Source organism: Scleropages formosus, chromosome 20, assembly GCF_900964775.1.
Source record: "Scleropages formosus chromosome 20, fSclFor1.1, whole genome shotgun sequence".
NCBI classification, from domain to species: Eukaryota; Metazoa; Chordata; class Actinopteri; order Osteoglossiformes; family Osteoglossidae; genus Scleropages; species Scleropages formosus.
The window spans coordinates 19,828,452-19,970,923 of NC_041825.1; the positions used below are offsets into that span (position 1 = coordinate 19,828,452).

Genomic DNA, 142,472 nt, shown 5'->3' on the forward strand with positions numbered 1-142,472 from the left:
AGACTGAGAACCTCTTGTGTAAAGGTAATGATATTTTGCATGAAGATTAAATGCATGTATCCACTGAATGTGGGATGAATGGGCCTAATAACTGCTATTAAATAACATAATATTTAATCTGAGCAACAGAGGAAATACAGTAGAAATACTAGCTATGATGTGTTTGTCACCTGACAAATGAATAATTGTCTTGGCAAATTTGTAAATTCTTAAGAATTAAAAGTGTGTTAAGATGAATGCTATGCAATATCAGGCTATTTCTGTTAGCCTACCTTATTAGGCTGTTTGTTACCTTTAATATACTGTAAATCATTCATGATTCCATAGGTTTTCCACAGTGATCCCAGTGTACTTCTCTTATGTACTAGATTGTGGCATTGGTCCGCGAAGAGGTTCCTGTGCAGAAATTCCTGAAAATCCATCTACTGTAATTTTCATTAGAACTATTGGCAATAATCCTATTGGAAGATGGACATTGTGCCTCTGTGAATGAGATCTACAAGAATGAAATTCCAGAATCATCTGTCTGACATATGTAGAGGAGCAGAGCCTTCATCTATTCAAGGGTCAGGAAGCCAAATGAAAACACAACTGAAAAACCTTCTTCAAAATACAATGACACCAGAAATATTTATAATCCCATTTAAGTATAATTGTGAATTCAGATAACACAATTTAACAGTCAGTAACAATTGGTTACTTATTAACAAGGTAAGTAATCTGGGAATTGCTCTCCAGGACCGTTATCTGGGTCTGACTAGCCAACAGATTATTATTTTAAGATTGCCAGTGTTTATTTTTGGGATAAATGACAGCGAAATGACGGCGAAAGCCGCGCGTAGTCGGACCCGCTTGGCCTTTGATTTATCACCTTACAAAGGATTAAGCCTCACAGCGAGCAGCGGGAAGCGGTTACGTCACAATTTCCGATTCCGTCCATTGGACAGATTGAGGATTACGTCACAGTCGTCTCGTTCCCTTATCTGTGAACTGTGTGGATGGTGAACGTGTGTTTATGTCATCGCTTAGAGAAATAGCCATTAGCTTCTCTGCTTGTTCGTCTGCTGTATGTTGTAATTTCTCCGGACGTCGCGCACATGTTTTTTTTTTTTTTTATTAAAAAAAAACTTGGACTTTTATTTTTCTGTTTTCATCGCGAGACACTCCAAGTACGTCACACTTTCCGGGAGATAAGTAGCCGAGCGGAAAATGCCACCAGGCTTCTCGACTCATCTCGGGGAAGCTGCTATCGACTCGTGCTCGCCGATCTCCCCGCTTCATCCACCGCCCGTTTGCCGGTCTTGCCGTTGGGGTCTCATTTGAGCATGTGCGCTTTTCCTGTAGCTCGCTAGCTAACCCAGGCATGCGGCACGGAAACGCCGCGCGCAACACCAGCAACAGCGCTAAAGGCTAAAAAAGGCGCGGACAACCGCGCGCGACGCATCTCCAACGTTCCGCTTGCGTGACAGCAGCGCGGGCGGCGCCGTCGCTGGGATGATGGAGGTGGAAGAAGGCGGTGACCGGTCGAGCGCGGCGGAGCCCCGCGACGAGTGGCATCTGCTCACGTGGACCTTCCTGGCAGTGCTGGTACCGGTGCTGCTCACGCTCTGGTGCAGCGTGCAGCGCTCCAAGCGCGCGGTGCTCATGAAGGAGGTGTTCCGCAAGAGCAAGCACGACTGGCGCTACACGGACCTCTTCAGCAAGCCCACCTACTGCTGCGTGTGCTGCCAGCACGTGCTGCGCGGCGCTTTCTGCGACTGCTGCGGCGTGTGCGCGGACGAGCGGTGCCTGAGGCGCGCGGACCGCGCGCTGCCTTGCAAGGAGGTCGTGGCCCCGGCGCGCGACGACGGCTCGCTCGCGCACCACTGGGTGCGGGGCAACGTGCCGCTCTGCAGCTACTGCGCCGTGTGCAAGCAGCAGTGCGGAACGCAGCCCAAGCTGTGCGACTTAAGGTGAAAGAATGAGCATCACGTGCACATCTTGTTCATCATGTTTTGCTTCAGTCAGTGTAATAACATTCCCCCCCATGAGTCGAGCAATGCAGTTATTCTTTATGAACCTTTAATAATAGGCTTTATTTCTGCACATCATCATGGGAAGATCCGTGGCACTGCAGCATGGGGATTCGAACCAGCAGCCTCATACCGCAGTGGAACAGCCCCCTAGCCAGTACACTATCCACCCCACTTTAACAGATGGCCCACGGTCACCGCAGCAAAGGCCAGACTTGGCACAAGAGAGCTTTCCAGATAATCATCTCCCTTTCTTCTCCAGTTTCCTCCTCCCACACTTAATTGAGAGCTTTTGTTTAAGTAATCGTGATCATCTGGTTTAGGCTGGTAGGCCTCAGCTGGTCTGATGCTTTCTATTAAAAAGCAAAACCACCAGCTTGACAGCAGTAAAGATGTTTGGGTTGTAAGGTAGGTACACATCTGCAGGAAAAATGAATCCAATCACCTATTTAATCTCAGTTTCATCCTGCATACCGGTTTATGCATCTGTGTGAGCCTGAGCTCAACTAGTATAACAGCCAGACTCATGGTAGTCAGACCATAATTTTTTTTGATGATCCAAAAGGCCCTGCTGTTTTATTTTCGAGTATCTATTGCACTTGTAAAGTGTAAACCGCTTTGGATAAAGAACATCTGGTCACCAGTAAATGTTGCATCAAGTACGTGTTCTCGATGTGCGCGTATGTTCACCCTGTTTGGCCTGATGTAAGATTTAAAGTATTAAGGTGAAAGTTTTCACTGGAATGAGAGGAATGTGCTTAATGCATTTTGGTGAATGCTTCATATTGTGGTGATCAATGAAAATATTTAATCCTTTATTAAAAGACACCCTAAACTGCACGCTGTTAATTTGTTAGGTGCCTTCAGCGCTCTGCTGAACTGTAGAAACCCAACATATGGGACAGCTGTACTGAATTTTGTAATTGGTATTTGTCAGTCCTTTATTTACTAGTCCCTGGACAGTGATAGAAATGTTTTTTGACACCACTTCTGGAACAGTGAAATCTCTTAGTATATGCAACAATATGTCAGTTACCTGGTTCCGTGGCGTTTTTCTGAAGGCCGTTAGATTTTTCATTGCGTTCCCTCAGGCAAAGGACTTATGCTTTGTTCCCCACACATAATGATTGTGGTTGGCCTGAGTGTCCACCACAGATCATTAAGGGATCCTTGATTGACGTGTGTGGTCCTCAGACACGGTAACGTTAGCTAAATGATCCCATCCTGCACTGTTTCCCATCTTGCTGAGTTGATCATTAAATGTGCCCCTCCTCTCTAGGTGTATCTGGTGTCAGACAGTGGTGCACGATGACTGCAAGCCCAATCTGGAAGATGAGGGCCGGTGTGATCTGGGTGAATTCCGTACCCTCATCATCCCGCCGCATTACCTTCACCACATCAACAAGCTGCGCCGGCGACACCCAGACGAGTACTGCAAGGTGGGGATTGGGGGGGGGGGGTGCACTCTTGGAATGGAGCCTAGCTCAGATCTGCTGCAGGTTCAGTGCCGCTTCCCGGTGCCAGGGGATCAGGATTCCGTACGTGGTGATGTCCGAAAGAGTAGCATCCTCAAAGATCTCCGTCTTTATAATCTGTCATGCAGACTGGAAAAAAGTGGTTGCAGCAGAGCGATCCGTTTGTGTTAAATCAATATGCCCAGTTGTGTGCCATTGAGTTGTGAGGTTCCTCTGTCGATTCTTCAGCCAACTGTTGCAAGACAAGATATGACTTAACGATTGCTACCGCGTTCCTTATGTGCTCTGTGATAACTGGTGTTGGTAAAGTAGTTGTGCACCAGTTAAAAATGATGAGCACACACAAGTTACCAAATCATTGTTTACTGATCAACACAAGACGCATTTCTGAAGCATGCACATATATTACAAAATCCCTGACGTGTCTAGTACAGAGATCGTGTGACAGGTTATGATGTCATAATTCTTGGACGGGCAGCAAAAAGATCTCAAAACGGCAGTAGCGGCAACACGGAGTGGTAGTGGCTCAAAGATGGCACAAGAAATGTTGAAATGATCAGTGCGCAACTGATGGTAGACAAACCCTTCAATAAAGTGAAAAGAGGTAAAAGTACTGCTAAAGGGCGACTGGAATGCATACATATTCCTACGTGGGTGATCTTGATTTGTAAATGAGTTCTCACAAATAACTGAATGTGAATCGGTGAACAAATAAATCTCTCCAGGGCTGTTCTTTTATTGCGGTCAGATGGAGTTGGAGTTGATGGTTTGTACATTTTTCTGCGTGATGGCAGCTGGCAGCTCTCTGTGGCAGTGGATGGACTCCAGTGCTGGTCCTGGCCAACACACGCAGTGGGAACAACATGGCAGAGGCTTTGCTGGGGGAGTTCCGCATGCTCCTGAACCCGGTCCAGGTGAGCACTTCTTCTTCTCCGGTCAGATGGCTGATCTGAGCTGCTCCACCAGTGGTGTTGCTGAAGGGCGGCGCTTGCGCCGTCTTGCCTCTACATACACGTATAGCTAAAGGGAGGTCCCGAGGGTTACTTTGAGTTCCCATAGGGCTACAGTAGTGAGCTGATACAGAGGTGATGCTCATAGGGGGCTTCTCTTTTGGAGGTGGCATTCATCTGGGCACCTGACAGCATGGGTACATTTTGCAAATCTGACACTCGCTTTGCATGTAAATTTCAGATGGAAGTCTGAAGCCACAGGCTTTGTTTGAGCTTTGGAGCATCACTCAGCATCACTGTACCCTGTCTGGGAACTGTAACAATGTCAGGCACGGTCCCTTATCAAACATTTTCCATCTGAGCACGTGCTTCAGTGTCCAGTTTGGAGTTACATTTATTCATTTAGCAGATGCTTTGATTCAAAGCAACATACAACTCAATGATTGATCAGTTTCATGGGTTGCTGTGAATATCCATCAGCTTCTCTTGCTCTAGCCAGGACCTCTTATTCAGGGGAATAAGTGTCATAGTGTCTCCAGGTGGGACTGGCTTTCGTACCTTGCCATAGAAAGGAGTGTAACTGTGTATACAGTGTTAACAGCTCCTGCCCCCCCCGCTGCAGGTGTTTGACCTGACCAAGATGCCTCCAGGCAGGGCCCTACAGCTCTGCACCTTGCTTCCACCGGGAAGCGTGCGTGTGCTCGTGTGTGGTGGCGACGGTACGGTCGGCTGGGTGCTCGACGCCATCGACACTATGAAGCTCAAGGTTGGCGCTCGCCCTACAGTTGTGCAGTTCTCTTTAGTGTCCCACCCATGGTGCCCCCCCCCCCCCGTAGTACACCGATATTTGACTATAAGCTCAGAAACACACAAACCACTTTCTATAACTTTGCTGCTTGCCATACGTCGCCTGTCTTTTCAAACGCTACACAGACTGAAACTTGGAACTTGATTTCCCGAGTGACCTGGTTACCATAGCCACTAAATAATTAAATTATAGTATTAAACACTTCTAAAGCACACATTTAGATGCACTGGTGCAAGTCACTCTCCCCTCTTTTCTAGAAGGATCTGTTACATAAATGGTGGCTACATAAGTGTGGACAGGCTGTTTTCCTTAGTTACCACTTGACTCATTGTCCCTGACCGAAATATTCTCCGTGTTTGGAAGCCTGGTCTAAATGGATCTTTGCAATGGAAACCTTCCCTTGTTTATGGACAGAGGCTTTTGAATTGAAGCAGTTTGTCCTTCGTGGCCAATTTTTTTTTTGGGATCTTTTGAGTTTGTGTCCTGTTGATGACCAGTGTCCAAGAAGCTTAATTATTCCAAATGGAAAAAGCTTACGTATTTGTTATGTCATTGTGCTTGTCAAGGGTCAGGAGGTGTTCATTCCACGGGTGACCATCCTGCCTCTGGGCACGGGGAACGATTTGTCCAACTCGCTGGGCTGGGGGGCAGGCTATGCTGGAGAGATTCCTGTGGAGCAGGTGTTGAGGAACATTCTAGATGCTGAGGTCGTCAGTATGGACAGGTACGTGACAGCCAGGGCTCATTATGAATGTACACCTGAATGCTGCCTCTTCTGTGCTGTCACCCAGTTACTTCCTGCTCTGAGTATCACAACTTTTGCACTTTTAACAAACTGCTGAAGATTAATGGAAACAGTTCAGTTAATATTCACATTCCAGGGAGCGCAAGAACGGTACACCCCCGGTATTTGAAAATGCAGCACACTTGTCCTAAGTAAACTTGCTTAATCAAAGTCCATTTTTAGTCTGGAATACATACATATATATTATATACACATACCGGATGCTTGACTTTGCAGGTTCTCTCAATGAATTTTTTTTTTTTTTTTTTTTTTTTTTTTAAAACTTGTCTCGGTTATTGTTGCTATGGTAACTAATTTTTCTTACTTTTTTTGACTGCTTGACTTACATTGAAATGAAGCCTTTGGGTATTGAAACTGTAGCAGATCCTAAATATTTTTTTTAGGTGGAAAGTTCAAGTTGCTTCGAAAGGCTACTATTTTCGGAAACCAAAAGTGAGTATTGCATGTATATGCATGCATGTATCCTCTCTGTCCGTCCATCTCCTAGTATCCGACTGTGTGTCCCCACATGGTGGGCGATGCTAACCGGATGCTTGACTTTGCAGGTTCTCTCAATGAATAACTATTTTTCTGTGGGACCTGATGCTCTGATGGCACTGAATTTTCACGCCCATCGTGAAAAAACGCCCTCGTTCTTCTCCAGCCGTATTATCAACAAGGTAGATGAAGTTTTCTCATTGTTTGTTTTTTTTCTATTTTTAAAATTTGCCATTTCAAGACATGTTATATAAAAACCAAAAACCAGTCAGTGACTCAAAACAAATATGAGAGCAAATAAAGGGTTTTTGTTGGGACTTTAATAGCATCATTGCTGCGTTGATAGAAAAAGGCCAAAGTATGTTTGTACCCCACCCCCCCGGATGTTTGCGATACCTTTTTTTTTTTTTGCCCTCTTTTATATATTGTTTCTTCATAATGCTTTTTTTTTTTTTTTTCTGTCTCTCTCCCCCCCAGGCTGTGTATTTCCTGTATGGTACCAAAGATTGCTTAGTGCAAGAATGCAAAGACCTGGATAAGAGGATTGAGGTACAATTCCCAACTATGCCCATTCTTAAAAAAACCTGCTGCACTCTTTTTGGCGATTTCACATTGGTCTGAAGGTAAGACCTCTGATAATCCTCGGGCAGTGATGGTTTAATACTGTACGGCCCACTGAACAAGCAGTGTCTTATCTGGCTGAGCAGTATAAAGTCACGGTGAGGCTGAAGCGTGGCTTAGACCGAGACTCTGGTAGAGCTTTGGCAAGTCCCACCGCTGTGTGGGATTTCATGGAAGCTCTCATGTGTTTCTGTGCAGCTTGAGCTGGATGGTGAGCGGGTGAACCTGCCCAGCCTGGAGGGGATTATCGTATGTAACATTGGCTACTGGGGAGGGGGCTGTCGACTCTGGGAGGGCATGGGCGATGAACCGTGTCCGCCAACTCGGTGAGTAAATGTTCTGTCTGTTTCCAGATTCAAGTAATTTTTTTAAAAAAAATTTATATATAAAATCAGTTCAAAGGAAATAGAGCATGAGTGGGGTTTTAACCTGGGTGCTTCAAGTGAAAAGGTGATGCCTGTAACTAGTATGCTACTTGCTGTTCTGTAGCTATAGCATGTTTTGTGATGGAACATCTTAAAAGTTGCTGTTTCTGAATTCTGACTCCTTCAGAAGACTTGTACATTGGAGTGGTCTGGGTGGCTTCTCTCCTGGTGACCGGTGCGTGCTGAATGATTGCATGTCTCTTCCAGACTGGATGATGGGCTCCTGGAGGTGGTAGGGGTCTATGGGTCCTTCCACTGTGCCCAGATCCAGGTGAAACTGGCCAACCCGGTGCGACTGGGCCAAGCCCACACTGTGCGGGTTAGTTCACATCTCTCACATCCACCATTAGCGCCTCCTTTCTTTCTTCACCCGGTTAAGATTGTCTGATATTTAATCCTGTAAAAGGCAGCTTGATGACTGATTCACCTACTGTATTTACCTTTTATGCATCTGGTAGTTGTTTTGCAAAGTGGTCATTCCACAGCAAACAGGTTTCTGGGCTGGAAATGTAATTATTAAAGCACAGCGTATTTTCCATCCATTTCCACACCATATTCCTGTAGCACACACTTCAGTAGCAACCTGTAGAAGTAATACATGTCCTGTGTAGGTAAAGGTGGTGGGCTGCTTTACAAAGCTGATAGGAACTTGGAAAGGAATAGGACTGAAAGAGGTGCATTTTGAAATCCTTTTGAATGTTGAAAGGATTCAGCTGCTCTGAGGGTGAGAGGGAGCTCATTGCCATTTTGGGGCCAGAACAAAGAACCTACAGACTTTCAGCTGTGGATCTATCATGAGTAGTACCATCAAGTGGCCAAAGGAAGAAAAGCACAGAGCTCTTGCAGGTTTGGTGGATACCCTGCAGGTATCAAGGTGCAAATCCTTTGACCATCAGTGTGTTGAACTTGATGTGGACTATTAGAATGGCAATGGAGAGAGATGAGAAGGGGAGGCACTCGGCAGCAGGGTAGAGACACACCTACTTGTGCGGTACCTGTAGTGGTGCTGTGCCAGGAACCTTGTGTCTGTCTCAAAATCAGCATCTGGTGTTCACTGCTTGATCTCTGCCCTCGGTCTTCTTGGGAATTTGATGTGGGGAGTGTATGTGGCTGGTGGTGAGCCCTGTTTCTGTGCCCTCAGCTGGTGCTGAAGAGCTCCCGGATGCCCATGCAGGTGGATGGGGAGCCCTGGGCTCAAGGTCCTTGCACCATTACCATCACGCACAAGACCCAGGCACTCATGCTATACCACAGCGCGGAGCAGACTGATGATGAGGAGGACGACTCCAGTGGCTCTGAGGCTGATACACCAGACACCCCCAAAACTGTTCCCAAATTGCCAGGGCTAGCCAACTCTCTCTAGCCACCCTTGAGTGCCGCCTTCCCCAGCCAGCCTACCCTACGTCTGCCACTCCGGTCTTATGCCGTGTAAGTTAAAACTGCCCTTCTGTATCTTCTCACGCCACGCTCCCAGGATGTTCGGTCATAGGAGTCGAGGAGTCCTCTCAAGTCACCAACGGAAAAGTCTTCTCAACTGAGGCTGGTGCTGCGCAGATGTAAGAGTTTGATTTGCACTGATGATTGCCGTTGTTGCCATGAGGTCGTTGTGTCCTGATCAGGAATGTGAATCTGGCCACTTAGCTGCTATTGACTGCAGAGGGAATGGTGACCTTTGAACTTATGTTATCGAAAGCTGCCATTATCTGGCAAGTTATGAAAATGACTTCTAGATCACAGGAACTTCCTCTTGTTAGGACTTATAGGATGGTTATGTGTTGATACTTGCTAGGCAGAAATGTAACACTGGAGATTTTTGAGTCTTACATTCATCATGTTGAAACCCGAGTCTTATGCTTGGAACACATTAACCAAACTTTCAACTCCTCCTTTCTGTCCACCTCGTGATGATGTGATCTCACATGTATAAGCAGTTTGAGAGTGAGGTGGATTGTTACTCCAAATCAGCTGCAAAGCGCTTTAGTTGGATCACTTGGTAGACAAAAGTGTGGTCAGAACTGCTGCCCGCTGTCATTTTTGCTGATTTCAAAGCACTGACACAGGAAAGAAGTGGCCTCTTGTTTACAGGTAAAATTAGTTTCTCCCCTCAATTTGAAAATGCAGAGTTTACACAATGTATAAACTTAATGATTATCAAAAGTATTATGGATTATATATTTATATGGCTTTTAATTAGTAAATTATGTCCTAGTTTTTAGGATATATTTCCCAGGATTAAAAAAAAAAAAAAATCAAGCAGCAATGTAAGCATACGGTAAGATTTAGTGAGAGAAATACCAACAGCAGTTTGAAAAAGGTTTGTCAAGTTCATTGTTATGTGTATTTATTACAGGTGTACATTGCACAATGAAATTCTTCCTTGTGTGTCTGTTCGAGACTGCAAAAGCTGTAACTACACACCAGGCAATAAATTCAAGGACATTAAATAAAGCGCCAATAAACAGACAATGAATATGATGCAGTTTGACAGTGTTAAGTGCGATTGCGTAACTGAAAAATAAATGGGGAATAAGAAGGTTTATAAGATGCGGTGCCATTTATTACAGGTAGTCCTTGACTTACAACAGAGTGCTGTTCCAATGACTCAGTTGTAAGGGAACTTCATTAGTTGAAGTTCCTTGATACTGTACCATATGAACTCTAAGGATGTATAAGCAATTAGCATGCACAAAATATTACGTTGTGTAATGGATAAATGAATGGACAGATTTTCGCTTTTATTTTGAAGTTTTCTTTTTACTTTCACTTTCGCTTTTTTGCCATTGTCAGAACACTTGCTTTTTTTGTTTGCAAGCAGTTTTAAATAAAAGTAACTAAGAGAATCATACCTAAATACTTGCAAACAAACGGCACCTAAACGGTAAGAAATACTTGTCTTGTGGCAGCGTAACCGGTTAACGTTACCGTACGGCAGATGCAGCAGTCCCCGTTAATAAAACCAATGGGACGGTTGTAAGTCGTGAATATCGTAAGTTGAGGACTACCTGTAGGGGTGCGGTGTGTTTACAGTATCTGTGCAGTCTTAGTCTTGAATGACCTATAAGGGTGCCGGTGCCGGCGTTGGCGTTTTTCTTTTTCTGTCACTTTGCAGAGTCCCTGTAAAAGTATTTAAATTCATCTCAATGTTGTATTTTGTGATTGTTTTTCTGTTTCTTACTATATCATCACTGTAATGCCCTTTGCTGCAGTCTGCAAATTTACATTTAGACATTCACACTCCTGTTTGTCGTGAGCTGTCAAAGTCGATTTAATAAGCCTCTCGTTTAGTCTCATTGCGCAGAAACGGCAGCAGATGTGCCCATATAAATGTACCCTACGAATAAATAAATAGCTGATTCCTCAGTTGTATGCAGAGGTTCTTTCAAAATTTGTTTAAATGCTATGTATGCAGATTTCCCCCCCCCCCCCATAAATTTATTTTGGTTTCTTTTCGTTGTGCTGTTCCTAGGCATTGTCGGCTTCTATATCAGTCATACTTGATGGATGATTTGACAGTCGCTCTTTGGAATAACACCTAAAGTTGCCAATTCCAACCTGCTGATTTGAAAATGTGAATTTCAGTTTATTTTTTTGCTTTCATGTAGCAGTTTCTCCAGAAATAACTTTCAGAACAAGGTGGAAGATGTAGAAACAGTATTTTCTGATCTGCATTATATAAATTAGTACTGGATGCTGCATATGGAAGTAGATGCCGTGTAAAATGTGTCCGTAGGGGGCACGTGAATGATGTTTGGAAGTAGGGAAGCTGTTTCCATACCCCTGCCTCCCTCGTACTGTGCACTGTAACCATAGTTTACTGTAATATGCCTCTTTATTCATTAAATGTTCCTCAGTTAAAAGCTGACAAAACCATTTAGCCAGGAACAAAATTCAAGCACAAAGTATAGATTTCTCCCACTAAATTTGTTTGCTTTTTTTATGTCAGCCAGAAATTGAATTGTTAAGCTTTGCCTATTATGATGATGACTATAACAAGAGTAAATGAAACTGCCAAAGAGTTTTTGGTCAAACAGGGTGACGTTCATCAAATATAAGGAAATGTAAACAAATTAATTTCAAAAATAATTTTGTCACCAGATAAACTACATTAACTCAGGTGTTTCAGATGAAGAAACATTAATTTTTGCATTGCATTCGACTTTAAAGACTTCTGAACGCACATAACTGTTAGCCATGACATGTTGATTGTTGGAGTGATTAAATATTAACAGATTTTTGGGAACAACCCATAATGTATATTTTTAAATGTAACATGCTGTGTGTTACCTACCTTTATATGTTTAAATTATGATGGATATCGCGTACATTATTTTGTTGTGGCTCCATAATAAAAAAAAAAAAAAAAAGTGCAATGTCTCATGTCCATTGTACTGAATCAACAAAGTGTGAGTATGTGGAGAAGGAAAAATGTTAACTTGTTTGTGGTTATTTGTTGCCGACAGCGTTCGGATGACGCTCGTGTCGTTTTGCGATTCACGCTGTCCTGTGTGCTGTCGGCGGTGCTGGTTTTTCTCTGGCACCCCACAGTTTGTTTCCATGTTTAATGGGGAAAATTGATGCACGATACCCCGAGTTCTGCCAGTGATTCAAAGTGCAAGGAATGGCAAAGAAAGCTGCTGGCTCATTCCCAACCAGAAAATTCCTAAATGAATAAATGTGAGCGTAGTGCAACATTCAAATAGTAACCACATCTCTGCAGAAGTACAGAACATCACATTATTCATGAAAATTTTGGTCTTAATATTCCTGGCCCAATGTCAAGGAGGGTTTGGAAAAAGTGGTGCTGGGGTTAATGATTTAGACATATATGGAAAATAAATAGATGTGGGATTAATTAATTCCAAAGCTCCTGATATTCCAGAGTTGTCAATGTTTTCTCTGACAGCTGGGATGCTGTTATGCAGCAGAGAGACATGACTGAATTTCCCTCTGAATTGTGGAACAAGGTGGTGCAGAAATGTGGTTGACCTCTAGAGGACACTGCGCTTTTGTCTCCTTGGCAGGTCTGCAAACTGCCAGTATAACTGGAGCTCTTCCCGGATAGGCACCGGACCACCGCGGCTCTGATTTCGGCACCCGCTTAAGGACGGCGTGTGACGGTCGTACACCTCGATCTGTTCCCAGTGTCCTTCGGGTGGGACTCTGAAATTCTTGCCATCGGAGAGGAAACTGCTTGTCGCCCAGCTATGTACTCGTGGGCCGCTCTGATCTTTGTTCTCATTTGTTTCTCCTAATCCAGGAAATAAAAAAGGAAATGAATTGCTTTAAAATTCAGCTCAGCTGTTTGAATTAAAGTGTGGTCATGTCGGATAAATGTCCTCAGACGCCTATGTTTTGTGTGGTTACGGTATGTATGCTTCAAAGCATTTTTTTATTGCAGAAAGTAACAGCTAATCACAAACGATATCATCATTGTGTGAATTCAGATGTGTGCTACTCATTATGGAATATGAGACGATGCAAGAATTGAGGACATACCGGCTCCTCAGTTTACAAATACAACTGGGACTGGAGAGCTGATCCTTTTTTTTTTTTTTTTTTTTTTAAATTTATTTATTTCCTCTTCATAGAAACTCCAAACTCACTTTTACATGTAGGCTCCAATCAATGAAAGCAGATGCTCCTCATGGGTTTGGCTCTCTAAAACCATGATGTTTCCAGGATGCACTTGTACCTCATGTTATGAGTATCCACTGTTATGAATTTTCAAAGGTGCAAATAAGTCCAAGTTTATTTTTAATTGTATTTTCTTCATCTATTTTCTAAAGTAGGGTACAGCTGGTAGCACAGTGGTTAGTGGTGGTGCCTTTGGACCCAACGGCTGCAGGTTCAAATTGTGTCTCTGGCTATGGTACCCTTGAGAAAGCTGCTTACCCTAATTTGCTTCAGTAAAATCAGCCAGCTGTATAAATGGTAAGTAACTTGGTAGACCGACAGTGGGAGTTGCTTTGGAGAAAAGCTTCAGCTGCATGAATGAAAATAATGCAAAATTTTCTCTTGTTGCAGAGTGAAAATGGTTTGCAGTTCTGCTTTCTGCCATGGGGGAGCGGAAAAACGTGCTCAGGTAGCATAAGAACTTAAGCCGTGGAGGGAGGAAGGTGTGGGATCGGAGTACATTTTCTGCCACCAATCTCAGCATATTTTTAAAAATGTTACTGTTATTATTATTATTGTTCTTGTTGTCCAGAAACTACCCAGCAAATAAACAGAGGTTTGGTTCTATTACTTGACTGGATGCTGGAAAATGTTTGTAGTGAATCTTTTTCCCTTCTTTGTGGCTTTGTGAAGTTTTACCATTTAAAGTGAAATGCTTTTTCATACATCCTCCCCAAGCGGTCCTCCACTGCAGTGAAACTCACCCTTCTTTCCCTGTCCCACTTTTTGATTCTCCTGTTGAATCTGATATAGGAATGCTGCACCTGTAGTGTATCAGGATGACATGGCAGACTGAAAAGGCAGTTGTTGAAGCACATTTATATTACATTTACATTTATTCATTTAGCAGACGCTTTTCACCAGACGTACATCTTATAGAAAATACAATTTGTGCATGTGTGATTAAGTAAACCTAGTGTGTTTCCACTAGTTTATGCACCGATGTTCATCGCTCGAGTAAGTGTACAAAACTCAGAACGGATGAATCCTAATCACCTTCCTACAAATTTTATTATTTTTTTTAAATTAAAAGGTACACAAACATTTACGTACAATACAGGAGTAGCGGCTGAATAAAGGCTATATCTGGGGATGACCATGAAGTAACGGTGCGTGAACGTTTACACCATACGTGAGCTGGAGAGATCTTGGGTGAAGTGAGTCCGGAAGAGGCGAGTTTTCAGACCCTTCTTAAATGTAGACAGAGATTCAGCAGTTCTGAGTGAGAGGGGGAGGTCATTCCACCACAACGGAGCCAGAACCGAGAACCTCTGCGCTTTACCTTTCGTGCGCGAGACCACCAAGCGAGCAGAAGTAGACAAGCGAAGGGGTCTGGTTGGGGTGTAGCAGATGATCGAGTCTTGTAAATAGCTTGGAGCAGTTCTGTTGATGGATTTGTAGGCAGTAACCAGGGTCTTCAATTTGATCCGGTTCAACTACAGGAAGCCAGTGCAGAGAAATGAGTAGAGGAGATATGTGGGAACGCTTTGGCAAGTCAAGCACAGCTTATGCAACAGCATTGTTCTGTATCACCTGCAGAGATTTGGGCAGTAGCGGGAAGGCCGCGCAGGAGAGAGTTGCAGTAGTCCAGACGAGATGTCGCCATAGCCTGGACAAGTAGTTGGGCAGTCAGTGGTGAGGTAGAGCTGGATCCTGTGGATGTTATGCAGGATGTATCTGCAAATTTCTTTTGTACAAAGTATTTTTCACTTTGTCATTTTAAAGTAGACTTTAATATAGGATAAAATGCCACCCAGCCTCATACCCAATGATAATGTAAAGGGACACTGAGCGGTTGTATTGTATGAGCTGTTAATGAAAATAGAATGAAGCCAACCAACTGAAGTCTACAGCTGCTTGTCCCGAGTGGGGTCGTGCTGAGCCAGAGCCCTGCCAGGGCAGTGGAGGGTGCAGGGCTTGGGAGGGTGGGATGTCAGTCCGTTGCAGGACACCCCAAGCGAGACTCGAACCCCAGACCCACCACACAGCAGGCACCAGCCAAACCTGTCGTGCCACCACAACCCCTTTAGAATGAAGCCTCACAGCAAATTTTTAATTCATTGTAGTTTTATCTAATGCTTTTAATGGAATGTAACTCCTGAATAAACCAAGATTACCTTTAATGTTAGACTTTTATTAATTGTGACCTAGTGGGTGGATTAAGACCAATTCCGTGTTATGACTTCTGGTGCCAGATGTGTTTGTAAGTTGAGATAAAAGTGTAAATCAAGACACTTATAAGTTACATGAGGACTGAAATTAATTTAAAAGGGATGAAAATCAAATTGCATTAGGAAGCAACCTTAATTTTTTCCCAGTGCTCCATCTATGTTCCCTTTTCATTATATACATGTAAGAAGCAGTGGGTCTCAGTCAAGGTCTTGATCTTGCAGACATAGTAAAAACCACATTTGAAGGCCTTTCCTCTTTTTCACAGGCACAGAAGCAGGGCAAGGTGCTCTGATTCGACTGTGGGCTTTCTAATTTTAACTATATTAAAAATATATAACATATACATATAGTGCCTTGTCATACATTTAGGATTTTTAGAGTTTAGAAGATCTTATCAGGGCAAACTGGAATAAAGCTTTTAATCCAATAAATAGTCCAGGAAACAGTGTGAACCCCCTGTCTGTTTTGTATGCCTTCACAATAACTCCAGATATGAGTACAATTGTAGGAAATTTAAAAAAGCCTTAATTTTGTTCAGAGAAGTGATTCATATTTTTTCATTTGTATGTATAGTTGCATTTAATGCATGGTTTCTGAATATCAAATATATCAACTTAGATGTCACTTTGGGTGCAAGCTTTCTGTATGCACAGAAATTAATGACTGTGCTTTGCTAAGATATACTAAGGCCAAAGTTATGAAGACTATATACAGTGCTGTATGTACCAGGGTAAAGTGAAATGACATCAAGGGAGAAGTCACCCTGGGATTGTCAGGAGGAGAATCAGTCACTGTTCACATTTGTTCTTAGCCCACACCGAGTCAGAAGGGTCTAAGGGTCTATAAGATGCACACACCTTATTGGCATGTATCTTCAAGGCCAAAAAGGTGTGTGCATCTTACATTTGATTTTGATTGGGTTTGATTCTCTTATCCTGCTATTGTACCCTTGAGCAGAATTCTTTCCCCTGAACACTAAAAATTACCAAGCTGCACAAATGGGTAAACTCTGAAGTGGTTCGGTATATAAAGTTGACATTGCAAATGTCTTTGTACAAAGACGTCAGCTAAATGAATCGATAACATCTACAGTATTCTCACTGCAACCACACATTAAAGTGCTGATTCATACCAAAAAAAGTGAATCACACATGTTACTACAGTGCACAAGTTTATTTGGTTGTACAGATCAAATCTGATTACACACGATCAGTCAGAGAGCAAAAGTTACTGGTTAAGTCGCAGAATCGCATAAGTGCATTTATTTGCGCTGCATTTTCTGTGAACTGAAACTACAAATGGTTGAAAAAAGGAATCACCAGCCAAAACAAATGATACAGGCTCCCTGGCTGAGCTCTTATCTCTATAGTGTACCTAAAATCTGTCCTTCAAGTACAAAGCCCAGAAATCACTGGACAAACTTCTATTTCATTCCCAACACTCATCAGTATAAAATTCTTCCAGTCCCTGCAAGTAACTGGTCAATCACTGCGCCAACGGTAGCGTCGGCACAAGGGCAGCATCAGAAATAGTTTCTGCTGGCTGCGAAATGTGATTCCCTTCCATTAGATCAGCATGTTCTGAGGAAATGACCCACAAGAAGGCTTACAGAGCTCACTTCTCTCGGATTGCTGTGGGATGTCTAGAAGTAGACAACAGTAATTGGTTTATGGAATGCAGGAAACTTCCCGTCAACTTCTCCACAACACTAAGCTGTAAAGAATGGCGTTGCGTAACCTCTGGCCCGAAACCTGATTTCGCCCACCCGTTTACACATCATAGCTCAGTTTCGTCAAGTAGACCGGTGTTAGGCAGCGCACTGCAGAGTTACACTTACACAATCTGTGCTTCGAAAGTGCTCGGAAGCTAAGGAGCTGCACTGGCACTGCGCTGCCGGCGCAGCATTCTCCCCCGAAACAGATTCGCACATCAACTCTGATAACAGCGACTGCCTGCGTTTCCACCGTGTATACGAGCGTGACACATGATACATCACATGTTACCCAGCTACGGTGTAACAATATGCACTGAAGGCCGCAGTGGAACATTGGATTCCGACTGACCTTCAACCCCAGCTCCACCTCAGCTACCGACACAAAGTGGTTTCACGTAACATGTTCTCACGCAACTTATGAAACCACGACGCACCTCACCTAAAATGACACCATTAAAACACCCGAGCCTCGACTCAAATAATTTTCCGTTCCCAGTGTTTGGGGGTGGAAATGAGCACTGCATGTCAGTATGAGAGAGCTTGCAGAAGCAGGCATGTCCTAGGAGCACTGCACTGAAGTCACACACGACTGCGAAAGTGTGCTGAACATCCATGTTCCACCGCTCAATGCTGATGTCTAAATATTCCGGTCGAACCGAACGGATGAGTTTCGCAACATCAGTGACGCAGTGCCCACTTACTTCCACGACGCACAGGGCGGGATTCCATTCCAACTCACCGCCAGGGAGATACAACTGCTGCGCTCCAAATGTGAGCATTTAACAGTGTACTTCTCTGATCGTCACAGTAAAAACAGGTATCGGGTCTCTTCCACGTGGTTCAGGGTGTTTATATCAAAACGAGAATTTGTCCTCTTTTACACCCTGATCGTATGCCACAGGAACACCCTCAACCTGTCATGTACAGAAATGAGCCTCTGATACACATTTTCTTGCGACAGAGTTTCTCATTAAACCTACCAGCCACAGCATATGCTGCTTGGGTACAACTGCAGAAACATCTCGCTATGAGCACCTGCAGATGTCGGTATATATTTCCATCTCAGCTACAGGGTCAAAGTCAGAAGCTAGCTGATCACAGTCACCCGACCGCATATATAAACACACTGCTTACACTATCATGTCTTCTACTTCACCAGCGATGATATCTCACCGGAGGCTGAAAAGTACGCTTAAGAATCAAACTAAATCTTTGGAGCAACCAATCTTCTCATTTAAACTGTACTTAGCCCTGTCTTAGATTAACAGTACCATTATACTGTAAGACAAACTGATGACAGATCCCAAATGTTCAAGGAAGAATTTACCAAGTTCCAGAATTAAACCTATACCTGTCAACAGAATTTAGAATATCTTTGAATACTTTAGGCATAAACTTTGTTTTTCTTATACTGCATGATGAAATGCTAATGATTTGGTTTTAACTTCAACCTGTTTCATGCCTAACGTCATATTCCAAGCTTTTAAAAAGCACTTATGTTACAGGATCAGAGTAAATATAATCCAGTCCATAGTTTCAAATTATGTCAAACAGAAAGCATCTGATAAATGAATAAATGTAAATGCACAATTACATGAGCATTTTCCAATAAATGGGTCAAAGCTTTCATCCACTTCTCATCACTAACTACTGCGTTGAATTATATTAAAGGATTTAACACACCGTGTAATTAATCCAGTTTATAAATACTTAAGATAGATTTGCAGAAAGTGATGAATATTTAATAACCAGTGACTGATTGAATGTTACACTAACAGTGATTCACCCTTCCAGTAAACAATCATTCATGCTGGCAGCTGTTCCAGTTGCTATACCAACCAGAGGACAAGGTCCAGAAATGGGACAGCAATGAATCCCTATTGTTTATTCAGGCTTTTTCAATAGTAATTAATGTAACGTACATTGTAGACTCCTGGCATGCCTACAACAGGTCTTCAGTCACCATATTCCTGCCAAGTACAACAATAAGATTGTAAAGTCAATTTATAGAACTGGACTGAACAAAGCACTGACCCAAAATAGAGAAACTGACAACTCTAGCATATCCAGCATGAAGACCTACTGTGGGATGTAATGATAATTTACACATATTCATTTAGCAGATGCTTTACTCCCAAGCGAGGTACATCTCATAGAAAATACATGTTCATTATGTTAGCATAAAGAGGCATAGATGTAGATGCATGATTAAGTATTGTTAGTTTCTTTCCCCCATATACACCAATGTTCACAAATACCTGAATAATACTCAATATCAATTCCTGATTACCTTCCCACTAATTTTTTTTTTGGAGATACACAAATGTTTATACACATTACAGGAGTCGTAATTCTGCATTATGGTCAGTTGGTCAACTTGCACAGGGTGATAGAGGAACTGCAGGAGAAGATCCAGAAAGCAGGGTAAACTGCCTCTGTAAAGGAGCAGATGAAGGTATGGAAAGGGTAGGCCCTCTCGCTGATTTTGAAGAAGGTGACCGTGCCCTCTTCGCAATCCAGCAGGATGCCTACACGACTGGGGTTGGGGTTCTCCAACTCTGTCTCTCTGCTGTCGTGCCAGGCAGACAGCTTAACGTTGAACCACTCTATGCACCAGGACTGTCTGTTACGACCCAGACGGCTGGCGGGGCCCTTGCGGTCGATGCTGTTGTAGGCCAGGCCCAGGCCACAGAAGTTGTTGCTGCTCATCTTCACCTCCCAGTAGTGGCGCCCACAGGAGAAGCCCTTGGTACACAGCACCTGGGAGCACACGGAGAAGCGGGCCGGGCCGTCGGGGTAAGACGCCGGTGCGTCGGACACCGTGGCCTTGGTGAAGTTCTCCGACAGGGCGATGCGCTTGTGTGCCGTCTTGGTGTCCAGAGTAAGCACTGTGGAATCTGATAATCAGGCAACAAACATCAAACTTGTAGTTCCTCTGACAGAAATGGGAAACAAGACTGAATCCAGCACCAGGATGAGTACGAATGAATATCCATTGCTTTTTCTAATTTAAAAAAAAAAAAAAAAATTTTGGCACATCAAACAAGTCAACTTACACTGGAGAAGGTCGCTTCTTTTCATTGCAGAAGTGACATCTAGGCTGAGTCTTGCCAATCCTTAAAAAAAAAAAAAAAGATTAAAACGTACTACTGTATATGAAAATGTATGCACTAGCACACACATATTTATGCACTTTTATAAATTGAAACATGATAAAACAATTTTGTTTGCACACCACAAATACAGAACTGGTGTGACTCGTCGAGTTAAAAAGTCAACAAAGCAGAAGCTGGGAGGGATCAGGTATGCAGAGTGACACAGATATTGCTGTGACTCATGGAAACTTAAGACTTAGGCGGTGGCCAAGTCAACTGTCGAGAAGTATGGGTGGAGTCGGTCTATCGTCACACAGAGTGCCCATTTCTACACGCAAACTAGACAACGTGACCAGGCAGATCAGGTGCCACATGTACAGCGTTCACCCAGTTCAAAAACACCTGTTTGCAAAAGTTAACTTAGAAGTGTGTGGTTCTGTGGACAGAGATCCTCAGAGTCTACTGTTATTGTGACGGTTGGGGATACCCTGTGAGATGTTCTAAGAAACTATTCACTTTTACACAATGCTTATTCATTGATTCTACTGCACATGATTTCCTCTAAAGCAACACATGGAACTGGCAATTACACACCTATTATGTCCAATGAGAAAAACTGATACTCATCAAGTAATGATTTTGTGATAAAACTAAGGGAGACAGAAGCTTTACATACTTTCAAGGAGAACTGCATAATACCTAACCAGAAAAACTTCCTTTACACCCCAGCCAACTACATCCTCTGTTACTCAGCATCAACATGCTTCCACCAGTAGCCTTGGAATCAGCGTTACATTTATGTTAATTTATTTAGCAGACGATTTTTCCAAAGCAACTTCCAGTGAACACTGTGTAGTGTTATTAGCCCACACACCTTATTCACCAAGGTTACTTACACTACTACATACACTACTTACACTGGGTCACTCATCCATACATCAGTGGAACACACTCTCTGTCACTCACATATTATAGATGAACCTGAACAGCAGGTCTTTGTACTGTGGGAGGAAACCGGAGCACCCAGAGTAAATCCACGCAGACACGGGGAGAACATGCAAACTCCACACAGACTGAGTGGTGATTGAACCCACGTCCTCTTGTACCACCCAGGTGCTGTGAGACAGCAGCACTACTTGCTGTGCCACCAGTCTAGTTTAAGTATGGTCATTGTGAATTAAACTCCATTCCCATCCTTCTGAGATTCAGAAACCAAAAAGAAGAATTAATGCCAAAATGCATCTGCTTGAAGATATATATTCTGGAATGAACTAAAACCTCTTTTGGCATGAAGCCATAAGAACTCCAAAAGCGGCAAGCAAAATGGCTTTGTGAAGCTACACAGTGATACACAACACGGTGAAGCACCATTGCATTCAAATATGTTCTGGAATGTAATTAATATAGAGCCAAATGAACTGCTTGTTCACTGGAGGCTCACAGGGGTACAGTACAGAGCTTATGTTGAAAGCATAGGACATGTGGCAGGGTACGCCCTGGATGGGATGCAAGTCCATCACAGAGCAATCAAGCAGTCATCCACTCATACATACACACAGTAAGAAATTCAGAGTGACCAGTTCATTAGAAACACATCTTTGGACTGTGAGAAGATGCTGGAGCACCTGGAGGAAACCCAGGCAAACATGGGGTGGGCGGACATGGGCAAACTCTACGTGGGGAGAGGCACGGGCAAACTCCACATGAACTCCGGCACATTTGAACCCATGTCCAAACAAAGTCCTGTTGCCAACCAAATGCACATTGACATTTCTACAGCTCAAGAAGTATTTACAGCACATCCATAGTACATTAAAAAAATGTTTTTTATTCTCACCAGATCTTATGTCAAGCATTGGTGGCTCTTTATAGGTCTTTGGTGGGACTGAAGATGCTTCTCTGGCAAGACTGGTCTGTTTATTCTTATGAGACTCTGGAAAAACAGAACATTTTACTTAGACTGTTGATTTTTCACATTCTATTGCCTTAGCACAATACTGTACTCCAACAGCTTTTACATCAAAATTTTCAGGACATTTGACACACAGGAAAACATTGCTTTGTTTCTGTAGGTTTTCACCATAACACTTGTACTTCAAATGAAAACATAGAAATTCTGCCATTTTTAAAGTGACTTACAACTGCAAATATAGATTGAGTCTGATAATTCTCAGGTATGGTTTTCTTATACTTTAAGGGCATGCAATGATGTTTATTACAACAGTACAATAATTTCAGTGTAATACAATACAGGCATCTTGAACTGAAATACCCTTACTAGGCTATGATCAATGTGTCCAAAGGTTAAATATTCTCTAAAAACACTGATTCTCACGTTCAGAACTGAACTATAAAGGTGCTAGTTTATCGTCTTACTGTCCAATTTTGTGTCATCCTTCTTGTTCTTGCCTGAAAGCAAGAGGGAAATACATTAACGAGTGTTTTTCTCTGTGGTAACATGAGTGAACATGCTGGTTAAGGATGTCATATACAAAGGGTGCAGAGGAGCCCCCCCCCCATCAATGCTGATATGTTCATTAGTATATCATTTTTGTTGTTTTGAATAAATACATGTATTGTATTAACGAACATGCACATGCATTCCAGAAATAGGATTTGACATTTCTGCCATATCACAAAAATACATAGATTGAGAATAAGGTTGTCATTTTAACGCCATATTTTTTCGTCAGTATAACAGCTATGAGAAAAAGGTTCAACTTTACCTGAAACTAGCTTCTGCCTTGCTCCTTGGTTTGCTGAGGCTGCTTTTGGGTTGGGTCTTGGCTGCCCCCCTTTAGAAGAGCAAACAAATTTAAGTAATGAGTTGATGAAAAACTTGTGTCAATGGGCCAAGAAGCTATAAGTATGAATGACAATTTCTAAATTGCTGTTGTACCTGTAAGTATAAGGTTCTTACTTGGCCATGTAAAGATTACAAGATATGTACTCTACTTTAGATAAAGTAATGTGCTAAGCAAACAAGTTATGCAACAATTAAGATATATTACTTATAAAGGTACAGACACACCAAGTTTTTGAGTTTGGTTAGGTCGAGGACTCAGTTGCATGCCATGTAAAGGATAATTATCCTTGAAGATGTTTTTTAAAATCAATACATCAACTTGGTGTATGTAAATACACTGTCTTGGACTTTTTAATGCAATAAAAATCACGCGAACTCATGTGGTGCATTGCGGTGTACAAAGAAGTACAACTGTGCATAACAATATAGGTAAACAGATGATACTGAACAAAAGATTGATGGGTACATTATGGCAAAATGCCCCATCTTCTTGGTTTCAAATAGTAAACTTACCGTTTTAATATATGCCACTGAAAATATCAAAATGCACCACATCAGAAAGAACCCTTAAGGACAGAAAAGTGCAGGCACATCCAAGCACTTACCCATATCAGGCAGATTTGATGGTGTGGAACCATCTCCTTTGTTAGCTGTAGACGAGAGGAAAAAAAACACCCATGATAATCCAAAAACAGAGTAATTGATTTTTTACAGATAATGCTCATAAACTAGTCCCATTAAGTACAACTCCTACCAAAAAAAGTCAAAACAAGCAAATGATGATATTCACAAAAACTTACCAGAATGAGATGTGTTCTCGATGTCTGTCAACAATTGAGTTATCACAAATGTGTATGCAAAAAAAAAAAGCACAGTGGTTTGCTTGCATGCATTTCCTTACATATTTCTCAGCGATTCATATGTAAAAACTAGACACAGACACATTGTATGTACACACCTGGTTTCAGCTGCTGAATTCTGCTCTCCACTGGCTGATTGAATAGCTTCTCAAAATGCTGCTTTATAAGCTCTACGGATTTCTGACGGGATGCCACATTTTTTGAGTCGATGCTGAGTCGTGGTGCATATGGGTCAAACTTCACCACTGATGGCAGGTTAACCTTAGCCTAAAACACAGATGAAATTGCAATGTTGAAAGTAGATATTCAGCTAGCATCACATGTCAAAATATGGGGAAAAATTACCATAGTACGGTTATATAATATATAAAACATTATAGATATAGTAGTTATAATATGGGGGGTTGCAGTGGCACAGCGGGTTTGGCCTGTGCCCGTTGTGTGGCAGGTCTGGTTTTTGAGCGCCAATTGGGGTGCCTTGCCACGGACTGGCATCCTGTCCTGGGTGTGTCCCCTCCCCCATCAGCCTTGAGCCCCGTGTTGCCGGGTGAGGCTCCGGCTCGCCGTGACCCCACTCAGGACAAGTGGCTTCAGCCAATGCGTGTTTGTATCCTTGATCTCATCTAGGCATTCTTCTATAGGAACAGGCTTTTATCAAAAGCTTAGGCTTCATCACTTAAGCACACCATAGCAGAATGAATCGTTATAATTTCTGAAAATCCCACAACTTTAGACAGAAACACTATGTATAATGTGTTGACAATCTCAAAATAACCTGACTTTGTCAGCTCTGTTCCATGTTACTAGGGTTTTGCAGCAGCATCCAAAGAATGAGCCGGCGGAAATACCTGGAGGAACTTTAAGGACTGCTTCTGTCTCAGCAGGTTCTCGATGCTTTCTTTGGCCCCTCTCATCTGCTCCACGTTCTGGCCAAATTTCATCACCAGAGTCTGATGTTTGGCCTGCCCATTCTCCAGCTCCTTATCCACAGTCTTCATGGCTTCATGCTCATCCGTGTCAATAAGGTCTCGGATCTGCTGGTACTCTATTTCCAGGGCCCTTTTCCTGCAAGAGGCTGATTCCTAGGGTGGTTCAAAAAAGAAACACAAACACATTGTTTTCCCAGTCATGATGTGGCACTGCACACTGACTGAATTAAGTAACAACTACTGACTCCACTCTGATGAAACTCTACTATATAGATCAAAGTATATCAAAACATGTATGTGCTTTTAGTTTTTAAAGAAAAACAAACACTTCCTAACCCAAGATCACGTCCGTGTTCGATACTTAGGAACGGCACTTATTGTTACTGGATTCAGTGCGGAGATATTCTCGATTATTGGGATGCAAGACGAGGAAAAGCAAGGTTTTCACAAGCCAAGCTACTGCTCGTGGTAAAACTACTCATAAAACCAATGACATACAAGTCCGCAACAGTGGAGGTGGGCAAGGTAGGGACACCCTCAAATAATCCAGCGAAATCACTCACTTTCAGCAAAAACTGCTGCTCCTTCATCTGAGAGATGATCAGCAGGGTCTTCTCGATCTTTCCATCCAGCATATAGAGCGTCTTCTTGAGCTCGGCCTGCAAGAGAAGGCGCATGATGACGCAAACGCATCCTTCGGGCCCCGCCCCCTGGCACCTGCGTTGTGCCCACCTGCGGACACGAGGCGGTCGCGCACCTCCAGCTCGATGCGGCGCTCGTCCGGCGAGGATATGGCGCAGCCGTTGTGCTTGAGCGGAAAGCAGGCGACGCAGATGCACTGCGCGTGCGTTTTGCAGAAGAACTCCATCACCTTGCTGTGCTCGGGGCAGATGCGCTCCCGCAGGTCCGCCAGCGGCTCGGCCAGCTTGTGCGACGCGAACACGGGGTTCTCCTGGTGCGGCCTCAGGTGCTCCTCGCAGTAGGAGGCCATGCACGTGAGGCACGTCTTAGAGGCGGCGGTCTCGCGGCACGCGTCGCACAGCACGACGACGTCGCCGGCCTCCTCCAGCTCCACCACCTTCTTGGTCACCTCGTCGTCCCCGGCCAGCGACAGCAGGTTCTCCATGCTCTTGCTCTTGAGCTTGTGTTTGAAGGTGGACACCACATTGCTGAGCACCGTGTTCTTCTTCAGCTCGGGCTTCACGTGGAAGTGTGCGCGACACTGCGGGCAGTTGAAGCCCAGCGAAACGAGCTCGCTGTCCTGCCATGTCTTGTCCAGGCAGTCGTGGCAGAAGTTGTGCCCGCACGGCGTGGTCACCGGGTGCTCGAAGGTGCTCAGGCAGATGCTGCAGGTGAGCTCGTCCTCGAGGCTCAGCAAAGACGGCGTGTCGTCGGCCATGGCAAAGCAGCTCTGACTGAGGACGGACGGCTGCGGCGCGCCTTAAAAGGGCAACGGTCGTGAAACTTAGAGAAACGAAAGTGAAAGTGGAGCGTGGCGGAGCTGCTCAAAATGGCAGCCTGCGCAGCGCAACGTTAAAGCGCTCGTCTGCCTCGCCGGAGCACAGAACCCGGAAAAGCGCAAACCTCTGCGTTGTAGGGTAATGCTTCGAAGCAGGGGCGTGTCTAAAGGGGTGGCACCGCCCCCTCCCCGAAATGCGATTGGTCCCCCCGGTGACCCCCCCAACGCCATTTGGCTGTCATACTGTCAATCTGACAATGCTAAACGCTATTGGATCAGAGCGCTCTCAATTGTTGTCTGACGTGCCATGCGGAATCACAGTACCACTTTTTTTTTTTTCCAAAGCGGTGGAGAGGCTTGAGTCGACCATAGACGACGTCTCTGTTCATGGTATTGTAATGATCCGAAGGAGCACAGAGCCACTCTAGGGATGATTCCCAAAGGGCTGGGGTTAATTAAAGTTCTGGACAATAAGAGGGACTGCTGTCTCGTCTGCAACTAACGACAACAACTAGGACACAAGTCTCGCAAACGTCCTCGCGCGCACATCTCCGAGATCTCGTCACACGACTCCCACAGTCCCATTATATTACGTAGGTGGTGGTGGTAGAACCCCCCCTGGGCAAGGTCCGCCCGCCAGGTCCGAACCGCCCGCCCCAGACGGGGCACGGGGAACAGGAGCCTAACCCGGCACACAGGGCGGGAGGCCGGAGGGGGAGGGGACACACCCAGGAGGGGACGCCAGTCCGTCGCAAGGCATCCCAAGCAGGACTTGAACCCCAGACCCACCAAAGAGCAGGACCCGGACCAACCCACCACACCACCGCACCTCCATTTATATTATGTAGGTAGTCACATTTATTCACTTAGCAGACGCTTTTCTCCAAAGCAACTTACGATGGATACTACGTAGTGTTATTAGTCCACATACCTTATTCACCAATGTGATTTACACTGCTAGATGCATTACCTACGATGGGTTACTCATCCATACATCAGTGAAACACACACTCTCTGTCAATCACACTACGGGTGAACCTGAACAGCATGTCTTTGGACTGTGGGAGGAAACCAGAGCACCCAGAGGAAACCCACACCGACACAGGGAGAACATGCAAACTCCACACAGACTGAGCAAGGATCAAACGCACATTCTCTCACCCTCCAGGCGCTGTGAGACGGCAGTGCTACTCGCTGTGCCACCGTGCTGCCTCTTAGTTCAGCTAACGTCCCTTTTTGGCACTGAGGCCAAATTGATGGCATGTAACATGTCGCAGCGTTTGGACTGTTTTCAATTGTGCAACCAATAGTCATTCAATTAAAATGTGAATCAAGGCAGAATATTTAAGAGCTCATCTTTTACAGAAACCCGAAAGATACCCAAAAACCATGCATTTCTGCTTCATGCTGTCAGGATGGAGCAGTTGTAAAAGTGCTCCAAGAAATGCTGTGTTCTTTTAGCCCAAGAACAATTTTGCCGAACCTCAAACAAAATACAGCAGGTAATTATAAAGGAAAAATGTCCAGTAGAGGTGAACCCTAAGTACTGCACTAACAGCCAGTTACAGTAACATTTTGTGACAAAAAGGGTCATTAAGAACACTGATACAGTAAAAAAAAAAAAAAAAAAAAACCATAAATATGAATAATTTAAAATTCATGGAACTCACTCCAATCAGTACTACAACAACAAAAACCTTGAGGTCATTTGCTAAACTCTGCCTATCTTCAGTCTTGCCTCTGGACACAGTCTTTAGGGGTAAACCTTTCAGAGTGCAAAGTAAAATATGCGTGAAAGACACTAGTTCTGAGAGCTTGCTGCAGTTTACGATCCATTAGAGCTCTTGCCTTATTAATGAACTGCTTTGTATTAATGCTACATCTACCAATTATTCCGTTTTTTTAGCTGTAGCCTGTTTCAGTGCAATCATTCTTATTAGGTGGAATAATGTATTACATTCTTTCAAAAATCCAAGTTGCTACATTCAGAGGAGAATTTCTAACTGAACTAATGTAGTGCCCCCTAATGCCGGCTTTATGAAATCAGAAAGCATTACAATGGTCATTTTGGCAACATGACAGCCAGGTACAGTTTCCCTTCACTCTGAAGGATTGTATTATCTATCATATAACTGACATTAAAATACATTGACCTGAAATAGCACATAAGAATTTAATGGAAAGAACTGAACTTAAAAGCACTGGAACAACGATAACAAGATATGTCATTTTCAGCTGTTATCAGTGGATATAGTTGCAAGAGAAATGTAGTCATTTCAGGGTTGCAGGGTGTGAGAGAGGGTATAATAACCATTTTGATGATAATTAAAAACATGTAATTAACTCAAAAGAGTCTGCAAGGTTCTAATACTCAACACATGCAGATGTGAAAGAAAATATCAGCTTTATTGCAATTTCAAGAATTCCATAACAAATTTCAAACAGGCTCCATAACAGATAAGGCAAAGGCACTGTGTGAAGAAGAGAAACGTTGCTATTGTTGAAAAAAATAAGAATACTGCTATGTTCATTTGCCATCTGGGTGGCAGTTGATGTCTCTCCTGGACAGTTACAAGCCTTATGTCTCCTATATTATAAGATATAAAATATTTTACTGCTCAGTTCTGGAAATTGGAAAAACAGATGTAAAATTATTATTTCTGTCATTTAAAAACACGTTGGGACTTTCATGCTTTGAAGATAGTAAATGTCTATTTAAAGGGAGATGTTAAAAAATCTGGTCACCCTAACTCCATTCGTATGATGTATTAGTATGTTTTGAGTTACAGTATATTATATAGTACAACTACACTATTGTACCGTACAGTATTAAATATAGTCTACTATATAAATTCCACTATTGCATAGGTATTATTTAATAATGTGTTAAATAAGCAGACTTGTAGACTTGCGTGCGCAAACGAGGAGATTAACTCATTGGCGTTTAGAGACGATGTTTAGAAATATCTTATTTAGTTGATTTAAAATTGTTTTTTTTTTCTACCTGGAATGGACGGGAGATCACACACACACACTGCCTGAAACTGCTTATCCCAAGCGGGGTCGCAGGGAACCGGAGCCTAACCCGGCAACACAGGGCGCAGGAGTGGAGACACCCAGGACGGGACGCCAGTCTGTCGCAAAGCACTCCAAGCGGGACTCGAACCCCAGACCTACCGGAGAGCAGGACCCGGTCAAACCCACTGCGCCAGCGTGCCCCCCTGCCCTGGCCGGGAGATGTGGGTGGTCAAATGCATTTGGTCCCCCCCCAGAGTTTTTTTTTTTTTTTGTGTGTGTGAGAAGAGTGCTCAGGTAAAATACATGATTGCACTGAAATAAAGGTTTACTTTCAGTTAACCGTTACCTGGGATTTGAAACTATATTGTATGTGGAATTCCAGTGGCCTCAGCAATACACCACTGTGGTGGTGTTCTCCGTGTCCACGCCTCCCTCCCGCCGTGTCCCGAGTGCAGCTGTGGCCGCGATGTCGGGCGGCGCTCTCGAGCCGAGCGGCGGAGGACGGAGCGGAGCGAAGCGAAGCGGAGGGGAGCGGAGGAGCACGGCCGTGGCCATGGCGCCCTCCGCACGGATGCTCCACAGCCTCTGATTCGCACCCGCGTCCGTAGCCCGGGCCAGGATGGAGGACGCCGAGCACGTGCTGATGATGGTGAAGAAACTGAGGGAGGTGTTCGACGCGTGCGACCAGGACGGGAACGGGTACCTGTGCGTGCAGCGCTTCGTGGACCTCGGTTTGCGCTTCGGCCAGGGGGACGAGGTGAGATTCGTGTCCAGAGCAGGTTGGTTTGCTCGGAGAAAGACACTGTTTTACTCGCAGTATTATTGTTCGGTCCACGTGCATTTGTGCACAAAAGTTGACTTTATTTACTGTAAAATTGCGAAGCATAAAGGTACAGATATTAAAGTCTATTAATGGGCTGAACAGATAACCTGAGCGCACGAGTCAGCGCAGCGCTAAGAGCTTTAAACTCTTTGAATAAATATTTAGTTTACTGGTGTAATTTCTGTAAATAATCAAGGTAGATCACCCATCGCAATGTCAAGCAAGTGCTGAACTCGCATAAGTCTTCGGATTTATTAATGTAAGGAAAAGAAGTGGTCTAAGTCATAATTAATTATTATAAATAATTCTCCTATTATAATAATTAATAAAAATTATAAGAATTTATAAGTACAATAATAATAATTTATAATAATTAATTTATAAATTAAAAATCTGCATCGATGAGGAATCCAGTGTCTAAAGTGACTCAAGTCATAACTGAGAAGTGTGTAGTGAAAGTACAGTGCTTCGTTTTTCACACGGTACCTCATTCTGTATGGTTATGAGCACGAACATCTGGATGAGGGCGGTACACAGTACAGTATATTGCGAAAGGTAACTGTTTATGTACAGCGAGTGTGGTGCACGTTGAATTGTACACTGTGCAGTGTAGACTGTACACTGTACTCTGTGTATTGATTGTGCATTGAGACGCGGTGATTTATTGAATCAATGTCGCGCACTGTTCGCTACACTGTGAGCCCTCACCTGGTTACTGTAGCAACAAGCATCGCTTTCGTTGCAGTCGAGTGCTGCTTCCCCCCCCCCCATGAGCAATACAACAATGTGCGTGACAGCATTTCACCACGATGAAATTGGAACTGACATGTCCCACGGAGGCCACCCGCGGCCAGTTGCCTGGTGACTGGAACCACGCTGGAGGAGTCGTAGGTTTAGTTACGGAAATAAACAAGCAGGATCTCTGGAAATAACTTGAATAGAACTGGAATTATTTATCCCTCAGCTATAATTAAGGTGCATTACTTCTTTTTCGCAGCACAGCAGCATCCCATAATTACTTTGTCTTCTTGAGCATTGACACCAGAATGTGGTGTGTTGTTTACACATAATGCGTGTGATCACAGGTTTTGCCGTCCTTTCTTGTCGCCTCGCTGCCTCGCGCTGCCCTTTGAAGGCTAAGAGCGCGCATTTAAAGCGCTCTCCCGCCCGCATGGTGGCTTGTCTGTCCCACTTCAGCAGAATGTGGGTCTGTTCGGTAGCCTCGGTTGGAACGGAACGATGGGCAGACAGATACAGGCTGCGCGCGGGACTCTCTGCTCCGTTGCCAGGGAAACCGAGGCTTGTTGATGCTTCCCTGTGCTCGGACGGACTGAGCGCTTTGGTGAGTCGGACACTCATAGAGCAGGCCGAGTATTTTATTTCCAAAATATGCCTCACTGACAAAAAAATCATGGAAAATGCCACGCCAACTGTGTAGCGAGTACGGTTTTTTTAAGCGTGTAATACAAATTTTTCTCTATGATAATGACCTTATTACATTTACCCGTATTATTTATGCATTTAGCAGACGCTTTTCTCCAAAGCGACGTACATCTCATAGAAAATACAATTTATGCATTACATTAGGAGACATAGTTGCAGAGGTGTGATTCTAGTTAGTTTGTTTTATTAGTCTTGAAAAGGTATCCAGGGAAAAACAGAGTTTTTTTTTTTTTTTCCCTCTCCTGATGTTTTGACTGATCAAGTGGCCATTCTCAGAGCAGAATCCATACTGACATCTCTACTGGATCTGAGTGTGACAGGCTCTTTTGTAATAAACTTAGCAGGGGAAATACTGTATAGTCATTTCAGGGCTGCAGTGGTCACAGGGTGTGAGACAGGTATAACCACACACACACATTGTCAGAACCACTTGTCCCATACGGGGTCACAGGGAACCGGAGCCTACCCGGTAACACAGGGCGCAAGGCCGGAGGGGGAGGGGACACACCCAGGACGGGACGCCAGTCCGTTGGAAGGCACCCCAAGCGGGACTTGAACCGCAGACCCACTGAAGAGCAGGACCCGGTCCAACCCACTGCGCCACCGCGCCCCCGCACCCCCGCGCCCCCCACCAGGTATAACCATTCTGATGATAATTAAAAACATGTAATTACTCATAGCAGAAAGCACTCATACAAAACTTTGAATTCTTGGACAGTTAACATCATTCATGTTATTTGTACAGGAATTAAACTTAAATACGTTGAGTCGAATGGTGGTGAAGCAGGTAGCGTTGCTGCCGCATAGCACCTAGGAATATTGATTTGATCCCCCCTTGGTCTGTGTGGAGTTTGCTTGTTCTTACTCTGTCTGTGTGGGTTTCCTCTGCGAGGGTTCTTCCGGTTTCCTCCCACAGTCCAAAGACATGCAGTTCAGGCGAATAAGTGACTCTAAACTGCTCTTAGTGTGCAAGTGGGTGAGTGACTGTGTGTAGCTACTATGTGGTGGTCCTGTCCAGGGTGTACCCCCCCATCAGCCTTTTGTACAGCGATTCTGGGATAAGCTCTGGATAACCACGACCCTGCTCAGGACAAGCAGTCATTGAAACTGGGTGGATTGGGTGGATAGTGACCCATTCAGGTGTGGTGGTGCAACAGGCTTGGCCAAGTCCTGCTCTCTGGTGGGTCTGGGGTTTGAGTCCTGCTTGGGGTGCCTTGCGGCGGACTGGCGTCCCATCCTGGGTGCGTCTCCTCCCCCTCCAGCCTTGTGCCCTGTGTTGCCTGATTAGGCTCCGGTTCACCGTGACCCCACTTGGGACAAATTGTTTCAGACAGTGTGTGTGTGTGTGTGACCCACTCGGGTAATCACATTTTTCCTATGGCACACGGGCCTTATCTTTGGAAAACGCTTGTTCAGCTGCCACATGGTGGTTTATTTAGTGGATCACAGGTGGCACCCAATACCTATGTTAGAGGTAATGATATTTGGATGGGTTAGAGATCACCATCTGCTCTTCAGTGTACCCATTCTACCTGGGGAGCAATGTTAATCCTAAATACCAGATGTTGCTCCTGTGGCCTAGGGTTTTGACACTATGTAATGAGTGCAGCTGACAAGTCTCTTCTCTTTGTTTGTCAGCTGCTGTGCTTCATGAAATGTGCTCAAATGGCAGAATCCATGACTCATGATGGGAATAATGATTTTAAATTATACTTTTGCAGCGGGTAGATGTATTTACCCATTTAGATAACTATTCATTGTGCTCATGACGAGCTTAAGCCGGTGGTCTGACATGACTGCACAGAATTATTTATACCAGAATGATATGGAAAGGTTCCATTAATTTAGCATTGCAGATTTTCAAATGACCTGCTAAGTGGAACGCTGCGTGTTCGATTTTGTTTATTCACTGTCCCGCAGTGTCCTGCCAAGTGTGATCCCAGGCCATTAGGCTTGCAGGGCAGCCCTAAGTCGAGTGCAAAATTGCTTTACTCCCTTTTGCTCTTCCAGGTCTAAAAATAACCCTAAATGTGGCTTTCATTCAGCCCCCTCCAAATTCCCTGCCCTATTGGCCTCTGATTAACAAACTGTCAAGGTTATTGATAGGATCACAGAGTGTAGTGACCTACACATAAGGTAGTATGTGACAGCAAGCTAGCGGCAATTTCCGTGCCCACTTCTGTCATGAGAAAAATACCATATCGCAATAAAATATCTGCCGTGTTGTTGGCTTCTCCACTTTTGCACACATACAGTACAAGAACACTTGTTTGGAAAAAATGCCATTCTGTTATCGTAGTAGAAATAATTCCTTGTGCTGAGAAACTGCAGAGAATTGTCATACAAACACACACAAACACAACCCCATGGAGTACTTTGTTCTATGAGATATCCCTGTAGAACATTGTTCTATGAAATCTCCAAATGGAGCAGTGATGTCAGACTTAATTCCTGGAGGACCCAGTGCACGCAGGGTTTCTCCTTGGTTATTTACCTAATTAGCTGTATTAACCTTTTTCTTTTGTACAAAGTGACTTACAATGTTAGGCAGTTAACAATTATTTACTTATTTACATAGCAGGGTGTTCTTATGGGGGCAGTTCAGGTTAAGTACAGTATGTTGCTTAAGGGGACTAGAGAAGGAGCGGGGATTTGATTTGAATCCAGTTACAATGTGAAAGCCATAACCACTGTGCTACATGTTGCCCTCTTTAATATTATTTGCATTTGCTTGAAAATAAAACTGTAAGGGGATGCGGTGGCGCAGTGGGTTGGACCGCAGTCCTGCTCTTCGGTGGGTCTGGGGTTCGAGTCCCGCTTGGGGTGCCTTGCGACGGACTGGCGTCCCGTCCTGGGTGTGTCCCCTCCCCCTCCGGCCTTACGCCCTGTGTTGCCGGGTAGGCTCCGGTTCCCCCGTGACCCTGTATGGGACAAGCGGTTCTGAAAATGTGTGTGTGTGTGTGTGAAAATAAAACTTACAGATTGCAGCTGAATTGATGGAATACACACACACACACACACATTTTCAGAACCGCTTGTCCCATACGGGGTCACGGGGGAACCGGAGCCTACCCGGCAACACAGGGCGTAAGGCCGGAGGGGGAGGGAACACACCCAGGACGGGACGCCAGTCCGTCGCAAGGCACCCCAAGCGGGACTCAAACCCCAGACCCACTGGACAGCAGGACTGTGGTCCAACCCACTGCGCCACCGCACCCCCTATTGATGGAATATTCCTTCAAAAACCACACACGTTGACTGAAACTGCTTTCCCGAGCAGGGTTGCGACGAGCCGGAACCTAGCCAGGCAACGCAGGGTGCAGGGAACACATCCAGGATGGGATGCCAGTCTGTTGCAGGGCACCCCAAGCGGGACTCGAACCCCACACCCACCAGAGAGCAGGCACAGGCCATACCTGCTGTGCCACTGCATCCCCCCCTTTAAAAACCATCATTACATTAATTAAGTGATGAGCATCTGTTGGCAGGAGAATATGTCGCATCTAGATAGCCCTTCAAGACCTGAGTTGTGACATACCTTGGTAGATCCTTCATGGAAGGCACATGAGCATGGTCTCAGAGAACGGTTGTGGGGCGAGAGGATTGCAGCAAATCGTTGTAAGCTCTTGTGTTGCCCTAGCCTAGTGTGGGATACTGGGAGACAAAGCCTGGCATTGTTCATTCCCGCTGAGAGAGAGACTGATAAAATGAGGATGAGGAAATTCAAAGACAAAGGCAGGGAGAGAGGAGAACACAATGTCCTCCTTCCTGTTCCTCGTTGTTCTTGACCCACAACATCCCTACAATGATTGGCCATCATGATTGATTTACACTTGGTTTTTCTCGTGCAATTAGGGCTCTTAATTGCATCTCTGTAGTAATTTTTTGTCTGGTAATGAATTACGGTCCTTCAAGGCTCTTTTGCCGTGAAGGATATGTCACAATGGTGTCTTTTGGTGGCACTAATCAGAACTATCTGTGCTTGTCCTGCGATTCCAGCTCAGAGAGTACAAGACAGGAAGGACCGTTTTACAGCAGGCCCTCAGTGCTTTATGGGGTATGCTAAGTCAAATACTCATGGTCTGCTCTCTCAGCTTTATGTCTTGCTATTGTAGCAATTTGGATTTCTCAAATTATAATTTAATTTAATTAAATTTAATTGGCTTTACTAAATCAGCACCGAATGAGTAAGGCATATAAGTCACCAAATGAATAATGCAAGGTAAATTTGACATAGAAGCAAATTATGTTCATGAGTTCATCAATGTGAATTGACAGGATTATAGAAATAACTGTAGGGAAATCTCTTTCAAGATTATACACAAATTCTATCCTGTCAAGCATTTTCTTAGAAAATTCAAGGATGGGATTGATGTAAGTTGTTCTTTTTTGTAGCCTGCACCCAGAAACGGTGCCTCACCTTTTTTGGCACTGCCGTTATACCAAACAGCTATGGAGAGATGTCTCAAGATTTATTATTGATAAATTGTGTAAGGATTTTGCTTTGTATTATGAATGTGGACCGTTTGGGTTCTTCCATTTTGATAAACATACAGAGAAACAAGCTTATATCATTAATTTATTAATCATTTTGGCTAAATATCATATACACAGGTCAAAATTTGCTAATAAAAAACCTATATTTTCAGTTTTTCTTAAAGAAGTTAAGCAGTGCATAGACACTATCAAGGAGTGTGATGATAAGAAGGCCATTAAGACTGTTTATTATTGTGATATTTTTAAGGTCTTGATGTAGTGTTTGGTTATTGGAGTGTTTTGTAATTTAAAGGTTTTTTTTTTTTTTTTTTTTTTTAATTCCCCCTGGCTGGGTTGACTGTTCTGAATTAATGTTCTGGTATTGTGTGTGATTTGTTCAATAAAGTGAAAAAAAAAATAGAAATAACTGGTTTTGTACATCATGCTGACTACCTTGTGCTTTTTTAATTCTGTATCAATTTAAGATAATTTGTTTTTCAGGCTTCTGGAATCAGATACCAATATTATGAAATGGTCATTTATAACGAACAGCTTCCCTGTGAACAAACAAGTACTGGATTGAAGACTTTTAATTATCGGAAGGGAGAAAGTTAGGATTCTTGTGCGCTCAATCTGCAGGAGAAATTGCCGAGGTGGAATAGGACGAAGGTCATGGGCAGTTAGTCTTGCTAGTAAAATCAGCATTGCTGAAACAAACAGCTCATGTCTCTTTCCTTTTGGAGATAATTTGAATTAATTTGAATGTGAGTGATCATAATGGAGATAGTTTATAGTTTTGAAATAGGCAATAGCTGTGGTTGGATATGGAGTCTTAATGTGCTACAGGTGTAACAGGCTGTTGACTAGAAGGGAAAGGGTTAAATCCAAGGTGGAACGTCACTTTGGCAATCTTTGTGGAACTGATGTTTTTTTTCCTACTGTGCACGTCCTTTGGTGCAATTCATAAAATTTTATGTCTGCAAAACTGCATTTCACTTGTTGAGCAAATTATCCAAATGCCTTTTCGCAGCTGCTGGAGCTTTCTTTACATAACAAAATTTTTTTTGGTTGATAAATGAAATACCTCCCTAGAAAAGCTTGTTATATTAAAAATACATTTTAATACCCTTCATGTATGTTCCCTTACTAGGATTATGAAATGAATATGACCAAGTGAAGTAACACACAATGTAAAAACACGGTACATTAGAAACTGTGCCGTGTTCACTGGCCTTAGATATATGACGTCTGAGCAGTGGGGGTATGGAGAATTCTGCAGACAGCCAAGCTCTACACAGTGATCGGTGATGCAGGGGGCGTCTCCGGCTAGGCCCCGTGCCGAGTTCAAGAACGCTGTGCGTTCGCAGCTTTTCGCTTTGTGACATGTTTTAGCCAGTCATCGTGTGATTCGAGTTTAATTTGGCTATTACAGGAAAGGTGAGAAATCAACACGGTTAAAGAGTCCCTTTGTTAACTGGCAATAGTGTGGCTGTGGGAGGAGCTGGCGGATGTGTTATGGGGCTTCTTGGAGCTGTCTGTGGCCTGCAGCATCCTCCTCCTCCCTGCTCTTTCCGTTATGCAACAATTGCTGCAGACGGAGGCCGCGTGGGTGACAACTGTTGAGCACAAGCCTGCGAGTGTGTTCTCTTTAGAGCCTCTTGCCTGTAGCCTGTTACATCACTCTCGTTGCAGCATCACAGAGCGCACGCTCAAGCCACCCCGGGGACCAGTAGGAAGTGGCCGCCCAAGAAAGGGGGGCTGGTCTCCTCCATCCCGTTGTCCCTGCACCACTCAGATGGAGTTCCCTACGGACTCTTACACAGGGCAGAACTTTGGGTGTATGATAATTTAAAAGGGCTTTATTTTAATAGCAGATTGAAAATAAAAATAAACATTTAAAGTAGCGCTGGAATTCGTATACTTCAACACCACATCTTTTCAACACTGCATCCACATTTGAAGGGGGTGCGGTGGTGCAGTGGGTTGGACCGGGTCCTGCTCTCCGGTGTGTCTGGGGTTCGAGTCCCGCTTGGGGTGCCTTGCGACGGACTGGCGTCCCGTCCTGGGTGTGTCCCCTCCCCCTCCGGCCTTACGCCCTGTGTTGCCGGGTAAGCTCCGGTTCCCCGTGACCCTGTACGGGACAAGCGGTTCAGGAAGTGTGTGTGTGTGCACATCCACATTCTTGGTGTAAATATTACTTTGGTACATGCACGTTATGTAACCACCGGGAAAGATAGAAATTCATGTCCCACCGTTGATGCTCACAGTAAATTGTACCCACAGAGAAAAGTATCCCGATAATAGGCAAGACAAAATTTTCTGCGAACACAAGACTGTCCCGTGGCCTCCAGGATGCATTCGTCAGCAGTGCCCGACCGGCGGTGAATATTTCATGTTGCCAGTGGATCTAAGCATATTGCTTTCATAAATATTTGAAGTGAGAGGAGGTTCAAACATGTGCTGGGCCTGCGTGGACAGATCCGAACGCAGGCCCGGTGCTTTCAGTCTTCGCGGTCGGCTCTGCTCGTGAGGCCGGGAGAGATATCGCCTAACGCTAAGTGTACTTTCACGTGACGAGTGTTTTACACAGTATGCTGCGTGCACCTCACAGTGACAGGAAGCCTTGTATATTGGGTCATTTTAATTTTGCTTTGGATAACAGCCTCTAACGGATATATAAACAACCACTGATTTTTTGTGTAACAGCTACTGCGGACTGTTCTTCATCCAATTTATGTGACTTTGGTGTAGTAATTAGACTTCCCCTGCATTTCTAAGGAAGAACTAAGTCCATGCTTTTCCTCACCTCCTGCAGCGAAAGGTATTTTTTTATATTAAGAATGAAATGGGACAGCACTGGATCACAGCAAGACGGATGTATTAGCACTATACGGAGAGACTGCAAAAACGCACACGTACAAAACAGAATACGAGGGGAAAAGGTCACACTGTATTTCTAAAGGAAGCTTGTGCTGTAGGCCGTAATAATAAAATATATTTCCTTGCCAAATATGTAAGCGTGTTCAGCCTATGCTCCTTAGATTACAGTTTATAAATTGCGTTTGGGAAAATTTAATTATTCCAGTTAGCAAGCACAGGTGAAGGTATTAACATATATGTATGCTCAGTGGAATTGTCTTTAGCTCTCATACATAATGCTTCACAGGGGGTGTCGTGGCACAGCGGGTTTGAGCAGGTCCTCCTCTGCGGTGGGTCTGGGGTTTGAGTCTCGCTTGGGGTGCCTTGCGACGGACTGGCGTCCCATCCTGGGTGTGTCCCCTCCCCCTCCGGCCTCACGCCCTGTGCTGCCGGGTTAGGCTCTGGCTCCCTGCAACCCCACATGGGGCAAGCAGTTTCAGATGATGTGTGTGAGACATAATGCTTCATTATTCTTTATTTAGCTGTTTCCAAGTTACAATGACAGAATCGTTACGGTACGGAGCATAGGGTAGCAATCACATAATGATAATCTTGGGTGAAATACCTTATATACATAAACAAATACATGATACATTAAAGGTTGGTGGCTCTGACTTGCTTTGAAAAGCCATGCTAGAGCCATTTCTTTGTCAAGTGTGACTTCCTCTTGCTTGACATTGGGGTCTTTGCATTTTGCATTGCTTGGTGTGCGTTATTTTTTGCGAGGGACAGAAAATACAGGGTACAGATGTTCTGTCTTTGAGTAATGTGGTAATTATTTTGTTGTGCCTATGATATTCAGAACATCTAAGCAAAGGAGTATGTTTGAACTATCATAAGTTAAGTGCAAGTGATGTTCACCCGTCAGTCAACGTTAAAGAGGCTGGAGCAAATGGTATTCTGCACCCCTTTCGGATTCCACGTTATTTTAGCATTGCCGGAGGCATAAATCCCCAGAGAAAACCTCCGTTAAACACCTTAACATGCTGTCACCCTTGATTCCCCTTTCAAACATTAAAAAGCCTTTGCTGCAAAGTCCTCAACGGGAAATATCCCGTTGTATCCTTTGGTTTTACCCTTACACATTCTGCTGTGGGCGGTGGGGCTCCTCATGAAGACGCGCTTTTGTGAAAACACGTTTTGCACATTTCGATCTCTGCATTGAACTACATTAACGCTTTCTAGTACAAATGGGAAGATTGAAGTGTCCCTGGGAGGCGATAAAAGCAGAAATGTTCCTAGATAAAGTATTGGGTTTTTGCTAACCTGTCATAAGGGTGTGATTTATTGCACTTGTGTGGAGAGTAAAACTGTCTTATGAAGGACATAACTAACCTCAGAACTTCACAGGAATAAACTTGACCCGGACAGATGCTTGCTTTTTATTTATGAGATTCTCTGTGTTCTGCCACTGTCCTTCAGCTGCGTTGTCTGGTCTGTGCAGTGTCTCAACGCTGTGCTTAATAATTTGGGTACTACGTATATGCTTTATTTAGTCTCTCCAACAAACATGCATGGATGCTAGATCTCAAATACATCGAAGTGTGATACACTTATGGGTAATTTTTGATTTTCTGCAGTTTTAGATTTGGTTGTTTACTAGGATGAGCAGGCGTGGCAGATGGCAGCTTCACCAATGGTGCGTTGGCTGAGCAGTTGGACCACTGAGTCACCCATCTTGGTGCGCACCCTGACAGATGGAGCCAGTTTGACTCGGCGCCTGGTGTGTTCCTACCTGATTCTCAGTGGCCAGCCTGTAGTAACTGGTTAACAGTGTTTGCAACTTCTTCATTAGTTTAGGAGTCATCAATGTCACTGCCAGCAAGCTGGTGTGGAACAGAGAGAAGAGAAAAGAAGAGTGTCAACTGCGCATAGATATATCACCATTGGAAGTTCAGCTCAGCTGTGCCATCCCCATACAGGAAAAACTGTAACCCAGCTGTCAGTTCTCATGCAAGCCTTCTCATTTCCCAGGTGAAGAAGCTGGCAAACTACCTGGACCCTAATGCCCAGGGCAGGATCAGCTTCAAAGACTTCTGCCAAGGAGTGCTCGCAATAAACGGTGAGAACTTGATCTCGTTGCAGAAATAACCCTTTCAGGAAACACATTCAATAAATCTGAAACTTTGAAACTGCCCCCTCAGGTAGAGTCTATTTTGAAAAAGTATAGATATAATACGGTGGGTCTGGGGTTTGAGTCCCGCTTGGGGTGCCTTGCGACGGACTGGCGTCCCGTCCTGGGTGTGTCCCCTCCCCCTCCGGCCTTACGCCCTGTGTTGCCGGGTGGGCTCCGGTTCCCCGCGACCCCAAATGGGACGAGCGGTTCAGAAAATGTGTGTGTGTGTGTGTGTGTGTGTGTAGATATAATATTCAGTCATTTTACTTGGTAATGCTGTGCTCAGTGGGGCAAAGAGCACAGCGCTCGGATCACATCTTTCTTTGGTGAGCTGAAAATTTCCCCTGCTGTCGACTGCTGCTGTCAGTGGTGCAGCAACTGGCCCAGGAAATGCAATGGAGGAGATTAAGTAAGTCCTTACAGAATACAGTAGAAAGGTAAAGTGTAGTCCTGCAGCGACATAAATTGCAAAAGAATTACAAAGCATGAAGGAACACATGGAAAGAGGGTCTTTGTTCCAGGGTGCGGAAGTTGTGTGCTAGTCTCTTGTATATCCACACATGAATTTATTTGTCACGCGGAACACAGGGAGCCGGGACGGCTGAACCCAAGTGCAGCGTTGTTCGTCTGAAGTTGAGGGAAGAGGCAAGTTCTCAAAACCAGGGACAGACGAAGGCTCGGTCGATCGGCGAACAGGACAGGACGTGGTCGGAAAACAAAGCAAGGAGTCAAAAAACCGGAGATCGTGAACAGAGAATAGAGTAAGGGTGTGCGCGAAGTGACTCGAGGAAGGGCGGTTGTCCCAAACGAGATTCCGCAACGGTACGGGGGCTGAAGAGGGTCTTTATAGGGTGAGTGATTAATCAGGAGCTAGCGCAGAGTCAGGTTTTGTCCCTTGTGTTGTGGGCGTGGACGTGACATTATTAGTGTGTATGTGTGTCTTTGCTTGCGTGTCCAGTGGTTCTAGTTACATTTCAGATAGTATATCCTGAATCCACGGTCTCACCAGGGTCAGGGACATGTAGCTTCCATGGTCTAACAGAGGCACCACATAAACATGTGTGAATACATATTTTAGGGGAGTGACAAAAATGACAAATTACATTTCTATGTTCCTGACCGTTCACAAGCCTAGCACTTAGTTTTTGACCAGGGACTGTCCTATACCTCTTTCTGACCAATCACAAGTCTTGATCACTGAGTTCTAGTGGTATCTAGTGAGGTTCAGGACTAGAAGAGTGTTTTTGATACACGCTGGTGTTCCTAGCATCTTTAACATGTTAAGTTCTTAAACCACGTTACTGCATTCATCTGGCCCTGAAATTACCCTGTGACTTCACAAAGTAACAATGCCTACATTTAAGTGCATGATTTTAATAACATGGAAATTAGCAAACCATGGCTGGCTGGAAAAGTTTTGCAGACCTGCATTTCCGTGAGATCAAGGCATCTGCCAGACTGCACCCAGTTAGGATAGAGTGAGAATCGGCTTTGCAGTACGACGATGACAGGTAATTTCTCCTGATGTGCCTGCACTAAGAATTGGTCCTCAAGATATCCCCCCTGACCCTTAGGCCCTGGGTGGCAAAATTAGACCTGAGGTGGTCAAAAGCTAACAGCCCTTTTAGTGACGGTTGGGAGGCAAGACCTGGTCCTGGAGGGCTGCAAACCTTTAGATTTTAGAGAATGTATTTTAATTACTGCCATGTTTACACCTGAAATACCAAGTGAGGCAACTTACTATCCAAATAAGACAAGTGAAGGAGAGGGAAAACAGAACCAGTGTATATTGTATCTCGAGGAGCAGGTCCGACATTTCTCCTGTATTTCTCTATTTTAGGGCTGTGTGCTTGACGAATTTCACTTCTCAAGTTCTTGAGTCGCTGCTCCCAGAGTTCTCGGTGCTGTGAGGAGATCTATAAGGGCTCTCATCTGCTTTTAATACTTACGCCATGGACGGATCACCATGTGGTCTCTTTCATATGGAAATCAGCAGTATAACTCTACTGATACATCTCCATGCATGAGCCAGACTTCAACTGATGTGTGCAATGAGGACAAGGTAATTTTATTAGAGGTGTTTTTGTGAACCTTTTTCCATCCCATGTTAAGAGGTGGATAAGGATGTTCTCCATGGTCCCGTTGATCCACACTCCTGCGATTGTGTTGCTATGTGAATGACTATGACTAGTCATTGCCCAGAGAGTGTGGATCAGAGAGTTGCACTTAATTGTGCCCTGAAAATATGCAATTAGGAGGTTATATAAGCAACTGGGAACTAAAACGTTATATTTACATTTATTCATTTAGCCAAACACTTTTCTCCAAACCAAATTAAATTTTATTTTGCTCTGTTCACCTTGATAAACCACTGTTCTGTGTTGTATCAAGTAAAATTTTACATTCTGAATGAAAAGAAAAGAAAAGTAGCAAAACAGTATATGCAATGGTGCTTAAAAGTTTGTGCACCCTTTAGAATTTTCTCTATTTCTGCATAAATATGACCTAAAAGGCAAATAAATGAAAAAGTATAACGGCTTTATCTCATTTACATTTATATTTATTCATTTAGCTGATGCTTTTCTCCAAAGCGACGTACATCTCATAGAAAATACAGTTTGTGCATTACACTAGGAGAAAGAGACATGGCTGTTGGTGTGTGATTCTTAAGTACAGTTAGTTTCCTTCCTTCACCATATGCACCAATGTTCATCACACAAGTAGCTGCATAAAACTTAACCAGAACATTGCCGATTCTTAATCACCTTCCTAGTAGTTCTTTTTTTTTTTTGAGATACATATAAACATTTACGTTACGTTGCAAGACTGGCTTTGTAAAGGACTGATCCGAGCACAATCATAAACTTGTATACTTTATGGGCATGAACATTTATACCTTACATAAACTTAAGAGATCATGGGCGAAGTGAATCCGGAAGAGATGAGTTTAAAGGCCGTTTTTAAATGTGGACAGAGATTCAGCAGTTTTGAGTGAGAGGGGGAGGTTGTTTCACCACAATAGAGCCAGAAACGAGAACCTCCGTGCTTTACCTTTCGTGCGTGGGACCACCAAGCAGGCAGATATGGAAGAGTGTAGCGGTCTGGTTGGGGTGTAGCGAATGATCAAGTCTTGTAAATAGCTGGGAGCAGTTCTATTGATGCTGTTGTTGGCAATAACCAGGGTCTTCAATTTGATCCGGTTCAGCTGCAGGAAGCCAGTGCAGAGAAATGAGTAGAGGAGATACATGGGAACGCTTTGGCAAGTCAAGCACAACTCATGCAACAGCATCGTTCTGTATCAGCTACAGAGCTTTGATGGCAGTAGCGGGAAGGCCGCTCAGGAGAGAGCTGCAGTAGTCCAGACGGGATGTCACCATGGCCTGGACAAGTAGTTGGGGAGAGTCAGTTGTGAGGTAGAGATGGATCCTGTGGATGTTATGCAGGATGTATCTACAGGACCAGGTTGTGGCTTCGATGCGCCGAGAGAAAGATAGACTCGAGTCAATCATCACTTCCAGACTCTTGGCCAAGCAGGTAGGCAGAATGAGTGAGTTATCCAATTTGAGTTCCATTTGTTTAACTGGGTTTTCTTTGTCTAGTTTCAAGACTTGCATGAAAATCTGGTCACATTTTAGGTCATATTTATGCAGAAATAGAGAAAATTGTAAAGGGTTCACAAACTTTCATGCACCACTGTAAATGTCTCTTGCTGTTGCTTGCTTGTGTTGAAGGCAGTACATTTGGAGAGAAATGGAATCCAGCATAACTGGGAGACTGGACTGGCAGTTTTTTTTCATCCTGTCCAACTAAATGTTTCTTGGATGTAAAGAAACTTTTTAGTTCTGATCACCATGGCTTCTGTAACCAGAAGTTCCAGGAGGCTGACCTACATTTTTGATGCCAAGGGTTAAGGGTCCCAGGTACAGAGCACAATGCTCTCCATAGACACTAGGAATTGTTTAGCTCGGCTAATTCCCATGCTGTTTTGTCATGTCTTCTTAGTTTCCTGCCAAATCACTTTAGCTTGCAGTTAATTGTCCAGTTTGAAGCATGACATTCAGGCTGACTCAGAAGGGCGTGAACACCAGCACACAACTTCTGTGATGTGCACGATGCAGGCTTCAGGTTTCACTGGCAAATCAGAACACGTGGAGGAGAGTGCTGTTCGCACGGTTCCATGTGCAGCTGTTAACGTGTAGCTGACAGCAGGTGTCAATGAGAATGACAGAGTAAGAGGACCCAGACATCTCACCTTAGAAAGGGACTATGGATTAGTTTACGTTGTCTTGGTCTCTTCGCTGGAGGTGGCTAGTGCATAATGAAGTCATCATTTTTTTGTTGAGATGTGTCCTTCTCCTCAGTTGTTGGTTCACATGAGAGGAAACTGAGTGATAGATAAAGACAGAGGGGGTTAGAGAAAGTGAGGAAGACAATGAAAAACATGAAAAGTGGACAATTACTGCAGCCGGTGCAAATCTGCCATTGTTGCCCGCATGTTGAAATGCGTGTAGAATTTCACTTTTGGTGAAGTCTTGGGTACACTTGACAAGCCACGGTGCTGTTTTTCCACACGCACACACTGTCTGAAACCGCTTGTCCCAAGTGGGGTCGCGGCAAACTGGAGCCTAACCCAACAACACGGGGCACAGGGGACATACCCAGGACGGGGCGCCAGTTCATCACAAGGCACCCCAAGCGGGACTCGAACCCCAGACCCACCAGAGAGCAGGACCTGGCCAAACCCGTTGTACCACCGCACCCCCTTCTTGTTTTTCCACATATATAGTTATATCTCTTACCAGAATTGCATGTATTTTCTCAGCACCAGTATTGAATCTCATTTTATGCTCATGGTAGATAAGTATTTGCACTAATAGTTTTGTGCATGTTAAATCTTGTGATAACTGATGGAAAAGTTTCCCCAGTTTTGGTTACTTCTCGGGTAACTGGGAGGATATGTACTGTGCAAGATCTCTGTGGAATTACTCACATCTTTAACATCCCGCCATGTCCTTGCTTTTATTTCTGCAGTTCACAAGTCTCGTGGTTCTCTTGGTAAGATTTTATACTAAGTAACTAAGAAAACTTGGTAACTTACGTTGTTCTCGGTGCTTTAAGGGTTTGAGTCAAAAACCTTCCAGTCATGAGTGCTGCTCTTGGAGGAGCCAGGTACTTTGCAAACAGGGCAGTCATAATCTCGGGTATCACATCCAGGAATTGTTGACTGAGATTTCACAAAACCAAAGCCAAAAATGCCCGCAAACACAGCGCCAATGACACTAATCCTGCACGTGCCACTGGTCGAGCACAGCTGGGGACTAAGTGAGAACCTGTACGAATTACGCATGGGCAGGGTAATCGCGTTCGGCGTGATGCCCCCCTCTGCCCCTACTGCCCCCGCTGCCCTTGTAGCGAAACTCGTGATCCGTGACGAGACCGACCGTGAGCGCTGACCCATCCATTTCCCCACTGATCATCGCAGTAATGAGTGCTGTGGCTCCCAGCCCATGCACGGCTCACCTCAGACCCTGGGAAACTGGTGGTACGGACAAATGAGCATCATTCAGTACCATTCTCATCAGCCTGTCACATGCTTTCAAACAGCTCAAAAATTCAACCAGCTACCTATTATTACTGTTTCTTGCATGCTTCCAAAAGTTACTTACACAGACTAAATGTTGCACTTTTTTTTTTTTTTTTACCAGCTAATACAGCTTGGTACTTTAATTTGAAGCAACGCAGCATAAAATTTACTTTACTAGTATATAATCAATTTTTCTGTTTCTTAACCACCAGGTGATTCTTGATCACCCTCCATTTCCTCTGTCAGATGCATTTCTTTATGAAGAAATGCTGTGAACAGTGTTTCCCTTGACTGCTATTTATTCATGACCTCTCCTCACAGGCCTTTGCCTCCATACTGTTGAAGTGCTGCCGAAATGCAGAGATGTGAATAAAGCACTGCTGCTGTCCTCCCACAAAAACTGCAAACCACTGCTATTTCCATTTCCATCATGCTAATGTAGATAAATTGAAATAAGTGGGAGAAATACAATAATTTGGAGTCTGGGTGGCAGGGTGGCACAGCAAGTAGCGCTGCTGTCTCACAGCAACTAGGTGGTGCGAGAGGACATGGGTTTGATCCCTGCTCGGTCTGTGTGGAGTTTGCATGTTCTCCCTCTGTCTGTGTGGGTTTCCTCTGGGTGCTCTGGTTTCCTCCCACAGTCCAAAGACATGCTGTTCAGGTTCCCCCATAGTGTGAGTGACAGAGAGAGTGTGTGTGTTCCACTGATGCATTGGTGAGTGACCCAGTGTAAGCAGTGTATCTAGCAGTGTAAGTCAACGCGGTGAATAAGGTGTGTGGGCCGATAACACTACATAGTATCCGTTGGAAGTTGCTTTGGAGAAAAGAAATATAATGTGAATGTCCAGCCCTCTGCCCTGTGTTGCCAGGTTAGGCTCTGGCTGGCTGTGGCCTTGCTTGGGACAAGTGGCTTCAGCCACTGTGTGTGTAAATGTCTGTTGGTGGCCTTCGTGTAGAGAAATTAAGCATTTTTTGGTACAGAATTTCAAAGTATTCATTTTTCTGTAGGGCTAAATATATTTTATTTTATCAGCATCACTTTGCGCTATAGGACGACAGAGATGTCTGGAGTACAAAGATGAGTTATGTAAATGAGATATGGAAACAATGGGTAAGGAAGCAGGATGAACAGTTCAGATGTCACTAGATTACATTGTCATAATTCCCTTCCACTGTACAAGTCCTTCCCCGTGTGTATGGTGTTCATTCTAGAACTGTAAAGCCTTCATTGCCTTGGCTGCACATTTCAGCTCCATGACCTTTAATCCTAAAATCCACATCTTTATTTCATGTTTTGCTGAAGCAAAAATCTGTCGTATGCCAGGCTTCGGGGGTTCAGGGAATTTCTCAATGTTTGGACTTAAGATTGAGTTGCAGCAGTGAACTCACTACCTGCTTACAAAAAATAGGATTTTAATAGGTTGTTTTGTTGGAACTCCCTCGAAATTCTACATCGAATCTCATTTATTTGTAACGCTTCTCGGAGTCAAAGCCGTGACCTCGGTCCATGTTGTTTATCCACAAAAATCAGAAAAATCAGGTAAGGATTTGTTTTTCTCTTCAAAAACTGCTGAGATTGCTTGAAAAGGGATTTGTGCTACATGTTCATTCTTTTTTCTAGGTTGTGAGGAGATTTTCAGCACAGCCCCAGACTCAGGTGACATCACCCCAGGACCTTACAGGACAGTCAATGGCTACTACTATGAGGTGGGGAGCTTGATGAAAGGTCTACGGTACATTGACCGTCATGCTGTCCACCAGTCTTTATACCTCACTGGTGTTCTTTTAAATATATCTGGAGTATCTGTGTGTGACATTGTTCTCACATTTTTAATTAAATGTGCCTACAGGAATAGAAAACCCCCAAAAATACATGTTATGGGGACATCCCAATGAAGAGAATCTTTTTTTAAAAGTCTGTCTTAAAGGTTAGCTCCTCCAAAAGATTGAAAGTTCAGAAAAATTTTAATTTGTTTGCACTTTTCCTAGTTTTGTTTGGGTGGGGGTAGGAATAATTTTTAATATAAAATCTGGAGTCAATATAAAATTGCCGCAATGACAAACAAGCGTGACCTTGAATTACGAGTGTGTCGTCTGTGTAAATCACAGGACTCTCTTACTCCGTACTGAATGCTGTCGTATTGACATACACACACACACACACACACACACACACACACACACACACACACAGTCTGAAACCGCTTGTTCCAAGCAGGGTCGCGGCAAGCTGCAGCCTAACCCGGCAACACAGGGCATAAAGCTATAGGGGGAGGAGCCACACCCAGGACGGGATGCCAGTCTGACAGAGGGTACCCCAAGCGGGACTTGAACCCCAGACCCACCAGAGAGCAGGCCCCAGCCAAACCCGCTGCACCACCGTGCCCCCTCCTGCTGTGTTGAATGTTCACGAAACTTACAAGGTCATCAGTTCAGATACTGATCCGTTTTCTGTGCTCTCATCGTTTCCTGCTTGTAATGTAGCGTTTTATTCATGTGGGCAAGTTTGTTAGTACATCCTCACCGACTCTATTCAGTCAGGGGTTTTAGTGATCTTCCCTACATTTATGGCATCATGGTGTATATTTTAAACACCTGGAAGGAATTTTTGTAAGTGATGCCCTTTTGGTTTTTTATGTTCTGCCTCTACATTTCTTCTATGGACTTATCCCTGTGATAACTCAGAAGGAGAAATACATAGTTTCTGCACACTTTACACAGTTCTGCATACTCCGTCCCTCCCTCCATTATCAGTGGCCACTTAGCACATCCTGGGGTTCAGAGCCCACTTTTGAAATATAGGCTGTGAATCAGGGTACAGCCTGGACTGGATCGCAGTACATGGCAGGAAAATGACACACACACACTCATTCACTCACACTCACAGACACTAAGGGCAGTTTAGACTCACCAGTTCACATGAAACGCATCCTTGGGCTGTGGGATGGGACCAAGCCACCCAGTTAAAACCGACATGAACATGGGGAGAACATGCAAACTGCAGACAGAGAGGATTCAAACCCATATTAAGAAATAAAGCCTAAGAATTGTGAGGCACCAGTGCCATCGCATGATGCTTGAAACAATCCATGTCCGTGTTGTGTGTGTAGTTACCCCCAGCACAGGTGGAGAAAGGATTCACTTGTATATGATATTCTAGACTAACAAAACTTTTTTCTTTGACAGTCCCGGTGAATAACCACTCTGCTGTGGGCTCTCAATTCACAATGTTCCAATATTTTATTTTATTTTAGTTTTTTGTTTTTTTTTTTTTTTTCCTTAGGACACTGTTAAGTGTGAAAGTAAAAAAAAAGTACTGCTTAAGATTCCATCTGCTGCTGTTGTTGAGTACTGGTTCGACAACCTCCTTGTTCCTGTGACTAATTCTTGTTTTATTGTTTCTTGATGCGGGCATTTATCTATTTATTTTCTGTCACTAAATTTAACATCATGAATTTATTATTGTTTCCAGTTATTATATGGTGTACATTGTGTTATGTAAACAATAGTAACAGATGCCCAGGAGATGTGGTGGACAGGATCCTGTACACATTGCATAGTCATCACAGCACTGTTTTGTGTACTCATTGGCAGTTTCGATTTATTCCGAGAAAGTAGTGAATTTTATTAGTGGACAGTTTGTAGTAGGCTTGCTGCGTTATTTCTGTAAATCTGTGTTTACTTTTTTGTGTTTCTTTTTTAGTGTGTCTGAAGTTAGAACTGCTAGGGACTCTCTCTCGGAAACAACGGCATCATCTCTAAATTGCTTAATTGAAGTCGTTTGGATTGGAAATAAGATCCACCTGATGTTCAGGTGCAAATCAGATGATTACTGAAAAGTAGACCAAACTACCTAGGGCCACTTTCTTGAGGGTTGGAGTTTCACAATTTCTGTGAGGTACCCTGGTTACAGCTACAGCCTCCGTAAGTAACCCTGCGTACGTGTGTTTACAGGCTCAACTGCTCTCTTTGGGCTTATAGTAAATCAGACCTTGCAGAAAATTTGTTAGAAGTTTACGTGATACATTACCTTTATTTTTGTTTCATCTGTATATGGTGCTAGGATAGACTACTTCCTGTGCAATGATCCCTTAGTTATTTAATTAGGAGGTTCATTGGTTTCCTAATGAATCTGTAATATTTGGTTAGTAAGGGAAATTAAAGGAAGAAGTACAGTTCCTAGCTTTTTAAAATCCATGTAAAAGTGTTTTATAAATGCAAGCACCACAAGTCCCAATGTTCTAAATAATGGCTCCCTAATGTTCTGAGCAAAATTTAAAAAAAAAAAAAAAAAAGCAAGTCCATCAAGCTCTTTTTAGTGGCTGTGATTGCTGCTACTGTTCAACAGGGGGCACTACTGATCAAAAAGTGATCCTGTCTTATTTCTGGTTTAAGAAGGAGCTGAAAGCCTTTATGATGATGTGAGATTAATTCATACACAGTGCGTGGAATGAAATGTACAGATTTTATTTTTTTATATCTCTTTAGGAGTTCTGTGTTTAAATGGCCAGTCAAGACAAACTGGTTTAATACAATATACTTGAAATAAAACTGTATGTATGCTCTGGATGTAAAAGAAGAACCTTTAATATTTGTTGCAGTCAACTTTCCAAAAATACCTGGTGTATTGAAAAAGACAGGAAGGTAGGTGAAGGGGGCACAGTTTATTCACACACATTACCAGCTGCTTCTATTAGCCTTATACAGCTGGCCTGTGGGGACTGTCTTCTGTCTTTAACCTAATAACATGCTGTGATCATGGTCAGGGCGGCTCATGCTGTATGTTTTATAAATCTCTGCACTTTATCAACACGTTAGTCACCGCCAGTCGAGTGTGCGACCTCAGGATGGTGGCTGTTGTTGTGGGGTGGGCAAAAATAGGACGGCTGTGTTTTCTCCCTGTCTGATTTCTTGGCGTGCGTGTGTGTGTGTGTGTGTGTGTGTGTGTGTGTGTGTGTGTGTTGGGCTTCTAGCCCTTCATTATGACTTTTCTGTGGCACGCAGTGGGTTGCATGTGTCTTCTTTCAAGAGCTAGTTGGTAAAAGGATCCTGTTGTAAAAGTCTGTTTTGTTTCAAAAGAAGGATTATTTCATTCCACATTATTCTTGAAATTAGTTTTAGTAACTGATTTGAAAAAGTATAGTATAAGTATGTGTGTCTCAGTAACTGGGCCTCTAGGACATGTGGGAGGGAACTTAATGATGGGAATAGAGCAAGGTGTCCAAAACCGCAGGCACACTTTGGTATTGAATTTCTGTTTAGACCCAAACAGCAGCGGCTGCTCATTGTTTCACTGTGGCCACTCGGAGCGATCCTCTTTTGGAGACCAGAATAGAATAACTCGTTGTACGAATGCGGAAGTGCCCTTGAAATATTCCGCGAAGCTGCAATTGAGCATTGATTTGCAAAGTGTGAAAGAGGTATATGTGAAGTGGCTCCTGCGTTCAGGAAATTATGCTCTCTGTCAAAGGACAAGCCGCTGAGTTTTACTCGCGCTTGCAGTCAGCGTCACTTCAAGGTATAAACTGTAAGGTATGGTATACCAATGTAAGGCATAAATTGATTAAGGGGGGTGCAGTGGCACAGCAGGCTTGACCGGGTCCTGCTTTCTGTCGGTCTGGGGTTCGAGTCTCACTTGGGGTGCCTTGTTAGGGACTGGTGTCCCATCCGGAGGGTGTCCCCTCCCCCTCCAGCCTTACGCCCTGTGTTGCTGGGTTAGGCTCCGGCTCACTGCGACCCCGCTTGGATGAGCGGCGTGTGTGTGTGTGTGTGTGTGTGTGTGTGTGTGTGTGTGTAAATTGATTTGATCCTTTTTTCATTCTAAACTGAGTAATTGTAGATGGTTGAAGGAACTTTAATGCATGTTAGGCCACAGACTTCCCTTCTTTTGCATATGCACCCTTTCTTCACATCTGCCCGAGGAATTTTTGCAATGTGCAAAAATGTGATCTTCAGAGGACATGATGTGTTTTGACCAGGGTCTGTCCACCTGTGGAAGAGAAGCTGGAGTTTACCGGAGAGCGCATGACAGAGTTTCCATTATCTGAGGAAGTGGTGTGCTCCGGATCCCACCCGGAACGTGCTTCTTCTTTTTCGGCGACCGTGGCTTGTTAACGCAATCGGGCATCGGACTTCATGAGAACGGCAGGGAGCGATCAGCCGTTTCGTGGTGCGAGGCGATTGGACACAAAGGGGGCTGTCTTGAGCCGGCCGGCTTGGCAGCCCGCAGCTGTGCTACTGCGAGTGTGCGAAGAGGCTTCCAGCCAGGCTCATTCAGCAGGGAGCCCCTCGCCACAGAGACCTCGTTGCCATAGTGAGGAGAAGAATTGCGCTGCTGCTGGGCTGCTCCTCCAAGGGTTGGTTTGCGCTCCTTGGCGCTGGTGGAGTGCGAAAGAGAGGTGAGAATCGTATTTTTAGTGTTTGAGGGACAAGGTTTAGTGTCGGTCTCTCGCACATGGAGGCGTTTTTTAGGTGGCGGCTGAGCAGCTCTTTCTCAACTTTAACCACAGCGTCAGCTCTATAAAAGCAACAACTGTCTAGCTGTCTAGTATTGACTTCCACTTTTTTTTTTGTACTACGGTAATATGCTTTGTGGCCGGGCTAGACCCGCGTGTGCTGGTGAATGTGGCGAGTGATGGCTTGGTGAATAATACACATTTCTGCTCTTCAACCAGCCTCCTTCCAGTGCTCATTTTCAATGTCCTGCCAGGTGTGCAGTCCTTTGGGGGTAGGATTTTCCAATAAAAGTTGTGTTCTGCTGATAGTAGCACACTTGAGGAGTGTCAGGCAGTGTGTGACTGCATCTCAGTGTAGATGGATCACTGTGCCTATGGGAGGAAAGGAGAGAGGCCCTGTGTGTTGACCCTGTTGAGCAGGGTTGCCCCATGTGGTCTGGAGGGGTGCTTGAGGAAGGCTGGATAGGGACCAGGAAAGGACTACAGCGGTTGTGTGCTGCAGAAAGCGGCTGAGGAGTGGGTGGTCTAGTTCACTGCTGCTGAGGAAGAGAAAAAGGGAGGAGGAGAATGCTGAGGAAATTGGCGGGATTTTCAGAAGGATGCCAAACAGAAAATTAAACCCAATCCCTAGGGGTTGGGGACAGCTCGATCCTCATTGAATCGAGTGGGGCAGTTACTCGCACCACGCTAATCAGGGAGGCATCTCAAAGCCTCCTGTCGGAGACTCGGGGACCCAAGTACGTAAAGAGGCATATGGCCAACCGGACATTAGGGACCTGTCACTTACTTGCACCTGTAGTGGCGAAAGGGGATTTAGTCTCATTAGATGAGATTTTCCAGCTGTTACCACCATAAAATTACAATGCCTCACTGTGGAGAGCTGCTGGAGTATGCATGTAGTTCTCCTCAGCTCAGGGTCTGGTGGATCCCCAGGGACGGCTCACTGTTAGGGCACCTATGGTCGGTCTTAATATAGCCGTTTTCACTTAATGTTCTTTTTGTCTCCAGGAAGTTTTACATTCCCCTATGGTCCACGGGCTGCTGGTGTGGTTTCTTATTTCTGAAGTATAGAAACACAGCTCTGTGTCTATTGTGATTTGCGTTGCAGGGGAAGTCATGGCACGGCACCACTATGCCTTGTCTTAATCCATAACTTGACATATAAAACCTTATCTGTGCTGCATCATCATTTAATTTTTGCTGAAACTTGACTGCATAACCCAAATCTTACAAAACCCTTTCTGTGCTATTCTGTCACTTGGATGTGGAAAAATGTGAAAGAAAAGAACTGATCAAAGTATGAAGCATCGTGTGCATGACTGTGATTCATGCACGAGATGCTGCATACTTTGATCAGTTCTTTTCTTTCACCTTTTTCCGCCCGTCAGTTTCTATTCTGAGCTCAGGCAGCGCTCGTCCTCTGAGGTGGCTGCTGTTTGAGAATGTCCATGTGAGTTTAGAATGGTTTCTGCTGTATAATCCCCCTCAAACACCCCTAACAGGTTCACACTGGCACTGTGGAAGCTCAACCTGACTTAGGCTGAGAACTCACTGTCCGCGCTGAAGTCAACGCGCTGTGGTCAATCGCGGGTCGCGCATGTTCCGATAAATCATTCATGTTGCTTTTATGAGGAATTGTGTATACTGTCGATGCTGGAGACCCGAGATTGAGCAGGCTTTTGTTGCTGCAGGAACTGACCCACATAACCATGGTCTCAATCCATCTATTGTAATCGTTTACCTGTCCTTCCTAGGGAGCACATCCCATTCCTTTTTAAAAGTTTATAGTACTGTACATGCAGAGTTTGCCAGGGTAGAGATTGGTTTATTGTAATGTTGGCACTGGATGGAGAGGTAGAGTATTTTAAAATAAGTTTATTGGGGGAAACCAGCACACGTACACTTGTATCTCTTGGAAATCACGCTCTCTCAAAAAAGAACGTGTATCCTTCATCCTTCCTCCTCACACTATCCGCTTAACCAATCACAACAATCTTTAAATTTCAAACATGAAATCCACATCACAACCTAAGCATCAGATTATATAGTTCTGCAGTTTTAGGAACAAGTCATAAACACTTTAGTATTCAAAACTGTTAAAACATGAATGCTCTTATAGTACTTATGGCCCCATCTAAATCATGAACGTACTGTATGATCATGGTTGTCTTAGGGGTGAATGGACAGTCTTGTCTAATGAGTAACAAAAGAGATCTTTTGACCAATCTGGTGCAATTTCAAGTCCAAAAGGAACCATGCAGTTGCAGACTCTTAATTAACCCAAACTCTTCGGTGAAGTATACAGCTGGCATATAATTCTACCCGTTCCGTTTTGTGTATAGGCTTGTACTAAGCACAATGGAAGTAAGATACTCGTAGAGAGAGATTTGTGGTAATTTTGAAGGGTAAGATCCCTCTGTACCATCTGGAGTTCAGTCACTGGGACTTACATCAGTTGTTCACGACCATTCACTGGAGCTTGATCATACAGGAAAATCTAATCATCATGCTCTTATGTTGACTGAGTGTCAACCAGTTGTTGAATTTTCACTTATGGAATGTTGAAGGCCTCAAACTTTGTCCCTGCAATTTTGTGTGCAGAACTGGACAGTGAAGTTACGAGGGTGTCGGCTGGCCGTTGATTCAAAACTGTATGGGACCAGAGGTCAACCTGGAGGCCTGCCTGAGTTTTGGACTGATGGTAACTTTCTGGTCGTCATTACTGTTGAACTGATTGCTTGAAATCAGCTCCTAGTTGCTGAACTTCAGAAGTGTCACCAAATGGTGCCATTTCTCACATCCACTCTTGCAGCAGCCCTGTCATTGGAACAGCAGGTGAACATATGTGCGGTGAATGGAAATGTGTGTCGCTGGTCAGCAGCTCGCGCTTTTCTGCGGGCTCTGCATGGTGGATTCCTTGTGTTCAGCTCTCTGCATCATGCCTGATCACACCTCATTTGCTGCGTTCTTGCATGCTCCATTTGCTTCTTGTGCGTCTGTCAGTTAACTGACAAATTTTTTTTGTGTTTAAAGAAACAACGATGTGTTGGCGTCATGGTAAGTTATGTGAAATGGCATATTTAGCATAATTACCCTAGTCCTGATGCAGGTGCTGCATATATCGTTACAGATATGGATAATTTCATGGCGATATACCATTAACGTCAGTGCTTCGTGGTGTCCGTAAGGCTGTCTGTGTAGCAGTGAAGAAAAGGAGATTGTTGGTGTAATGTGGCTCTTGAATGGGGGAAAGGCTCAGGTTAGTGATGTGGGCCAACTTGCCATGCAGTTTTCCTGCTTCGCTGGACTGCGACGACTCCTGATTGTGATGAAAGACAGAGGGAGAGGAACATCAAAACATGAAAGCGCAGCACATTTTCCCAGCGTCTTGTCGCCTGAAATGATAAAACTGTGGAGGATGATTTTTCTCCATGACTAATGAGAGCTTATCAAATATTTCTCGCGAATAAGCAGTAAATTTTTCCATATTTACTTAGACTCTGGGGAGCACGGTGGCGCAGTGGGTTGGACCGGGTCCTGCTCTTCAGTGGGTCTGGGGTTCGAGTCCCGCTTGGGGTGCCTTGCGACGGACTGGCGTCCCGTCCTGGGTGTGTCCCCTCCCCCTTCGGTCTTACGCCTTGTGTTGCCGGGTTAGGCTCCGGTTCCCCGCAACCCCGTATGGGACGAGCGGTTCCGAAAATTGTGTGTGTACTTAGACTCTGCCTTCAAGGCATAGTGATTGTTTTCATACAGGAAACGTAGTATGGTCCGGTTGACATGTCAGATACTGTTGCCGTGAGCCTGTGTCTAATTTCTGGCTTTGATGTGCTTCACTGCAGATGTTAAGAAGACTGGGTAATTTTAATGTGTCTCTTTGAAGGTTGATGGAGGAGTGTGTCAATACTCTGAGTGCATGTCAATAGTCGGTATGTTTTCTCTCTCTCTCTCTCACACACACACCATCTGAAACTGCTTGTCCCATATGGGGTCGCAGGAAGCCGGAGCCTAACCCGGCAACGCAGGGTGCAAGGCCAGAGGGGGAGGGGACACACCCAGGACGGGATGCCGGTCCGTCGCAAGGCACCCCAAGTGGGACTCAAACCCCAGACCCACTGGAAAGCAGGACCCGGTCCGACCCACTGGAAAGCAGGACCCGGTCCAACCCACTGCACCACCGCGTCCCCTTCGGTGTGTTCTGTATGCAGCAAATCTCAATACTCGCATGACCAGTATTGATCGTTACTGAAAGTATTTCAAGTTTGTCTACTGATTTAACTGTTAATGAAACCCAGCAGTAGTAGTACTAATGATGACAAGAATCCGAGTGGGGGTTTTTTTTTTTTTTTTTTTTTTTGTTGAATGTCTTTACAAGATGCTCAAATCTCCTGTCAGATGGCTATTAATAGAAATGCACCACCCCAGAAAGAATGAAAATGTCCAAAGGAGGGGCCCATTTTTTTTTTTTTTTTTTTTATAAAAAACTTAAAAATAGACCTTTTAAAGAAGCCCTAAACACTGAAGGTGAGCCCTGTCTGACACAGGCACATTCTCCCACCTTGGTCGTGTGTTGTGAGAGGAACCTGCCAATATTTCTGTCCAAATATGCTCACAGAGCATTCCTTCCTGCTTTGGCTCCTCTGACATTAATTGATGGGGGAGTGGGTGTCTTGCCTCAGGTTTGCAGAAGCCGTGCGGGTGGCAGGGTAAAAGGCTGCTGCGTGACTGGCCTCTGAATGGCCTTGGATCTGGCACTCTCGAAGTGGCTCTCTGAACAGCTTCTGGGTCAGGGACCTTATGGCGATTTGTCCAGACGTAAAAGGAAACCAGCCGTCGGATGGGGGAAAAGTAACCGAAGTGTGCTGCTTCGCCTACTCTTACAGTAATGCAAAACATACCCTTCACGACAGATGAGCATGAAACTGTGAGCCACGGGAGCTTGTCCCTCTTTGTTGCAACAGCTTATTGTTAATTATCAATTGATAAAGCCATGACTTTTTTTTTTTTTGGAAGCTGCTTTGTGCCTTAATGTTTTTCGGTCTCCGTTACAAACGGACCACAACTCTGTAGCTTTGCTCAATTAACTTTTTTTTCTGTTGTTTTTGAGCGGTGAATCAGCTTGTGATTCTAAGACCCGGATCCCTTTAGGTAGATTTTTTTTTTTTGGTGTCTTCACAGGACTGGTAGTGAAAGGGCACATGTGCAGTTAATGTGTAGTTTTGGACAGTAATTCAAAGTAATGCCTTTCATTTAAAGATCCCTCTGTCTGCATGGATAATAAGCAGGTTAACCACGGATATATAAATTTGAAGGCTCATTGGACTTTAAAAAAGAAAAAACCCAAATTCAATGTGGTAGGTGGAAACTGAATGTGTATAGGATAAGTAAACGCTCTTATTTGGGATAACAGTAGCAGAACTTTGATATGAAACCACCCACAGAGATTTGCTGCATATGTCTGTTTCCCCCCCACCGATGAGTTTGTCAGGAGAGGCTGTGATTTACCGTCTGACCGCTGTGTGTAAGAAGGCCATTGCTCTGGATCCTACAGATACTCTTCATTTGTCATACAGTGTGTTCACAGTGCAATGATCCTTTTTACTCTTTTTTTCCAATAGAACAACTCTGAAACCTCCCGCTTATGAGAGAACTGCTCCCGTTCATTACCAAAGTGCTGATAGCTGTTCTGTAGAGAAGATAGGATACAGTGCCCTTCAAATAGTGAACCCATCAAAGAATATGTAGCTTTTACTAGTGGCTTTAAAAAGTCAAACCTTTCTCTTAGTTGTAGCTCTGCATAATTGTACATCAATTTTTCAGTCACTAGTTTCATTTGGCCAAACAGACTTGGTAGAATCCTATTAGTCACTTCAGGTAAGACATGCAGTCTTTTTTAATCCTGTTCGTCTAAAACTTTGAGACTGATAAGTGCACTCTGTGACTCGGAGGCTCACGAAACTGACAAGTACGCTGCTCTGCATCTGTGAAGCTTTTGTCTGACCCTCCCATTTACGGTCTGGACATGGTCACGCTTGCAGAGTCATCCCAAGCGCAGGAAAAGACTTGCAAGTGAGCGTGGCTGCTGCTACAAAAATGCTGTTTCCTTCCATTTTTGTTCACGGTGCTAAAAGTACTGGCAGCAGCATGTAGTATAGCTACTAGTGATTTTTTTTTTTTTTTTTTAATAGAAAAGTTCTGGGTTCACGTCCCATTACCTATACGGAGTGTTTAAGCCTGAATTAAATGCGTTCTATTAAATTACCTGCTTTATAAACATGTAGTACACTCATTTGTTTATTTCCAGACTGCATCTAACTTCCTGTTCTGGTAAAACTTATTTAAGTTTATTCAATATACACCAGCGCCAGAGAACTAATGCTTTTGGTCTGAGGACCCTGTTTCCTCTAGAGCCTCTTCCTACAGCCAGTTTAGCACCCCCAGGCTCTCACCCCACCCTCTGGTAAGCACAGTCACCTCATAATTTTCCCTCTAAGTTCCCCCAGTGGTTACACACTGTATTTACAAGTTACCCATAATGCAACTATTTACAAAAAACATCTTTCCACCTAAATACCAGTAACGCGGGTCATTACAATAGGTTAGTGTCTGTGGTTCCCTGTTCTGCACCATACACAAGTTAAAATTCAAGCAAACAAAACGATTACTTCATTGTTATGAAGGGGAAGAAATTTTTAGGAACACTAACTATGAAGCTGAATGATTTACATGGAGAGAAATATCTGTCCAATCGGTTCTGTCTTCTCAGCAGCCCCAATCTGCAGTCAGTGCTAAACCAAGGGGAAATGTCAGTCTGACAAGGACAACGGCTGCCTTCCATTTTCCAGCAAGGAGTCTGCTTTGCCAAATACCTTTCGCTGTCCTTGAGCCCCCTGGGCGTGCGTGGGCGCTCTTCAGGTCACTAGCTGATGTGCTGCACATCTGGACTAGTTTGGACTAGTGTGATTCAGTCATACATACCCACTCAGCTTATTTCTAGGCTTCTACCAATTTGCTTCTTTAGCTGTTGGCTTCTTCGGGGGACCCCATAGACTGCAAGACATTGTAACTAATGTGTGTGTCATGCTGATGTTTGTTTGCATGAACAGGGATGTTGGGTTTAAAACTTCCTCTTAAATTTCTTATACATAAGAGATCGAGTTATTCTTGACAGTTTTAATGATGTGGTTAGGAATCCTATATCAGATGATCAGTGTAAGGTTCCTGTTTTGCATGAATGCAAGTCCCCACTGATGCTTAAACCAAAGAAGAGGTAGTTGTGGTTTTTTTTTGTTTTTTTTTTTTTTAAAATTATCAACAGCAGACATCAAACTAGCACCTCCACAGTACAAGTCAATGTGTGTGGCAACAAACAGCATACCGTAGCTACAGAATGGCAGCTTTTGCACCTTCTGAAAGGGAGTGACAGGTCAGAGTTCGTAAGCGTGGGGAACAGTACAAAGTCTCGTCGTGTGTGTTTAGTAGCCGAGATCATTGCCTGCACAGCTGTGCAGAATCGGCATTCAGGGTGCAGATTGTTTTCTCTAAAGAGAAAGGGACACATGGTCCTAGATGAAGCCTGCTGCTGGTCTCTAGTAGTGCTGTATGTTGCTGTTGCCCTATGCTGTGTGTCTGGGGACCTGTGTGACAGTTCATGGCAAGGCTCCCAGAGCTGGCTGGGTTGGGGGTATGATAGCCTCTGTCAAACAGCTGATGTGATGTCAGGGATGACACCTTCTGTTCTAAGGAGGTATCTGCTGCAGGGGCTTGGTCCAGGAAATAGGCCACTTACATATTTTCCCTCACTTCTGCAGAGAGGGAAGCAGCAATCTGGGATGTGTCTGTTTATCCCCCTACATTGCAGCCACTACAAAGTGAGGGAACACAACCGGTGGTCCTCTGCATCCCTGCTAGGCAGGCAGTTTTGCTTCTCGCTGGGCCGGTAATGTGGATTTCTCTGTGTGTTGGTTTTCGTTTCGGTGAAAGAAAAGGTCATTGCACGTAATCAAAGGAAGTAGAGCCACACACAGATTGTAATTCAAATGATGTTTTGCTACTTTCACACCAACATCAAAATAGAACATCTTCAGTTAGTGCATTGAGTTCCATTCTGTGCTGTCACACACAGCCTGTGCCTGTTTTTTGGATAAGGATGTGGGTTCAATCCCCACTCAGTCTGTGTGGAGTTTGCATGTTCTCCTTGTGTCTGTGGGTTACCGCCAGGTGCTCTAGTTTCCTTCCACAGTGCAAAGACATACTGTTCAAATAGAGTGGTCAGAGTGTTTCACTGATGTATGAGTAACTCATTGTAAGTAGTGCATCTAACAGTGTAAGTCACCTTGGTGAATAAGGTGTGTGGGCTCATAACACTACATAGAGTTCATTGGAAGTTGCTTTGGAGAGAAGTATCTGCTAAATAAAAAGGAAATGTAGGGGATCAGTAACTGAAGAGTATTCTTCCAGTGTCCACTACAGATTACTCCTATGAAGCTCCTTCTCATTTTCGTATACAACTGCTCTCTTAAAGCTGAGCTCTGTGTTCATTTGATCTAAACAGGCTCCTTTTATCAGACATGATATTCTGATTTGCCTTTGCTTTTCCTTGTGAGCTGAGCTTCTGAGTTAATTGCTCCATGAAATTAAGTACCTTGCATAACTGTGCTAAACTGACTCTCCATGAACTTCAGTTGTCGCTTCAGATGAAATGCAGATCACAGAGCAGAATACTTAGTTCCATGTTCCCTTTTTTTTTTTTTTTTTCTTTAAAACCCACCCCAAAAGCGAGCTGTGTGCAGTCTGCAAAGGTTTCTTTTTCTGTCAATTTTAAATGTTTCAAATCTTTACTATGCTTTAAGGACATTTTGATCTTCTACAGAAATTATATTGCAAGTGCAAATGATCAAAATCATATATATGTCTGTTCTGAGGTTTCAGAAAGCACGAATTGCCTGTCCTACAAAGTGTTTAGTCTTGCCTATTTTAAGATGACACCTTTCTCAGAAGCAACTAATAGTAGTTAAGGAAGATCATAATGAAATCCTCACTTATTCCATGGGGTTTTTTTTTTTTTTTTTTTTTTTCTTCTTTCCCTCAGTGCAGGGCAAGTCCCTTGATCAATGGTGGTAAAGTAGGAGAGCAATTGAAACCTGGAACCATTGGGAAAAACTTTCTGGAAAATTTTGAAGGTAGTTAAACTTGTTTATTTTTGCCCAATTACACTGTGGCAAAGATATTGGCAAGAGTTGCTTGCTCATTGTAGGTATTTCTCAAGGTGACTGAAGGTACATTAGAAAATTTTTGTTCAAATGTTTTGTTTCTTAATAATGGAGGGTCTTTCTCTGTTCCTTTTCACACTATCGTGTAACTTCATACAATTCTGAAAGCACCTAACTACAAGTGGAAATGACAGCATGAACAGTTAAATTACTGAAGTTTATCAGAAAATGGTTTTGAAGAAGTCCAGCAAAGAAATAATGTGTATACTGTATAGTCACAAAGCATTTCTTTTAAAATTTCTAAATTTACCAGGAAATTCTAATGTTGTTAATACAGCATATTATTTAGGGAAGTTCTCCTGGAAATGATTTTGTGAGGAATCGTGTAACAGCTTATTTTGTCTGGGTAAATTTTCTGAAATCCACTGGAACAGTGGAAGAGCAGAGACTTATTTTATTTGTTTTTAATATAACATCAGTAAAGGTTTCAGAAAGTAGCATCCTAACTGCAAAGTAGTGAAAGAGTGGTTGAAACTATGTAGAAAAATATGGAATCATTGGAATGGTCATGTGGCCTGGATTAAAGATGGATGCTTGAATTCTGGACTTGTTGCGAAGTCCACAAAATTGAACTTTTTTCCCCCATATTCTAAAGTTAAAATTGACAAGTTCCTCTATGTCCCATTTCAAGTAAGACGAGGGATATTTTTTTTTTTCCCCCCCCTTGCAACACTCTCGGAAGGGCAGAAGAGTGTTTTCCTCGGTTCCTCCTTCAATCTAAGCGCGCAGTCCAGGGTGGTTGCTCTCTACTCGTCTGAAGGCCTGGCTGTTTCTGTTTCTTGTGCAATTTTACTGTCAGATTAAGAGTATGTACCATAGTCATAAACAATATCTGGCTAAACGAGCATTACATTTCATCATATGGAGACAAAGGTGGATGCAAGAGAAGCCTTCATCTCTTGGGTAGAAACGAAATGTACATGTGTGGGGAAACTGCATTCAGCCCCATCGTTTTGGTTCTCAATTTGTGCTACTGAGGATTTGGATGAATTACAAACTGCCTTGGAGTTGAATAGTTGAGCTTTCTCAACTGGAAGTTGATGATATGGAAAATGAGACCCAGTGCAATAATATGACCATAATGGGCATGTCTGAGACTGCCGATTTGGAAATTTCCAACTAAAATTCCTGCAGGACAAGTTGCCGTCCTGGCTTGGGTTGCAGAATGATTTTCTTCCTACTGATTTTATTGATTTTACCAACAAGTTCTTTGCTAATGCACCTGGTCCAAATACTTACCTGAGAAGTACTCTGGTTCACTTTCTCTCATTGTGTTATAAGACATCAAGAGCTGCAGTGAAGAAATGAGAACGCCCTTGAAGGTTCATATCTGCAATTCTACCCAATTCATCTGCTGATATCCTACAAAGACAATGAGCCCTCAGTACTGTGCCCAAGGCTTTAGCCCAGTGCAACATGTATCACTGTTTCACTTAACCAGCCTGTCTCCGATGTCTGCATGGGGGAAAGATCTGCCATGTTTGGTGGCATAGTCAGCAAGTCCTTTTCTGGTGACTTCAGAGGGCTGAGAAATGCTTTTTAAAAAAAAAAAAAAAACAAAAATAAAAAAATTTTGAAACATCTCAGTTTCTTCTCGTTGGCATTTTAATGGGTTTTAGAGTGCTTTTTAATTTATTGGGGCATACTTCTATGGGTTCTGAGACAATGGTACACCTGGAAATGACAGGCAGTATGAATAGGCTGGGACACAAAGCTTATGCTGGGGTTCTTGTTCATAGTTTTCTTTTCTGCTTTTGATTTGTGGGCCACTTGGTTTTTGTGTTTAACATGACAAACCGTATTACTGGAATTACTCCATTATCCTAAAATTACATGTTTTCCACTTAAAATTGCTACTTATTTAGAGAGAATTTTAATATTCAGTAAAAATAGGAACTGCATTACTAAAGGAAAGCCATATCTGCTCCAAGAAGCTTTAAAAACTTTAAGGCAGTTAGGTTATTCAAATGTAGTTTTCTTCTGTTTAGCTTTAACAATAAAGGTACTGCTATTTTTACTAACTCATATCTTTTCACTTCAAGTTCCTTAGTTTTCCTTACTCCGCTATATCTTCATAGCCTGTTTCCAGGGGTATATCAACTTTAATTTTTGCCCATTCCATACATTTTATTTATTCTGGGAATGTAATGGGGAAACAAGCCTACTAGAAAAGTGTTCATTCAACTATTTAAAAAAAAAAAAAAAACAAAAATTTGACTACACCATAAGCTTATTTTACAAATACATGATTGACCCTCCTAGAAAAGTTATCATTTGACATGTAACTTCACTGAATTTTGGAAGCTCTGGCCAGCTTTTTTAAACTTGCTAGATATTGATATTGTATCACTAGCTATAGATCACAACTCTTACCCTTGAATTGCATTATGTACCTATATCTGTCTTTCTCAGTATGCTGATTCTGCCTCTCTGTAATGTATTTTTCCATTGTGTGTTGGAAAAAAAAATTTGAAAATATTTATGGAAGAAATTTACTTCTGGTAATCATGTTGCTACAGTTTAGATTCTTTGTGTATTCTCAGAATTGTCATGGAATAACAGAAGGGCAGACACTTATTTCAGTTCCTGGTTGTTTTTATAGAACACTTTTTTTTTTTTTTTAAATGGCATCCTGACTTCAGAGCAATGGTACAATGGTAGAAGGCAAGCTGGTGCTGTTTGCAGTTCGAATGGGGTTTTTTTGCGCATGTGTTGCGGTAAAGGCATGGTGTAACTAAGTGCAAAAGGGTTGAAAAGGACAGAAATGGTAACAAGTGCAGTCACTGTTAAAGAAGAGCCAAAAAATAAGCAAAATAAAAGTGAAATGCAAACTTCTCAGGCAAGCATTTTGCTTGTAGAGTCAATTGAAAGGATAGTTGAGGATACTTTGTGTTTTTGCTCAGTCCAGTGCCTGTAGGTCTTATACTTGAATGAAACCCTGTAGCTGCGGAGAAGTATGGTAAATGGATCGTAGTAAGGGCTGAAATCCCCTCCTCTCCTGCTTGTCCCATGTTGTACAATACACTGCAAGGGGGAACCACAGTACCAGTGCGGCCCATCAGTGTTTTACAATACAACTTCCGGGTTTTTCTCTCACTTTTTGTCGAAAGTGCAAAATAAATTAATTCTCCCCCAGTTAGCCACTGATGTTCTGTTGCACCACTGTTGGACTAATAAATTGCATGGGATTGATTATTGCCCTCTGATTTGTGCCTTAAAATGCTCATTCAGCAGGAACAGGTGCTCCTGTTTTTGGCTGCATCTGTTTCACAATGGTCTTCACTGCCAGGACTCCGCCAATGATTTGCTGTACCTCAACCAAGGTGAAACTGAAAGGCCATGTTGGTTTTTCTGCTCAGGAAAACATCTCATAAATCTGGCATTTAAAGCTTATGCTGAGAGTGGCATTTTTCTTTGTGCTAGAGCAACTGTGGCTCCTCACTACAGCAGAGAAAACGGAGAGCTGTGGCAATCGATATTGTTCCACTGTTGAACACGGGTTTGTCCCAAGGGAAAGCCCAACCTAGTGGCCTGATTTTTTTTTTTTTTTTTTTTAAAAAAAACAAGTGCGGAAATATCCAGTCCTGTTCCAAGGACATTGTTTGCTGTTGGTTAACCCGAAGAGGTGAGTGTGTTTGTGGAACTTGGTGCAGGTATGTGAAGGCAAATTGGTCATTTTTACGGACTTGTGTCCATCAACCATACTCGGGACTTCCCAGTGTGACCTGTCTCTCTGCATTTCTGAACATTACAGCTGATGCTGCATCCAGTAGAAAGGCTGCCATTGTAAAGACTGATGTAGGCTGTCAGACTCCCATAGAACCCTGTGAGCGGTTGCTGCCAGGCAGCTCTGTTTCTCAGGAGCGGTGAGATGCTCATACATCTTTCATATGAGCTGGAGTGGAGTTGCTGCTTTCATGCCCCAGTCTGTCTGACTGAGTAACCCTGCCTATCACAGAAGGTTGGAAAAAAACATGAACTTGCTCAAAGACGCAGCTTTTCCTTGCCTTTGTGGAAAGAACAGAATGAAGTTACATGGGTTCAGATGTGCGCTCCAGGCTTGGGCCTTTGAATTCAGGTGGTAATGATCTACGCGAGAGATTAAATAGATGGCAGCAGGATAGCAGACAGTTTTACACTTCCCACTTACTGTGATGAAACACACTGGTCTTAAAGCACAAGGTAAGGTGGGCTGGACTATAACAGGTGAACGTTTTTCTCCGATACACTGCTCTAATGCATACGCTCGAATTCGTTGTTTTTAGTTCAACTAATGCAATATTCCTTCTATGATGAGACAAGTGCAAGTAAGTTGCATTTCAATATGTGCTTTTTAGCCTGCCTTGCTGAAATCATTAGTTCAGTCCTCATAGTTATTGATGATAAAATGTTGTATGAAACATTTAATATAGAGAACTGAAAATGCAGTGGAATTGCAGCGGATGCCCTTGACGCTGCGGGGGTGAGACGGCGATGCAGTCCTGCGCTCTTGGCTGGAGCAGGACCCACACGTCAAAAATAAACACGTGGCCAAATGCTGAACGCTTCAGTACTTTTTACTGCCTCCTCGGGTTCAAGGTTATACAAAGCTGGTATCTCTCTCATTACTTTTGTTCACTTGGAGCAGTTTAAATCCAGTATGTCTTGATGTAGCTTGCTGGTTTTTTTTTTTTTTTTTGTAGCAGTTAAACGGCAAGATCCCTTGTGACAGAATCTGAGTCTTTTGGACGCAAGTTTGTGTTTTTCTGTCCTGTCGGTCAAAACCAGCGAGGGGATGCCCAAGGCGCTGGAATTAAAATCGGCCGAAGATTTTCACAGCACTGGAGTTGGTACAACTCTAGTCGGCAGGATAACTTCCGCAAAAAGCATTTCGGTATTTATACCGCAAGTCGGACTCTGCTGAGGATCCGGGTAGCAGTAATAGAAGCAGTGCCCCATCACGATCATCAATATCTTAACTGGTCACTGGGCTGAGACTGGCAGCAGGGATCACCCAACCAGAAGAGCCCAAATCGATCAATGTGAGCGCACCCCCTCCCACCACTGGCCTACTTTAAGCTGCTCTCCTGTATGCAGGCTCTGTGTTAGTGTTGACTGTTTAAGGGTGGGGGAGGTGGTAGGCAATTGGTATGCATTGTGCCACGTCCGTCAGGCCTCCGCTGCGTACTCCCCACTGTTTATATGCAGGAATTCTCTACCTGGTATATATTTCCTCTCTTCTCGTCTCTCACCTGCTCTGTTCCCGGAGTCACGTTGCCCAGCCCCCCAGTCCAATCTAACACCCCACCGCAATAGAAATCCTGATGTCCAGCATGCCCTTCAGAGCAGCTTGGGCAGAACTATGCTGCAGCACCTGCAATTGAGTTTGTCTGCGATGGGCTGAGCTCCTCTGTGTCAATGACTGCAAGAAGCCCTGCGGTTGCTGCACTGTGGAATACTGTGATATCCTCTTGTAGCTGAGGAGGGAGCAGGGTGAGTGTGGAAATGGCAGGATCTAATATTAAGGTTTGTATCTTAGTTCTCGGTACAGTTCTGAAAAGAATGCATAGGGCATGGAACTTTCCTGCTCCATTATTGGTTTCATCTCATTTAAAATGAGTTGAACTCTCTGCAGATACTGAAAGTAGCACAGTTGAGGAATGTACTCGACCTTTTGTTGTTCCAGGAAATATAAAAATTAAATTTTCTATGAAATGAAAGCGAGAAAATGATACGGTAAACAAAACGAAGCCGCCTCCGTTCTTCCTCTCGGTAGGACGAGCAAATGGAAGCAAGATCGCTGCAGAGCGTTGCGCCGACTGTCCTCTGCAGCTCAGGAAGATGTTGGACTGCAGTTTGCCAATGTGAGCCTCTCTCGTCCCCCAGATAATTAACTGTGAAGCTCATCCAGATATCGTTTGCGGCTCTCGCTTTGTTCATCCTTGCACTGGCAGATACGGATGACGGTTGAGGTTTGTGGCTGGCTGTGTATGTGGGTTAGCTCTGTGTAAACACGGGTACTTGCGTTTTTGTGTAGCCTCAGTGGCACGAGGCTCTTTTTGGTGCCCGTTTCTCTGTTTTATGAGGCTGGCGTCACAGCGGAGAACCATGCACTGGGTTTCCTGGAGGTTCACCTGTGCCTTCACCTTCCTGCCTTGGCAAACCTTCACGCTTAGAACCGGAACTTGCCGAAGAAGCCCTTGTTATCTGTGCGGTAGTCTGTGTGCTCTTGTATCTCATTCAGTGCGACTTCAGCGATTTAAAATAATGTGATTTGGGGGAAATGTTTTACTTTCTTTGTATTCTGGAGTGACAGGTTTGCTACACGGCAATACTTTTGTATGTGGAGTGCTAGTGTGCCTCAGTCCTCAGTAGGCCCCTTTTCAATGGCTGTCATTCAAGGATCACTGCTAGAGCACAACAGTGACCCTCATAGCGCTAAAGTGCCTCGAAGGAGAGCAGAAAACGGTTAACTTGCATGGTCAACAAATTACAGTCCACCCAGCCAGACTGTGGCTCTTGCATTCCTGCTTCTCCAGCTGCAGGTTTATCCTGTGGGACTGGACCTGAATTACAATGTCATTGTAGCACTCCGGTAAACGGGGAATTTTTGCTTGCAACAGCTCTGGCCTGAAGGTATTGTTAGCCATGGGTTTTTCTCATCATATTTAAAATGCTTGCTGTACCGAGACGCTTCTCCATCCGTGCTGAGAGAAACCACTAGTGTTATTCAAGGGGTCTCTGAGGGCTCGGAGCACGCTTTCACAGGATCTGCAAGTAATTTCCATAACTTAAATGGCAGACATTTCCTGAAAGTTTCCCCTTCTCATTGACTGTAATTTGGTAGCGATAACAGCTAATAGTTCTTGTAGCCATGTTTAACGATACAAAGGGAGAGCCTGTCGGTCATAAATTCTAAAGGATGGCAACAGGATGAGATTTAAAAAAAACAATATGTGGGTTGATCAATTTTTTTTTTCTTTTCTTTTCCCCCTTGTAGAACTGGTTTTGCGTACGTACCTCTATTTAACAGAAAATTCTCTGGGAAGGAAGTAAGACTCGGTAGTCAGATGTTGTTGTTCATTACTTTGACCAAAACAAGCTGTTGATTATATCAGGGAAATGTATTATAGACTACACTTCCTACATACATTCACACCACCATTACCAAATTAGAAAAGCTGGTGGCAAAGCAAACGTCAACACTGATGGTCTCGCGTCAATGATGACCCTCTCGATGGCTGTCCTGACGTTTGTCTAATGTGCTTCTTTAATGGGCTCTTTTTTCCCCCTCTGTGAATCTGATTATATTTCATTCAAGACAATTTTACAAAGCAGTTCTATTAAAAAAAAAAAAAATTAATGCCTAACTTGGCTGACTTTTATTCAGGCTATTGTGAATAGTCAAGCTGGAAATGGACCGAGGGAATAGAATTACCAGGTAGTGCTGGTGAAAGGGAAAACTACACTGTCGCAGCCGCTGGCATACATGTATCTGGCGAGTGACAATTCCCTGACATTTGGCCGCATTGCTGCACTGAACCTGAGAAGGGTGCCTCATCTTCACAGCTCAGCCAGCTTTTATTACTTCTACTGAGAGTCCACTTCCGCTCTGTCTCCTCATCATTCCATCCCAGCAAAATAAAAAGAGGGGGGAAAAAAACCCCTCTCAAAACTCACTGTAGTACTGTAGAGCTTTTGCAGGTACTGAGATGGAATGCAGTGCAGAAACCCTTTCAGTAGCACATGCTTTCTCTCCAGTAGGAAATGGGGTCACAAGGAAGGGAGAGAGGTGAAACAAAGGCTTGCGGGTTAGAGGCGGTGCACTGCGGAAAGAGGTGGCCTTTATGTGCTGACAAGAAGCTTGAGGGATTAAGGCAGTGGGAGTGCCCTTCATTGGTGGAGTGCCTTGAAGCCGCTCTGATAGGAGTGCCAGAGCGAAAAGTGGGACAGCGGAGGAGCAAGGTGTAGAGCGTGGACAAAACATAGTTACGAGCAAGATCGTGGGGGAAGATGATTAGCTAGAGAAGAGAACTAGAATACCACCGTTCTTAGATTAACCCTTCAACATCTGTACTTTAGAATGGCGTATAATGTGGAGGGAAAAGTGCTCTGCAGAGAAGTAGAATAGAGATGAGATGCGCCAATGCAGAGAGAAAGAGTGGGTAGATTTGTTCTAGAACTGTTATGTTTAACTATAATCTATGCCACCAGGTCTAGTCCTCGTGGCCGGAAGGATGATCGTAGACTTAGAGAGGAGGAGCTCCATGCAGAAATGCCCACGTGGTGCAGTATAGCCTGACCAAAGCTAGGAGCAGTGAGTTCTCTTGTCTGTTGTGTAAAGTAGCTAATGAGTTGCCATACCTGCCAAGAGTTTCCATTTATGAGTGTGATGTTTTGAAATGGGCTTCATTTGAATTTCAAAGGATGAGTAAAAGGCCTGGTCTGTAATTGGTTATAAACACGTTTCAATTAGCTGTTGGGTGCATCCTTAGAGAACGATTTGAGATTGTGTATTTTTGGGGATTTCGCTGTAAAGTAGTTCTCATCGGTATGGAAGGTTAACTGTCCTTTGTGATGCAAACATTGTTGCGTTCTACCATTTACATTTATTCAGTTAGCTTACTGTAAGTAGCTTTCGAAAGAAAGAGTATTAAGCCACTAACAATTATTTATCCATTTAAACAACTGGGTAATTTTATTGGAGCAATATAGGGTAAGTACCTTGCTCAAGGCTATTAAAGATGGAAGTGGAATTCAAACAAGCAGCCTTCAGATCCAAAGGCAACACTAAGCATTCTGTCCCAAGAGGCACACACTTTGACTTGAAGTGAATATTACTCTCTAATATTGCCATCAGTGACATTGTAGCATGTCAACCAGTATAACAGTAACTAGAGGAAAAAGATTTCTAATAAGCGGAGTACATCTTTATGATATGCAGCTCACAGTGAGACTATTTGTCTTCCCCTACCTTGAGTCTGAGGGTGTGGTGGCACAGCGGGTTTGGCAGAGTCCCGCTCTCTGGCAGGTCTGGGGGTTCAAGTCCCGCTTGGGGTGCCTTGCGGCAGACTAGCATCCCATCCTGGGTGTGTCCCCTCTGGTCCTGCGCCCTGTGTTGCCGGGTTAGGCACCGGTTTGCCATGACCCCGCTTGAGACGAGCAGTTTTAGACTGCGTGTGCGCCTTGAGCCTGATTGACACTGAGGAATCAACCCATGGATATTGTCTTAAACAATATTTGTAATCATTTTTTTACCCCCAGACTGTCACATGGCATAAATGTAGTGTGTACTGTACTTATTTATGCACCTGGATATTAAATGTAGGGATTTTAGGTCAAGTGCCCTACAGCAGTGGCCTCCCTGCACTTGAGCCTCCCACTGTGTACTTGCAAGAACAAACGCTTAACTGCTGCACAACATGCTGTCTGCTTATTAATGTACGTGTGAATTGATCTGTCTAAATGTCAAATTTTCTCATTTCCGCATTAGGTTTTTAAATGTGGGGGTGGGGGCGCGGTGGCACAGTGGGTTTGGCTGGGTCTTGCTATCTGGTGGGTCTGGGGTTCGAGTCCCGCTTGGGGTGCTTTGTGACGGACTGGCGTCCCATCCTGGGTGTCTCCCCCCCTCCAGCCCCATGCCCTGTGTTGCCGGGTTAGGCTCCAGGTCGTTGCGACCCCGCTTGGGACGAGCGGTTTCAGACTGTGTGTTTTTAAATGTGCACATGTAAGAATGGCCTTCAGAGTTAAGCTCAACTGTTCTTGGAGGTGAGTGCAGGTTTTTTTAATAATATGTATTCCTTTTGCAAGTGTTATTTCTGGCTCAGGGTTCACCACAGTTGCTTCTGGCAGTGGGAAGTCAACTGGAAGAAATGTGATGGGACATGCGTATAGCGAAGTAGGTGTACGCGTGCCTGTGTACAGGAGTATGATGATCAGTTTCCGTTTTTCTCACCGACATTGCAGCATTGACAAGTTTGTTGCTGTGCACCGTTGCAGTGCGCGGCAAAGAAAAAGGAAGCTAGACAAGTAACCAAAGTCCAATGTCACTGTTTAGTACTGCAGGGTTCAACCAGTTGCTGCACTTTCAAGTCTGTCCATGCAAAACAATCCACACACATTTGACTGTATCCTTTGTTGTGTGTGGGGGGTCATCCAGGAGCTGAAGATCTTCAATGTCAAACGAGAAGCTTGGCCACATGTGAGTGAATCCTGTTTTGGTTTCCCTGGGTGCAGTTCCGGTCTTGTCAGCAAGTGACTCGCAATGTTGACATGGCCTTCGAATGTCTTTCAGAGGATGGACGTTACAACCCACCCATCAGACAACTGAAGCGTCCGTGGCTCAGCCTGTGCGCGTGAGTGTGTGTTTCGCAGGTTTTTGAGTCGAGAGTGAGGGCCAGGGCTGTCATATGGGGGCAGGGAGATGAGAGAGAGGTGTTGAAAGTATAGAGGTTGCATCATGTCCTATCTGCCGGGTGCCTCTGTTGACTCAGATGGCCGTTTTTTTTTTTTTTGTTGACGGGAAGTGTGGTGCACTGGTATCGTACGCACGCTTTCAACCGCTCCCTCCGTGGCCGGGCTCTGCTGATGGGGTTTTGTTTATACTCGGTGCAGGAGTGCTGTGGCGTTAGCCTCCCGGCGGGCGTGTTCTTGGCCTTCCTGTCAGGTATTTTGGAATTTAACTGGAATATGTTGCATCATAGGGCTCGCTAGAGTCGTAGAGGCTGCGTTTGTGTTTTTTGTTCTTTTCCCGAGAACTCGTAGACGCCACTGAGCTTCGGCTTGAAATGCAAATGTCACGCGGGCGGCAGCGAGGAGAGTGTTGCAATGCGAGACTCGCATTCCCGCTGATGTCACCGCAGAGGGACGGCCCAGATGAAGCCAGTTGCTCGGCAACGGTCTGGCGAGGGAGGGGGTGGGGGAGTGGCTTTGGCTCAACAACTGTTGCCAGAGCACTGCTGTGGGTGTACGCGCGTGTTCCTCCGTGAGTTGCAGTGTGCGAGTCGGAGGAAGGCTTAGCCAGGGGGAGTCCAAATCGGCGCTGCGCTCCCTCTGGATTACCCTGGGAGGAGATCGGAAGGACTGCTGCAGGTTTCCTGTTACCCTTCTCAGCAAACATCCACACACCTCACCTGAGAGCTCACCTCTGTCGGGGGGTCTTGGTGACTTTTGAGGGTCCTTGCACTGTGGATGTCTACTGGGCATGGTAGCTTGGTCATTGAAGCCAGAAGCGAGGGGGACGGTGGTGGCTCCGCACTGAGCAACAGGGTAAGAGACATCAGTGATCTGGGACTGGGGCGCTTGAGAACATGAGAGGGGAAGAGAGGCCCAGGGGAGTAAAGTCCTTTGTTCCGTACTGCCGTTGTGCGCGTTTGTGGGTGCGCACGTCCACGTTGGTCCCGTCTCTTGCTTCTTTCCCTCTCTTCTTTGTGCTCCATCCTCGTGTGTGTGTGCGCGCGCACTCTGATGCGAGGCTCATCCATGTGCTTGCTCGCTTCACCCTCCCCTTGATGATAATGGGATTAATTAACGGCTGGAGATTGCTGTTGGGGGGGATACCCTAACTGTGGTGGAGTGTCACCATTTAAAAAGTTGAAGGAGCCTTTGTAAAGGGGAGGTGGTGGTTCCCCCCCCCCATGGCGCATCTGTCAGAACTGAGTCTGAAGGCAGGTGCTGGATTATGAGGCAGGTAGTGTAGTGGAAAGTCCAGCCATGAGTGGCCTGATGGGAAAGCAGAAGTGCCCCTAACCGGCTTGCAGTAAATGGGAAGTCTGAGCTCTAACTGCTCAGAAAGATGGTATTTATTGAAAAAGTTACAATAATGGGATTGGGAAACAGAACTGCACCAAAAATTCAATCTGAGCTGTGATGATTGGAACCGCTTAGTCGCAGGCTTGGCTGAGCTCCTTTTGAGAGAAGGGCGTTGCATCCTGAGCTGTCATCCCTGCCTCACTATAAGCATCAATAATACATTTCCAATTTAAGCTTGAAACCACATTGATCACTTCTCCAGGTGAACAGCCATCTGCTCACTTCAAAGCCTGGTTTAAAAAAAGAAAAAAAGCTTGTTGACTAAGCATGTTGAGTTTCCTAGTATGCCATCAAAGGCAAAAAGATGCTCCTTTCATAAGCTGTCAGAATGTGTTTGAGTGTATCTCGTCCACTAAGCTTTGCGAGTGCTGTTTCCAGGTCAGTGTCAATCGCGACTTCACGTATGTAAAGTGCTGACGTTCATCCGGCGTACCTGTGCGGATACACCCCGCTCCCAAGAAGTGATCTATATCTCACTTCCCCTCCTGTCCCCAGCCAGCATACAATCCTGGAGCAGTGGGTGTCATGTCTCCTGTGCAACATCCAGTCCTGGCCCCGCCCCATTGTCACAGTTCACAGGCTAATCTGGTGCTGTCAGAATGGATCCCAGTGGCTTTTGTCTGGAGTTTTCGTGTGTGTGTGTGTGTGTGTGTGTGTGTGTGTGTGTGTGTGTGTGTTTCAGGGTGTCAGCCAGGGTAATGAAAGGAGGAGAATAGAGCTGTTGCAGTGGGGTTCTTGGGGGTGGGGAGGGTGGATGTATGAATAAGTGACACAGTAGCAGCTGGGAGGGTTGCCCTGCCCAAGAAGGGAGCTGTTTTTTGGGCGAGGGTCTGACAGGGGTTAGACACAGGGCCACTGCTCGTCACGGTGGGCGATCAGAGACGAGATACAGCCACCACCTGCTGCTGTGAACCTGGAGTCTTCTACATTGGGTCATACCAAAGGTCAGGGAAGGAGGAGGCTGTTGAAATTCCTCCCCGGTCACCTTCCCGGGCCCCTATTTGGTTTTTTTTTCCTCCTTTTTGTTTGGTGCGACTCCTTTTTAAATCATGATGCCAGTTTAAAAGCTGACTTAACAGGAGAAGCTCAGCACTAAAGAATGGTGATATGTGGAGACTTCGCAAAGATCCTTACAAAAGGACATCTCCGCTACCTGCATCTGTGTGTGAGCTTATATCCCTGTGAGTTTTTGACACACAGTGCTGCAGCACTGAAGGTTTCATGAAGTTGTTTTGAGCACATGCGTGAAAGTCGGAATAAAACGCTAAACCCTGAACTCCAGCTGCGATCGGGACTTTATGGTGACTTTTTATTATGACAACATATGAGCAACCCATGTGCTGTCGGTGTGCAATTCAGGCAATGCCACCACTCCAGCACCTGAACTTGGTGTTCTTATCTGGTGGTTGTTTCATCGCTAAATAGCTAGTAATCAGTTCTGTTTTACCACATAAGACAAAAGGATTAGCCGGTCAGTGTCCTACGGTGTTGCCTTCGGTCACAGGATCCTCTGCTTCCATCAGTCACATCCCTTTTGCTGCCAAGGCAGGGTGCAGCTGTCTTCTCCCAGCTACCACAGTGCAATTACCCAGTGATTACACATCACACATTTTGTGGGCAGTTGCTTCAGTTTTTACTTTCCTCTTTAGTAGTAGAGTGGGGAATGGAAAGAATGGTTGGTATAACCTCATTTACTGCGGTAAAAAAAGATTTAGAAACATCCCTTGCCGTCTATTGTCGTCCTTCCGAGGTTTGCTGTCAATCCCCCCCCCCCCCCCCAGTTAAACGCACAATAGTTGTAAAAAGCTTATTTTAAGAAAAATGTTCTCTTAAAAAAATGCATTTTCAACTGTTTGAAAAGATAAGTTGATGTTTTTGCAACCATCACTGGCAGCTGTACAAAGAGGACCAATATTGCAGAAATGGTTTGAACTGGTCTACTGGATGGACAGCTGAATATTTTATCAAAGACATGTTGCTTGTTTGAGATTTTATGTCTTGATGTCAGTGGACTTTTTTAAACAGTGCTTCTTTGAAAGATTTTCCAGTGCCTTAGAGGGAAGTGTAACTGAATTGGTAACCAATATTAAAATACTTCTCAGTATTGATCCAATAAATATCCCCTGGGATATTTATGTACTTGCATCACTTCCCACTCAACCAGAGGCTACTGTTAATGGAGTACTGTAGTGTATATTTTTTTTCTTCCCAGCTGAATTGTTTTGCATTTTTAGTTTTCATTTACACAGCACCTACAATCCAGACTTTTGTTGTCTGTTTTATTTTGGATTCTTGACATATATTTCTGTTATCTGTTCACCAGATCCTGAAGTACTAGAGGAGCATTTCTGTAGATTAGTACTGACCCTGGCACAGGACCTTGTGGTACACCACTGATTATAGTGATCAGGCTTATGGTTGTGCATCTTAGAATGACTCATTCCTTCCTTTTACTGGCAATTTCTGTGGCCTCGTGTATATACGTTCTTGAATTCTTTGGTCTAATGTTGAGTTTAGCAATGAATTTTGTGAAAGGTTCAACAGAACTATTGTGCTATTGCTTTTCTAAAGGAAAGTTTTTGGTTTTGAAATTATTTCTGATATGGGTTATACGTTAAAGTTAACATTTTGTTCGAATAGGGAAAAAATGTTGGCAAGTCTTTACTTAATGCAGTGTACATCCATAATTACATAATAAATTCTTGGTGTTCCTCCTCACTTGTCGATACAGCAGATGAGAAGGAACTTGTCAGTATGTGTTGTACTGAGCATCAGTATGCGGAATAATGAATTTTCTTTCCTGAAGACTTTGGCCTGCTGCGGAGGTGTTAAATTTGACTGGTCCGCTGCATTTGAGTGTAAGCCCTGAGCTGAGCTGAAAGCCAGAAGCTCTCTGGAGCCTGGAAAGAATCAGAGGCAAATTCAAACTGCAGCAGCACTATGAAGTCCACCCGCAGGTGAAAGACGCCTCTGCAAATCTGTGCTCATCCTTGGGAGAGGCACAGAGAGCAGTTCCGATCACCTTCTTCAAAACGCTTTCAAACGCACATACCACCCCCGCACCCCAACTCCGGCTCACTTTCTCCCATACACACATACACTTTGTGTGCTGACATTGCACAAATGTAAAGGATTTTGTTGTGCGGCTTCAAATTGGTGCATTTCCTTACTCCCTGCCTTGCTTTTTTTAGGCCAACACAGAGCATTTCCATAATTTATGATCCAGACTGAATCCTTGGAATAATTAATCTGCATATGTTGGCTGCTGTGCAGCGATGTTGCTTCTTTTCTGCACTCTGAGATGACAGAAAAGAAGTGCCAAATCTTAATTTAATTAATCTGTATTCTGTTCCCTCATTAAGATATGAATTTCATGGGCTAAAGGTGTTTAGGCTGAGAGTGTAAATACCTGTTCTAAAGATAGAAAAAAAAAAAAAATCTTTGGATTTCTGCCTTAGATGTGGCTATTACCCTAAAAGATTTTGATCCACTGTGTGGATTTTTAAAATGTTTTCAGTCAACCGTTATACTCAGATGTACTTATTCTGATCTTTCTTGACAGTTCAGTGACCTTTTGTCAATTCTGCATTCTTGTTCATATATTTTGCTGTGCCATAGAAGGTGAGAGAAATCAATGGCTTGGTCAGTATTAATTGTTATTGACTTTCAATACAGCTCTTGTATTGCAGAAAGTGCTAGATTGTTCAATTAGGGCAAAATTAATGTTCATCTTCATTAATATTGTATTAAAAGCAACTTTGTTCTTGAACAACTGTGACTCTGGGTATGGACATTTAAACATCCTGCCATGATGGCTGCATGCATATTGGGTTGTGAGCTTATTTTTTTTAAACACTTTATTTCTGAGAAATAAAAGCTTTCTGTTAGGACAGATGTGCTGTACAGAAGCAAATAACAAAATATGTGTGTGTGTAATATTTGCATATAAGTCCTTTGACTATAGCTATGTTGGATTGCAGAAGAAATTTTCATGTCTTGTGTTGTTGAAGGGGGGAAAAATGTCAAATTGTACACAAGAATTATAATAATGCTCAATATAGAACTAGAAGAATATTATGTATGGCCATGTGGGGTGATACTCATGCATTCTGTACAAATAAGTGCATCCAAAAGAAACAAGAAACATTGATGGGTTGGTTCTGTCTTTGCATTATTTCCCATGAGTAGTTGTTCCCCTTTTTTTCTGGTGTTTCTGATACCAACCACAGGATTGCACAAGTTCCTTGGCAGGAGTCCTAAAGGCAAATGTGGAGAAGGTTTTGCAAACCTTGCTACAGGAAAGCGGTTGTATCACTGTGGGAAGGTTCTACCTTGGTTACGACAGGCTTGTTTCATGCCCTCCAGCGGCTGCACTTCCCAGACTTACCTCTTTGCTGTAATGGGGCTTGGAGTTTTCCTCTACTTTCCAGCCTCTCTGTGATTCAGCTAGTACTATTTTGTTGTCCGTCCTTCTGTTATATACATTTTTTGCACTGTATCAGTGTAGTTTTGTATTTGAGTGTGATGGCGTTCTTTCCATATATCGGTGATTTCAGCACAATCACGTGCAGGGCATTTGCACTGTTCCTGTGAGACCAGCACAGATTACATGTGTTCCTATTAGACTGCGTTCATAGATATGCCTGTGTTTAACATAAGATTCTGTGCCACAACAGTGTTACCAGCATTATAGGATAAACAGGAGACTGGGGGAAAAAGTTAAGTGGGAAGTTCTACATTACAATGACATTCAAGCTAATTATACATTAAATTTACTGTTTCAGCTGCACTCCAATCAACCATTTAATTCTTTTGAAATCAAGATTTTCAGTATTTTCTCAGCTTGATTCAGAACATAGTCTCAGAAATGGTAGTGTTTGGAGATATTTCACCTAAGTTGCATCAGTGTCATGAAGTGGCATAAATAAAGTGCAGCCTTGTTAACTATGATTCACATCGAACAAAGATGCTGACTGCGCACAGGAATTCAACAAGTAAATAAATATGCAGAATATATGCTTTCAGTGTAACCACCTATCTGTCAATGGCCTCAAGTATTTAGAGGTCAACAATAGTCCACATTTGGATCTCTGATTATTTTTGCTAGTGGTATGAAACACAGTGCCATCCCACAAGCCCTCCTGCACACAGCTGAGTGTTCAGCACAGTTCCTCCTCCGCAGCTCTTGGTGCAGCAGTGTGTTCTCCCTCTTGTCACCTTGAGGGTGTTGACAGGGGGATCCTCTATGAGAACACCGAGTGTCTCCTATTGTTGTTCTGATTTGGTGCCTTACAAAGAATCTCTTCACTCCTGGAAAGTGTACTTTCTCTCCAAGCCCCAGCTTGACCCCACCAAATACCTGTCTGGTCTACTCTTGTGCCCCAACATGGAAACGTACCAATGACATAATTCTAAAAAAAAGGTCGATTTGACTTCTGTGGCTCAAGGAGCTGTTTTTGGTAAAAGTTTTTCTTTGCAATTCCCTGAAAATGTGTGTTTTTAAGAACCACCTTCAAAGGGTCTTGAGTTATGGCTGCACTCTTATTTCTTGCACCCAGCCATCTGAAACACAATGCTTTACAGCAGCATTTACCTCTGAGGGACCTGTCAATAATGAGTGTAATAAAGCTGTCAGGTTTCTTTGGTACATGAGCAAATGGGTGGGAATTGCTATGTTTCGGTACTGCTTCTATGATTCATAGATGTGTTTAGAATTGTAGCACCATCAGCTCAGTAGTCATGTGCTGTTCCTGAGGAAGGCTCAAGTTAGACCTGTAGTACTTGGCATATAGCCAAGGGCAGCATATTGGGGAGTGTCAGTCCTTTCCTGTGAAGACTGGGATCATCATAAGCCACACAATGAAGCTCTTAGTTGTTGGCTTATTGTAAACTATTGGGATCTGTCAGCATGTGCCTTGCATCTTCTCGCAGATGTCCAGCATCTATGACATTGGAACAAACCAGCTTTGGACATGTTGTCACTGCTAATAGTAAATACTAAATGGGTTCACTGATCTTCAAAGAGGCATTTAATTCTAGCTAAGCACCAGGACTATTTTCATTATGTATTGTGGTGTAAATCATCCTGTTCTGGCTAACCATGAAGGATGGACTTACATGGTATTGCACAGTAATAACCACATTCTCCACCTGGAGAGAGAGGGTGGTGTTCTGCTTTGTGGTAATCTGGCTTTTCTGAGAAAGGGTGTGAATCCAAAAAGGTTGTGTTCCAGTAACCAGCCTTCAACAGCCTACTCTTTTGCATAGATATCCCAGGTACATCTGCTCATGACCTCAAAATGTGACCTTTACACTGAGAACACTCAGCCCATCTTTATTTTTACATTTTTTTGAGATTAGCTTTGCAGGAACTGAAATTGATTTTGTTATTCCCCTGAATCCAGAGCTCATTAAGCAGTATGTGAATTTCTGACTTTCCTTTGGGAGCATGTCCCTCGGTGAGATGATCCAACAAGTTAATTAGCTGTTTTAGCAGCTGGTCATTTTGGCATCTTTATTGTGTAAGAAACCAGTTTTTAAAAAAAAAAAAAAACTTTCCTATTCTTACCACTTCACATTGGAAACCTCTACCACTTCTAATTTCTTTCCCACCACTCCCTCCACACCTGAGACAGCTAAAGATCTACCACATGAATCAATCAAAAAAAAAAAAAAAAAAAACAAAACCTGTCAAACAGCATAAATCATGTCTCAGCATTTCCCGCTCAACCAACTGAATGCCGGGGCTGTTCTACATCTCTGCCTGGTCCTAACCGCCATGCCGGCACTTTGGGACCGCCCACAGTACCATTGTGCTGGAGTTCCATGGATGGGCAGTTCCATTGCCATTCATTAGCCTCTAGCCAAGCAGGCGAGCAGAAAGGGCAATGGCTCACTGTGAGTGGCCAGTTTGAGAGCCATTGATTCTGGGTTAGCATGTAAAAGGGAAAGGAGCTGTGTACTGTCTACAGTGGACAGAGGCTGGAGTCACCCATTTGCCCTAATTAGGTCTGGAGTAATATCTGTGTGTCTTTGGCAGGAAAATTTGGTTTTAGCCAAGCCAAGATGTGCTCAGTGATGTACAGCCACAGCCCTGTAGGTCCCACAGCTACCTTTGCTTTATTCACAGCCACATTCAATGCATCCCACCATCAGTGAAATGGTGCTGACACAGCAGTCAAGTTAACAGCTCTTAGTGCTGTTTGTCTGTGGTTCACACTGATCACACTGCATTTGACACCTGCTTTAAGTCATAAGGTTATGTGTAACTGTCAGTTCCACTGTATATCTAGTGGTTGAAAAGCAGACACACCATAGCCATACAAACATTATTCTGGCATCTAACACAGTGCAGCCATTACAAACTTGGATGTGTAGTCGCACAGCTTTTCCCTAGGCAGGTCCGTTGTGATATTCCAGGTTGCCCAAGGTATACGCTTATGCCTATTCTCTAGGTGCTTGAGGATTTATTCAGCCACCACTTCTTAGTTATCCCCATTAGCTGCTTCCCCAGAAATGTAGTTTCTTGGTGGTCATCAGTTGGGTTTGGGGTTGATAGAATCCAGTCACGTAGCTCTAGGAAAAGTAATCGTTGGCAGCATAGAGAGGTAGTGTACCCTCTTTGTGCATGACAAAGCTAGGGAGGCATACTTTTATTCTTTTAGTGGATTCTTCTCTCTTAAGCAACTCACAATGTTAGGTTTGTATGCTAAAGTTTTTACAGTGATTTAGCCATTTATACGGCTGGGGAATTTTTCTCTGGAGCAATTGAGGGTAAGAACTTTGAGTACTACAGCATTAGCAGCATTTGAACCCTGGTTTTTCAAATACAGTTTGAAGGTTCTAACCACTAAACCACCTCCTTCCCTGCAGTCTGGCTGCTACTAGAATTTAACTTTTAGGTTTATTGGGCAGCTCCCCCCCCAGGGTTAGCACTCAGAAATAACTCCTGTGTGGGCCCATAAGTGTGATTAATACTGTTTTTACTTTGAAACCCCCCCCCCCCCCGCTTCATTCCATAACTTCAGTAGTCAGTACCTAATGACTCACTTGTCATTAGGTCACAAACCCCAGAGTTTCAGCACTGGGGACACATGTTGGTTGGCACGGTCCTATGCGCAACAGGCTGCTTTCCCTCACTTGATGCTTACCGTTCCCCTTTCCCAACATCTACCAACAGGTACTGCCAGTACTTGCGCAAGCCAAAGTACGGTAAAGGTTACTACAAGGTGCTCCACAGTTCCAGAATACAGTAGTTTCCCTTAAATAGTAAAAATGAGAGGACTTCATGTAAGGGGACCATGTAAACTTGCAAGTATATGTGCGTGAGACATATGCACTGAGGGCTACTGGAGGAAAGAATGTTCAACTTGGGCTGTCCGTCTGACCCCCTCGGTGTGGCTTTTCCAGTGCAAAAAGCTCTTGAGGAATACTAAACACCCCTGTCAACAAACTCTTGAATTCATCACAATGCACCCTTCCCTGACTTGGCCCTTAATCCTGGGCTCCCATGAACCCGCCCACACTGCCTCAGGAGGCAGGTTCCTGTGTCACTCGTGGAGGTGATTAGGCATTATTTCCAGTGCTGGGAATACAGTTCTGCTTGGCAACTCAAAAAACTGGTTTTTCAGTACCCTGGAGTCAGAATAGGAGAAACGGTAGCATTGTGGTTACCAAGTTTGTTTTAATCAACTGTTTTTGTTTATAGTGTAACAGCTATTTTTTTTTTGTGTGTGTGTGTGTGTGTACACGTGTGCATTTGTGAATTTTTTTTTTTTTTTTTTTTGGACAACGTGGCAATGGGGTACAATGGAAGCCTTTCTTCTGCAGTGTCATTTCAGTTCATCCAATAACTGATCTTCTAATAAGTTGACCTGAATTGGTCAGTTGAAGCCTTTGACCTATATCCTGCTGTTGGTACAAGCCTCTGCGACAGCTCCGCTGTGGTTGACCATGAGAACAGTCAGCATGAGTCCTCAGCAGGCCTGAACAACAAACGGGTCTTTCTTTGGAGGCAGAAGCTGGTTCGCTACAGCTTAGACGAACATAAAGCAGGTGCTGCCCTTATCAGTAACAGATGGACACAACTTATTTCTTCAGTGTAAAACTTTAATAAATGGATATAGTCTCTGTGAGGATATGACCGATAGCTGAACCCATAATTCTAAGACTTCACAACTTTTCTTATGGGAGGACCGTGCACTGGAATTAAGAAAACTAAATCTGGCCGCCCAGAGTATTTGTTGGAACAAATAACCTGTTTAACCTCTTTCCTTTGTCACAGTTAGTGCATTGTTTGGATCTGTGTGTGTGTGTGTGTGTGTGTGTGTGTGTGTGAGAAAGAAATTTGAGGCCAAAGGAGTGACTTCTCTATAATATCTGGATAATGAGACACAAAAGCCATATAATGAATCTAAATTGCAGCGCACCTGTGTTGTTGGCCTGACCTGTGCAACAGGTTCATACTGTCCCTGCGGCTCACCCTCCCAGTCCGCACGGTTCGCGTGCTCAGACGTGCCAAGCTAAGCCTTCTGCATTTGAATTAGCATGGCTTAGAGCAGCTTGCTCACTCTAAGTATGGTGAATGTGAATAAATAGAAACAACCTTATAACCCCTGAAATGGGTTCATCCCACCTGACCTCACAAACCTCCTTTGATGGAAAAGACTTGCATGCAGTGGGCTTATGTTTTCAAAGCTGTTTACTTACCAGGCTTTCACAGAAAATGTCATTGGTGTTTCTGTTTTGATGTCAGCAAAGTTAAGAGGTTGCCTTTTCACAAAAAAGAAAATAGTTGAAGTGTGATGTTGTAATGTGGCTGAAAATAAGCATGGTGTGTTTATGGGAGAGGCTGTGAGAATGATGTCCTTTTGCAACTGGGCATAAGGCCGGGATTGCTGTCACGTGGCTCATGGAAGGATCTTGGAGCGAAAAGGTACCTCCGGCTAACGCTCCTTGCCCTCTCTCTGCCTGCAGCACTGCGAGCAGGGCCTGGACCGGCCCCTCATCATGTGCACACGTCCATACCCCAACTGCACGCTGCTTCCTGAGGAGGAAAGCCCAGGGGGCCGCGATGGTGCGGAGTCGGACTTGGACAGTGCTGTGGACAGCGCACCTGGCTCAGACACCTCTGAGGGGGGCAGGCCTGGTGACAAGGATGATGGGATTCGAGGGCTCTTCCTCCCCAGGGAAAAGTGAGGCCCTTTACTTTCTGCACACATGCCTTCTATAACTCAATTTCTTACTTCCTACTACAAGAGTCACTGAACTGGCTTTTACAGCTTTTACTCGATTTAGAATCCTTCAGAGCCGGAATCAGACTATCATTAACATGACATATCTGGAAAATGGATTGTAATCTCCTTATAGAGAGTGCCAGTTCATTTGTATTTTCATAAACTGTCCAGTTTTTCGTTATCGGTATTGTATGGCGTATGCCGATTGTTGCATGCGTTCTGAACTGACTGGAAGGAAACATTTTGGTCATTGTGAACTGCATAATCCTTCCATTTGTTCCATTGTTATAAACTGAGTGTGTGGTTGAATTGGGGCTGCAGACTCCAACATGGTTCTCACTCTGCCTGCATCTGTGCAGCAACAGTGAATGCAGTGACCCTGCTTGCAGGTGTGGTCAGACGAACCCCTCGCTGACCTCGGACCTTTCCACACGCTCCTCCGCCTCCCTGAATGAGGAGCAGTTTGAGGACTATGGGGTAGGAGAGGACGTGGAATTCACTCCCAGCAGCCCGTGTCCCGACGACGAGACTCGCACCAATGGGTACTCCGACCTGGGCTCCTCGGTCCCCTCCAGGTAAGGCAGCGCTCTCCTACGGAGAGGCAGACACACAATGCGTGGATGCATCTCTTGATTTGTGAGGGTAAAAAAAAAAAAAAAAAAACTTAGATTCCAGTACTGTCTTTCCCTATGGAATATGTATAGTCTTCAGGATTTCAACCTGAAGCCCTAATATTTTAAATGCAATTTATTTTGTGGTGACTGAGCTGCATCTGCTACCAAAAGAGCTGCAGTCTGCCAAGGTGTGTTGAAAAAGTTTACATCGTTGGAATTCGATTGCTGTCCCCACCAACTTCTAGTTTCAATCTCATAAGCTTGCTGTGGAACTCTAGTTTTTGTGCATTGTGAGTAGACTACTTTGGACACAATAAGAACCCCACCTTTGAGTGAGATTTCACTGGATTATGACCCTTATACAATAGTGGTCTAACCAATTCCCCTGGATTCTTGTCTGGTGCTGTCACACAAACGTGACTTGAAGCATTGTAGTATAACTTTGTTTGAAGGGCCCAAATAAGGATCTTAAATCTTCAAATGGCTTTACTTTCAACAGTACTTGGAGCAATTGAGGTTAGAGAAATGTTGTCAGGTGGCACATGTGACTCAGGAACAAAAGACATTGATAGAATAGCTTATTCATCAGTCCCCATTGCATATGCCCCCCTTGGCATGCCAATGGACAACCTTTCAGCTTGGCATCCACTCTGTTGACTAGTAACCAAGACATGTAGACTACCATGTTAATAGGTAGTTCATATTGGCACCTGCTTTCATTTTTGACACATGCAGTAATTTGGGCTTGAACCCTAACCCTGCTGTGCTCTGTCCATAGTGCTGGGCAAACGCCACGGAAGATGAGGCAGCTGTACAACAGTGAGCTGATGGATGTGTACTGTTCCCAGTGCTGCAAGAAAGTCAACCTGCTCAATGACCTGGAGGCACGTCTCAAGAACCTCAAAGCCAACAGGTGAGGAGCCCCATGCATCTGCTCAGTTGTAGCAGAAAATGACATCAATCACACATCCAAAATCCTATCAGTTCAAAATAGATAGGAAATGGATGCAAACTGACTCGTGTTTAATAACAAATTCCATAATGACTCATGATGTTGGGCAACTGGTAGCTTGATTTTGTTCCTGCTTTCAAACTGGAGCTGTGCGATGTTCTCTGGTGGTTTAAGTAGCTTGATTCTTCTCCCAGCATTAATTATTAGTGATTGATGTTCAGTAGTAAATGCAGCAGCCTATTAATGCTATTGAGCAAAAGCTGTGTGTCATCCTACTACCTGCCATTAAGAATTTGAGTTAGAATTTAAAATCCTCATCCTCCATCATGGAAAGTCCCTAAGTAGTAGTTCTTCCATGTTGTGACTAAGCTGCATCTGGTACCAAAAAAAAGTTGCCTTGGCAGCACTTCTGCCAAGATGCAGGTGACCAATACTGTATGGAGGAGAGAAGTAGAGGAGATGCCCCACTTTCCATCCCACCAAAGCAGTCAGTGGGGACCATGGAACTTCATAGATTCTGCAATTCAAATGCTCACTGCCAATGCAGTGATTAAGTCCTTCAAATTCATTTGTTTCATTCAATATCCAGTACAATAGACTCTGTACATGCATTGCAAACTGTAAGTTACAGTACTTGCATCACCCTGGATTGAGGCTTAAGTAAATGAAGGAAGGGGATAAGAGAGCCATTACAATGGCCAAGGAGTTGTTCTGACTAGACTTGGTCAATTTTGTTGTCAAGTAGAAATTTAAAGAATCAGGATAAGTTCATATACTGATTAGTTGGAAAATAATTAGATTATCCCAGTTTGAGTTACATCACATGGTTCAAAATGCTGGAATTGTGTAATTTGTTTCTTTTTCATAGAATCAGTAACAGGGTCCGGGACCGTTGGTAAAACTTGATGACATTATGGTGTTAAACTGACTTGTTCTGTGTCCTTAATTTCATGACAAGAAAGCAAGAGGCTGTTTTGCAGATTCATATCATAACTGGATTTTTAGAATTATGTTGGAACCTGTAGGAAAGGCAACAATACTTTAATTTTTTTGTGAGCAGCAATGGCCAAAAATTTACCAGTTCAAAGTACTAAGAAGGGTCCTGCTGTTGAACCATTGAGTGAAGAGCTTGACCTGGATGGCTTCTGTAACTTCTAGCCAATACAATTTGTACAATAATTACTTTTGGATAAAAGTACCCAATAATAATAATAGGCATAAAGGAAGAAAAATTTACCTCTTAGCCTGACTAGTTGTACTTCTGTGCATTGGAGTTGGTCATGAATGTCTGAGGTTTTCCCAGGAGACTGCCAATGAAGAGGTGGGGTTATTGACACTGTCAGTTTAGCGAGTTCCTCCTTGGTAACACGATTAAGTGGTGCATTGTTTGCCCTCTGTGTGATGTAACACGAGGAGCTCTAAGCACCTCTATGAGAATTATGTAAAACTTCAGTCTTTTGACAGCAGCAGACTGCACCCTTCAAAGGCACAGGCTTATTTTTAGAATGGTTTTCCCAGCTGCAGTGTTTCCAGAGCAGTCCTCATCATGAGCTCATCCCTTATGCTGTGTAATGCAGCCCCTGCAGAAGACCCTAGTTAACGCTAACATGTTGGCACACACCTGACATGAGGTGTGACTTTTTGTGTTTTCGTGTGTGTGATTTCTATCTAATACACAAGTGTGTGTCTGTGTGTCTCTCTTGTATAATGAATGATTAGTGCAAAGAGTTCTGACATATCTGCTTTTGAAACAAAGCAAAGACTGTTTTCAGAAGGTGATACACCTCAGATGGCTCTGTGGATGGTAGTAATTTATTTCATCCAGTTAACAAAAAACTGGTTCTTTTTTTAGTTCAACTGTTCTGTTCTCAGAGGTCAGTTCAGCAACTCAATTAAAATTCTCATCCCTAAAGACACGCTGGAGGTAGGGAGGTAAAATAAATGAACAATGAAAGGAGGGTGAAGAGGAAGGCACTGTGAAAATGGATTGATTTGTGCTTCTTAAAACAGAGGTTGGCATAAAACCCAGTGAGATGGAGAGAGATGAAGACCAGTTGAAGGAGAGACTGATGTGAGCGCAGCTGGTTTTGAGAGGAGAGCAGCAAAACAGCAGAGCTGTTGGGTAGAAGTGAGGATGTAATGTTTAGAGGAGAAATCCAGCTTGAAGCAGTTGGTGAAAGGTCCCAGAAGTTGGAGGAGTCACCTGCCCCTTTTCATGCCTGTGTTAGCTTGTCTACTACCTGTCCTGGAGCATAGGCCACCAACCAGAGCTCTCTAGGCATCTCTGTCCTGAGTCATTCTCTCCAGGTGTGGCCCATCCTCTTGACATCTGCCACCAGGGCATGCCTTTATTATGACATGATATTATTGTATCTCAAATTCTTCTGCCGAAAAGCTTTTGTCTACAAAAATAGTTTGGCTCACTTAAAATAGTCAGGTTTAGAACCCTGCTCAAGGGTAATAAAGCAGGGAATGTGTAGGGACTTGATCTGGCAACCTTCAGGGCTGTGTCCTTGACCATCATGCCAGCTTTGAAGTTCAGTAATGCCACCCTGCCTGTGTGCATGTATCTGTCAGTGCATCTAATAAATGGAACACCCACAGACACCTTAGGCTTAAAGCACAGAATCTTTCAAAAAAGACAAACGCTGAGTTAATGAAAAGACTAAAACACCTCAAGGGAGAAGAATTTTATTAACATTGAGATGCCCTTCAGTCTGCCCACCCCCCCAACCCCCACAAGCCTGTGTGCAAACTAGTACCTTTTAGTCCTCCTGAAACTCGGATGTCTGCTGTGTACATTGAAAAGGGTGCTGTAACAGGAACCTTCTTGTTTGTCTTCTCTTCCAGTCCCAACAGGAAGATATCCAGCACTGCGTTTGGAAGGTAGGTTGCACCTCTCTGCACTGCCAGTGCTTATCTGTTTCTACCGATAGATGGTTAATCATTGTCATACCTTGGCTAGAACTGCCCAGCTGTTAAATCCGATTTGTGTCCCGTGTGGTTAGAGAACCTATGCAGATCAGTTCTCTCCTCTTCCTCACTAAATATTCACGTGTCATTTTTTTAAAGTCTTGAGGCTACTGTTTTCTGAACGAATCACAGCATGAGGTACAATTATGGTGAATTGGTGAGCATCTGCTTCTGTTTTCACGAGCTCAGTGAATGAAGATTGTGGAAAAAAAACTCAAAAGTGATATAAATATTGCTTGTCTAGGGTGATGGAGTGGTTCTGCCTGTGTTCCTGAAGTCCTTGCCTCCTCTTTTTTGACTCCTGCTTTTCTGTAGTCTGGCAAGTGGATTCTGAAATGAGTGCTCTACACAAAGAGCAGTTTGTCCCACATTAAAGGGTAACTGTCAGACCTCAACTGTGGACACACAGCCAATGATGCTCTCAGTGAATGCTGCAAGATAGCACATATTGAAGTTCTTCCATTATCTAGACTCCTTTACAGAGTACAAAATTTTGATTTCAGGCTACTACTTTAAGTAGCTATTTTCCAGAGGCAGGGTGCTTCCGAGTTTGCCCAGGACCCATGTGCATCTATCTATGCTCCATTCTGAGATGATCCTCAACCTGTTTCTCTCCAGGCAACTCTTCCACAACAGCAACCTAAGCAGCAGCAATGGCAGCACGGAGGACCTGTTCCGAGACAGCATTGACTCCTGTGATGCCGACATCACCGAGAAGGTACGAAAACTTCGAAATCACTTGAACCTCTGCCTCTCTCAAAAGCACGGAATGGCTGAACAAATGAAAAGTGCTTTGCGCCACCGAACAAGCAACGAGAATCCCACTCAGTATCCAGATAACTTCATTGTTGATGTTCCTGTGCGTTTGTGAAACGTATATGTCAGTGCTGTACTTTGGCCATAAAGTCATGGGTACACGACTGGAATAAATGATTGCCTCCTGACCATGTAAACCCATTCATACACAGGTTAGTTACCTGGAGAAGAAGGTAACGGAGCTAGAGAACGACAGCTTGATGAACGGAGATCTGAAGTCCAAGCTGAAGCAGGAGAACACACAGCTAGTTCACAGGTAAACACAAATACACATCTGTGCACTGTGGCTACACTGATGCTCAGGGGAACACAGAACAGTATGTACAGTGTAGCAGGAGGGGTTCATTAGATGCTCATGACACAACTTTCTCTGTTAAATCAGTATTGTTGTGTGAGTGATGAAAGCGTTTGTTTATGATGATCTTCCCAGGGTCCATGAGCTGGAAGAGCAGATAAAGGATCAGGAGGCACGGGCAGAGCAGACCATGGAGGAGGAGCTGAGGAGACACCGTGATGCTTACAGCAAGCTGGAGAGGGAGAAGAACACTCAGATTGAGCTGCTCAGCAACAGGTGGTGCCCTCTCCCAAGGAGAATAATGCTCGGACAGGGTGAAACATTACTTGACAGGGCATTTAATAGCTTTGATTATGTTGGTGTAGAAGCCAGGATTGAGCTTGGTGGGTCACGTCGTAGTTCAAGTTGCTTTTATCGTCATTCCTCTACATAGCTTGTATACAGTGGGACGAAATGTCGTTTCTCCGGAGACCACGGTGCACCACAGAACAGGAGTACAGGGCAATAAATACACAGGACAAAACGAAAAAGGGGCTGTGCTGAAGGCGTAGTGCAGTGTGAGCCACTGGAGCTCACCATTGTTTGCAGATGTCCTGCAGCGGAGTTAAGCAACTCTTCTTCTCTGCTGCAGGGTCCAGCAGCTGGAGGAGGAGAATGGAGAGATGAAGGTGAACATGAGCCGGCTGAAGTCTCAAACAGAGAAGCTGGATGAGGTGTGTCCTTCACAACCACTCTCGCAGGGTGCCCTGGGGTGCCTCGAGAGGCCAAGCGTGTGTTCCTGTCACGTACAGTACAGAGATCCACTCAAACAAATGAGCACACAGTGGTATCGCTACTCTGTGCACTTTGCACTTCACATTCACAAAACGGTGCTTGTGGCAGATCGACAAACGGTTCTGTCACAGCACAGAACGCCTAGGTGCCACGGCGCAGTTTTGAAGCTTTCAGTTCAAACTCCAGGGACACCTGCACACTACAAACCCCAAATGCTGTATGAAGAACCTTCGTTATTCAATATCACTCTTGGGCACCCTAAACATCTCTCTGCTACAGCCCTTACAGTTCACATGTTTGGGTGTACGTCACCTGCTCCTTTGGATCCTGAGGTTCTCCATGCCCCTGGAATGTCAAATTCTCAACTAGCTGCGTGTATGCAAGTCTCTGCTTCAACCTGCTCCCTCTGCTTGCTTTATTCAGTCAATTAGCCCATAAAGATTCCTTCCTTCGGTGTATTCAGGACATGTCGTTCTACAAAGGGCTGTTTTATTAGAGAGGCATTGGTAAAAAGAAATTTAATTAGTTCTTTTTTTATCCAGAGGAATTGGTGGGTATAAAATTAGACTACTCCCGGCCTACCAGGGTTTCAGTTTAAAACACGGTTAGTGAGGTCATTACGCTGTAACATAGGTGTTCATGCACTGCTGGTGATCTGTAATCAGTGACGCCAGAAGAACACGCCCGAAGCAACCTTGCTTATCGAAATGTTAACAGACACACCCATGTGTATGAGAAAAGTGTGAAAACTACTGTTTTGTTTAGAGCAGCACCACTATTTTCAGTATGTGAAACAAAAACCCAGGGTTAAAACTACTGATTTATCCATATTGGTAAAGATCAGGTGACTCGACCCTCTAAGAACATGTGAGTAAACTGTTTGGTCTCTTGATGGTCTCACTGAAATAAAGGTAGTGTGATTAAAAATTAGGTGACCGCACTAATTTAAGGAATGCTATTGCTTTTCCTTTTGAGAGGGAATTCAATATTGAGCTTCGGCACGACTGGATTTGTCCGTTTTTCTCATATGCATCTTTTTGTGGACGCAGGAGAAACAGCGAATGACGGACAAGCTGGAAGACACCAGCCTGCGCCTGAAGGATGAGATGGACCTCTACAGAAAGATGATGGACAAGCTGAAGCAGAACCGACATGAATTCCAGAAGGAGCGTGAGGCCATGCAGGAAGTAAGGTTACCTGCACCCTTACGCACATGTGTATCTCTGCATACCGATTCGCTTCTCCCTTTCTGTTTTCCTTAGCGTTGAAAGACACTAACTCCTATGTTCTTTCCCCATCAAGCTGATAGAGGACCTGAGGCGAGAGCTGGAACACCTGCAGCTCTTCAAGCTGGAGACGGAGAGGCCGAGCCGCACCCGCAGCTCCACCTCCAGCGTGTCAGAGTTCAACGCCAAGACCCGAGAGACGGAACTGGAGCACGAGATCAAGCGTCTCAAGCAGGTGAGTGTCTGCACTGATGACAATGTAGTCTTACACTGTTACTGTGCTGCTGAGGTCACTTTTATTTATTTTTTTTCCTCCCCTCCCCCTTGTTACTTTGTGACACAGCCTTACGAACTACAATAATGGCATAACAGATGCATGTGGGTGCCCTTGCATATTGATGTCCATACTCATTAAAACTTATGACGTACTGATCCTGCAGCAGCACACATTAAGACTAAGGTTTCTTCACACTGGAACTTTGACCAGTTATGACTCTGGCACCTAGTTGCAGTTAGCTCACTCTTAAAGGTATTAATGCACCTCAATGGTTTTCCTTCACTCTAACAGCAAAAATTACCTTTATTTCTTACATTGGTGCAAAAGGCACATCGACTTTGTTATATCTCGCTTCAAATGTGGTTCTTTTTGGCATTGTAGCATTTATTCTGCTGTCACACAATGAAGGAAGGTCATACCTGCATGGAGACCCATTATTCACCTATTCTCTTGTTTCAAAGAAAAGTGCTTTGCAAGCACAAGAATGAGAGAGCAGCATGTGTTTAAAAAAGATTCCTTGTCAGATAAGCTGATGGTTTATGCAAAGTTGATAAGAGACTTTCTACCTCCAGGCAATGGTCCAATCCCCCAAACAACCCTGGTAGGAATGCTTGTAACAGGAGCCACATGCTGCTTTTCCAAAGGAACAAATGTTATTCTGTGGCTAAAGGCATTGCACTTTCCCATCTTTTTCACAGTATTACTCCATTAAAATAGATCATAGACCACATGTTGGCACTTTTGGATTGCAGCACTTGTGTTGAACTAATCAAGTGTTGCTGGTTGTGGTCGGTTTGACTGCAGATCGTACAGCGCAGCAAGCCTCCTATAAGTTCCTCATATGATCAGTGTGGAATTTGAGGGGGACTGAGCATGAATGGCAAATGAGAGATTTAAAAATTCACAAAAGAGAATGGATAGACTGACTTGGCCCATCTGGGCCTCACACCAACCCCCCCCCAACCTGACTTTGTTTGTCCAGAGGCTCAGCCCCCAGGACTTTCCATATGAACTCCAGCACCTTGTGTCCGCTGGGGCACGGCTCCTTCCCAGTCTGATGGTAAACTTGTTTTCAGAATTGTCTGATTTATTAACCCCCACATAACACCAATGTCATACATAGAAATTTGTCAGCGGTATGAGAACTACATACCTTGTCCTTGTGCTGCTCCACTGACTCCATAAAATAACCCTGAATAACTCACCATTCTTCTTACCTGGACCTGTTATGACTTTGTGTTTTGGTCCTCATCTAGTGCTCTTGTAACATGTAGAACTGCCTCCCAGGATGGGGGATCAAATATACACATGGTAGCATTCATTGTTTGATATTGACTTTGGAGGGGGGGGGAAATGAAAGAAGAGAGGGGGATTTTTTTTCCATAGGCTGCCTACTCTGCAGGCAAGTGAGAATAAAGGATCTTCTCTTTGGGGAGGCGCTGTGTTATGGGCACCTGGAATAGCATCCTCTGTCGATCCATGATGTTACTACATCTTTCTTGACCCACCCTCTTCTCCAGACTTTAGTTTTCCTCTTCCCTCGCAATTTCCACAGGAGAATCAGAAGCTGCGGGAGCAGAACGATGACCTGAATGGCCAGATCCTCAGCCTGAGCTTGCACGAGGCCAAGAATCTCTTTGCTACTCAGACAAAAGCCCAGTCCTTGGCCGCAGAAATTGACAATGCATCCCGTGATGAGGTGAGTGAAATCAGCCTTCAGGAGGTGGGGTTGAACAATTTTTTTTTTTTTTTTTTTTTTTTTTTTTTTGGGGGGGTGCCCATGGTCTGATGGCATGATTCTAAAACAGAGATACATGCACTTGCATAACTAAGTAAATAGGGACCCACTAGTGACAGATTAAACTAAGACAGACTGATTGATTAATGGATAAATGCACTGTTCATTGTCTAGTATGAAAGTATATGGCACTTATAACAAGCATAATATTCACGAGCATGTCTGGGCTCAGGTGCACGTGTGCACTTTGACTGATGCACGTGTCATGTTGTGGTGATGTTGGCAGTTGATGGAGGCCTTGAAGGAGCAGGAGGAGATAAATTTCCGCCTGAGGCAGTACATGGACAAGATCATTTTGGCCATCCTGGACCACAACCCCTCCATCCTGGAAATCAAGAATTAGACTTGATGCAGAGCTTGAAAGACAACAGGACCACGGTTGAGTAGACACCAGCCCCTGCAGCATGGAGGGGAAAAACTGCACTGCTATGACCACTGGAAAAGTTATTTTGGGTTTACAAAGGGAGTTATGGGACTTAACTGTTGTAATCTGTGAATTGAAAAAAAAAAAAAAAAAAGATGTTAATATCTTTCATGCACTTTTTCTATTTTTGTTCCTTTTTGGTCATAACCACTGCTGTACTCTATATAAAAAGGGGGATTGACTTGACTGGAAAAATAGTGTCTTGATCAATAGGATTATTTATCTATGTTTAAAATTGAATATACGTACTACCTCTGGGTATGTAACTGCTGCGTTTGGATACCAGCATTACATTTATAAATTAATATGAATTAATTTTACAAAAATGCATAAATACTGCACAGGCACAGTGACTGTAAGCAGTGGCTGTGCTGTGTGGAGGGAGGGATTGTGATTTGAATGTCATGCAAGTAGAAACCGAAGGTGAACTCGTATGTGAACTTGTCTGCTGGTACCGGGTTCGAGGTGTACGGTGCAAATCTGTCTGGTATCGAAGTACCGCATGTCAGTTATCGATAGGTCACCATTGCTGTCGTGCTCGTGAAAGTCGAAAGGGTACAGGAGACGGAGAGGGTGCGGCGTTTGGATGGGAAGACATGGATCAGGAGTGTGTACGAGGGTTGCGGGAGGCATTGTGGCATTAGATGTGCAAAACGGAGCAAAGTGAGCCACTGGGACCAAAAAAAAAACACAAATGTCCTTAGATTATCTTTCACTTGGAGCTTTGTTAGATAAAGCCAGAGCACAAGTCCTGAGCTTTCAGCGGTGAACCGAAAGGAACAAATGTTTCCGGAGTGAGAAATAGGTGAGTGCTGTCAGTCATACTACAGTGCTGAATACACACTGTGCTTCCTTCTGACTGTTCACCTGGTTCACATTTATATAACGGCCATTCCCTTGTTGACCTTGAGGGCATATTTAGAAGTCATGAATGCTTGGGCTCACTGTAATTTTTGTTGTTTGGACAATACTGTGACATGTAGGAGGAATGTGAGTGGGCTTTCCTCAGGGACCGAGTGTTCTGAGAACATCTTGTTTGGGAAGGAGTGTGTTCCACATGTAACCACATCTCATCTCCCAGAAGCCATGGGGGTGGATGTGTTCAATAAGAACCGGAGGTTACTTTGGGGTCTTTGGTGCGAACTGCAGAACGAAGACCATGCTCAACAGCAATGAGAGATGGGGAGGAAATGCCCACAAACCGGCGTTCACCATCGGTTATGTGGGAAGTGCTCTCTTCAGCAACGGGATTTTGAACTCCTTTGAACATGTCGTCTCTGGTTCTTTCAAGGATTTCATGCTTTAGAACATTCAGTGCTGCATTCTTAATTGTCATACTGTCTGTGAAAATGTATATGGAAAATGTTTTATTGCTTTTTTTTTTCCCTCTTTTCTCGCTTGAATGAGGGGAAGGCTCGGCTGTGAACGTTGCAAGGAGATTTGTGACGTTTCATCGGTGTAGGAATTTCTCTTTTTAGATGGGGGAATACTTTGTAACAGTCAGACACTGGTATGAGTAGTAGTTATACAAGCAGATGAATGTAGAAAAGCTAATGTAACTGTATAAAATGATAGATGCATATGTATGTATATCCATATGTTGTATGTAAATATAAAAAAAACATAATGGTTAGTGGAATGAAAATGGTCTATTTTATAACAAGTATGTAATATAAAGGAAGAGAACCTTTTTCTTTTTCGCCCTCAGATGTAAAAATTTATACCTGGAACATAAAAATGAGGACTAGTTCCAGACTTGCATACTCCAGTTGTGTGCTCACTCAGACAGAGCTTAGAGGATGCAGTTTGTTTTTGCTCTGGAAGCTCCATATTCTGTTTTCAATACAGCATGACAGGAACAAGTGCAAGTGCCCCGATTGCTTAGTTCTGCCTTTTTTTTTTTTTTTTTCTTTCTTTTTTTCACATTCTGGGAACTTGGGAATGGTGGTCCTGGGCATTCACATTGACATTTCCTGCTCAGCACCTTGTTAAGAGCACTGTGAGCATGGCTCAGTCCCTGTAGATTTCTGTCCTGTCCATCACGCAGATGAGAATCTCTCACCTGGAGCCGACAGTCCGCGGCGAGCACTAACAGGAGTTTGCTCAAGCACAGCAAGTCCTGCAGTGGCATAGTCAATGGCTAAGGGGTGAAATAGAGTACATCCTGTTGTAAATAATCTGAGACTGTGGTACGCCTTACAAATACACAAAGGTGATAGATGCATTAAAATTTTCCTGAATAAATTCAGCTGTAGAACACATGATGTACAGAGCACAACCTTGCAGACTGCCACTCTTTCTTGTGATTATTTATGAGAAAGCACTTTTTCCTCTCACACACACGTGTGCAGCACTGTAGTGGAGGGCAACTTCTGTGTTTGATATAAAGGCCATGTCTTCATTTGATGATCACAATAGTTTGTCTGGCTTATAATTAAATGTGTCATGAGCACAGTCTGTGTGGTGAGATACGTCATCAGCCCAGCTTACTGGTATGCTGTAGCCTACCTGTCATGAATGTATTGCCGTGCATTTCACGCTGTCCCGTTGAAGGGTTTCTTTATGAAAAATAAGTGAGTGAATGAATGAATAAAACACTTGTTTTACAGGAGTCGTGTCTCAGTATTTTGGATTTTTTTTTTTTTTTTTTTTAGTGAAAGGTAAAGGTCACTTTCAATAATCTGCTGTGAAATCTAACTAGTTTTGCTTTGGCACAAAATGTCTGCTGCTTAACTTTTTCTTGTGGAGGTATTTGCCTTATCTCAACAGGTGACACTTCTAATTTTTGCAAGCTGGCTGCATAGAGCTTTTATACATTTGCTTTCTTTTGTGTGAACATAATTCACAGTGTAAATGTTGTACAGAAAGTTTATTTGTATCCATGTGCCATGCATCACTTTTCAAAAGATAAATTGGAGGGGGAAAACTTTTTTACCACTTTATGAGATGGCAATATCTCAGATTGTGCTGTAATCATCATTGGTTGCACACAATGTTTTAACTATGTTTTAAACTTAAACTACAACCCTTTTTTTAAATTATAAAGCTTGATTTGGGATATCCTTATTCTTGCAGATACTGTCTGACTTAGATTGGATTCCAATATCTGTTAGTGCTATTCTTGTTTAACCAAGTTTCCCCTCTTTAGGTCCTTCAGGGTTTTTTTTTTCTCTCTCCACTTTTTTGTAGATGGCAATAATACTTTTCTCCAAACCGCTCTGTTATAGCAAATGAAGGTGGCAGGGTGTTGGATGCATATATGTTGTTAGCATGTTTGTCCTCATGTCCATTCTTCACTTTCCTCACCGAGTGAAGGAAGCCTGTGAATCATGTAAATCTTCTACCCCATGGCAAAGCAGCCAACCAGTTTGAGTCCTGTCAATTAGTGCCTATCCGTCCAAAGCTTGGATAAATTTAGTTTTGGGGGTGTGGAAACATTTCTCATGATTGACACTTTTTTTTTTTTTTTTTTTTTTTTTTTAAAAAAAAAAAAATCCAGACTGTTGGCACTATTGGTGTATCTCCTGAAAATTGAGACTTTCCAATCAATAGTGTTTGTCTCAACAGTACAATGAAACAAATTACTCAACTCCTGGCTCTTAATTAGTACTAGGGTCACATGCTTCTTGGGCATTAAAACTCAGCAGACCATTATTCAGTCTGGCTCTGTCTTAATGTTTTGGAGATAATGATGGATGTAAAAGTATTATTGCCAAGACAGTCAAATGTGAGTGCTGCTTTAGTCAAGTTATTTGCATTATCACCGTTTTTAAACCAGCCAAACACCCCAAATGTGGGTTTTAGAAGAACACAAAAGGCTCCTCACATTGGCCTTCTGAGGCCTGGTGGCTGTAATGTACAAACTTTCGCTGTAAATGAAGCCATTTGCTTGAGCATGACTACCGATGTGTGTAAACTCTTAACTTTAGACATTCAGGTGCTCCTCACGCAACTTCCATAAACAAGTAATTTGCCTGTTACTTATTTTGGTCGAATTTCAGTTTAACTGTTCAGTTATGGTTCTTTTGTAACCTGAAAGAAGGCATTTTCAATAAAATGGTGAATGTCTCCAAATAAAGCCAATGAGGTGTTTCTCAGTTATATTTTGGGGATGTTCTGTCAATATGCATACAGTACTGTATAAGCAAAGAATGATTCCTGCAGGGACCCCACACACAGTCTGAACCGCTTGTCCCATATAGGCTCGCAGGGAGCCGGAGCCTAACCTGGCAACACAGGGCGAAAGGCCGGAGGGGGAGGGGACACACCCAGGACGGGACGCCAGTCCGTCGCAAGGCACCCCAAGCGGGACTCGAACCCAAGACCCACCAGAAAGCAGGACCTGGCCAAACCCACTGCACCACCCTCTGTGAGACCAACAGACTTTAAAAGAAAAATCACTCTGCTTGCCTGCACAGAACTGGCTGAAAAATGAAGATTAATCTTATTTTAACAGACTGCTAGAACTTTATTTTTCCCCATTTACAAGGTCTATTATGTTTTAGGCTCACAAAATGAGCAGCTCGTTTTCTATACTGCTTTAAATGGACAAAATAAAAGATAGCAGGACATTTCCAACACAACCTCCTTGTATGAGTAATTCCTTTAAATGTACACCTCTGGTTCCAGTGGACTAGGGCGACCACCGCGCCCCCTGCTGGGAAGGACGTTCTCGAGATTCCCGCCAGGACGCGCGCGCACAGACTCATCGCTGAGTGACGTTCGCGCGCCTGTTCTATGACAGATACTTGTGTTTTTTACATTTTTTTAACAGTTATATTTTCTACGGGTAAAACCTTAACTGATGTCTAAGTAAAACACTGGACATGGTTTCTTTCCGTTTGTTGAGCGTTCGTTAAAAGCAAGAGAGTACTGCCCTGTGTTTCCAAAAAGAGACGAAACCATGTTAAATGTATTATGCTGAACGTTCCTGTTTAGCATAGTTCTGTTGCAAAGTGTGTGCGCACGTTTCTCCATTTTAGGTCGTATTTTATCATAAGTCAAATGGTAATGGGTGTCACGATTTTGAGTTTTCTGCTGGGAAAGCTGTGTTGGTAACTACCTGTTCTCGGGTTGTACCTGGTTCTACCTGTTCGTATTTCCAGTAACTAGTCCATGAGTAAATGCTGACCAACAGCTACCTCGTTCCAAGATGTTTTCGAATGAATATATAGAGAAAAATCCGTTCCGAGTAACTCTGAGTGAGAGAAGTCTTATTATATCTCTCAGGTGATGTACAGGCCTCCCTTCTCTATACGAAGGCTCTTTTACGAGCAAATGTAGCACAGTACTTAAACTTCGAATAACGAGGAGTCGAGTCAAGGGAGAAAATATATTTCAATCCAAAATACTCGACTCGGTAAAATGAAGATCCACACTTTCACCGAAACCCCCACCCTAGACGCGCACGCGCGCTGGACCACGTGGTGGAGCTAGACGGGGCTGGGCGGGGCTACTGCCTCCCAATGATCTCTACATAGCAAGGTGCAGATATCGTCAGTGTTTATCAGCTCCAGAGGGTTTTCAGTTTGCTGGAGAGTGAAGTTCTCTAAATGGGAACATAATTTTTTTTTTTTTTTTTTTTTTTACAGATTTTCCCGTTGAAAATAATGGTGAATGCTACAGTATTAAGTAGAATATAAGAGAGTTGCCACAGTTTTGACCCTACAGACGCGAATGATGGGGCCACACTAAACACCTGCACTTACCTCAGAGTGCGACGCTTGCCAGTGATGTTCACCCTCGAACTGCACACAAAAATAATGCTTAAGGGGTATAACACTCTTGAAAAAGCGCGAACGACATCCGCAATTCCAGTTATTTTGCCTCGCGCCGCGCAATTTAAGTTAGGCTAAATACTAGTATTTGAGGGTTCATGGCGCTATGTCAAAATGGTGGTTTAAACTTGCGCGAAACATGAGGAACCCGCTGTGTCGATCTCTGAAGCGACAAGAATCCTTAGTAATGTTTTTTCTAATGTTCACTTAAATCGTATTTCCCAATATCACTGAATGTAATGGCAATAGTACTGACAAATGTGACATAAACAACTAGCAAAATTAAAATTACACCTTGAAATTACAATATCATACGCACAGATGTACATAGTTTCATGTGGTTTAAGTGAAAATTGGCCTAATTTTTAGTTCGAATTCTATTGTCTTACCTAATTATTAGGTAAGACAACAATATGAATAGAATTCGACCTAAAAATGTTTAAGAGCGACATCAAAATTATGTTTATTTCAACGTTATTGATATAGGTTCAGAAATGCAAATTCACACAGTATTGTGGGTAAAACACCGTAAAATTTGACAAAATCCACGATTATATAAAAACACCAGCAGCAAGAAAAAAACAGCGCGTGCAGACGAAACCACGTGATTCGTTGCGTCACTGTAATTGGATAATAATCACAGCTCTGAGCGGAGCGCATTAGAGGTTCAAAAAGTTAATTAGCGGAGAGTTTTATCCTTGTAAGTATATTGATACATGCAAGCTGAGCTTACGGGAAATGTTTTTGTTCTTATAACTAACTACAGTTTCTTAATATAATAAAAAATAATACATTTCTGCTGAAACACCGTGACGCCACTGTAAAGAAAGCGCTAAAAGATTGAAAAGGCGAAAAGAAACTTAACCGAAACGCGTAGCACATTTATGATATTGCAACAGTAAACGAATAATAGAATAATCATTTGTAAATGCTTGTTCATTTCAGGGTCATGGTGACATAAGGATGCCTCACAGCTTTGAGTTTGAAGTTGTTCTGTGTTTGTGTGGGTTTTCTCCAACTGGTGACTCCAAATTGCTCTGTGTGTGTGTGTGTGATGGCTCTGCAATCATGTACTAGTGTCTTGTCCATGGAGGAACCTGCCTCCTGTCCTACACCATGCTCCAGATCACCATGACCCTGATTGTGAACATCAGAATCAAAAATAATTGTACTAACAAAAAGTAATAGCAACGCAAATGTTTAATACATGTTTGAATGCAGTGGCAGGAGTTTTGTATGTATGGTGGGGAAAAAATATAGATGAACCTTTTGTTGTGCGGAAATGTTTTGGGAACATTGTTTTTCCAATTTAAATTATTATAGTTAGGAGTTCGTTGTGTTAGAATTCACTTTACGAGCAGATTTTCAGGAATGAATTTTGCTCATTGTCACACAGAACAGAGGACACTGGGAGGATTGGACCAAAGTGCGGGAGAGGTTATCTGAAACAGAGGGACAGGCGAAGAGTTGGACGATCAGCAGTCAGAATGGGAGCAGAGATCCATAGACGAAGACGGAGGACGCGGCGAATGGTCAAAAGCAAGGGGCCGAGGACCAGGGATGACAAAGAGCAGGCCATAAGCACAAGGAGGACAGTTATCTCTCTGAGATTCCACACTAGGTGAGTTGGCAAGTCCTGCTCCTGTGATTCAGGGCAGGTGCTGTTGTTTGGGGCGAGGGCGTGACACTCATTATACAAGTGAATCTTATACCTGGTGTTGTACTCAGTTTTTAATAATTTCTTTATTAATTGTTGTTTTTTTTTTTTTTTTTTTTTTTATTTTTTATTAATGGTCTCCCCTTTCCTCAGTACCAGATTTATACCAAGGTTGAGCTGCCAGCAGGAGGTGGGTGCTGCCCTGCCAGAGAGGGTGCAGTACCTCATTGTGCAGAACAAAGGCCTGCAGGGGCAGCTCAGCGAGGTGAAGAGGAAACAGGCTGAGTCAGATTGCAAGGTGATGTCTCCTGAAACCACACATGCAAAACCTAGCCGGAGTCTTGGCTGTTTGGAAAGTGTCGTTAAGGTCAGCCCTAATCATATCCTTGTCTGTATGCAATAGAGTAAGCAGGAGGTGATAGCCGTACGATTACGGGAAGCAGGCAGCATGGCAGCTATGGCTGAGCTGCAGCAGAAGATAGCTGAGCTTGAGATCCGGGTATTGGTTTCCCATTGTGAGCTCCTTACAGTGCCCGTGTCCATCCTGCCGGCTTATTAACACAGCTCAAAAGCACCTGTGGTGTAAATGTACCATCAAAGCACACTAATACCTGTGGTACAACTGTCTGTGGTAGAAATGTACAATAAGCACAGAATGCAACCACACAGTGCCAGTACAAAGTATAAGTAGGCCTGAGAAATACTTGTATGACATAAACAAGACGGGAGAGCAAAGCAGCACACACGTGTTCTGCATTTCTGGGAACTTCTGAGCGTCTCAGAAGACATCCCTGCTGCTTTCCTGCTCAGGCTTGTTAACAGAATCCCTCGTAAACAAAACTACTTTCCAGCATGTGTACTCAAACTTTTGACTGGTGCAGTATGTAGTGGCGATGTACTAGCATAGCACAGGGCCCGGGCACATATGGTAGAAATGTATTTGCTCTATGCTGAAGTTAATTCTGGTGTTTCTGGGTTGCAGAAGGAGGAAGGGCAGATCCAGGGTCAGCTGAACCACTCAGATGCCAGCCAGTACATCACCCAGCTGCAGGAGCGAATCTCTGAGCTCAAGAACGAGGTCAGGTCCTTGGTATGAACCAGTGACACATCCATAACCCGAGCACACCAGGTGACACCAAGTAACAGTGGGTACAAAGACTTGTGGCTCTAGTACTGTACCTGTATTGCCTTATTACAGACCACCCCAGAGGCAGGAGCATAAGGTTGTGTGTGAGCAGTTTGTGATTTGAGGGAGAGTCATGCAAGTCACCTAACTCTGTCCTAGGGTCACAGTGGAAGTATTCTCGGAAATCAGACTGGCCCCAGGGAACACCCACCCCAAACACCATGCCCAAATCTTTGCTCACATGTGATTTTCTGTGTGCGTGTGCGTGTGCAAAACTGCTCTTAGACTTTTTCTCTTTCATGCACACTTGCAAGCTGAGAAGGATCACATCCGTGTTCCGCTGCAGAGAGCTGTGACACGGGTCTCCGTGCAGCAGGTTACTCATTCAGAGAGGAGCCGAGTGTGACAGACAAGCGTTTGTGGCTAGGCAGGCTTGGTCAGGGGCCTCTCCCTAGCTACCTCCTTCATGCCATTGTTTTTATAGTGCAGAGATATAAAATTGTTATGATTTGTGTTGTTTTGCTTCCTGTTTTTTTTCAAACTGTAATAAAAGAACAAGTATGCTTTGTTTTCTCAAAAGCAATTTTAAAGGTGACTGACGGAATCCTATAGATTCATTGCAGAGCAACAGTCACCCTTAAAAGTGCTGCCGAAGTGTATCCGGGCCACGCGGTCAGTAATTCCTCAGACAGTTTGTCTGACTTCTTTTTGTGCAGCAAATTATTTCTGAAGCACATGACAGATTGCAACCTCCGGTGGAGGAGGACTGGGAAGAGGAGGTCAAGCAGTCATTGCCACGCACTGAGGACTGTGAGAATCAGTCCAAGGACTCATCTCCTTATGGTGAGGAGTGACAGTCTAGAGCAGATGCAAAATACCCTTTCCTGGCTTTGTAAAACTAATTATAGTACCAGTGAAAGGTCTGAGTAGACCTGCTGGTGGAAACCAGTTTTCTTCATACAAGGAATTGGGTTAGCAAGTTTGAGCAAGTAATCAGCTGATATGTCCTCCCAGCTCTTCTGCAGAAATTCTCAGAGAATTGGCACACTTGTGGTTTCCTTTGTTTTCTTCTTCTGAACTCCTCTGTCTGCTTCCTTTCATTAAAGAATTGCATAGGTATACTCACCATTTGGTTGGTATTGTATGTCGTATTTTAAAAATAAAGAATCCCAATATAGGGTGCCAGGTTGTCCAAATGAAATAAAGCAAATTAAATGTAATCTGAACAATCTCCAGAGAACTCAGGGAATGGAGTGAAACAGTTAAGTCTTAAGACTTTGACTGCAAGTAATGTTTGTTTTTAGTGAACAAAGAGTGCAATAAAATTTCTTTTTTTGTTTCTCTACCAGGCTGTTCTAGTCTTTCCAGTCTTGGTATTTTTTTTTTTTTTCAGATCTGTGTTGATGCCCCCACCCACCCATTTTTTTCTTCAGAAAAGCAAGAAAAAAAAAAAACATTAAGAGAAAATTCAAAGCCTTATTGGAGTTGAAAGTTAACACACATGGGCAAAGTATCCTTAAAGCTGATCTTTTGAACTGTTTTAAAACATAGTTTCATGCCATATTTAGAGCCCTCATAGTCAGATCTTCATGATCCCAGTCCTTGTCTCCACAGAGCCTGAGGATGTGGTCAAGCCGGACGATCTGAAGGAATGCCCGGATCATATGCAGTACCAGAACCTGACCCATATGGAGTACATCCCTGCACTGCATCATGTGTCCCCAGTGAAGTGGGTCAGTTGTGTAAACCGTGTGGTCAGTGGCCAGTTTCTAGATGCTGAGGAATAAGGGTCTGTCCTATCACTTCCATTCTTTGTTCCTCCCCTCTTTAAGCATGACCTGATCAGACTTGCATTAGTTTGTAATTTTTTAAATAAGTTTTCGTGTGGCTTCTTGAATAAAAATATATAATGTTGATTTACTGAATGTTGCTGGAAATATGTTGAAAGAACCTTCAGTGTCAGTGTGCGTTTTCTGTGGAGGTTTAGTCCAGTGTTGTGCTGTTTTCTCTGATGCTTCCTGAACAGATAAAATGAAAGTTTTACAAAAGGAACAGAAGTATGAAGACAATGAGTTGGTTTGCTTGTTTGTGTTGTCCTCCTTATGCTGTTTTCCCTGGTTGTGCTGACATTTTGCCCATGTGGGTGAAACCGTAGTCAACCAGCATGAGCCACTGACTTCCGTTGTGGGAGGCAGCAAGAGATGCCAAGGGGCCACATTGTCGTTTTCACCCAGTTTTGTTTTTTCAGCACAAATAAACCCAGAATTCCACCAAATCTTATTGCTTTCATCGCTTAAAGTGAATGCTTTGTGTATTTGTGTGTGCACTTGTTTGAAATGGAACTAGTCAGTTTGTAACCCATATGTTATAGTACGTCCCCCCATTATATTAACACCAGAAGATCTCCACATTGCGTTGCTGGGGAACCTGCAATACCACGCAGTATCTGTAGATGTGTTAAAACCATCCGAAAACCTGGAAAGCTGTGGCATCTCCTGTTGATGATGGCTGAGTTGAAGTGACAGACTGCTGAGAGAGATATTTTTATGCTGTTAGATTCTTTTTGTAAATGTATGCAGGGATTGCATTACGTTACAGTACAACAAAAGCCAAATGGTCTGTAAGAGATTTTTGATACCATTGCACAAATGCTCCTCAGCATTTCTTGTGTTGCACATCATGACCGCTAGGTGGAAATGTTTCTTCCTTTTTGCCCCTCAGCATCCAACAGTCCCCTCTAATCAATAAATAAGAGACAGATTTCCGCTGTGTATGTTTGTAGGGTGTAGAGGTCCCCAAGTGGCTAAAACCCCAGCTTTTTTCCCGCAGCACTTTTAACTGTATGCTATACCCATCATAACTGATATATTTATTGTGTAGCTCTCTGGATCTCCCTAGAAGGGTTTGAGGTTTGGGCGAACAGTTCTCAAAGTGCCGCAGAGATTTGGAACGCTCTGCCCTTGGGGTGCTGTAATAGAATGCTGGACATAGGTGTGCAATTTCCTTGATGTAGGAAAACACGAAGGGATTTTCTAGGCCTAAATTGGTTGAGTTCCACAATTAAATATGGTACATAGTTTTTTAAATATGTGTTGATCATTTGCATGAAGACTTTACGGTCTAACCTGTACATATTATCGGTGACCATGCACTTGGGTATTTTTAGCTTACAGTTCAGGAGTGATAGAAATGTCCTTCCACAATTTGAGTGCAGAAAGAGCGAGACCAGTTCGGTAATGATACTCTGTGTTCTGGAATTCACAGTAGCTGCCAGAGGCCTGTGCCAAGGACTTGTGGTTAGCGTCTCAAAAGAAATCTGCTTTCTCTGAGAGCGAAATCCTGATCAGAGCATTTGCTGGACAAGCAGCAAGTGACTCTTGGAAGTCTGTCACTGGTCTCATCTCAGCAGCAGATATGAAGTTGACTCTTTGTGAGTGGCTTGATGGTATTGCTTTTCTGACCACTGAGTAACTATTGAAGGGTCACCAAGCCTGTGGGGGCAGGACCTACAAGATCCAGTGAATTTGTGAGTGATGGTGGACCACAGGGTTGCAATAACTCTTGAACTCTCTTGAACCCTTGGTAGTGCTACCACTTGTACAATTTTTTTGATGTACCAGGGTAACCCTAGTTTGTCTTCCCATCTCTGAAGTACAGCACGAGGACAAAATAACAGAAACACCACATGAAAATGGAGCTTGAAATAACTAAATAAGGATTACAAACGCAGCTGCAAAAGTGAGTCATATTAGGTTGAGTGCCAGTTTGCAGTATATGTCAACTATAAATGAGGTCTGAAAATTTATCACTGTGGTATGTGAGTTTTCAAAGAAACATGAGGCAAGTAATATAGTTCCAAAGAGGCCAAACAGGCGGTGCCTGAATTGTAGGTGCATTAGTCTCCAAAACATGCAGAATTATTTAATGTGTCAAGGGGAACAGTCTCAAAACTAATGACAGCATATAGCAAACATGGACAAAGTGCATCAGTAGTTGTAAGTTAAATCTCATCAGCAGGGATAGGCTGACACTTTACATTTATTTAATGCTTTTCTCCAAAGCAACATTAATCTCCCACCCATAATTATCTACCCATTTATGCAGCTGGATAATTCTACTGGAGCAATTGAGTATAAGTACCTTGCTCAAGGGCACTACAGCTGGAGGGGAGACTTGAACCTGCAACATCTCGATCCAACGATAGCAGCGCTAACCACCACACTACCTGCTGTCCCAGAATTGGCTACATAACAGTTGCTAAATCCCTGAAAACTACAGCCACAAAAATGACCATGGAATTGAATCAGCACCCCTGTGACCCAGTCTCAACAAAAACTATCTTGTGAGCTTCACAAACGCTGGAATTTATTGTAAGGCTGCCATTCAGAAACCACTTGGATCATATCGTGGTATAAAGAGCACAAAACCTTGACCCCTGAGCAATGGAAAAAAGTAATACGGTCTCATGAGTCGTCTTTCACCATATTTTCTATATCTGGACAGGATTACATTTTGGGAAAGCCAAAGGGATGCCTTCAACCCACAGCGTCTTTCGCAAAATGTTAAGCATAATGAGGGCTCTATAATGGTATGGGCAGCCTTCTTATGGGAGTCATCAGGTGCAACAATTGCTCTATGTGGACATATAGCAGCCAAGGAATAAGGGGGCATTTTAAGGGACTGGGTACTACACCTTATAATGCAAACACTTCACGCATAACATTCCCATATTCCAGGATGACATTGCCCACATACACACTCCTAAACAAATTGAAGTGGTTTTGTGGACGCCAGTATGAAGTCAAACGCCTTACAAGGTCTTCCCAGTCCCAAGATCTAAACATCATTGAACTTTTTTGGGAAGTTCTGGGGCAAAGAATGCAAATTAGATTTCAATCCCCTTCATTCATCAAGTAACTGGACACAGTTTAGGACTTGCATGACAGCATTTCAAGAAGGGCTGAAGCTCTTCTGAAAGCAACTGCTGGCCCTCCTCGTCATTAGATCCTTGATATTAATTGCTATTTCTGTTATTTTGTCCTTTGCCTGCGGTACTAACTGCATTTTATTAATCTTTGTTGTCTTCTGCTGACTAATGATATTTTTTCCACTAGGCCCATTGATCTCCTGGCCACATCCTTCTATCTAATGGCCACATCCTGTTCTCTGGAAAATCTGCAGGAGGGGGCGACCAGCCCTGATCTCTATAAGCCACAGTTCCACATGGCTCAGCTCTGAATCATCGAAGCCCGGCTGGTAATCGTGACCAAATGTGTCCGGGAGTTTTGGCTGGGCTATTAACCGGAGCTCCAATGTAAACTGTGGGCAGGAAGACAGTGGTACTCTGGTACAACCCTTGACCTTGTTCCACAGATGGCACGCAAAACAATGGAGACGTGCCTTCTCCATCCTGCTGGGACTTGGTCCGAGCACTCCAGTGGGCTCCCTCCCAGCTTCGAGAGTGGGGAACAGGGCAGCATGCAGGAGGTCACATGCTCTGGAAGGCCTGAGTTGTCTGGAATGCCAGGGTACACGGCGTGAAGACACGGTTGGTCTGCTGGACAAGCCGGCTGTTTCCTAATCGCCCATGTTACAGCGGACTGCTGGTGCGGAGGCCTCAGTTCCCAGGCTACAAGTAGCTTGACTGTCTTAGCCTGGGTTGTATTTTTGTTTTGTAAAATTTTTGAAAACGATTGAACTCCTGGTTAATAAAAGAGTTCAGAGGGCAGTGAAATGCTGCACAGAGTGAAAGTTACATGTACAGATTTTTTCTTTTTACTGCACAGTTTAGTGTTTTGAGGATCAGACGTACATTTCAGTTATATTTAGGACATGTATTCCATTGCTCTGTGAATATAGAAATGTGGGAAGTGTATGCTTGTCATTCATTAAGAGTTTACTGTCACATGCTTAGGACTTACCATTATTTTAATGAGTTACCAAATATCCCGTATCTGAAATATTTTGTACTGTGAAACCTTTAGAAAAAAGCACTTTTGTACCCATGTGCCTCTTAGATTCTTCTAGCAGCACTGATGACAGCCCTCCACCAGGAGGCACCTTTGGACAAGTGCTACATGCCAAGCTTTGCGTCTGTCACCATGCTACTTGAGTCGAGATGATTTCAAGCAGTGATTTGTGACGCCTGTCTAGCACTTGAGCAATCCAACGTCAGGGTCACCATCCTCAGTTACACAGCACCCAGGCTCCCAACAGATATGAAAATGGGGCTAAAGAGAAAGGTGTGAGAAGGCTCAGACTAAATGAGCACGCGCTCTGAAAAAGCTGTGAAAGTGGAGCTGGTGTGCACTTTGCCCCTAGATGCCTGATGTCTTTGGGCTCCTCTCATGATTGAGCAACAAGGTACTGCCTGTGGTGCGGCACTATGCCGAAATGAATATCTCTGAGGTCTCTTCTTGTACAGATGTCTGTGTCTGAGGTCAAGCTGGCAGCCCTACAGCTGCGCGTTGGCAAGATGGTACAACCCCACAGACCAAGAATGTGATACATTAGTGAAGTGAGGAACATCCAAAATCTCATGGTAACCTGAGGTCCTGCTCTTGATGACCCTGCAGTTGATGGCACGTTCCCCCTCGACGCAGCCGCGGGCCTGGTGGCCTCGTATCCATGCCGGTTCGATTGCCATGCAGAGCCGTGCATCTTCAATTCCCAGTGGAGTGCCATGTGCAAGAAGCTCTCTCCCCTCCCACACTTGGACCCTAAGACACACCACCCAGGAATGTGCTTTTAAAGGCACTTCTGTGCTCTTTTATCACCGTTATCTTAATCCAAGGTTTTTCAGACCTTTTTCCTGCTGAACGCCCCAGCTCTGTTCTGTTTCCCTGCGACCTCTGTTTCTCATCCCCTTGGCCCTGATTGTGAGAGTTTTGTGAGGCGTTCAGCTTGAAACTTCTGTGGTCATCACGAACTTATGGACCTGCAGGCTCTAGAACTCGCTCACGACTCTGTTGCTGCAATACATTTCAATAAATCTACATCAGTTACTGGTGACTTCAAAGAGGGCGTCTGGAATCGCGGTGACATTCCCCAGGAAGGGTTGCAGTGCGGGGTTCCCTGCTCCCTGCTGAGCTACTTGTGCTGCGCAAGAGCCAACCTTAATAGCTTCTCTTGAGAGATCCCAGTACCTTTGTGTGGATATCAGCTGTACGGCCTGGGCAGGGCGGAGCGGAAATTCTCCCCTTTTCACTAAATACATGTTGGTGATGGGATCCTCCTGGCTTCTCTGACAAAAACGGTGAGTGATGGGACACCCAAAATGGCTTTTCTAAGTCCCAGGTCATCGCTTCCTTCGCTGAGTTCTGAGACGTGGCTCAACACACTGGAGAGAGGGAGTAAGTGCCAAGAGCACCCCCCCACCCCTCAAGAGACAGCCTTGCCTTCAACAGTGCAGCGCTGCAGCTGAACAAAATGCCAGAGAGAAACGAAAAGCCTTTTGTGAAGCTGAACAGTTTGGGTTCCTAATTGCCAGATCTGTTTGACTTCAGCAATCCATGCAATTCTTTTAAATGTATGCCGCCTAAGAGCTACAGAGGCCCCTCTGTGCCTTTGGGCTAAACGGGCTTATCGTGGCATAAGTGCTTGACAATCTGAAAAAGCTGATACAAGTCTGTGGGTGTGTATTTTGTATGTATGGGGAATGGTATGAGCTGCCATTTCCTTCAGCTCTTAATAGTGCAATTAATATCCATGGATGGTAGTGGATGCGAAGGATAGTCTACTGTTATCTTTTTGACCGCCCCCCACCGCCGGTATGTGAACGGTCTGTCTCACTGTCAAGATCGGTGTCATATTCTACTGCCTTTCCTCTCACCCACCCCACCTGCACAGGTTTTTTGCTGAAATAAGGCACTCTACACTGATGACCACCGAGGTAATAGTAGGGGCAGCAGGTGGTATAGTGGACTGAGCCATTGCCTGCTCTCGAAAGCCCTGGGTTTGAGTCATTAATCCTGCTGAAGTTCCCTTGAACAAAGTGATGCATTACATTACCTCAGTTAGCACATACTTGTTTCCAAAGCGACTTCCAATGAACACTCTGTAGTGTTACTTTCAGCCCTTAGCAGTTACCTTATTCACCAAGGTAACTTACACTGCTACATACACTACTTAGAATGAGTTAGTCATACATACATACATCGGTGAGACACACTCTGACCAATCTACCTGAACAGCATGTCTTTGGACTGTGGGGGGAAACCAGAGTACCTGGAAGAAAACCATGTAGACAGAGGGAGAACAAAGCAAGCTCCACACAGACTGAGCAGGGATTGAACCCAGATGTTCTCGCACCACCCAGACACCGTAAGACAGCAGCACTGTGCCACATTATCAAGAAACACTAAAAATGTACCCAACTGCAGAAATGGTTATACCTTTGAAGTACCTTATTGTAAAAACTTCACGTTATAATTTACTTTTGTTAAAACTGGCAGTTAAATGATTTAGGGTAAGTGCCTTCATAAAGAAGGCTACAGCAGGAGATGGGATTCAAACCTGGGTCTTGCAAGGACACGACAGCAATTCTAACCACTATGCCACCTGCTGTCATGAGAATATGTCTAATAAGGCGGTGTAGCCTTTGTGGTACAAGTGACAACCTGGGCATGTGCCAAATGCATTCCGACCATCTGGTGACGCGTGACACGGCTCTGGGGTGACGAATTTTACAATGCAAATATTGTGTGATATTTTAAATGGTGGCTGCACTAGCAGTGCATCAACATCGAATGGTGTCAATATTGAGTATTTCCAGCAGTGTTGATACAGGTAGTAGGAAACCATTGCCATGCAGATCCAGTACCAGCACCTCTCTGGTCATCTAAAGTGGCAACGGACCTGTAAACGGATCCCCGTGTACATCTGCTGAGCGAGCTCCTCACCCCAAGGGTGTGCACGAGGCCTCCCTGCAGAAGTGCTTCCAGGAAATCGACGAACCTCCACAGGAAAGAGGGTTTGAGTTTCCTGCTACTTTCTCGGAGCAGAAAATAGATCACTCCTAAATCACCGCCTGTGGCCCCCTGTCATTAGACTGCTGGATTTCTTTATCTGCTCTCTTCCTGGACACAACATTCTTTCTAAGTTCTGCTGTCTTCGGCGTACCTGCTTCCCCCCGGGTGGCTGGTAGTGTAGTGATTAGAGCTGTTCTCTTTGGACACAAAGGTCATAGGTTCAAGCCGTTCCCTTGGCTGCAGTACACTTAAGCAAGGGTCTTACCCTAAGTTACAGCAGTAAGCTTACCAAGTGGTGTAAATATCTTAACATTGTAAGTTGCTTGGGGAAAAGCATGAGCTAAATTAATTAATGTAAATGAAGGCAGCTTAGTAGTTAGAGATCCTGCTGCCTATGGACCCAGGTTCAAATCTCCTTGAGTGTGGTACTTAACAGAAATTGTGCCAGTAAAGTTACTTGAGTGTATAAGCTGCTTTCGAGAAAAGCGTGGGCTAAATGTCATATGGAATTATATGCCGTCCGGGGATTTGAACTAGTAACTGCCTGTCATGTTTCCCAGTCTTCAACTCGAACTGAAGTGGTCCAGCTGGAAAAAACACCAATACCCCTCATTTAATTTACTTCATATAGGAGCCACATGTTATGACAGGGTGTCTAAACCATTGAGTTGTTGAAGTCACAAAGCAGGCAACTGTCAGCGGAAGCCTTGTCAGAGTGTAACAAAGTTGTGAAATTCCGTGAACAAATTGCAGAGTTACCGTTCTTGCTGAGAATTTTCAAAGGAAGAAGTTGGGTGATAAGGGGTGTGGGGGCATAGCAGGTTTGGTTGAGCTCTGCCGTGCGGTGGGTCTGGGGTTCGAGTCCTGCTTGGGGCGCTTTGCGGCAACCTGGTGTCCTGTCCGGGGTGTGTCCCTGCGCCCCGTGGAGCTGGGTTAGGCTTCGCGACCGCACTTGGAACAAGCAGTTGTAGATGTTGGGAGAGTTCAACATTTCGCATCTGGATTTTCCAAACATCACCATTTCATTGTTCTGCAGTGGTGCTGGATGGTAAGTACCCCCTGTGCATGTCCACATTTACACAGGTCTTTAACCACCCCAGAGCTGGTATGTGGGGACTGTTTCGGACTTTATATTTATAGCTGATTGTCTTTGTAATTTCCCTAAATGTACACTGTGGTTCCTTCGTGCGAGCTGACATATGGGCCGGTTCTGAAGTCATCTGAGAGCATCGCGAGCCGCACGGCCGTTCCCGCTGACAGCCCTCCCTGTGCTCTGAGGGTCGAGGTGCAGCTGCTGGTGAGTCAGCGCCTAAGAGAGTCTCCACGGTGGAGGGGGACTCCGGGCGTGGCAGCCCCGCTCTCCCTCTCTATGTGATGAGTCAGAGAAACGTGCTCCGCAGGACCGGGCTTCTAGGGGAAGTTTGGCTAACGCTGTCTGCTTTCAGAGAGCACTGAGGGAAAGCGATGTTAACAACTGAAATGTAGGTTTTTAGAAGCAGAGGCGACTGCTGCTGACCAGGTGAATCAGCACCAAATTTGGAATAAATGCTTTCATTTTTCTTTTTGGCACTAGGTGTATAACAAAAATCATTCTCTCTACTAGAGGGATGCGGTGGTGCGGCGTGCTTGGCCGGGTCCTGCTCTCTGGTGGGTTTGGGGTTCGAGTCCCACTTGGGGTGTCTTGTGACAGGCTGGTGTCCCATCCTGTGCGTGTCCCCTCCCGCCTTTTACTCTGTGTTGCCGGGTTAGGCTCTGGGTCACTGTGACCCCACTTGGGACAAGTGGCTTCAGCCACTGTGTGTGTGATTCTCTCCACCACTACCTTACCTCAGCCTCAAGTGACCCGGCAGACAGTTCAATACTATGAGCCTCAAGTAGACACCAAGGATGTCTGAGGTGATTTGCACATCCCTACACTGCTTGCCTCTCTTAACCCTCTTCTTCATGCACTTTGATCTTGGGATACTGGTTGAGAAGGGTCAGCAACAGATCTCTGTTCTGGGGCGAAGCACAATAACACTAACTAATCCTATCCTTGGCAACTATAGCCATCTAGTAGTCGGCATTCATTTTTGCATTATTTTTTTTAAGCATCTTTTTAATATGCTGCCCAATAACTGTTTGATTCACTCATAGAACTGTCAGAGATATGCCCCTGAAAAAAAAACTCACTAAGAGAGTAGAAACGTGAAGATGAGTTAGGTCACATTCAGAAATTACCTGCATCATCAGTGCGAACCAACCAGGAGATCCATTTGGAGCTAAAATGAGTGTATGAACTGGGTGTCCAGGAACAAAAATTGAGAGCTTATGCTCTACAGGAAATGGGAGCATGTTGAGTGTTGTGGGGGCCTTCATGATTTGGGAGGGGGGTCCACAGCCTCCAGGCTAGGTTTTGCTGGCCCCAGCTGTGTGTGGTTGTGATATCATTCAAAGTGTCCTCTGTCTCTTCAACGAGAAACTCGGTGTGCAGGTCATCGGCAACACGACTTCCCCTCAAGCCATTATCTGAACGTGCATCAAACGAAAGCATCCGGACACCGTGGATCTAGGCCTCCCAGCCAGCGGAAACCACATGTGACAACATAATGGCCTCCCCCTATGATACACACACTGAAGGTGGCGCGAAGTGACAGGGTTACCGTCGGATAGCGGTCTGAGAAGCCTGATATTTGATGGCCGCTGCTGGAGTAGATTATGTGCGTCGGGTATACAGTGGACTGGAAGATGACACTCTGGTTCAGAGGTTAGGTATGTGCACCCACCATGCTGTTGTGGTGTTTCTGTGTCAGGATTTCCCCCAGGAGCCCTTTGCCACGCCAAGGCTGGAGGAGTCACTAGGGAGGGGAGGTCTATCTCCAGCTTACATCCCACAGCAGACATGGCAGCTCTCCATTCAGACACACGACCCAGGGTGACTCATGGCTCTCCCAGTTACCATCTCCTATCACGTCTGGTGTTCGGCACTCCCAGCATGGTGATCTGAGCCGCCTTCTCCACCAATGAGAGGCCACATGTCCACTTGGGTGCCGAGCAGTCGGATAGCACGGGGGACAGCGGTTACAGACAACCCCCCCCGGTACGAACGGTGTGCGTATGTGCCTCGTCCTGGAGAGGACGCCATGCGTGTACCTGCTTGTGCCGCTCCTCATCTGTCAGCAGGCGTCGGGTGCTCCATCTCCAGGCATGCCTTCCTGCTAAATCCCCCGCAGTTAATATCTGAGAGATCACAAGAAGTTGCCTGCTTGCCTCGGGTCTTCTCTGGAGATGACAGCATGAGTGAATGGACCCAAATGAGCTGTCAGGTGCCATGAGGCTCTGTGACAGAGGCTACGTGTTACCTCCATACCAGGACCTCCTGTCAGCGGGGGTCACGGGCAGAGCTCAAAACATGCTGCCGTGCCAAGGTTCTGACTTCTTCTGCCAGGAGAGAACCACTTCTGCACTTGAGTGCGTCCTGCTCAGTTTCAACCCTGATGTGAACGTGCGGTACAGACAGTGGCGACCGGCAGATCCATCTCACAGGCTCGTCTCCTGTCCTCAACTCTCGTACCCCGAGTTGCGCCCCACCAAGCGCCAAAGCGATGTGTTCGGGCAGGTTTTCATAGCCATGGACCGAAATGACTTGGCATGCGTAGATTTAAGAGCATGTATATATTTGTGTATTCTTATCCGGCAAGTGTTTTAACTGGCCCGCGCTAGCGAATGTGCAAGGCGGACAGCTGGAAGGCGGAGTTGTGTAGGTGGCGTGTGGGCTTGGCAACAGATGAGGTGAGCGGGGAAGGCAGCCTGCACAGAACCACCGGGCAAGAACAGAGTGAATACCAGAGATTTTCTCTGGTAATGGATTTGGTGTGTTTATTATGCTCATTTGGCAGCAGCTGATGACCTCTCCGCTTAAAGTGTGCGGGGGACATTATGGAAGACCGGTTTTGGAGGGAAAACGGCTCGTTCATCGTGGCCCCTGTAAGGCCATATTGATCTGGTTATCCTGGAGGTGGAGAGTAGAGAGTGGGTGGCAAGGGAAAGGCTGATTTGGAGAATTTCAATGGGCCTTTTCTGTTCTGCCATGACTCACCAGTTTAACAACAGCCTCAGCCTGGGGAGGGGGAGGGGCGCGTTGGTTGATGTGGTTAAGTTGCAGAGAGTCAGCATTTTAATCCAACAATGTTAAGCATGTTCTGTTCTTCTCTGAATCATTACTCATAGGTTTGATGCCTCTCCGCTTCAAAACCAGCTTTCTAATAACTTTCAATGCTGATGAAACTGATTATACGTTAAGAAGCTCGGACCTTAAAAAGTCTCCGTGGAATTCAGGAGCCTCAGCTTTTCACCAGCAGAAAGAGGAGGGCTTGAGCACAAGAACAGCGTATAAAACGGTTTCAGCTCAGTTAATTGTCGTGTATTGCTTTTATCATCAACGATGACGCACAGGTACGAACGACTTGAGGCGGAAGCCGGGAGGCAGCAAAACTCATAAGAATAGTATAGAAGGAAAAGCGTCTCTGGGGGGGCCAAAGAGAAACTGGCTGCTCACCCGCCCTTGGGATCTGGACACTATTCCATTGGGGAATAATATCCGATATGACATCAGTCTCACATGTAACTGCAGCTCCGAGGAGCTTCAAAAGGGCTGCCGTTGAGGGCCAGCACAGACGTCTTCCAGTTTTCCAGCCAGTCCTGCGAGGGCCTCTTTCTCCATGTTGCGCATGTGGCACGATGCAGGGCCTCGCCGATTGTCGGAGGTGTGTGAAATCGCCGAGCTCACGCCTACTCGGGCCGCTTCAACTGTAAACGCCCACGGCATTTGTCGTGTATTTCAAAACCATCCCATCTGAGAGTCCTAACGCTGCTATTTTCAGATGCTGGCAGAAAGGCACTCTCTCTGCGCTGGCCTCTGGGAAGTGTCGGGTAGGCAGGCTCAGAGACTTGCTGGGGGCTGGACGGTGGGAGGAGCGGGCGGCCTTGAGCTCCCCTGCTCTTGCGCAACATGCCATTGCCCGGTTCCATCTGCCCCTGCTGCTGGCCACCACTGCTGCATGCTGGCTCATTTTGAACTGCTGCCTCCTTTCGACACGCTCGTCGCTGCTGACTTGTTCCTGGCCGAGAGCGGACGTGGCCTGTCGCCAGGGCAGGGGAGTTGACGGGGACCTAGGAACCGGGGGATATTTAAAAGCTGGGACGCCTTTAGCCTGAGCACAACATAATGACCGAGGTCTTGGTCTCATGGGGATGAAAACCTGTCGCACCCCGATCTGACCGTCATAGGCCTCGATGGAGAAGCTCTCATCTGGGCCTCCTGTTGCAGCTTCAAGTGTGGCTCAGTAATAATAATCCCTTTAGCAATGTCTCATAGGTCTTCGCAGGAACGTGAAAAGCACGTTTAAGGGTTCAGTGTAAGTGTTATTGAACCAACTCGTGGCGACCACTCACATATGTGGCTTTTGTAGAAAGGAAGGGTGCTTTAACTATCTTTTCCCACCGAGTTTTACCATCACCTTCCACCATGCTTGTCTTTGGACTGCGGGGGACATGCAAATCGTATCGGAACCCGTGACCCAAAGCATCACGCAGACACTGCGAGGCCCCGGTCTCAGTGTCTGCTTTGCCACTTGAGCTGTTGAGCTTTGAACCATTTCAGGCCTGAACTTTGCTAATTATTCTTACTAACAATTTATGCTACACCTGTAAAACATTAGTCTTCCCAAAACATTGTTTGTTTTAGTCTCATTATACTCCTTTCACTGCTCCCCCACCTTCTCCATGATGTCTTTGTACAGTGAATCAATAGTTGAAGATTTCAGATTTTTCTTAAAAACTGATGAAATGACGCATCGAGGGAAAGCACAGCAGCTGGAGCATATTTCAGGAAAATGTATGAGAGATTTAATGCTTAAAGGTTAGGAGGAACATGTGCGAAGTCATTTGGAAACAACAATGCATTCATTGCTGCAAGTGGGTAAAATGTAAATATGCGCTTTCATCTCCGGCTCTTACAAACCTCGGGTAAGGAAAAGGTTTGCATCCCGTCAGGCAAGTCATTTACCTCTTTAATAAGCAACTCCAAATAGCAGGTACGTCTAGCGCTGAATACAGAAGTGATTTTTCTTCATTTAAGAGCAGTGAAGTTCCTCTGGCGGGGGGTGCGGTGGTGCAGCGGTGTTGACGGGGTCCTGCTCTCTGGCGGGTCTGGGGTTCGAGTCCCGCTTGGGGTCCCTTGCGACGGACTGGCATCCCATCCTGGGTGTGTGCCCTCCCCCTCTAGACTTGCACCCCGTGTTGCCGGGTTAGGCTCGGGTTTGCCGTGACCCTGTTTGGGACAAGCGGTGTGTGTGGGGGGGTCAATTTGCAATGAGCGCTTGAACGAAAAGCAGGAAATCCATGGTGATTCAGTGAGGTCGACTGGCTCGAAACCCCACTGAGAAGCCCAGCAGCAGTACAGATACACTTTTGCTGGAATTGCAGAACAAAGCCGGACTCTTCATCTTAATTTATCTGATGGCTTGTGCTGTTGATCTTTTCATCTGAAAACCTCGACACCATTTGCGCAACTGGGAAAATAACCGAGACCCTTCCGAGAGCAAATACACTGTGTGCAAGTCAATTTGTATTAACTTCACCGAAATATCTAACGTACGGCTGTATTCCGACGCCTCTGTACTGTTCATCTGTCTTCCTCCTTCCCTTGGACAGTAACGGCCGCGATTCAAGTACAGTAAAAACCGTTTTTCCATTTTTATGTTATTATTAGTAATTAAGCGAAAGCGCATTTGCTGAGCAGACAGCTCTGGGTGCATTCCGAGCTTCAGCGATTCGCTCAAGGGTCCAAGCAGCAGCGGCGCCGAGGGAACGGGACCCCGGCGCCCCCCGTGGCTCCGTTGCGAGCGGATGGTCCAGCTGCCTGCGAGACCTTTGCCGTAGAGCCCTCGCGCCGCGGACGCTCCTCGCTTCCAAAGACGTGGCTTCCGACGTGCCGAAGCGCACGCAGCCCGAGCCTGGCTCCCTTCAGCGCGGCGCCTTAATCCGTCTGTAATTTCCCATGCAAATGCATCCTGTCCGACTGGCTGGTTTTTGGCACTTACAGCATTTACCTGCGTTTATAAGGGTTGGAGCTTGTTGAGGCTTTCCAGAAAGCTAACGCTTTTGAAGCCGAAGATTTACGAACGCATTTCACACGCGCCGTAATCCCCCGTGCCGCGTCTCTCGGTGCGTCCGTCCCCACCTGCGTCCTCCTTTGTCGTACAGGCGCAGCGATCACGTGGCCCGGGGGGGTGGGGGTTCACAACATTTGGGAAGAAGTGCTCAGGTTCACACAGGTGTGTGTGTGTGTGTGTGTGCGTGCTTTGTTTTTCCACTCATTTGCAAACGGGATTGGCCCAGGCATTGAAGTGGTTCCATTCCATTCTGTGAGCTGCACCCTCTTCCCAAACACATTCATTTCTTCCAGGGCTCAGAAAGTGTGGGAGACACTCTCTTCCCCGTATGCTTAAAATCCCCTCGTGTAGATTCTCATGCAGACTCCCTAAAGGGCTGCAGGAAATGGGAGTCGTACCGCAGTAAAACCTCTTCAACAGCGGCCTCGTGGCCTTTTCGCGCTACAGCTCCTATGTGTCGCGTCAGACCCCCCCCATCATGCACGATATTTCTTTTTTGCATGCTGACAATCCGGCGAACGTCCCGTTGCTGACATTTCGGATCCAAGCGCTTGCAGTTAATTTCTTCCACTTCACCCTTCAAAAATGAAATGTGTCACAACGCATTCTGATACGCATTGAAACTCTCTTCCGTTTGTGGAATTCGCACTGCAGGTCTAATTCGGGAGCACCGAGCATCATCGGGAAAAGCTGCGTCTTATTTCAGGTTATCGTCCGCTTTATTTTTAACACGAACCGTCTTTCCCGGGTTTTTGGTTTCTGCGGTATGTCGAGTATTTCTTCGCAGCGGTGTTTCTGGGGTTTCTCCTCTCAGTTTCCAGCCCTTTCCTGTCAGCAGTGTCTGCTTCGGGGCTTCTGACAGGGAGGAGCTGCAGAAACGCTTCTTCTTCTCACCCTCTAACAATCAGCCCCGACAGACAGGTTTGACGCCGTGTGGCGCATAATATTAGCGCAATCGTGAACCCTTTCCATCTGCACCTCGAAGCGTGTCTTCTGCACACTGTCACTCAGTTTACACAAAAAAAAAAAAAAAAAATTGGATGGGCGATGCTGCTGCTGGCTGGAAGCAGAAACATTTTAAACCCATAATATGTTTATTTCAATCAAGACTAACTTGACCCTAGAGGGGTCCTCAGTGCAACAGCTGTACAGCACCATCAAAAAACACCATCTGATTTGGTAAATCAGTGCGATTTATTGTGATTGATTCATTTACACTTTTCGCCGTGTTTGGTAACCAAACATTCAGCTCGTTAGAATGATGGGTGGTTTTTACTCTCATAAAATATAACAAGGGCAGCTCTCACAGTAGTGACTATATTGGTCTGTTTATTGTGGACGAAAAGGTGAGAATCTAACGAGGATGTGTTCCGGTCATAAGCCTCCTCGCAGTGGGGGAACATTAATAGAGCAACAAATAAACAGCGCGCGTGCCGAGTCATGTGACAATGCGGATGACTGGGCAAACAGCTGGCGAGTAAAACAATCGTTTGGACAACTGCGTCCGTCGCGCGGCTGAACATTTGGTTCTTTTTTTATTGCTCCCAACGAGTGCTGAGGTTAACCTTTAAAGTGCATGTGAACGAAACAAAATGGACAAGTGGACAAGTACAAAATGGCATCGCCTATGATAGAACACAAAATTTAAAAAATGGGCGTATATAAAAGGGGAAGGGGGCACGGCGGGTTTGGCCGGGTCCAGCTCTCCGGTGGGTCTGGGGTTCGAGTCCCGCTTGGGGTGCCTTGCGATGGACCGGCGTCCCGTCCGGGGTGTGTCCCCCTCCCCCTCCGGCCTTGCGCCCTGCGTTGCCGGGTTAGGCTCCGGTTTGCTGCGACCCCCCTTGGGACAAGCAGCTTCAGCCTGTGAGTGTGTATAAAAGTAGATGAGCTGCCACCCTCATTGAGACAAAAGACAAGAAAAACATACATCCCAGACACTGGGAAAGCATTTCCATTTAATCAATTTTTACTCTATCGGTGCAGGGTGAGTATCTGAGGCACTGCAGCAGGATTCAAACCCCGGTCCGTCGAATGTAAGACAAGAGCAGTAACTACTAAACTACCTGCTGCCCCAGCACCAGCAAATAAATTCACTGTGCTTATTTACATCGAGGGCTTTGTCCAAAAAATATTTGTGAAGCAACACAGGAAAGTGTGTCGTGTTTCCCGCGGAGGACTGCGTGGGCTCGGTACTCCGCAGTTGCGATGCGGAGGCATCTGTCAGATTTCACGGAGCGCAAGCGACTCCGCGCGTGGTGGAGCGGTGGTCCTCCTGTAATGGGATTCCTCGCTGGATGCTGACAGCTGGTGCTCCGCGGGCTGCTCCTGTCGCGGCCAGACGCGGGGCGAGGACGAGGGCTCTCCCGTCCGCCTCGTGTGCCCCGCGCCGACCGCTCCAATTGTGGATTTTCTTACAAGCGAGTCCAGCGGCGCTCTCGCGCTCGGGGTGTGGCCGACTTCCCTCGGAGATGTTCCTCATCTGGCTGAGGGGCGAGGGGAAGCCCGGACGAGGAGTGTCCGCATGTTTCTGAAATTCTCCGCGGCACCCTTCCGAAGAACGAACGGTCGTGGTCTCCTCGCGGTCCGGCAGCCCGATAACGCCTCCTCCGCGGTCGGGCCGAACCTCCGGGGTCACCGGTTACTCGCAAGCGGACACGCCTGTCGGTTTGACTGAATTACCAGCCTCTGCTTTTCTGTGCGCTCAGAGAAACTTCCGGAAACCGTATTAGTTAAAACCAGTCATCTTTCGCGTTTAAAAGCGACGAGCTCCACATCGCCCTTTGTGACACGAAGTTCTGGCGGGATATGGGCCGTTTCACACTTCCGTTTCGTCGAACGCTCTCCGAGGAAGACGTACCCGTTTCAAAAGCTGCCTCGTAATCCTCGCTGCTCGGTTCGATAAATGGAAAGGGATAAATGGATGATTCACCAACCTTCCACATGTCCCTCACACCTCATGATTCACTAAATCTTCTCACATCCAACTCCACACCTTAAGATCCCTGGCTCTTTTTGTTGTCGCCATTGCATAATAAAATACCTCTTTTGATCCTGCAGCAGTTTAAACTGTGCCACATAGTGCCAAAAACACATATGACAGGTGTTAAATGGGGACCCTTAGGGTTAGGGTTAACCAAAAATCACAGACTCCTCCCACACGGGGGCCTGTGTGCCCCTCATGAGTTGTGATGGACATGTCACCTTCACTAAATCCACGCCGTCCACCGGGCGCAGTGCGGACCTATAATACAGCCCACATACTTGTTTTGACTGTCGCTTGTTTGCAGCAAAGTGTGAGCATCTTTTCATTATAACATCGCCGCCACTGACCCGGTTGCTTCGCAGTTCCAAGATTATCGATGCGTCCGACTTTTGGAGGCCTTGTGCGATGTTGGGCAACGCGCTCCGGAGGATTTCCACTCGAGCGTCCCTTTGTTTTTCGAATCCGAACCGGAACAGCGTGCCATGCGGACAAATGACCGTTTTTAATTTACGAATTAAAAGCCGCACCAAAGGGGATTACGCATGCGAACGTGTCACATTTCGCCTGTCTTCTGAGCTATTTGTTGCTAAGCGGAAGCTTCAGATGCTGTGGGTGACAAGTAGTAGAGCAGTTACACACACTGACTTGGAACCTGTAGGTTGCTGTTTTGATCCCGCTCCCTGCTACCGCTTTAATACCTTTGAACAAGTACTTACCCTCTTTCATTCGAAAAAAAAAAAAAAAATCCATCTGTATAAATGGGTCACATGCAAACAAATTCATAATAATAATAATAATAATAATAATATGCTCACGTGGATTTTCCTCCAGGTTCTCCATTTTCTTCCCACAGTCCAAAGACATATGTTTTAGGTTCACTAGTGACTCGCCCACACAGTGTGTGTGTGTGTGTGTGTGTGTGTGTGTGTGTGTGTGTGTGTGTGTTTGGGGGGGGGGGCACCCTTGGGTTGAACGCGCATATACTCTGCACAGCCTAGTTCACTATGTTTCCAGGACAATAATAATGTCATTGTGAAGTAAAGGCACCGAACCTTAATAGCTTTCTGACAAAATGAAAAGCCATTAGTTACATTCAGCTGATGTTTTTCCTCCAAAGCAACTTACAGTGTTAAGGTTACAATTATTTACCCATTTACACACCTGGGTAATTTTATTGGGGCAATTTAGGGTAAGTACCACGTTCAAGGATACTACCAAGCTACTACCAAGGGTACTATCAAGCCTACACCCTTCGGACCCGAAGGCAGTAGCTCTAACCATTACGCTACCAGCTGTCTCAGAGTTACAAACATTACAAACATACAAACAGAGTCTTTAACATTACAAACATAATTACAAACATAGAGGGGAAAAAAAATCATTCTAATCCTCCAGTCATGTTTTTTACTCCCTCTAATGGTATATAGAAAGGGTTAAAACATTTTAAAATGTTCAACGGGTTTTTATTTGGAGGCAGGCCAACTGCCCTGGGCTATTCCTCACATGATACCGCAGTGGCGTCAATTCTGCAGACCTTGTGATCGGAAGCCAACGTGCATTTTCGGACAGCGCCTCCGTAGGTCTCCCCTCCATGAGATGTAATTGTTAAAAATACATCTGCGTTGTGTCCATCACGCATCTGATGAAAACCAAAAAAGTAAACAGGGCTCTTGTGGTATTGTAAAGTTTGTCACCCCTCAACTACTTTAGAGGCAGGGCTTACAGAGAGATCTGCTGTGATTTATTGCATCTCGCTCTTCGGTTCCTGTGATTTATTCAGTACTTTATTACTTGCCCAGGGGACTTTATGTGGAGAATAGCAGAAAACCCCATGACATGTTCCTGAGCTTCAGCCTCACTTGAACTTCTTCTGAGAGCAGCTTTTGTTTGATTATGGATCACGCTGGACGTTATATTTATTACGCGGGTCTGGGAAGCGCTGGATTCTCAGTGTGTGCATGTTTGTGTATGCATGTCTGCGTCTGTAAGTGTTTTAACATGTGCTGGACTTCGGGGGGCCACGCAGTCCCTGCGACGGGGAGAAGGGGTCGAGGTCGAAGCTTTAGAACACCAAAACCCTCCCTTCTCCTCTCTGGAGCAATCAATCCACACCCACGTTTTACTTCATTCCTTTCTTCTGTGAGCCTTGCATGGCTCCAGAAATGACTGGATGAAATTTAAAAAAGTAATGAGAAAAGCGAGCCTTTTCTTTCCCATTTAGAGTTTGGAGAAGGTGTCTTCGAGGTGCTCTTGCCACATCTGCCGTGTTGTTTTTTAACCAAGGGAAGGCATTGCTCAGTAGCCCCAGCCCTTCCCCTTCCCACTCCCTTGACAAAATACCCCCACCTTGTTAAGCACAGCGACTCCACTTGTGATGTTTAGGAGTTGGGTGACAAATGCTGAGAATAACTGTCTAAATTAAGCTCTCTGGTTCATCGAAAACATTCTCTCTCCTTCCTGGGCAGAGCCTGTATTAAGTTATGATGGAGTAAGCGAAGGGTTTATCACGCTGAAGCTATGCCTTCTGCACAAATAAGTCTGTTGACCCAGATGAGCAACTGCTGTAAGGGATGGGGAGAGAGAAGCAAGATGCGTGGCCCCCTTCTTTGTTGGTCTGACGGCGGCCCCCTCGGCCCCACCTCAGCGCAGCGAGCCTGTAATATCGGCCCTGATTTCTACACTGGCATCCAGGAAGGGTCCTGTCAAAGTGTGGGATTCCTTTACTATCACACGCTAACAAAGATAAGGGAACCAGGCTCAGAAGGGGGCCATTCCAGACAGAATGACACACGGCAAAACCTGACCTCAGGTGTTGACCTCAGATGGCTGGGATGCTAGAGCAGACAAGGCTGAATCCGGAGGTGGTAGGGCCTATCATTGGGTGTTAAATCCATCCTACTGGACCCCGGGCCCCCCGGACACCGAAATGTCCGTGGTGTCCCGTTTTGTTGCATGAGGACCTGAAAAGTGAGCCCACACCGTATCTATACTGTCCATACCCATGGGTCAGTACTGGTTGGCCACATGTTGCTTTTGCTCTCCCCTCCAGCAGCTTTGGCAGCGATGTTTAAAAAAGCATGTGTCTCACTATTTCCTACGGGAGTCAGTGGCCTGGATTATGACTGGCCCTGTTCACTTCAAGGGGAAAGACGAAAAAACCTTAACTGTTTAATTCTCTTAGTCTCCACGAAGCCTCACGCATCTCGCGCAAATGGGACCGACGGAAAAGCGAACGCGCTTTCGTGTAATCTGACTTTTCTCTGCAAATGTGCCCGTCGTTCTTGAGGCTCTTGAATCACATCTCGCTGCATAATAATTGTTTGCAGTCTGCGATCTGCCTTGCCAAGTAGCAATTAACACCTTTTAAAGGGAACTTCTTGAAGAGAACTAAGAGAGAAATAATCATTTGCAGTGGGTTTTCAGCACACAGGTACCACACATCCAGTTTGCTGTCTTCTAAAAGGACTCAGTGCCTTCCCCAGTCAACAAAGAGCTGAAATAAGGATGCTTGAACAAAAAATTTGAGGCTGAGAATCTTTTTGTCTTTCAACTAAAAATTAACAACCTTTATAACGATCTTGCCGTAAATTAGGTCTTTGAGATGCGATGAATAACTTCTATAATGGCAATTACCCGCTCATCTCTTATCAATAAACACTTGTCCAGCGCATGGCCTCAGTGACCCAGAGCCCATCCTGGAAACAAAGGGTGTGATGCAACGTTCACACTGGACAGGACGTCAGGGAAATCACCCACACACATTTACCACAGTTAATTTAGCTGACACTTTCCTCCAAAGCAGCTTACACTATTAAGCTAAGTACAATTACCCACCCATTTATACACCTGGGGAATTTTTGCTCAACACTACTACAGCTGGAGGTGGGATTCAAACATGCAACCTTTGGATGCAAAGGCAGCAGCGCTAACCTCTACACTGCCAGCCGTCCTGCAATGCACATCTCTTTAGGCTGTGAAGAAACCTGAGCACCCAGAATAAACTCACAAAGACAAGGACATGCAAACTCCACACAGCCCGAGTTGGATTTGAACCCACGGCCCTGGAGCTGTGAGGCACCCGCACCAACCACTGCAAAATAACATTTATTCCTTTTTTTTTTAAAAAGTAAGCCATTCACCTTTCCATACAAGTTTGCATGAGCAATAACTGCGGCTCATCCTGCGTAGCCTGTATTTTGTCTTTCCTTGCAGAACGAGAAGTAATCACTTGAACAGATTTTTTTTCAAGCTTGCAGATTTTACATTATAAGCATTTCAGTTCATTATTGCCAAACTGCGCCAGATGCTACATTTTTCTCAGCAGAAGGAACGAAACAAAACGTTCTCTTTCAGCTTCATGCAATTGCATGTATCAGTGAGAACGAAATGTAATTTGATGCGCCTGTCTTAAAGCAGCGTTGGCGAGTCGGCCGCTTCTCAGCCATGCTATTGTACGGGGACTCTGGCACGGAGAAATGTTCGCTGCCACACAGCAGGGGACAGTCCTACTTGTAAAGTGCATGTCTTGTGAGTAAACACACACGCAAGCTGCTTGTCCCAAGGGAAGGGGGGTTGCAGTGAGCCAGAACCCAGGAGGGGAAGCCAGTCCGTCACAAGGCACCCCAAGCGGGACTCGAACCCCGCACCCACCGGAGGGCAGGCACAGGGCAAACCCGCTGCACCACTGTGCCCCCCTGCTTGTGAGTAAATTTACCCACAAATCCATTTTCCTCCACCTGAGGTGCCACGTTGTGTTTCGTGCGGCGGTGCCGACAGCAGAGGAGAAACAAAAGACTCGGGCGATTAAAGTGAGCAATGGAAAGAAGCAGCCCGCATCTGTGTGCAAAAATATATTTTATGCGCGGTGCGACATGTAAAGGGCACACGCAGAGGACTGTGGTGTTGATCTTTGAGGGAGAGGCCTCATACCCTGCTTCTGAGGTGAATGCGGACATTGGAACCAGACTTCAACGAGGCCAAGAACAGGGAAGACGACTAAACGCTCAGAGTGGACCGAGTGTTTCTCACACACACACACACACACACACACACACACACATTTTCAGAACCGCTTGTCCCATACAGGGTCACGGAGCCTACCCGACAACACAGGGCGTAGGGCCGGAGGGGGAGGGGACACATCCAGGACAGGACGCCAGTCCATCGCAAGGCACCCCCAGCGGGAATCGAACCCCAGACCCACTGGAAAGCAGGACCCGGTCCAACCCACTGCACCACTGCACCCCCTACCAAGTGTTACCTGTATGCTAATTTGTGGCACAAATCACACGCTTTCGTCGCTTTAGACTTCTTGAAATAGCAGTAACAGGCAAAAAAAAAAACTCCAATAAGGAGAAAAAAGGGGTTCCATATACCACCAGAGTGTTTCCTGGATGGACTGACAGCTTGGCATTTAAATATTCCAGTTTTTGTTTATGTTTGCATTAAGAAAAGTGTGTCTTGTACTTTGTTCTCTTTCAGAGCGGCAGACTGACGGGACCCTGAGAAACTTTACGGGTAGCTGGGGGGAAATAAAATCTCCGCAATGTAATTTTCTTGTCTTTGAGACAGCTAAGGATAGAGCTCCCAGCCTGACAGGACCCTGACGTGACCTCCCACACATGATGCGCGGCTTTATGGGAAGAACGGAATCTGCGAATCGTCAGGAAGCCTCTGCGTTGCGCAGCATACGAGTTGTACGGAACGGGCCAAAAAACATTCTCTCCCTCCCCGTCAGCCAACAAATTTAATTAACTCTGGATGGCTGATGTTAATGTAACAGAATGTTTTTAATCACACTTAAGTTATATACAGGCAGTGTTAAACACAGATTTACTGGCCCTTGATCCGCTATTATTTAGCCAGGAATTCATGATACGCAGTACTGATATCCATTTTCGTTACCGTTCAGTTTTATTCATCCTTTTCAGAGTCATAGTAAATCTTATCACATTACGGTACCACTATATATTTATTTTACCGACTTTTCAGGGCCTGGTCTTTAATTATGTAATGATCTATGATTTTCAGTGTGTTTCAGCCTTCTAGTTCAAACCTGTTAGGTTCTCAAAAAGTTTAATTGTTAACTCTTGGAGGTACCGAATTTCAGGGCGGCACGGCAGCACAGTGAATAGAGCTGATGTCTCATCCCATCTGGGTGGTGCAAGAAGATGTGGGTTTGATCCCTGCCCTTTCAGTGTAGAGCTTGCATGTTCTTCCTGTGTTGGTGTGGGTTTCCTCTGGGTGCTCTGGTTTCCTCCCGCAGTCCAAAGACATGCTAGTCAAGTTCCCCTATAGTGTGTGTTCCACTTATGTATGTATGGATGAGTGACCCAGTGCAAATAGTGCATCTAGCAGTGTAAGTCACCCTGGTGAATAAGGTGTGTGGGCTGATGACACTACATAGTTTGTTGGAAGTCACTTTGGAGAAAAGCATCTGCTAAACAAATAAATGCAAACGTATCCTAACAGTGAAGGATATATTTCCAGTGTGTTGAATTGGGACACGTCACATGGAATGAATGCCTGACTGTTTGACATCACCTTAGGACTATTACACTTTGCATCTGTTGCATATTAATCTTTTTGGTGCTAATAAAATGATACGATCGATGAAACGTCTCAGTGGAGGTTTGAAAATCATCCAGTTCACGCCGCTGCTCTCCCTACAAAGCGACACAGGACTTGTGAAAGTGCACGGCGAAATGAACCAAGTTAAATAAATTCTGAGAGCATTCATTCGGAAGCACATTTGATTTAGATATGCACTCTGAAATTAAAAAAAAAAAAAGACTTATGAAAAAGAAATTACAGAAAGTGTAACATTAATATGTTAAACTTGGCAAATTAAAGACAAAGCAATACTAAAACCAGAATTTGATAATAAAAGTATATTGAAAATTAAAATTCAACACCCTCAAACCTTTTTTATATTTTTCTATACATCTATATTTAAAATATATTTATATATAAATGATTTAAAGTTTGAATAATATACCAGCATAAACCTAAGTGTACGAAAGTGTTCGGGACTAAATTACCAAAGTGTACTGAAAACCTGCTGCACTATTATATGGAGAATAAGAGAATGATGTCAGACTGTAGGATGTTACACTCTAGGAGACATGCATCTGGCAAAGGTGCAGCATTAAAACTGAGAGAAACCGGTATAAGAAGAAACCTGACAGCGCTCCTTAACATGCATGCTTTAACTAGAAACATATCCTCAATGAATGGACGGTCTCCCTGTATCCCTCCTAAAAATACCTTGTCTTCTGAGAACGGGGGCCACGGTGCTTCTAAGAAGCGAGGCGGACGTGGCGGCCCGGTGCTGCGAACGGCTCCGGGGCCTCCGGGGCCGCCGGAGCTGCCGGAGCTGCTGAGAGTCTGGATCGCCGTGCATAGAGTTGTCTTTGTCTACCACCGTTGAGGGTTACGTGAATTAATCTCTCTGATTTTGCACGCACAAAGCACCGGAAAGCCCACTGGAAAGCCCCAGTCAGCCACCAGCAGACTGACCTTTCATAAATGCCCATGTCTCCACAGATTCTTCCCCTAGGTTTCCATATTGCTGCCCGCAATGACACCGGACACGAAATCCCGGCGTACGTTGCACATTTACGTACCGGGCTCGCGTAGACGAGCGCATCGGCAAACGTCCGTGCGGCCCAGGAACGGTCCGTCACGTGGTGTGACGCGTGGGACGCAAAAGAACGCGCCGTGCCTGGGTTCGAGTCCCCGCCGTGCCACATTTGTGTCGAGACGGAGTTCGGCAGGGCTTGCGTTCCTTTGGGCGGGGCGGCGGCAGGGGGTCCGTCCCCTTCGCTGCTCACGGACGCGCTTACGGCGAGAAGGGCACCTACAGGGCTAGGGGTGGGATTGGGCAAGCGGCGCTCTTCTTTAAGCGTATTATGTCCCTCTTTGTTCATCCTTCCGGAGCTGGCGTGAGCGTCATGTAAACAAGAGAAGAAATTAGTAACTGCCCATCACCGAGACGGACAGATACACAGAAACTTCATTAACGCCGATGGAAATCGCAGCAGGCTGCAGCAGACTAAATTAAGAGGAAAAATTGGGCGAAACCCAATAAAAAGTACATGAGGCTCTTGTCGGACTCTAATACGCGAGCAGTTCATGCGATGGCTGAACAGGAAAACTTTACCTGCTTTTTTTTACGCACAGCGAAAGCACTTTTGCGCGCAAAATGTGCGTGCATTTTTTTAATGGGCAGTACATAAAACTGTCGCAAAATAAAACCGTCTAAACTGCTGTGCATAACATGATGTAATATATTACATACCATGCATATATTGTAATTATTGGAGATTAATTCTTACTATATGCAAACCTATATGTACATCATCCTCGAGTTTCAACAGCAGCGAAGCATGCATTTCCAAGCTCAGGACACGATAGGTGTGACCACATAGATCCCCTAGAGCAGCACTGCTTAAAGTGTGGTCTGCCAGTGGTCTGCAAATGGCCTTCAAGTGGGCTGGCAAGTAATTTCTTGTTAAATTCAAAAATAACAAGCTAATTATATGCTGGACCTAGATGCATTAAAATTTTGCCAACAAAAAAAATCTACTTTCGACCACATACAATCCTACTAGTCAATTTATTACATTTGCGGACCTCTTTTAACGCATTTATTCTTGTATTCGCTTATTACTCGCTGCGTGCACTCATATACGCAAGGACAATGAAGTGTGTTTCATGAGTTTTAAGTAATGTGCCACTTTTTTGGAACGGTTAAGTGGTCTGCCACCCAAAAAAAAAAAAAAAAAAAATTCTCAACCACATTTATAGAGGTATAAAATTACACGCTGCACGGGAGCAGTTTCGCAACAGGCAGCACTCTTGGTATCCATGTGACGCTCAGCTCTAATACTCCTTTCCCTGCATACGCACCATATTATATTGCTGTCTTTTTTTTTTTTTTTCCCCCACATTTAGTTGTCAGTATCGCCAGTTGAGCAGAACACCGTGGAGGGGAAGTTCAGCCAAGACGGACGGTGCGTTCGTTTCAGTCGGCTAAACCAAGCAGGGTGAGCTTTTTCCAGGGGGCCTCCCTTCGAGGGGAGCGCGGAGCAACGTGTCGTCTACTCTGTTTACTCAACGCAACTCCTCCCCCCTCCCCAGGCGTGTCAGTTGAGCAACACCGGGTGGTATTTGCATTGTTTACAGTGGTAATGCGCCGATAGCTCTGCTGATAAGTCCGGATTGTCCCTCCGCTGAAGGAGCCCTAAATTGCTGCCTGCTGTTCAAACACCAGTGACGGGGGAGTCATCAAGTAGTCGCTAGTAGTTGAGTAAAGCGTGGCTGCTTTCTAATTGAACACGCGGCGTATCGCAGGATAGAGGGACGAAAAGAATCTCTCGGTTCTTTTCACGAACGACTTCCTTCGGAGATCGGGAGGGAGGTACCACCCATCCCGAGCCATAGTGCTCTAAGGGGTTTCCTCCGTGTCGAGCGTCGATCGTGCCATCGGACGTTGACGTTCACGCGAAAACCTGACGCAAACCTCGGAAAAGCGACCAGACGCTCGGGAAAGGGTTCGTACGAGGCCCATACGCGCGCCGCATTCGCGGCTGCCTCTTATTCCCCACACCTGGCGCCGGGGTGGGGGAATCGACGCAAAAAACACGTCGAGCTTGTCGAATGAAAAATACGTTTTATCCTTTCCGGCCACAAAAAAAAAGAAACTGCAGAGAGACGGAATCTCTCATTTTGTGCTCGTTGTCCGCGATCCGCGAGTAAACGATCAGGACTCGGCCACAGCATCCCGCTGCACGTTCAAAACGGACCCTGTGCAGACGGGAAGGGGAGGTCTGCTAGACACGTCCCCCGTGACACCAAGAGCCTCTGTGTCCTTAATTCCAGCAGGTCGTGAACTCTGCCATGATTGCCAGCTCCTTTTTCCTTCACTCTACATTGCTGGCTGACACCCTCCTGGCACCTGGGCACAGCTTATGGCCAAAGGAGGAGTTGAGGCTCGCCCATTGGGTGCGCCACCCCTATCCATGGCTGTCTGCCCTGGTACCTGCTTTGACATATCGCCACCTGTTCACACACACACACACACACACACACAAGAACCGCCAGAACTTTATTGTCTCTGGGCGTGTAGACGCCATCGGTTCCTCAAGGTACAGGCCAAGGCTCAACGCTGAACGCACGGCACGCTGCGGTTCCCTCCCGTCTTCCACCGCCTCTGCAGAGCAGCGTGCCGTCAAACTCCTGGTGCGTCATCCTGGACAGGTCACTCAGCTGAGAAGGTGCAGACAATGTCCTCACGAACTTTGTCGGCACGTGACGTTTCCCCGTCCTGGCGCTTCTCCGAGAGCCTTTCGCTCCAGCTCAGAACGAAACTGAGCGTTTGACAAGTACCTGTTGGTCTCAGACTTCGGTCCCTTGCAATTTGCCACACATGTGCGCTTCTCCTGTCCTCATGCTCTTCAAGAGGGGCTGCAAATGTGTATGGAAAGGCCACTTACTCTAACTGGATAATAATGGAGTTAACCCCCTGTTGGATGTTTAACACTGCCTCCTGTTTCATCTGTGAGCGTATTAAGGCGGGGGGCGCGGCGGGTTTGGCCGGGTCCTGCTCTCTGGTGGGTCTGGGGTTCGAGTCCTGCTTGGGGTGCCTTGAAATGGATTGGTGTCCCGCCCTGAACGTGGCCCCTACCCCCAACCTTGTGCCTTGTGTTGCCGGGTTAGGCTTCGGATCACCGCAACCCTGCTTGGGTCAAGTGATTTCAGTGTGTGTGTGTGTGTGTGTTAGTACCCTCTGGTAAAAGATATTTTAAAAAAAAAAAAAAAAAAAAAAATTGCTCCTTGTTGTCTTATATATAGATTTGCTAAAGGAGGTTCGGTCATGACTGCTTTAAAGGCTGTCGTTTCACATTTTAGGTCTGCTGTCGTTCTCCAAACCAAACTTTGTTCATGTTGCCGTTTTTGGCCAATTAACCCACTGAGCACACAGCTGAGAAACAAAAAAAAATTTGCCAGCGAGGAGATCCATGCCCTTAAATAGCCGCACCAGATTCCGCATGTTTCTGGTGAGTAATCCCAGCATCCTCCTGCAACAGGGTATGGGCCTGAGTCATCGCCTCCACGGTCCGGTTAGCTCAGGAAGCATGGCAGAGTGACCTGAAATGACTCACTGGGCTTCAGGGGGGGGGGTGACTGGAGGAATGAGGCACGCTGAGAGCGTAGCTCCCCTGACGCCCCCCAAATGCAAAGAGCCAAAGTGGCAAAGCTCAGATGCACTGGCCCCTGGCACAAGGACTGAGAGCAAAGGAAGCGGAACGCACAAGTGTACGCGTTCACCGAAAACATAACGAAATGCAACCGGCACTGCGGAGTAAACTGCAAACATTCAAAAACAAACAGAGTTTGTCCTCCGCAGGTGTGCGTGAGTGCGCGCGGACCGGTGGAAGCCTTTGTCTCGGGGGATTAGACAGAACGTCCCACTGTTTACGCAGGTGAGCAAAACCCGTGAGGTCTTCAAAAATGGCACCGCCAAATAAAACAGCACGCTTTCGCCACCGTTTCCACGCCCTTGAAATACTTTACAGCCCAACGGCGCACGTTACATCCACGTGTGACAGCATCCGCCGCAACGGCGAACGCGAAGCCTGTTTTAGAAAACATCCCGAAAACAATCCAACAATAAAAGCCCGTAAGATTTCTCGAAACCCGGGAGTATTTTAACTTTTCGGACAACGGCGGACCAAACCCGAAGGTTTCATATTTAGGCAAATTGTTTTGCGACATTTGTATTTTACTGCAGGATTTCAGCAATCGCATTAATTGAGGAAAAAAAAAAGGGACGATCCGGATGCAGAGCGAGGAGCCGAGCGCAAAGAAACTTCTCGCCAGGGAGGTGGAACCAAACCTGTGCCGTGTCGCTCAGGTGCGCGGAGCAGCGGGTGCGAAGTGTAGAGTCACCTCTGGAGACCTGCTGACCATTGCAAGAGCAATAAGGATTTTTAGGGGCATTATGACTGGTTCAGTAAAACACAGCTGCCCCTAAAAGTCCCTCACTTTTCTTGCTGCCTTTTTTCCCTTCACCTTCAGCCCTCTCGCTCTAGACGTGACGGTCGGATCCCGCGCGGCGGTCTCCGGTCAACGGCTCGCCGCGCCGCGTCGGCCGCGGGGTCTTTGCGGGGTCTTTGCGGGACCCGGACGCGCGGTCCGCAGAGAGCGGAGGCGGGAGCGGGGGCGCCGAAATCCCTCTCCCGGCTTCTGGCAGCTGGAACTTACCAGGCCGTGCTGTCGGCCTTCCAACAATCGAGAAGTTAAATTAAGAAGGGGGTTAGCTGGAAGGGGGCGGATTCACTCGCATCGAGCGTGCATGCCAGGGTTTATAAATTGCACGCTGAAAAACGAGGGATTTTATTGGGATTTGCGCGGACATTTTAAAAGGGGTGAACGAGTTCACGAGAAATTCTTACGCACAGAGGGTCGTTCTGTTTCTTTATGTATGAGCTTGCGCCGAAAATGTAAACATGCAAAAAGACGGATTAATCACAGCCTTTCGGCGCAGGCGTAATTACTTCATAAGTGACACGGGTCCCGGACGGATATTTTCTGCGGCGCTGGGCTGCCCTCGTTCCGCCTTGGCGCTCGGCTGCTCTCCTAAGATAGTAATTGGAACGCGCGGAACTTGCGTACCTGGACCAGAGATCCCAAGTCGATCGCCACACACGTGTACGCTGCGAAATGTGGCTGAGGGAAAGTACCGGAATGGCTCGCTTGGGGAGATGAAAAGGACTCCGCCGTTGCCGAAGCGAGCCCGATTGGACTTGAAACAATGCGCGATTGCGCTAAGAAGCTTTTGGCAGGAAGTTCCAGGCGCTGTTTAATATCACAACCTAAATCGGCCCACTTGGTGTACATCCCAGAATTCTTGTATTCATTGTGTTTATGGAGACCGTGTTGCTTTCAGCAGCCCTGCCCTTTTCAACAGGGTCTCTCTGTGAAACGTTCTTAGTCCTTCTTCTTCCACTGCCGGCTTTAGAGTGAAACCTTTTTCAATTCTCGACACATAAAGCGCGCATATCGGTCCGCACGAAAGCGTGTACGCTACGTGCAAACTTTAAAGAACAACGAGCGGCCTCCGGTCCTTCTTTCGGAAAGGGCCGATGTCTAGACTACAGGCCAAGTTTCTTGGAGCCCCCATTCCAAAGAATGAATAATGAAAATGAGGACAATATTTATTTGTCGTTTTTATTTTTCGCCGCGCTTAACGGTGGTTTTTAGCGTCTAGGGCACGTGTGAATTCATCGTCCATTCGGCTAACGCGTTTCTCCAAAGGAACTTACGCTGCTAGGTTTGTTAACTAAGCTATGTACAATGATCCTCCCATTTACACAGCTGGGTAACTTTTCCTGGAGCAACTCTGGGTGTTAAGGCCTCGCTCAAGAGTACTGCAGCAGGAACCGGGATCCGAACCCTGCTCTTTGGAACGGAAAGCGACGGCTCTAGTGACACGCAAGTTCGTTTTCTGATAGATTCCTGGATTTAGAGTTAATCCTTAAAATTTTTCTAATAATATTTATAGATGCACTCTCAGTAATATCTACTGCTTCTACTTTAAACTTAAAACTACCTCAGTAGAAGAAATATTTTTAAAGTAAAGTAATGCCACACAAATTTCATGAAAACTCTTCAAGAGTAATAAGGAAAAAAACTTTCATTACTTTTTGGTTAATTCAACCTGCTGCACTTTAGCAATGTATAGGACCGCACATGCCACTCTGGGGTGGTTTTTTTCTCATGAAAACACTTTGGTTATGAAAAAGTGCAAACCTCCTATTATAAAAAACAAAAAAATGCCATTTCCCAATTAAATTCATTGTTGTAGCTCCTATCTTTACCATATTCTCTTATAATTTGTGTAATATTATGAATTTATATATAGAGCCGGACTACAGTGTGGCGATTACACATTTTCAGCCAACCAAAAAAAAAACAGTTTAATGAAATCTGCATTGACTTTTGATTGATTTAAATTAATTCATTTTTCCCGCACATAATTTTCGTGTTGAAAATAATAAACACTATTTTGCATTGGAAACTCATAAATTTTAAAAAGACTGCCGAAGAGACTCTATTGCTCTGCCCTGCAGTTCTCAGTTCTCTTGCCAGGTAAAATGAAGAACGGTTTATTTAAACTACTTTTATTTTGAAAATCTCTGTATTTTGCTAACCCTGGGCATATTGACGTGTAATTGCTATTGCTATATACTGTCCTTTGTTCACACAATCATAAAAAAACGTTTGGTTCATTTTACAGGTCATGAGCAGCAGGCTAACATTAATGCCTCATTCCTTGATAAAAAAGAACCGGAGATAGTTTCACAAGTAAGAATATACCTGCATATTATTTTATAGTCATATGCAGGTCAAACAGCTTCACGAATTTATGGATAATTCTTTAGCTAATTTAATTTAAAATATGGTTTCTCTTTTCTGCTGAGTTGTATTTGTGTAACACACGTTTGCCTAACTAGAAGAATTAATTCTAAAGTTTACTATAACTTCAAATTAAATATAATTATTATAGAATGAATCATCATGTACCAGCAAAGCTGTTAAAAACATTTGCCAATAAACTGCAAAACAGTTGTGCAACCTTTAGCATTTTTTTTTTTATGCATTACACTAACATTTGACCAAGTAACACTCTAAATGGCAAAAAATTGTTTTCCTATTGAAACTCTTATCTGACAAATTAATTCTATGTTAAAGTTTATTGAAGAAACAATTTCATATTTGGTAATAGTTTCTTAATAATATGTTGACGCCTGCCTTATTTTGAATAGCCTGCTCTAATTTAGCCCTGGCAGTCGTGTCTAGCCCACTATTAGGATTATCATGTGTTTCTGCAGCACAGTATTTTACCTTGAATGTAATGTGTATTTTACAGTCTTTACACTGTAAGACTCCTGGGACAAAGGTAACAGCTAAATAAAGAATAATAATAAGAAAGCAGGTGGTAAACTATACAAATGAAGAAATCCTTGAAAGTACTGTAATAAGACACTAATCAACTGATAAATCCTTTTTTATCAAAATCCTTTAAAACTCCCTGAATTAAGTTTAATTTAGTGTGCTTATGTTGCTGAAATGTGATAAGATACAAGTTTCACTGGAAATATCAATCTATCCAGATAAATAGTTTTAATGGATGAGTGGGAATTATTAAAGTTTTTCACCTCTAAACTGAAGCATAACCTGTTGATTATTTTTTAAAAATAAAGCAGACATACTGCATACAGTTTGAATTCTCACGTCGTTCGCGTTACAACTGAAGGTGAAGGTTGAGAAATCCGAAGAAGAGGCCATTCTAGGACCTAACCAAGCCGTGTATCTCAACATGCCGGCTGTAGATTAACACCGAAAACTTAAAAACGAACGAAACAAATGCTTGTTATATAAAAGGATGGCATGTCTGAACACAGCTAGTAAGTCTATCGTTATTTTTATGCCAAAAAGTTGTTCCCTGGCCTTCAAAACCTCCAGCCTCTTCTTTTATAGCTTGAGCGTTATCTGGAAGAAAAAAAAATCTGATTTATGGATTTATTTTTCCAAGTCTCTATAAAACTTCACATCTCTGTTATTTACATGCTCTTCTTCTGTTTTCTATTTCTTGTCAGATGAAGGATCCCAAACCACGCTGGGATAGCTGCAAACTTTTAAGGAGCGTTTGGGTGTTGATCTCTTAAACGACCGACAAAACAAGACATGTCATTGTATTGTTGGTTTTTATCGACCTCCATCGCACAGGTTCTGCTGTCATTTAGCAGTAAAAGTGCGGTCCTTCCAGCGAGTACATCCCAAGAGCAAGAGACCCCAGCGTTGACACAGGATCTGGGAAGAAAAGCCGGGTGACAAATCCTGCACTTATCCGATCGGCACGTGCGAGCGACAAGCCAGGAGGAGCAGCCCAATAAACACGAGTACCGCGTTCACCGGTGTAAACGCGGTGCCGCACCGTCGCGCGCTGGATCGCCGACAAACCGCCAGTAGCTGCGCCGATCAGACGTGGCGTTTCCTTTGCAAGCAGGTGGTCCGCGTTAAAGTCCCGAGAGTGGAGACCCCGCCCGCGTCCACGTGCGTTCGCACCGCGTTCATCCACGAGCCACGGAGTTGAGAGTAGCAGCTGTCCGCGAGCAGGTGAGCCCAAAACTGGGACTTTGTAGGCCAGTTGACGGGATACACGACTCAGCTTGCCCGCAAAGACCCAGGCTCGGGCACACGGCGGGGCACCGCGCGCGCTGTACTTCATTTTTACCACACCTACTGCCGTCCTCCCGGTGACAGAAAGAGATCTGAGCAGTGACGCAGGCTCCGATTTGGAGCGATCGACTAATGAAATGTTGAGTTTCGGCGTTTCACACGTGTTGAGGAGCGGCTTGCGCACGAAAAGTACTGTTCCACTTAGGGACAGCTGTGTGGCAGGAAGGCCGGGGCTCTCCGTGAAATTAGCGCACATCATCGCCAAGGATCACCTGTTGGATCTGTGTGTGTGTGTGTGTGTGTGTGTCTGCTGTCATGTGTCACTGGACAGTGCGTGCGTTTCTAAAAGAGGTGAGACGTTATTTTACCTTCCCAGACATCCTGCTCGCGCGCGCTCCGAGTCAGAGGCTCCGCTGCTCCGAAGCGCAGAGAGAGGCGGCGGTCCCACGAGGTCGGTGCTTCGTCCCGCTCGTGGATCCAGCACGGACCCGCGCGCGCGGCCAGGTGATCCTCCGCAGCGAGTAGCACCATGATCCCCCCCCCCCCCCCTCGCCTCGGAAAAGAAGAGGAAAAAAAAAAAAAAAAAAAAAAAAAAACGCGTGACGCCTCAGGCAGAAATAAAAATAAGAACTGCAACGCTATTTCGTATCTTTAGGTGCATCTCTGCACGCGCCGTGCGTCCCGCGCTCGTCCTAGAGCGGCTGCCCTCACACCGTGGCTCTGCGACGGTCGCAGCCCCTTTTCAGGGGAAACCTGGGACCTCCCAAAAATGGGATCTCTCAGGGAATCGAGCTCACTCGCCGAGCGCAGCCTCCCGCCGTCCACACGTGCTTCTTAGACTCATATCGCCACCCAACGGAGCAGCGCGGCGCTGCAGCCTTTTGTTTATTCTCCTAGTTGGTATAGAAACAAAACATGTTGAGCGAGGGTCGCGAACATACACACACATTTTCTGAACCGCTTGTCCTATATGGGGTCGCGGAACCTACCCGGCAACACAGGGCATAAGGCCAGAGGAGGAGGGGACATACCCAGGACGGGACGCTAGTCCGCCGCAAGGCACCCCAAGCGGGACTCGAACCCCAGACCCACCAGAGAGCAGAACCCGGGCCAACCCACTGCGCCACCTCGGGTCGTAAACACTTACTGGCAATAACGGAGAAGGGATTCAAGCCAACAAGAAGGGCCCCCACCCGTGTAAGCAATACGTGGATTCAAAATGCTACAAAGTAAATAACAGAAAGGAGAAATATGATGACTTTCCTGCGATGGAGTGGTGTGCCGTCCAGGGTGTACCATCCATCCCCCCTGCCGCACGTGCTTCCGGAATAGGCTCCGGTTCACCGCGACCCTGCTCAGGACAAGCGATGCTTGAAACTAGATACTAGCTAGACGGATGGATTATGCTCAATTTGCAAGAAATCATGCACATATGGTTAGATGGACTGCTGTATTTCTGGTTTTTATCTAATGACATGTAAACCACAACCGGATAAATGTACAACAGCTATTAGTTCACGTCCCACACTGTGTAACTGCAGGCACATACCCGCAAACTAGGGGTACAGCTGTCATTAGGTATCCCGAGAATATGGAACAAATTAAAAAGTAGCAAACATAAGGGTATGATTATTATTATGCGTGTTGGTCAGTTTCTTTCAATCAATGTTATGTAGCAATCAGCCTTCGGTGTTCAGTTCAGGTACTCTAAACACTGTGCTTTTCTTTCGCAGTAGATTTTATACTGGACTGCTGAGCAGGAAATTGGTGATCGAGGCCCCGTTGGACATAACGACGTACGCGCCGTAGGGGGTCAGTTGCTTGGTTCCTTTCTCCACCGCAACGTGAGAGCACAGACACCGAGGAGGTTATTTAAGAGTTGGACGGAAAAGCCTCCCGTTGATGTTTGTGTTTCAGGTTTACGTTTGTCTTAAAATTATGGCTCTGTCACTTCAAGCCGCTTGAGGCACGGACGGGGTTCGAACCCGCGATCTTCGGTTTACGAGACCGACGCCTTACCACTTGGCCACCGCGCCGCTGTCCGGGCACCTCGTGCTGCTCGTACAAGAAGTTACGCGCTGTGGTCCCGTTCTTCTCAATCATGGTGAGATGGATGGTGAGTTCGGCAGTACCGAGCGGCTCGCGCTACGCCTCACATGGACAGAAGGGTGAAGTTAAAGTTTCAGCACGGTTTTCACCGCAGCCAAACGCTACTTTTTCAGAGCCCTACATATGACGTCATAAAGCAGGAGCACAACGTTGCAGCGATCTGTCGTCGTCACACCCTTCGCCCCGCCCCCAAATCTGCCATGTTGAACGACAACGCTTCGTACGGAGACGGGTAAAAAAACGCAGGCAGGGTGGTAAAGTGACTCATTTCATCATTGTGCGAGGCGGACAGCGAGGGAAAGAGGCAGAAGAAGGTGGAAGTTCAAGTGTGTGTGTGTGTAACAGTGTTGCGCTGATGAGGAATGATGAGCTGGCCTGTTTCCCGATGAGGGACACACACAGTCAGTGCTGATGATCATGATCATGATGATGTGTGAGCACAGTGACACTGACAGTCCGTAATTTACAGTAGCGATCGCGGGGCTCATCGAAGGCTGTCTGCTCGCACCATAGCTGTGCTGTAAAGTTGCGTATGTGACGTGTGTGTCGCAGTGGTAACAATATTAATAGCCGTGAAATCTCCCCAAGTGTCACTCTCCGTTTCGTTCGCCGCTTGTCGGAGTCAGGGTGGCGGCGGTCCGGAGCCTATCCCGGAAGCGCAGGGCGCAAGGCCAAGTAGGGTACAGCCTGGACTGGCCGGCGGTAGTCCACCACAGGCTACACACACAAGCTATGTGTGCCAGTTTACATTTACAATTATTTATTTACCAGATGCTTTTCTCCAAAGCAACTTCCACTGAACTCTATGTAGTGTTATCAGCCCACACACCTTATTTACCAAGGTGACTTACACTGCTAGATAGACTACTTACACCGGCTCACTCATCCATACATCAGTGGAATACACACACACTCTCTCTGTGTCACTCACACTATGGGTGAACCTGAACAGCATGTCTTTAGACTGTGGGAGGAAACCAGAGCACCCAGAGGAAACCCACACAGACATGGGGAGAACATGCAAACTCCACACAGACAGAGTGGGGATCAAACCCACGTCCTCTCGCACCCCCCAGGCGCTGTGCCACTGTGCTGCCCACTGCAATTTAGAGCAACCACTTCACCCGAGCTGTCTAACTTCTGCATCTCTCTGCTTTTTTCCTTTATTCTTTTCTTTTAATTGTGATGCAAAACTCAAGCTCACTTCCAGTAATTCATTTTGAGCACAATTATTTTTTAATTCAAATATCACACGGAAAGAAATGTTTCAGCATCACCTTGTTTTGCAGCAAAATGTGTGATTTTACCTAAGGTCTATATACTTTTGCAAGGCACTGTATAAAGAGTGAACAATTGTATGATTTTTGTCATTTTGAACATTTCACATCATAAAATATTCATTTTTTTCCGCTGGGCTTATTTGAAAGCAGTTCTGTGTATTGTATTACACAGTATGTTTTATAGGACAAAAAATGAACCCCCATGGAATATGTTCTCCAAGGTTAGGGTTCCACGCCACTCCTGGCACTCTGTGCCATGGCTCTTCTTTCAGACAGTCTGGAAATTCATAAGTTCAGGCAGTTGTGACAAAATACTGACCTATATGTCACATCTGGCATGTTCTTTAACAAAATAAAATGTCTCTCTTGTGATGAGAGTACTTCACTTTGCCTTTTTTAATTTAGCCCCTCAAACAAATCAGCATAACAATTTTTATTACAGTCGATGACGTTCCTTTACCTGGTTGTCTGGGTGTTTTGGAAATTAAACAGTGATCAGCACAAGAATTCATTGACCTCATTATACATTTCAAGGGACATTCATGAAACAAAGTTTTAACTTTGAACTCAAAAATCTTTAGCGTCTCACTGCCAACAAAACCTTCGGGCAT

The 142,472-nt window shown here is 44.8% G+C and overlaps 5 protein-coding genes and 1 non-coding gene across 17 annotated transcripts; 4 read left to right on the top strand and 2 right to left on the bottom strand.

Annotated features, from left to right (window-relative positions):
- The first annotated feature begins 792 nt into the window (after positions 1-792).
- On the top strand, positions 793-13,377 carry dgke (diacylglycerol kinase, epsilon). Of its 2 annotated transcripts, XR_003797177.1 has the most exons (13): positions 793-1,952; positions 3,292-3,451; positions 4,282-4,401; positions 5,060-5,203; positions 5,812-5,969; positions 6,434-6,482; positions 6,596-6,709; positions 7,005-7,076; positions 7,347-7,474; positions 7,781-7,892; positions 8,715-9,001; positions 12,595-12,938; positions 13,360-13,377. XR_003797177.1 is itself a non-coding variant. In XM_018762171.2 (11 exons), the coding sequence occupies exons 1-11, from the start codon at positions 1,495-1,497 to the stop codon at positions 8,934-8,936; spliced, it is 1,737 nt and encodes a 578-aa protein (XP_018617687.2). In that variant the 5' UTR covers positions 793-1,494; the 3' UTR covers positions 8,937-11,906. The 2 variants fall into 2 exon arrangements, 1 of the variants encoding a protein (XP_018617687.2); XM_018762171.2 differs by lacking the exons at positions 12,595-12,938; positions 13,360-13,377 and having other exon boundaries at positions 8,715-11,906.
- Positions 13,378-16,583: 3,206 nt separating this feature from the next.
- trim25 (tripartite motif containing 25) lies at positions 16,584-26,589 on the bottom strand. Of its 3 annotated transcripts, XM_018762149.2 has the most exons (11): positions 25,580-26,587; positions 25,386-25,481; positions 24,742-24,975; positions 23,992-24,160; positions 23,834-23,857; positions 23,639-23,683; positions 22,954-23,022; positions 22,604-22,636; positions 22,065-22,160; positions 20,189-20,248; positions 16,584-20,029 (listed from the first exon to the last, which is right to left on the bottom strand). In XM_018762149.2, the coding sequence occupies exons 1-11, from the start codon at positions 26,219-26,221 to the stop codon at positions 19,497-19,499; spliced, it is 2,001 nt and encodes a 666-aa protein (XP_018617665.1). In that variant the 5' UTR covers positions 26,222-26,587; the 3' UTR covers positions 16,584-19,496. The 3 variants fall into 3 exon arrangements, with proteins under 3 accessions (XP_018617665.1, XP_029102762.1, XP_029102761.1); XM_029246929.1 differs by lacking the exon at positions 22,604-22,636 and having other exon boundaries at positions 25,580-26,589; XM_029246928.1 differs by lacking the exon at positions 23,834-23,857 and having other exon boundaries at positions 25,580-26,588.
- Positions 26,590-29,830: 3,241 nt separating this feature from the next.
- Positions 29,831-54,654, top strand: LOC108939875 (rab11 family-interacting protein 4A-like). The gene is made up of 4 exons (XM_018761529.1): positions 29,831-30,056; positions 40,935-41,022; positions 48,282-48,393; positions 54,618-54,654. The coding sequence occupies exons 1-4, from the start codon at positions 29,919-29,921 to the stop codon at positions 54,652-54,654; spliced, it is 375 nt and encodes a 124-aa protein (XP_018617045.1). The 5' UTR covers positions 29,831-29,918.
- Positions 54,655-73,319: 18,665 nt separating this feature from the next.
- Positions 73,320-97,139, top strand: rab11fip4b (RAB11 family interacting protein 4 (class II) b). Of its 5 annotated transcripts, none has more exons than XM_018761976.2 (14): positions 73,320-73,631; positions 84,150-84,367; positions 84,769-84,984; positions 85,802-85,936; positions 88,826-88,861; positions 89,567-89,666; positions 89,917-90,020; positions 90,195-90,335; positions 90,691-90,772; positions 91,883-92,020; positions 92,136-92,294; positions 93,319-93,396; positions 93,892-94,035; positions 94,361-97,139. In XM_018761976.2, the coding sequence occupies exons 1-14, from the start codon at positions 73,554-73,556 to the stop codon at positions 94,475-94,477; spliced, it is 1,746 nt and encodes a 581-aa protein (XP_018617492.1). In that variant the 5' UTR covers positions 73,320-73,553; the 3' UTR covers positions 94,478-97,139. The 5 variants fall into 5 exon arrangements, with proteins under 5 accessions (XP_018617492.1, XP_018617493.1, XP_018617494.1 ...); XM_018761977.2 differs by having other exon boundaries at positions 84,784-84,984; XM_018761978.2 differs by having other exon boundaries at positions 84,799-84,984.
- Positions 97,140-100,958: 3,819 nt separating this feature from the next.
- Positions 100,959-108,522, top strand: LOC108939968 (EVI5-like protein). 5 transcript variants are annotated; one of them, XM_018761676.2, is made up of 8 exons: positions 100,959-101,035; positions 101,732-101,956; positions 102,146-102,290; positions 102,396-102,491; positions 102,975-103,082; positions 103,835-103,961; positions 104,733-104,851; positions 108,233-108,522. In XM_018761676.2, exons 2-8 carry the CDS (start codon positions 101,823-101,825, stop codon positions 108,239-108,241), a joined length of 738 nt encoding a protein of 245 aa, XP_018617192.2. In that variant the 5' UTR covers positions 100,959-101,035; positions 101,732-101,822; the 3' UTR covers positions 108,242-108,522. The 5 variants fall into 5 exon arrangements, with proteins under 5 accessions (XP_018617192.2, XP_018617190.2, XP_018617191.2 ...); XM_018761674.2 differs by lacking the exon at positions 108,233-108,522 and having other exon boundaries at positions 104,733-105,384; XM_018761675.2 differs by lacking the exon at positions 108,233-108,522 and having other exon boundaries at positions 102,975-103,070; positions 104,733-105,384.
- A 31,914-nt stretch (positions 108,523-140,436) lies between these two features.
- Positions 140,437-140,508, bottom strand: trnat-cgu (transfer RNA threonine (anticodon CGU)). Its single transcript has one exon. It is a non-coding gene; the product is annotated as a tRNA-Thr (tRNA).
- Positions 140,509-142,472: the final 1,964 nt, after the last annotated feature.

Coding starts and splice junctions, on each gene's coding strand:
- trim25 (XM_018762149.2), bottom strand. CDS start 26,221: ATGGCCGACGACACGCCGTCTTTGCTGAGCCTCGAGGACGAGCTCACC. Junction 25,482..25,579: donor AGCGCCGCATCGAGCTGGAG/GTGCGCGACCGC, acceptor CTTCTCTTGCAG/GCCGAGCTCAAGAAGACGCT. Junction 22,161..22,603: donor GGATGACACAAAATTGGACA/GTAAGACGATAA, acceptor CTGTTTTTCCAG/AGTCTCATAAGAATAAACAG.
- dgke (XM_018762171.2), top strand. CDS start 1,495: ATGATGGAGGTGGAAGAAGGCGGTGACCGGTCGAGCGCGGCGGAGCCC. Junction 4,402..5,059: donor TGCTCCTGAACCCGGTCCAG/GTGAGCACTTCT, acceptor CCCCCGCTGCAG/GTGTTTGACCTGACCAAGAT. Junction 7,893..8,714: donor GCCAAGCCCACACTGTGCGG/GTTAGTTCACAT, acceptor CTGTGCCCTCAG/CTGGTGCTGAAGAGCTCCCG.
- LOC108939875 (XM_018761529.1), top strand. CDS start 29,919: ATGGAGGACGCCGAGCACGTGCTGATGATGGTGAAGAAACTGAGGGAG. Junction 41,023..48,281: donor AGGAGTGCTCGCAATAAACG/GTGAGAACTTGA, acceptor TCTTTTTTCTAG/GTTGTGAGGAGATTTTCAGC. Junction 48,394..54,617: donor AGCTTGATGAAAGGTCTACG/GTACATTGACCG, acceptor CACCCCTAACAG/GTTCACACTGGCACTGTGGA.
- LOC108939968 (XM_018761674.2), top strand. CDS start 101,823: ATGGGAGCAGAGATCCATAGACGAAGACGGAGGACGCGGCGAATGGTC. Junction 102,492..102,974: donor TAGCTGAGCTTGAGATCCGG/GTATTGGTTTCC, acceptor TCTGGGTTGCAG/AAGGAGGAAGGGCAGATCCA. Junction 103,083..103,834: donor AGAACGAGGTCAGGTCCTTG/GTATGAACCAGT, acceptor CTTTTTGTGCAG/CAAATTATTTCTGAAGCACA.
- rab11fip4b (XM_018761976.2), top strand. CDS start 73,554: ATGTCTACTGGGCATGGTAGCTTGGTCATTGAAGCCAGAAGCGAGGGG. Junction 92,021..92,135: donor AGCGTGAGGCCATGCAGGAA/GTAAGGTTACCT, acceptor TTCCCCATCAAG/CTGATAGAGGACCTGAGGCG. Junction 93,397..93,891: donor GGCTCCTTCCCAGTCTGATG/GTAAACTTGTTT, acceptor CAATTTCCACAG/GAGAATCAGAAGCTGCGGGA.